Below are 144,179 nucleotides of genomic sequence, written 5' to 3'. Positions count from 1 at the left end.
GCGAAGAAGGATGTGGAAGCAGCATTCATGACGAACGATTTATTAGAAGAACAGCACCAGGGAAATAATGCTCTTAGTCCAACGACCCTGTTTCCTCTAGGACCTACACTTACAACCAGCCTGCCTAGCACCCCCAGGCTCTTTTTTTTTAACACACTGGCAGACACAGCCACTGCATTATTTTCTCCGTATGTGCCCCCAGTGGTTACGCACACATTTAACATTATTTCCCATAATGCAACTATTTACATTAAGCACACACTCCCTCCTAAAACAGTAACTTGGGGTCGTTACAGTAGCATAGTGGTTACAGCTGCTACCTCTGGACCCAAAGGTCGTAGCTTCAAATGTAATACCCTTAAGCTTGGTACTTACCCTAGACTGTTCTAGTAAAATTACCCACTTGCATGGCTGGGTGAATAATTGTAAGTAGCTTAACATTGTAAGCTACTTTGGAGAAAAGTGTCAGCTAAATGATTAAATGTAAATATGGCAACTCATTCAAAGTTTAGTCGCAAACAGCCTGTTGAGAAGAATGCAGAGTAATAGCAAAGGAGACAAAGCCCATCAAGTGTGACGATAAGATTTTGTACAAGTGGTCAAATAAGGAGTAGCAGTTGATTGGTGGGTCTAGTTTAGACCTGTGCAAACAATGCTCAGGAAGCTCTGGAGCCCATAGGAGTGACCAATGAGCACTTGTTGAGGGACTCGGTGCCACCACAACAGTGTATGACTTATATTTATTTGGTCTAAAAATTTCCCCTCTTGGACCAAATTTACTTAAAGATCTCAATTGGTAGGATTTTTTTTTTTTTTTTTTTGCCGGTTTCATTGAGAAAACGCGGTGGAAATGTTTCGCCTCCACTAAAGAGAACCCTTTTCCCAACATTTAATATAAACATTCTAGTAATTCTATTAATTAAAACATTTAATTGAACTGCATGTACATAGATTTGTGTGCGTATAATAAATACCATGGATTAATAGGGCTGTTGTCAGGGGGAGATAAAGAGGGATGAGCAGAAGGAAGGAGCAGGTGTGTAAACAAGATGTGAGCACGCAAAGGAGAAGAAAGAGCCCCATACTTCGCTTCAACCATCGTATCACTTGCGTCCCATCCTGTCACTCGGGCTTTGTTGGCGTCGACCCCAGTGCCCAGGCGGCAGCAGGCGGAGGGATGATGGGGGAGAGGGGGCAGGGTGTCCTGTGCCCTGGAGTGACCACGGCTGACGGGAGGACCTCACTACGGCTATCTGACGTTCAAGGCTATACTGTAAAGAAGTACATAATGAACTGAGGACTTAATAGAGATTTTTTACATTCATTTTTATTCTCTTCCTAAGCTTTGCAGACGGCATGTTTCATCGAAGTGCTATCTGCTAATGGGAATATGAGCACGATATTATATATTTATACGACGCATTGACACGATGTCTCTGATCGGTATCATGCCATAAAACGTCACGACGGCGCTCATTAATTTTGATCTCCTGCTGACGCGTTTGTTTTGCATCTAAAAATGGGCCTTGCAGCATTTTACTGCAAATACACGATGGTACAGTTAATTGAGTGCGAACGCTACTTTCCTGTTGGGACTAAACACCGCGGTGAAGGTTGGAATCCAGAAGCCTGGAGAAGGGCGGCGTATCGCACGACGTCTCCGTGCCGTCGTATTCTCTCTCGTATACGTTAACGTTCTCCACTACATTGTTAATCACCAAAACAATTACATGCAATTACCACCCATATGTGCTAATTCGTGGCTGTGGCCTCCTTTGTTTGAACAAAACATTTGCTCGTGTTGCATCTGAAAAGTAATACCTGTTAATTTCTTATCTGCGGCTCCCTTAATTGTGCGCTGATTGCCTGGAACGGAGCGCACGCTGCGCAATTTCGATGTTTTCGAGGACATTGCCGTAAGTCCGCCTTGTTCCTGTCCGCATGAGGCACAGATGTTTACGTTCAGCTCTGCTTGCTGCGGAAACTTTTTAACTTCTCTAGTTACGCTTTTTTCTTCGGGGAAAAAAAAAAAAAAAACATTGTGCTTTTTTGCCTTTTGAACAATAAGAACAATCATTAACGTTTAACATTTATTTATCCAGCGCTTTTCTCCAAAGCGACTTAGAATGTTTAGTCTGTGTTGGGGATTTGGTTTAGAGCGATTCTGTACAGCATTTTTATTCTTTTTATTCTTGTTGTCCCTTTTATGCAGCATTTTAGATTGTAGGCCATTTTCTTCTAAGTGACGCACATCTCGGAGGACAATTCAAAAATTGCATTACATCAGCACAAGGAGAGATTTGGATGCAGACACATGATGCTACAGTAGAGTAAATTTGTCACATACCACAGTATAAACCAGTGTACGTTACACGAGTAGCTGTATAGGGTTTTCCATTATTAAACAAATTATTTATTTTATTATATTATTTTACTGTATGAGTTCAAGGTTAGTCCTTCCACACTTTTAGAACGAATCATTGAAAAAAAATATATGCATCCTTAGTTGTTATACTAAAGATGCATATATTTTTTTTCAGTGATTCGTTCAAAAAAAATCAGTTCTCTGCAAAAAAAGAAAAAAAGAAACATCCTTCTGCTTCACTCCATTCTTTCTGAAGTGGAGTCAGTTACTCAAATAATTATGTTTACTAGTTTAAGATACATCAGCCTGGCAAAGTTGCACAACAAGGTGTGAAAGGAAGGTGCCGGAGAAAGGACGGGGCAGCCCTCGGCACGTCCTCTATAGGCCTCCGTGCTGGGTTTTTATTTGTGTCTGAGCGACAAGAGCACAATGATAGGGTGCTGGGAAAGGGGATAAGTGGTGTGTGTGTCTGCAGGGACGACATGAGGGGCAGCGTGTGTGTGTGCGTGTGTGTGCGTGTGTGTGCGTGTATGCGCGCAAGGGGACGGGGACCCTGGCGAGGTTGGAGGGGGTGGCTTCGGGGGGCATCGCCGTCCCTTTTTCCCCCACTTTTGCGTTCTAGGTTAAATTAAACGAAGAAACAAAAGCATTCATATTTACGCTTGCATGTCAAGGATTACTTGTCCCGCTGAATGGCCGCCCCCGTAGTCTGCTTATCACTTTCCCTGCTCTTTTAATCTCCTTCTTGTCTCTGCTCAATGGCTTCCTCTCTCTGCCCAACCCCCCCCCCCCCCCCCACACACACACACACACACCACCACCACCGCCCCCCCCAGTCTACCCTTTTCTCTCCCTGTTTTTTAACACTTACAAAACTGAAAAGGCCGAGCCTCGCCGGGGCCACCTGGAAGCGGCTACGGGCCTTTCTCCCCGGCCTTGGCTCCCTGCCAGTGGCCAGCTGTAGCATTGTGAGCGCCCGTCCCGGCTAATTCCACGCATCGCAATTGTGCGCGGCTCTGTTTACAGCTGCCGTCCCGCTCCTCCCCGCATCCCCCGTCCAATTGTCCCGGGCCTCCCTTGTTTAATGCTGTTTTGCAAGTTATTAAGCCCTGGAAGTCCATTAATCACAGTTCATGGCTTGCGTAAGCCCACACAAGGAAGGGAACGAGGGGGGATGGGAGGGCATGCTCGTACCCCTGAATGAGCTTAGACGGTGGTCCATTCAGATCCCTAACGAGATCATTACCGCTAACTAAATACAAACCTGACCCCGTGACCCGACGGGAAATTACGTAGGGCCCCGGTGCAGGACATTAACATGCCCCGCTCCCACCCCGCACCCCCCTGTTGCTTGCACCGCTGCACCACAACTACAAAAAACCCTCCGTGCACCGCTGCCACCCCTTCTCCAACGGACAGAAAACTAAACCTGTCATCAAAAGGGCCCTAATCACTGCTGTGATTGTGGTAAACCAAGCCTGACAGACATTTCACTGCGCCTTCAATGGCCACATCAGTGCCACCCCCTTAGGCAGCGGCCTTTCGCCGGCCCCCGGCCAATGAGCGCCAAAGACCCCGGGCTTTTCGCATTACTTGACACACTGTGTCCACTTTTCTGGGACCACCTGGCAAGCTCATTTTAATACAACGCGGCCTCAGCCTTTTCTCCCTTTTCTGCCTAATGCCGCCTCTCAAGCCAAGCTACCACCATGAATTCTGTATAATCCGCTGACCCCGGCGGAACATTCCTGGTTAACACTCCTCGGAAGAGGCTGGATTTGGGGGATTACATGCCTCGAGTTCTGTCTGGTGGCACCTGCAACAGGGGAACGCTGGGAAAACAATTACGGTGGCAGCGGCGGCGGCGGCGGGCACATCCTTCGCACCTTTCGCCCTCTGCCGGACCGTGAGCGGCTCGCCCCCTCTAATCCGTACCTGCGCTCCGGCCTTTTGACCCTGCCGGGCCAGGCCAGGACGACCGTACCCACCCTCCACGGTGTCACCGTGTGGGGTAGCAGCAGGATTAGTGTGTGTTTTTGGGAGGGGCGTGGGGAGGGTTAGGGTGCAGTTACCCCTCAGCTTGCTTTAACATGTTGTCACTGTGAACATCTCAAGTGTTTCCACTTCAGAAGCTTAGCTGTTGCGCAGGGGGTGGCGGTGGAGGGGTGGGCTTGTGGGGGGGGGGGTGGTGGTCAAAGCAGAGGTGGAATCCAGCAAGTATTAAAGTTCATGACACCACAGTTGCCTGACCTGGGCGCTTCCTGACAAACCGTCCTCCCGGTGTCTCGGCGGAGGGTGTTCCCACTGGCCCGGAGAGTTCCTCGATAGTCCACTCCTCGTCCCCATCGGCGACACACGTTGTCTTCACTTGTTTTTCCCACTTGCTTAAAAAAAAAAAGTTGATTGTGTCCTTAAATCATTGTGAGTATTTAAATGGCACCCGATAGGTATTCGTGCACATTTTAGATTAGCGATATCAGACGCCTAATCCCTGATAAGGTCTTTCTCCACATATGATGTGAAACTGAGACGTGGCAACAGCCCCTCTTCAATTACACGAAAATCTCATTTTACCTGGATACTATCTTGGAGTGCAGGAAAAAAAGGAGGAGAAAAAGAAACACAAATCTGGTTCTTTTTAACTACACTTTAAATGGGTTGAAGGATTGAATTTGTTAACCTTGACAAACCAATTTGGCCAATATTACAGGAAAAATGAAAATCACAATACATTCGGCACACTGGAAATGCATGAAGGACGGCCGCACGAGCACAATTACTTTTTAAAACCTTTTTTTGTGCTCCCGCTACAGTAAATCTCTCACTTCTGTACGGGCGCAGCCGTCGCATGTAGCGTGTGCGATGGAGCTTTTCACACCAACGGTACGCTGCATTTAAAGGGTTAATGATGCACAGTGGATCAGAATCAGGATCCCTGGAGAGTGAATGGAAAGAAAATAAATTATGTATGTGTTTAGGCATGTCCGTGGTATTATTCCCCTCAACCCACACGCGCGCACGCGTACCGTACGTGTGCTCTCGTGTATTTTATAAAACATCTGATATAAATGTGCAGAAAGGCATCTCTGGAAAATGCCGCGAGTCGCTTTGGTGCCGAATGCTTTTTCATTAGCGTGAAACAAATTGGAATAAATTCAGCAACGTTCGCTTGCAAAGCCTGTTCGGCTGGTCTCCTCCGCGTTTTAGTTAAGAGGGCATTTTGTTTGCTTTATTGCCGGTAATGAGGACTTGGGAAAAAACGGGCTTCGAGTGCACGTGTGCGCAGTGGGCCCGCTCGAGTGTCAACTCAAAGCCGCATTGATTGCCGTGCTTTGCTGACCAGCGGTAAACTCGCGGCGTTGATCCGTGTCGTGATATTAACCCGGTTGGGAGACGCATCCACTCGGTATCACAGATCAGTATCTGTGTACAAAAACACTCCGAGTGTTCGGCATTTAAGTGCACAATAATTAATTCCCTCTGAAGTACTTTTATGTAATTTGCTCAGATCACTAAACCTCCAAATTCCTCTCATATGTACAAATAAACACACTCATAACAAAGAGATAAAGAAAACAATAAGCAATAAAATTTGTGTTGTGAAAGCTTGTGGTGGGGGGTATGGTTGAAGAATGCTTTTTGTACCAACAGGGTTAATTACCCACACAATGGTGAAGGTAAATGCTGTTCATCTCATGCTTCTCTGTTTTCCCCCCCCTCTTTTTTTTCCTTTGGAATAAAGCGCAATCACTCATTTACAGCGGTTTATTCCGGCGATTATAAAATTAATATTTGACCGCCGTTTCAGCGAAAACAATCGAAAGGTGCGTGGCTGCAGAAGGAAAGCAGCTGTTTTGCTGCAACACGGAAAGAGCCAAACGTCGACTCCGCGTGCGAGCGGTGAACTGCGGCTACGTTTTCCCCCTGGAATTGCGGCAGTTATGCAGATTAAGAGAACATGCATGTTTTTACCCCTGAGAGGTAAGTTCATAAATGCTGCTGAAAAACAATTGTGTCCACCCACTCAACACACACACACACACACACACACAGAGTTGAGAACAGGATAATGATGAGACATACCCGGTATTGGCGCAGCCAACGGAGATGGCCATTGATACGTAAACTGCGACGAGTTCATTTTTATGTTTCCTTTGCCATCCTTAACATGTCGTTGCAAACCCTAAAGGCCGACCACCCTGAGGACAGAGAGGACACGGAGTTAAGTATAAGTCAATGAGGTGAGCGGGGCAGGTGTAAGAGAAACAATCATCCTTGCGCCGTATTTCGATACTCGCCTCATTCATATTGGAGCGGGCCGGGGGCCGCGAGGCGCCGCTTCCAGGCCATGTTGTATTCAGGAAGCCTCCTTGTTTTACCTGGCCTCATCATCCTCTCACCTCTCCGTAAGGCCCCGCCGCGGCAACACGATCCGCCGGGTTGCGAAGGGTGAGGCGAGCGGCTGCAATCAGGGCCATCGCGGCGACCGCGGCTCTCCAGGTGAGTGCGTCTCTCTATTCAAGGGCTAAATCAAGCGGAAATGATGGAGTGTTTGTCTTCCAGACCTTTTTTTCTTCTCCCTTCCCCAGCTCCTCGGAGTTGAGCCTCGCCGGCGTGAAGAGTTAATTTAACGCTCCTGCTGAGCATGCGGTTGTCAACAAAGGCTTGGAGACGGCAGAGGGAAAGAGGTTAGCTCTTCCAGAAAATGACCCTTATGGTCTGATTGTCTTTTGGCCCCGACCGGCACTGAGAGGGAAAGTAAAGACGTGGGAGCGGTAGCCTCCGGCTAATGCACCTCGCCTCAATTAGCGGGGCCCTGTGTACACGCACGCACTCCGAATCACCTGCGACGCTCACTTAGCTACCTGCGCCGCGCTCCGGCCGGCCGCTCGCTCTCCTTTTAGCCCCGGTGATTAATGTGACAGAGCTGAGATAGTTCACCCCTTTATTCTGTGAAACTTAAACAAAAAGACAGGGCTCTCAAAAGATTACAGCGGCGCATTAGTGATGGAACGAACCATGAAATTGCCTTTTCCCCACCTGCAGTTTTGCAACTCCGCCACGGTCACCAGCAGCCCCTCGCGCCGGGGGCGGGTGGGGGGACATTAGTGTTACATCACTGGCGGATAACAAAACAGGCGCTTGGGCTGGGCGGGCGGGCGGGGTGGGTGGGGGCAGGGGGCTCGCTTTGGGCCGAGGTCAGATGACCAGGGCCGACCGCACCCGCTGATCCGTAACGAAGGGCAACTTTAAGATGATGGATCCATGACTTTTTTTGGAAAATTAAGTTGCCCCAAGGGTGCAGCACACTATTAGATGAGTGGGTGTCCAAGGTTGTAGGTTGCACTTGTGGAAAAGCACATGTTTCGGATCCCCACCGGGAGAATTAGAGGTTTACATCATCCTCATGTTATAATATTTCGGGACTAACCTATAGGCATCTGCCTATTTACTGTAAAAAATAATCCGGAGTTCTGTCTTCACTTCCTCCAGCAATGTAATACCCTTAAGGGCATCTGCAGGCTCAGCAAATACAGAATACTGAGATGTGAATGTGAGTTCTTTCATTTGAATGTTTTCTTTTCTTCTTTTCCTACTGAACGAAGAGCATTCGCCTTTTGTTTTCGGACTGTTCGACTGCTCTTGGAGGGCAGCGGGAGGGTAAAGATGACTGCCGTGTGTCCTGGATGTGGCAGACTGGAAAAGTACCTAGCCCGGGGACAAACACAACGAGCAGATCATAGCACTCTGCCCTGCCCGAGGGTAACCTTTGACCTCTGCTTCTTAGAAGAATCCCGGCACGTCAAGGGAAGGAGCCGTATATATCGGGGAGGTCATCCGGCTCGCAGACAGCAGCGGAGGGGGTTGCGGTAGATCCTCTATAGAGCTGCGTAAAATCAATAGCAATTACTGCAGCGAGACATACCTGAGCTGGGAAAATGACCATGTTTTGCCGTCGGCGCCGTCCACCCATCTTGCATAGCAACAGAGGCCGCGCTTGGGAACAAAGACACAGGGTGTGCAGCGAGTGCCGTCACTGGGGTAAAACAGGCCCAGTTCACTTGTGGTTGTGCGTATCTTACCGTCCGCGTCGCGGAGGTCTGCCCTACCGATTATTACAGCGCTATTATTCCAAATGATTTACTCCAAGATTGAGTGAAAATGATCCTGATTAGCGGTATTTATTTTTTGAAAAAACAAATGAAACGCACAGATTTGCTTAGTAGCACTGCGGCGGCAGCTTCCGTGAGCGGCTACCCGCGCTTTCATTTCCTGTGTTTAATTTGATCGGCATGAGTGTTTTAGCCCAGGGTCTAGGAGGCGTCCATTTAACAATGTTGCCCCGTGTGATGGGGTTGGCGGGAATGGGGCCGGGGGGATGGAGACAGCCAGAGTCCCAGCAGGCAGCTAATAGACTCTGCCAGAGCAGCTCCCCTGCAGCTGGAGGTCTGCGGAGTCAGGACCTCGTCTTCTCCGCACGCATTAAGGATCACATGACACGATTTCACACCGCGGCGGTGGATCAAACTGCCCCCCCGCTGACGGCCGAGGGGCCGCTTCGCGATGACATTTACAGCAGCGCGAGTAAGGAAGAATAGAGGGTCAAGGTCGATTCTGCCTGCTCGCACTGTTAAAATGCAGATGCAGCCAACTTAGTGTCGAGGGCAAGTCGAGGTTTGTTTAGGGAACGCGCACACGCACGCACACACACACACATACACACACACACGTTAAATTCACCACCGCGCAAACGCAGTTCTGTAATTGTGTCCTGCCGTAGTGAATTTTCCAATGCTCCACTTCAGCTTCAAGAAATTTCACTGTCATTTTCCCTCCGGTACTTCAGAGTAATTTTTTTTCCCATTTTTCCCCCAACTACCCACGTACGACTCCCAGTAAGGCGCGCTCAATTGTGTGTTATTACCCAGCTGGAGACAATATCATTACCACATATTTGCTGTCAAGGGTCTGCAAAGAATGGTGCTGTCTTGGGCCTCAGTGATCTAAGCGCCTCACACGGCGTTTCCGAATTACCCTCTTCTCTCGGTGGAAGTCAAACGCTGCCAGTTTCAGAGGCGAGTGAACAAAAAGGGCAGAATTTCATCGTCGGCGCCGCGACACCGTGGAGCCGGCTCGAACCGCGCCGATTTTCTCTCGCGTGGCCTCACCGGGCGATCGTGCCCCGTGACCTTTGGAAGGCTGCTGCAGTCGCTGAACTAACGCGATCATCAGTCAGCAGACGACACCCATGATACGTTTCATCAGTTACGAAGGACCGGTTGGTCATCAGTGTGGCTAAAACAGCGAATATGTTGCACCTTAGAAATGTACGAGTCAGGCAACCCTTTCAAAGAGTTGTATTATGCAGAATGCAAGATTTATTTGACACTTTTCTCCATGCAACTTAAACTTGCTTAAGAGCATTACAGCTGGAGGTGGGATTTGAACCAGCAACCTTCTAATCGAAAGGCAGCAGTTCTAGCCACTATGCTACTAATTCTTGCTGGTCATATACTGTAACGCAACAAAATGTAATATAACGTAATAAAACAACTCAACCTAATGTTACATAACAGAGTTATGACACCTACATTACTGTCGGCATCAGAGTCATGGACACATGCAGTCTACTAAAAATGGATGATCAAACATGCGCAGTTTAACCGTCATTGCTGGAGTTGCGACCGTGATGATATGGAGCTTTCATTGAATTGTGCACACCTTAAAATTCGGAAATAATACACCTGCGTCATTGGCATTCGGAGGTTACAGCTCATGCAGAAAACTTTTTCGAATAAGGAGTGGGACAGCCCTTCTTTTTATATTTTACTTTTCAGTTTTTTTTTTACAATCAATGAAGGGACATCAGTAGTTGGTTTGATTTGTACCTATTTATGAGGCTTTGTATTTTACTTTTGCAGTTCAGGCTATGTGCTATTCTCAGCGGTCCAACAGCAGATCTCACCCTGGCACTTACGAGTCCATGCTTTGAACACCTGCGCCAGCTACAGTAAGGCTGGGGGCAGCTAGTAGCATTGTGATTAGAAGCGATGCTTTTAGACCCAAACCTTGTAGGTTCAAATCCCAAATATAACACCTTTGAGCATGGTTCTTATCTGGTAAAATTACTCAACTGTATAAATGGGTAAATAATTGTAAGTCACTTTGGAGAAAAGTATCAGTTAAGGGAATGTCTGTGAGCAAAGTATATGAGTTTCCAGAGTATCAGTGAGAGGCTGTGCTCAGAATGAGCCAATGCACAGTGTTACTACTCTATGTGAGCTCTTTCATTTTTGTCCATCCGAATATTTGCTGTGCGGTAACTTCAAAGCAAAATACTGTGCTTTAGAACGGTGTTTTTTCCCCTCTGCTGAGCTGGTTCCCACTGACTCATTTCTCCAAAAAGCGTCTCATAATCCATCTGTACTCAAGCAGACCGGTCGGGTGTTCAGAGACTAATGAAAACTGCAACTCCTGCAAATAAACCCCTTGGGTTCTTCAAGTACAAGGTCAATTTACTTTTTTCCAATCGCTCCCTGATCATGTTCTTTAGCTGCTTAGCAGGTGGCTCTATGCAAAAACGGCGTTCCCATTGCACAATGTTTCATAAAAGCAGGACCATGTTCATTTTGCACTGGAAACACATAGGCTGTACAACGCCAGTACCTGAGAAATTAGTTAAATTCCCAATAAAATCACATTCCTTATATATTTACTTTACAGTCTTATCTTGTGCATCTACTTCTAGTCAATCTCCAGTTCTATATTTTTCTGATGGGCTTTTACATCATTTAATTTTGCAGATGTGCTGATAGAAAGGGTTTTTTTTTTTTTTCCACCACATTAACCCAGTTTTAATAGGGTCTAGAGATAGATAACAACAAATGCGTGTTTTCTTTTTGAGGCAGTATGCTAAATGGGAACTCTAAATTGATTCATATTGCTAACCGCTAATTGTTATTATTATTTTTTTAAAAATTCAATATAAAGCGGTAACAGGTTAATAGTAGGTATCTCATCATGGCAAGTACACACTGAAATTAGGGGAGAGGGATATGATTAGCTCAACAAAAGCACAAGAACGTTGCGTGGAAGCGGTCCAGCTCCTGAGTCAAAGGAAGGACCCCGATTACCAAGGAGATGGGACGGGGCGCCGAAGAAGCCGAATCTCTGCAGGGGAACGTATAAAACTCGCAAAGTCCTCAATGTACCCATGTCGCCCAGAGGCAGTCGCAGCCCCATTCGTATGCGATTACCGTTTTATTATTACTTGCAGGCCTTTCAGGGTGCGGACGACAGTTCCGGGGCCAATGGCGCAGGGCTTCTCCAAGGCCTGGTGTTTCGGACTAGTTACATGCGCCATTAAGCCTTTTAAAACAAGGCTCGTCCGCCACGGGCTCGGAAACAAACGTGGCTTTCCGATGATCAATGCGAGGGAACAACTCTGCGTCGAGCCCCGGCGCTTTCCCCATCAATGAACTCCAAAGACGAATGAGTCCGAATGAGGCCTTTGTTTTAACTTTGAGGGCAACCGTAGCCCGGGAGGGGCGGTTCCCTCTCACCCGGGGCCGGGGGTCTCCGCTCGGAGCTCTCGAACAGGTGTCGGCGACTCTGCCAGGCGTTGCTCCGTTGGCAGGTCCTGCCGAAGGCGCCGTCGGCCCTAATCCATCAGACTGCGGTTCCTTTCAGAACTGCCGCTCGGTTGGCCGCGCCCGAGGCCTTGGAGCGCCGCTGCTCCGTCTGTCCGCCCAGGGCTATTTTATTTCACAGCTTTGTTCGCACCCCTTCCTCCTCTGCTCGTTTGAACAGAAAATTGAATGAGATTCTGAAGGATCAGATTCTAAGCCATGTCCCAGCAGAGAAAGATACGACGACTGTGGCCAGTTATGTGGATTATGGCTGCAACAGCTTGTGAAAGAAAATGCGCACGGAGAAGACCTGCATCTTAAACAAATCGGGGACGTGGAACCCGACGCTGCGCAGCACCGCGTACCGTATAAATGCAACGGAACAAAGGAAACTACAGCTGCAGTGAGAATACCGTGACTCTCAACACACCGGGAGTGATACCCGGTTCAGTGCCGGAACGGTTGTTTTCCAAAAGTTCCCCATGTCATGTGGGAACCTTGAGCATTTCTGGCACTTTCATGTATAGTAATCGGAACACTTAAAAATGTGGAGGAATCCGAAGGTAGTTAAATCCACAGAAGATTCGCCACTAGGAAAAAAATGTGTGTGTGTGCGTGTGTGTGTGTGTGTGTCTGTTCAGCCTGGGAAAAAAAAAATGCGGGAAACATTGAGAGCAGTGTTGAGCGTTTTAATCTGGACTTTTGGAGATAAGATAGAGCGGGAGATCAATATGTCGCTATCGTGGCAAGTCTCGGGGACCCCGTCTTTTCAGCAAGTATCACGGTGAAGCAGGGCCTTCCTCGAACCATGGCTTCCTGTCTACACACCATTGTCTGCAGTCACCTTTCGCCAGGATGCAGGCGGCCTATTTAACACCCGCACAGGAGACAAGAGCCTTGGGGGGATGGGGGGATGGGGGATGCTCGGACCCTCTGCCATATCGATAGATAAACCTTGCGGCCTATTTTTGTTCGATAGGGCATCCGTCTTCGCCCGAGTGCGACAGGATGCAGCGGAACAATAATTGACATTCCGTAGTCTCGTGTAGCCGGTGTTCAGATAAAGTAAAATGAACTAAAACGTATTTGGAGGATGTGCAATGAATACTAATGTTACAGGCCGTGGTGGTGTCGGGACGGGACGCACCATAGGAATAAATGTGTGCGCTGTGCGGTGCTTCATGTGCTCATTGTTATTACCACACAGGTGAAACTTCACTGAATCAAAGCGCACGTACGCTTGCCGCAGCAGCAGTAGAAGACCAGAGACAGCAGAAGAGCAGCGGACGCAGGAAGAGGTAGAACCGGTGTCTTCTCAACAGAAGGCGCTGTTTGTTTTATTTACATTTATTCATTTAGCTGATGCTTTTGTTCAGAGCAACTTACAATGTTAACCTACTTACCATTATTTACCTGTTTATACTGGAGAAATTTAGGGAAGTACCTTCCATAAGGGAACTACAGCTGGAAGTGACACTCAAACCTGTGATTTTTGGGGCCACTACCACTACTACTACTACTGTCTGAGATGTACGTCGTTTTGGAGAAAAGCATCTGCTAAAAGAATAAATGTAAATGTACTAATATGCTCATATTAAACATATTAAACATACTTTTGGTGTTAGTTTGTACCGTATGTCAGTTTTTAGAAAAATATTCCACATTTTTTGAAATTAGCAAAATTGGCGAATTTCAGCACTGGGTTCCAAGCACCAAATATTCCAGTACCTTTTAGGATCTGATGCTTTCTAGAATGTTCTGGTGCCTTCTAGAATCTTTCAGTGTCTGTACAGGACCAAACTAAAACTGCTGATGCTGTACAACAAATGGTGGTATTTTTGTAATCACTGAACTGCAGCTAATCATAATCAACGCGAAAACCAACGTAACTAAGGACTTCTTTGTTGTATTGTGGTGTGTTTACACCTTATTAATTTTTTCAAGTCCCAATATGAAGGACCAGAGTGCATTTCTGGACGAGAGGCATGAAGCCTTCACTTCCAGTACGTGGAGCAACACGGCGCTGTCGTGTTTTAACGAGATTCATTGTCGAGGATCCTCATCCGCCATTGAAAGATGAGCAAAGAACCAGTAGAGATGAGCAGAGCGGCAAAGGTTCTTCGGTATTGTCCTTTTGCTGTCGCCTGGCTTCCGCTTGTGCCTCTTCTTCAGATTTCAACCAGTCGCGTATTCATCACCGTATGGTTAAAAGAAGTAATTCCGTAGATCTGGCCTTTTGGGGGGGGGGGGGGTGGCTGCGGTTCGGGGTCGGGAGCCAAGTCATCTGCGAGGAGCAAACCCCCTCCCCCTCCCCCTCCCCCCCGACATGGCCCAGGAAAAAAAGAGCAGCAAATAAGCACGCATTTGTGTGGTTTATATAGGCGGTGGACTTCATGGGGGAGGGGGTTGGGGGTGTGACTGCAGCCCCCACTGAGAACTACCAATCACCCCATTGAGCGCCTGCTACCACACAGCTCATATTGTCAGTTCCGAGTTTAAAGAAAAACCTTGCGCTGCTTCAAAGATCCTTTCAAAGTCCTAATCCTAATAGGTCGCGGTTTGTTCTGTCACATCAAACCGGAAAGCGGAGGTTTGGGGGAATAACGTCCCAGGACTGGCGCCGATCCTCAAGGCGAAGATTGGCAGAGGATTTGTGTGGTGCAGGGGGGGACAAAAATCGGAAATATCATCCGCCAGAATGCCTGCTGTAATAGATATGAAACGGGCTTCTTGACGGCATGAAAAGCTGACATTTCCTGAAAAGTTTGTCGTGAGAACTTCCTTTATTCCCCTCTGCCTATCGGTTCTTGTGCTGCCACCTTGTCCAGAGAGGAAATTCCCGAGTGTCACTCTCACAATTTTATCGAGGACGCAGAAATTTTGGATTTGCTAAACTTGCCGCACGAGGACCGTGGAGACGGGTTCTTGCGCAGCGGAACGGTCTTCAAAACAAAGTGCTTCTTATTATTTCTGTACTTTGTTTCCGTGGAGTAAAATTTACATTGGCTTTCCTCCCTAACTGGGGTGTCCGGCAATGTACCTCCATAACCGGGGTGTCCAATGGTGTACCGCCCCAACGTGGTGTCCTATAGGGTACCTTCCTAACTGTGGTGTCCAGCAGTGTACTTCCCTAACTGTGGTGTCCTACAGTGTACATCCCCAACCGTGATGTCCCATAGAGTACCTCCATAACCGGGGTGTCCAATGGTGTACCACCCCAACGTGGTGTCCTATAGGGTACCTTCCTAACTGTGGTGTCCAGCAGTGTACTTCCCTAACTGTGGTGTCCTACAGTGTACATCCCCAACCGTGATGTCCCATAGAGTACCTCCATAACCGGGGTGTCCAATGGTGTACCACCCCAACGTGGTGTCCTATAGGGTACCTTCCTAACTGTGGTGTCCAGCAGTGTACTTCCCTAACTGTGGTGTCCTACAGTGTACATCCCCAACCGTGATGTCCCATAGAGTACCTCCATAACCGGGGTGTCCAATGGTGTACCACCCCAACGTGGTGTCCTATAGGGTACCTTCCTAACTGTGGTGTCCAGCAGTGTACTTCCCTAACTGTGGTGTCCTACAGTGTACATCCCCAACCGTGATGTCCCATAGAGTACCTCCATAACCGGGGTGTCCAATGGTGTACCGCCCCAACGTGGTGTCCTATAGGGTACCTTCCTAACTGTGGTGTCCAGCAGTGTACTTCCCTAACTGTGGTGTCCTACAGTGTACATCCCCAACCGTGATGTCCCATAGAGTACCTCCATAACCGGGGTGTCCAATGGTGTACCACCCCAACGTGGTGTCCTATAGGGTACCTTCCTAACTGTGGTGTCCAGCAGTGTACTTCCCTAACTGTGGTGTCCTACAGTGTACATCCCCAACCGTGATGTCCCATAGAGTACCTCCATAACCGGGGTGTCCAATGGTGTACCACCCCAACGTGGTGTCCTATAGGGTACCTTCCTAACCGTGGTGTCCAGCAGTGTACATCCCCAACCGTGATGTCCCATAGAGTACCTCCATAACCGGGGTGTCCAATGGTGTACTGCCCCAACATGGTGTCCTGTAGGGTACCTTCCTAACTGTGGTGTCCAGCAGTGTACTTCCCTAACCGTGGTGTCCTACAGTGTACATCCCCAACCGTGGTGTCCCATAGAGTACCTCCGTAACTGTGGGGTCCTATAGGGTACCTTCCTAACCGTGGTGTCCAACGATGGCTGCCAGCATAGCGGTGCCTTCCTCGACCCCGGAGTAAGATGTAATTGCATGAAACACTGTATTTACATCTGACTTCAAGTCAGAGACTCAGATATAGAATAATTTTAATGAAGTCAAATACGGCCATTATTCATTAGGCCTTCGATTAGTTCTCAAAGGGCTCTTTTACCCCCTTTTAATGACACTCTTACAATCTGCACCAGCTAGAAAGAAATTGTGCCAAACCCAGATATAATAATACCTTCACACCAGCAATTAAACTAGGCGCTCGGGGTCATATAACCTACTGGAAGCGGTTCATCTGCGTGCCGAGTAAAGTGTACAATCACTCGTGCAGTTCCGCGTAGAGGTGAATACCTTGGAGCGCCTGGGATTTTACCACGTTGTTGGAAATACTAATTAAACGAACCATTTACCGGAAAAGGACAGTCGGAACCTCGGAGGTGTTCCTCTTCATCACCGGGTTTCAGCACCAATTTCCGGAGGAGTGGAGGGCCATCTTTTGCGCATCAGCCGCATAGCTAAGAGGACGGCCGCCTCCGCCTGGCACCTAATTGTGTTGTCGGTGTGTTTACTCCACTCCTCCCCGGCGTTTTGTCAGCGAGCCCTCCGTGTCAGCCGTGCGTTTCACCCAATGCGCTCGCGAGACTCTGAGATCCCAGCCTGTCTGCCAATGCGCCATGAGTGGCCCATTAATTAGACACCCATGGGGAACAGGCCATCGATCTCCCGTCGGAGCGGCAGCCCGGGAGCTCAGCCGCTGTTTATCTTTGCGAGGGGGGCATTGGAAGCCATTAATGATGAGCAAGGAAACAGGCTGGTTATACTTGCAGTGCAGGAAACAACAGCAAACCGAGGCAAACTAATGACTGATGCCAGGCTAAGTTGTCTAAGGGGACTAGAAATCACCGAGTCGTGGGTGGAGGGGTGTGGGGGGAGGCACGTTAATGATGTCTAATCCATTCGCGTTTGTGTGCGGCCGCAGGAACGAGGAAGTCAACAGCGATAGACGGCACTAAATTAGCGGAGCCCGCCAGAGGGTGGGACCCTCTCCCCGGGCCGGGCCACGGCCGGGGAAACGCTCGCCGAACCGGCAGACGCGGGACTTGCGCAAATCCCTCCGGCGCTTGTTATTTCACACCCCCGCGGGCTGCGTATCAGGGACAAGTCGGGGCCGGGTGATTCCGTGTCGGGGGGCTTTGCAGAGACCGGATAATGATCCTCCTGGCTCGGCATCGACCGCGGTCGCTTCCCTCGTCTTGGCTGAGCCAGTCCCGTTTTTGTTCTCTTCCTTTCTGCGAGCAGTTCTTGTGCAGGGTAACGGTGTCGTCGTCCCCCTGTGGAGAAATGATGACCGCCTGCCGAGTCCCCGGTACCTGCCGTCGCGAGGTTCCTTTCGTTACCGTCGGAAATGAACCGAATGTCCCGCTCTGTCACGATGGGGATGAAACAAACGACGCCGACTTCCTGACCGAAGGAAATGTCACCGGTTTTAATTGTTCGCGTCGGGGAATAATTCCTGGACATGAGCCCTTGTGCATCTGTATGCTGTAGTACCGATTCCCCTACCCCCAGCCCCCCGGTGCCCTCCCCCGGACGCTCATAGGAGGCAGCTGGCCTCCCTCGCGGCCCCGGTGTTCTGGCTGCCACGATTGCAGCTCCTCTGAGGCCCGACGCCTTTGGGAGCCTCCCCGCGGCTGACAAAACCCACCCGACCCGTGAGCCAAACGAAGGCCCCCCTTCCATCTTCTTCACCCCAGTACATTCGAGGGCACCCTGGTACCTAGTAAACTGTACAGTCTGCCTCTAAACATCCTGCGTTCTCCGTTGCCCTCTCACTGTGCCATCACCACATACACGTTTACCACGGTGACGGTGTGACAAGCCCCTTCGCCCTCCGTGTGATCGTTGAGCGCGTCTGCCTCCCCCGTTCCTTTCCGGAAGAGGTAGGAAAACAGCGAAGGCGATGCCGCACCACGCATCGGGCCGCGGCTGCCGAGATCCGTTTAACCGGATAAGAAAAGGAGGCGCCCCCCGTTTGACCCCGTCAATCTACCGACGTCTGCTTTTGAAGGAAACATTATGGAGATGGAGGAAATAATGAGGACATCAGCACTGGGCCTTTGGCTCTCGTTCCGCCGGACCTTAGGTGGGTGGGGGGGGCTGTGCTTAAATACATCCTTTCTATTTAAAAACCACGGTAAATCCATCAGATACACGTGTGTCTTTGACAGGCACGGCCAGCAACGGAGCAACGCGTCCGAACGTTCGGGAGTCCTCCTCCGCCGATGAGCACCAGTGTGCGCGCTATCGCAATACGCTCTTTATTTAAAGCTCCAACTGATGTGGAAACCATTTCGTGGTCCGTTTGAAAGATGCAAGATTCAAATGTTCAGAAGGTAATTTTCTGTCTAAATGAACTTAATCAAAGCGGAGGAATTTCAATTAGCCATCTCGCCGCTCGTCGCTAAAGTGTCAGCCGACAAGTTAAATCGGAATCAGATTACGAAGTGAAGAACACTAAAGAACTATTTACAGTATTACCACGTACTTTGTGTTGAAGATACAGCCCCCTGCTATTCATACGTCGAGGAATATCGTCTTACTTCTCACATTAATTCTCTTCTGCTCATTAATTTCGCTGCAGATTATCTGCTAAGATACAAGGTGTTGTTGGTGTGGAGTTTTAATGAAGTGTTTTCTCTTCTTCCTGGAGGATCTCTTGTAAAACTCCACACGTACAATTCTTATTTTTTCAGCGGCCAAAATATTAACCGAGATGAATAACTTCAAGATATGTCCGTGGAGCAGTGGAGGAAAACGAAGGGGAAAAAAAAAAAAAAGAAATTTCAAAAAACGTGGGCGCCGAGTTGACAGTCGGTAAGTGCTAAATGTCACGCGAAGCACAAAAATCAGATTTGAACAGTTCTGCAGATATAATAAGGAAAACGGATTTTTTTAATGCCATTTATGGTGTTACATATCCCCAGTGAGGATTTACATGTGAAACATCCTCAGAATTACTCAAACCCTTACAATCACAATTACCCTGTAGCAGCAAATATTTAGATGACTGTTGTAAATTGGGAATCAAGTCTTGGGGGGGCTCTGTAAAATTATACCTGTGGACAGGTGGTGTGTGATAAGGACGGGGGGGGCAGAGAAATAAATGAATGATAATGAAATGATAGGAAACCATCAATGTTTCAGCTCCGATTGAAACGAGGAGCTCTGGGCAACAACTCTACGTGTTGCATCATCAGTCTTTCTCGCAACCTTTACTCTGTTCCTGCCGATCAATCCGATGACGGACCAAGCAAAAACGAGCAGGAGAGGTGGGGATGCGTTCGGCGTCGCCCTTGGCGGTTCAGTTGCGTCTCGTATGACTCCTTGTTACAGTTCAGCTGGAGGTTTTCTTCGAAAACCGCGTTTTGCTGCACCGTACGAGGAAAACTGGTGTCGACAAGGTCATACGGCTCTTTGGTGTCCTCTTGCCCAACACCATTTGTTGTCGCGTTCACGTGGTTCATTCTGGCCGTCATGCTGCCGGTGAAGGTTGTGTGTCTTCTTCTGGGGCTCTTTCCACTACACCAAGCGCTGGTTTGAATACTAACGTCTCACTTTGACGTTTCCTAACTGCTGACCTTCTTCCCAAACAGCCATCAGGTCAGCGGTAACGACCAAGTCGACAGCCTGATATCGTAAATATGCGAAATGTCCACATTTGTGTGAATAAATAGCAAAAAATGGAAAGTACAATCACTATTAGTGCTTTAGTTATCTGAAGAATCGTACGTAGGCACAACGTGTCGAGTTTTACGTTCCATTTTATATTTCATGACAAAAAGCGTCAATCCTCGGAACTGTCAAGTGTGAGAAGCTGCAGCGGGTTCGCCGAAGCTCTCGTATTTCCTCTATAATATCGCCTGGGCTCCAGCGCTCAGGATGCGCAGAAACGTCGTAACGCACAAGGGACGGTGACGCAAGAAAGAGGGAAATAAAGAAATACAGATAGAGGCCGATTGCAGCGTGCCGTTGTTACCGTGGTACTCGCCTTGTAGCACATTTCAAGCTGTGTCACTGTACTTGAGTCGAACAAGAGCTTTATGCCAAGACTGAACACACACGGTGTTGTGCACATTTAGGCCTGCCTGCAATATAGAGTCCCAAACCGTACTGTAAACGCCGCCCAAGTAACGCTGTAACTACGTACCACGTGCGGGCGTCTCACATCCGGACTCACAGCGCTCCGCAGCTCCTCATGGAAACCGTTATTCTGCTTTCATGTGCATTTTTATTTCTTGTTTTTATTTTTTTGCATCTATTTTTATTTTGTTATCGAATTTTTGTGTGTGTGTGTATTATTTACAATCATTTAATAGATTATTATTTCCCTTTACTGTTGTTGGGGAATAATGTCTTTTTTAATTTCATATTTTGCGTGAAAAACGTGCGATATCCGCACAATGAATTTCACTTTTGACGAACGATAGGTTTTATACGGAGCATCCAGGTTATTTTCTTACAAATGTAGGTTCATTTAATGAATACCCGAACGTAGTGATAGATGCAGTAATTCGGAAAGTATTCACTACTTTCTGAAACTGCACTCTGTCATTATGATTTCATTTTCAAAACGGAAAGATTTAATGAAAAAACACTTATTCCTCCCTAACACTGTCAAATGCCACAGTTACAGACGTAGTAGTTTTAATTTTAAAAAGTCCGGAGTATTTATTTCACGTGAACGCGCTAAAACTATTGAATATATTATCAGAAATAACTTAATATAACTTACAGCCAACAGAATGTATCAGAGCATAATATGTAGGCTGATGATATGTTAACAATGACAGATAATTGCTGCCATTGTTTTGCGCGCTTTAATATGCTTTAATAGGATACATTAGCTTTAATGGCCCTTGTATGCACAAACGGAAAGCCATAACCATACAAGGAGTGAAGTCAAGTATTTCTGAGCTCTTTATAAGAACAATTTAGGGCAGACAAGTGCTTTTCAAACCCTGGAATGAATTCAGTGAGGCCTCTTTAGCATGCAGTCACATTTGTTGGGCTGCAGTGACACCTACTGGTCGATTTGTGCAAAGCAACTCATTTAGCCTTTGGAATGTACATTTTACCACACATGTACCAGTGTATTGTTTTCAGTATCTTTATGCTTTCACATGCTAACATTCCCATAATTTGGTTGGAAAGTAAAATTCGGTTCCCACAATGATTTATAAACCAGCAAATAATAATACAGTATGCAGTAAGTCACTGACTGATTTGAACACAAGTTAATCTCAGAGATATTTAGTTGAATATTGATAGGTTTTTAATACAACACGTTTGCAGATCTCATTTATGAACTGGTAGTTAAAATAGGCGATGCTTTGCAAGGGTGCTTTAGCCGAGTAGTGCGATTTTGCTTATTAATATTCACCCGGGAATAAAATGACAAATATGTGAATTATGTGGTTGTGCTTTGTTTTTTTTTTTTTTTTTCTAATATTAAGTCAGAAAGTTCGCACTCGGCAGCATGGCTCTTGGCAACGTGACGTTCGTCCGTTAACAAATTAGCCACTCATAAGAAAAGGCTTTATTCTTTGGCTATTGTCAGCGACAACCAGAAGAAATGAACCAGCAGGTGGGAGAGGCTGAGATAAAATCAGATCTTTGTGTCCCTGTTGCTGAGATATGCTAGATGCTATCCTTTATTCCTGATGACAAGCAATAATCCACACTTCAAGGAGAGCTTCCAAAAAGGGAATGCGGTAATGATGGGTAATTGGACGAGCCGGTGGCGATGTGCTCAGAAACGGCATCTCTGCGACTAAGCTATTTATTCTCCTCCAGAACAACAGGATAATTGTGCAATCAGCGGGTTCTACGTGAAAACGTGGACACCGTTCCCCGGCTGGATGTAGCATCCACTTCACCGAAAAGAGGAGCGGGCCATTCAGAAGCCTCGACAGCCACCGCGGCGGCGGCCCTGCGGATTCTTCTTCCTCGACCTCTTTGCTCCTCGCTTTCCTAATCCGCTGCCTCCGTTCGCCCTATACCTTTCGGAACCTTGAGCGAGAAAACAAACGTCCGCGTGCAGGGCGCGTACAAAAGCACGAATGGGCCCCTTCCCGAGAGACGGCGGCTCTTGTTTGTCATGACCTCCATGCGGGACTCTCAGTCCTCGCGGAGACGAAGCCCGCATCCTCCAGCTGATGCTCAGAACTTTACCCTCCGACGTCCGCAGACAATGGTTCGAACCCGACGTACAGCTCGATGCGGACCGTGCGGCAGATGAGGCCAACGGAAGAAAGCCTTGGGAGAAATGAAAGCCTGTCGTGAGCCGCCTGGCTCTCCCACACCGGCGTGTCTGCGAACATGTGGGCAAAGCAAGGTTACGGGGTGTCCGTGGCCTGCTCCCGTCTCGCCCGCATCGCTTTCATTCCTCTGCAGACCTTCCCGGTTCGCGGTCTGTGTCTTGTTGCTTCAGTACGGCAAAGCAGAACATTTTCAGAAGTCTTAACAAAGCGTTTACCTTCACATCTTTGTTGAACTATTTTTTTCTTTTGCAAAACTTTTACCGCGTGCCACAGTGCAACACTTCCTCGGTCCCAAACGGACTTCGGGATGCGCGCGCAATTATTCTCTTTTGCAAAAACCAAGTGGCACAGATTGCCCATGCTGCTCCCCTCTTTTCAAAGACCCTGTGACTTGCCATTGCTTTTTTTCCCTGCATTCAGAATACATGTCCTACATTTTTTACTCTACATTCACAATTATTCACCAGTATTCACGTTTGTAGCGGTGATGACGCTTATAAAATGTGGGAAATGTCGCCACCTGTTGGCAGAGCACGTTTGTGTAAATTCATCAACAAACTGAGGGCACAGCAACTGCAAAGACTAATTAATAAGGATGAAAAAAATCCTGCTGATTTAGTTTATATGCGAGTTAAACAGGCTGTGTGAGTAGATTCAAAGATTGGTGAAACCATGGCTGGCCAGCTTCCCGTCTGTCCGCAGAACGCAAAGAGGAAATGAGAAAAACTGCAGGTACGCTACCGCAGGAGGCCGAAGCTCCCTGGTCCTCTCGCACAGCCCGCCGGATCATCGGGTGTGGATGAAAAGGTGTGAATAACAACGTAAGTATGTGTGTCTTTAACAAAACTGAGACTGTTCCTGGGGTGGTGCGGTGGCCTCATAGCTCCTGGACTGTGGTTTCAAATTCAGCCTAGTCTGTGTGACGTGAGCACGTTTTCCTTGTGTTTCTGTGGGCTTCCTCCACCTGCTCTGGTTTCCTCCCACAGTCCAAAAACTTGTTTCCGGCAAACTGGCGAGTCCAAATTGCCCATGGTGTGTGTCCGTACACTGCGAGGCGAGGGACTGGTGCTTTGTTCAACGTGGGCCTCGTCTTGTACACGCTACCTCCAGGATAGGTTCCAGACCACTGTGACCCTGCCCTAGACGAGTGGTTATTGAGAATGGATGGAATTTTTTCTCCTAACTGTAACTGTGTACGTTGTTTCTGACAGGATGAGGGGGTGCGGTGGCGCATCAGATTTGGTCCTGCTCTCTGGTGGGTGTGGGGTTCGAGTCCCGCTTGGGGCACCTTGTGACGGACCGGCATCCGGTCCTGGGTGTGTCCCCTTCCCCTCCAGCCTTGCACCCTGTGTTGCTGGGTTAGGCACCGGCTCGCCGCGATCCCGTTTGGGACAAGCGGTTTCAGCCAGCCTCTCACAGGAGGTTTACACAAATTAGCAGTAAACCCATGATGCCCTGCAAGTGTCCCATGACAGCTTCTCCTGCTCTGCACTAATGTCCTTGTTCACACAACTCACCCACTACTTGTGACACATTTGCAGACAGTGTAAGAAATCACCCAGATGAGATCATGTTTGGATCGTATTGGTGTCAGAAAGGTGATAGGTCGAGCGGTTGCAGGAAGGTTGTTCTTGGAACATGCTTCTTTTTACCACGTATTACACGTGCGACTGTTCTGGAGAAATCAGGGCCCCAGCGGTCAGCAGGACCTTGGAGAAAACAGCACTTTGAAGGAAGGAAGTGAAAAGCAGGGATGGCTGGTAGAGTAGTGGTTAGAACTGCTGTCTTTAGATCCAGAAGTTTCAGGTTTGAATCCTACCTCTAGCTGTAGTACCCTTGAGTAAGGTACTTACCCTAAATCGCTCCAGTAAAATTACCCAGCTGTATAAATGGGTAAATAATTGTAGATAGCTTAATATTCTAAGTTGCTTTGGAAAACAGTATGAGATAAATACAAAAGTATACTAAGTGGCTGCTTGTGTAGGGTGGAGTCACTAAATGTGCAGAACATGGTCACATGTTGCAATGAAGTTATGAATTATTGCTGTTTTCATTAGAATAATTATATTTCTTAATAATTTCGACAAACATTGTTCCCCATCACGGCTTGTCATTTGAAGAAAAAAAAAAAAAAACCATCTGCTTTAACAGCAAAACATTATTATGTAAAACAATCAGTGGCTTCATGGATCCTAAAACGTGTCGCAAGGAAGTGCAAAGCGGGTCAACAATAACAAAAAAGACACAACTCATTTCCAGTTCATAAGGTTTAACTTAATTAATCCGTCTCATTTCTTCCAACAGTAACTTTGCGTCGGAACATTAACGCTTCTTGTTCGGCTGCCGAAATTCATTTCCCTCACTTTTTTTTTTTTCTCTCTCAAGTTAATTTGTCTGCATGCTAATTATCTAAAAAATCAATTAAAATCAACAGGAAGCTGAACTCCTCTTAATGGAGCCTAACCCCTGGTTCACTTAAACAGCGGGAGGCCTGTCTGCCGTCAAATTGGACTCCGGTAAAAGCTTCCGGCGAGCAGATGAAGCGGGCAGCGGCGCGGGGAGAGCGCTCCACTCGGAATAAAGGCGCGCCGTCGGGCGCTCCTCCCGGAGCGCTTCTCGCCGGAGCTTGTTCGCCGGGCCTCTTTGGCGCCGTGCTGGGCCGAGCGGCCGGACGCAACGTGGCGCCGGACTAACGGTTCGCTCCCGGCGTAGCGGTCGTCACGGCCCCGAATCCCGGGCGGGCGGCGTCCGCTCGCCTGTCGTTCGTCACGTGGAACTTTTCCATCCGCGTCCCCGTGGGAGACTGAGGGGCAAGTGCTCCAAGAGCGCCGCGTGCTGCGGTCCCCTTCCTTCCGCTACCACGTCCATCTTCAAGAACGGCCGGCTGCAGCCACCAGCGGTCTGTGCACGAGCTGCGGTGCCCTAATAGTAGCTGCGGAAACTGCTTGAGGCGCAAAGCGGATCGCTCCGATTTTTGCATCCGGCACCTTTCTTCAACGTAACGTACGAGTGGATGTCTGTGCACCAAACAGGTCCTGCGGTGGCTGAGCCTCTTAAACAGCAGGGTAAATACCTTGATGTAGGTTACTAAGTCAGGAGGTGGAATTCAAACCCATTTCTTTTAGCGGGTGTTGCGATTGTAAGGCTGCAGCTCTAACGCGCGGTACCTTGGCGCCCCAGAATAAATCCCTTCTTCCGGGTGAAATGTGTGGAAACACGAGCACACCTGAAACGCAGAGCTTTTAAATGCATTTTGAGGTATGAAAACTGCAAACTGAATCAATGTTTCTGCAGTATCGGAGGGAAAAAAAAATCCGCTTTCAATGCACTCTTGTTCCAAATACGAACACTAGGTGGCGGACTTGAGGTCCACCTTCACCCAACACAGGAGGACAGTGACGCCGCGGTGTAGAGGAACAAGCAGGTCGCTTCCGTGAGTTCGGTGACCTGGATGGACGTACGTTGCGGCACAAGTAGAACGTGGAGAAACGGCACCTGACAGTCCTGCTGTCCTCTAAATCCATCAGTGAACTGGGGTGGGGGGGGACCAGGGGTTAGGCATGTACCCCGCTCCGGGTGCGAGCCAGTCGGCTGCTAGGCGACGCACAACCAGCGTGTCACACTGAAGAGGACCGCAAGCACCTGTTGATGCATTGACCTGCGCGTGGACACCGGGCTGAAATGGACACCCCGGCGGTGTGGACCACCTTCCACATCCAGTCTTACAAGTCAAACACCGCCTCTTAAGACCCTTAAGACCAAGCCCCGCCCTCTCAGCTCCTTCCCACGTGATATTCTTCCCATTTTCATCAAATTCATGTCCAATTCAGGGTCGTGCGGGTCCAGAGCCCATCTCAGAAACGCAGGACGCAAGGCGGGGGACGCCCCGGATGGCAGGACACGCTCATCCACCGTGATCCAAGAGCCGCAAGAGATTTCTCCAACGAGCCCAGGTCTTATTACCGCAATCGGTCATTTTGCCCGCAGAGAGATCATCATGGAGGTCTCTGCTCATTGCAGCGTGGGCCTGTCTTCCTGTCCTCATATTTCCGCTAGATGCGTTGACTTTGGACGAGGCTGTGGCGCATAAACATTAAAACAAGACGTAGGACACCAACACGAGTTTCCACCCATTCATCAGTCACTAACTGCTTGTGTGGTGCAGGGTCCCGTTGCTGAACGTTTAGGCTTACAGGTATCCTCCACACAGTCAGAAAAGGGATTCGAACCTACATCCAGTCCAGTGGTGGGGCACTGGCACTACTCTGTGCCGCTGAGATTCTTCACTATCTTCCATGATTTTCTCAGTGTCTTGCCCCCCCGACAAGAGGACTTCCCACCTCTCTTCGCTCCTCCTTTCTCACAGATCTCTGAGGACGTTCCTTCATGCGCAGCTCTCTCAACGTCCCGACACATCGTCTCAAAGGTGTTGAGCTCTGAACCTTGACTCGGCCATAGCAAAACCTCCCTCCTCCTGTTTTCGACACCACTACACGCGTGGCCCTTATTCTCTCAGGGCTCGTACCGCAGTTCCTTTCTCCCTTCCCCCTGTCTTGGAACTATCCAGCACCCCATTTCACCTTGAATCGCCTTTTTTTACACTGTGCTTGTTTGAAAATGGCTTTAAACACCCCCCCAACTCACGAGCTGCAACAGCTGCTTCTCTGAGATCATCACACACCTACATTTATTTATTTAGCAGACACTTTTCCCCAAAGCGACTTCCAACAAACTCTGCGCAGTGCTATCGTCCCACACACCTTATTCACCGTGGTGACTTACACTGCTAGATACACTACTTACACTGGGTCACTCGTCCATATATCGGTGGAACACACTCTCTCTCTGATTCACACACTATGGGTGAACCTGAACAGCGTGTCTTTGGACTGTGGGAGGAAACCAGAGCACCCTAAGACTTCCACTGCTAGATACACTACTTACACTGGGTCACTCGTCCATATATCGGTGGAACACACTCTCTCTCTGATTCACACACTATGGGTGAACCTGAACAGCGTGTCTTTGGACTGTGGGAGGAAACCAGAGCACCCTAAGACTTCCACTGCTAGATACACTACTTACACTGGGTCACTCGTCCATATATCGGTGGAACACACTCTCTCTCTCTGATTCACACACTATGGGTGAACCTGAACAGCATGTCTTTGGAGTGTGGGAGGAAACCAGAGCACCCGGAGGAAACCCACGCAGACACAGGGAGAACATGCAAACTCCACACAGACTGAGCGGGGATCGAACCCACGTTCTCTCGCACCACCCAGGAGCTGTAGGACAGCAGCGCTACTCGCTTTGCCGCACCTTTTTTTCTTCTTCTTTCAGTAGAAACCCGCGCACTTTTCCGCCGATGTACTCAGAGTGTGGAAACACTTCCGGAGGATCAGCTGCTCATTTGCAGTCGACCGGCAGCAGTTGGCTCTTGACGACCTTCTGCACCGACATGCAACCTCTGACTTTGTCACACTTGCGCTTCGTGGCTTACTTTTGGCTGAATAAAAAATGACAGCATGACGTGTTTTTTTGTCACGCGAGGGAAGATTTATCCGCCGTTGATGAGGTTGGGATGAGGGTCAGCTACGTCCTAATATTAAAAATACAATAAAACCGATCGTCGAGGATTTTCAGATCACTGTTCGTTTACTAATTTAGCCCATGTTTTACACCGAAGCAACTTACAATCCGACGTTTGTACATGACGCTACTTACAATTATTCATTCATTTATACATCTGGGTAATTTTTACTGTACCACTTAGGCGAGTACCTTGATCAAGAGGAGGAAGTGGGATTCAAACCCAGGTTGTTCAAGTGCACGGTGCCACTAACTGTTGCCCATACAAACGTGTGTATACAGGGTAAACATATGAAGTATATAGGATAAATTTGTGTACAGCGCAAATTATGTATCTGTCGAAAGCTCTTTGTTATTGAGGACTCTTCTGCATGACAGTTAAATGACAGTTAAAGGTTGCAGGTTCGATTCCCACCCCCAGCCGTAGTACCCTTGGGCAAGGTACGGCGCCAGTAAAATTAATTACCCAGCTGTATAAATGGGTAAAATAATTGCAGGTACATTAACACGGTAAATCGCTTTGGAGAAAATGGTCTGATCATGAATCAAGGTGGATGTATAAATCGAATGAACATTTATATGCGACATATAGAATGTACACGATTCATATAGTGTATATGAATTTTTATTTCCTTATAAATCCGACACTCGTCTGTGAAGAAACTTAGAGCGTCACGCCGATTTACCCGGTTTTGCTCGAGCAGTTCAGGGTAAAGCACCGTTTTGATGCGTACTGCAGCAGGGGGTTGAACTCAAACCTGCGGCTTGTGTCCGAAGCCCGCAGTTGGAACCACTACGCCACCTGCTGTCCGCACCTCGCATCTATATGCTGTGTTGGGGAACACAGTAAATACATTTACACACGTGATGTATACGGCCTACAGTACAAGTGTAAATAGTGTGTATTATATAAAATACAACTCTATTCAGTGAATATTTATAAGGTTTATAACAGTTCCACTGCTAGGAACACCGCCAAATCATATTTCTGTGATAAATATAAATTTCTCCTCGTGCCCACTTTCAGCAGTACCATCCATTGTCTCGCGGTACGGTGTGAATAGACTGAATTGAATATACTGCGCGCCTGTACAGATCGATGAAATTATATTGTATTTCCATTACAGCCACGAGGAATCGTGGGGATCAAGACGTCCTCGCGAGTTTTCCGCGTGCTGCTGCCAGAAGGACATGCAATAATAATGGTCAAATAAATAACAGTCAGCGTTCTCCACGATAAGAGGCCTGAGAGCGAGAGCATCTTTTGTTCATCCTTCACATTTTACACGTCGGGTGGGGGGGGGAAAAAAAAAACTGCCTTTTGTTTGTCCCACTGCACATGCGCGCGACACGAGGACGATCGCGGCGAAGATCGCGCGCGGACTGATCTCCGGACGCACCTCCGCGAGGTGCGCAGCGTCAGCACGTAGGGCACGCTGGCGACGCGCCGCCGCACGAACCACCGCGGGCCCGCTTCCGTGTTTACACGCGCGCCCGAGAAGGCAGGAAGGAGGGAGGGAAGAAGGAGGAGGGGGAGGAGCCAGCGGGCGCGAGCAGGCAGACACAGGGTGCTCGCGGACAAAAAAGCGAGGAAAAGTGGCACCGAGGAGGACTACATGGTAAAGACGGCGAAGACGCAGCCTTCACGATAGCCTTCTACAGCGGAATGTTTTCCCGAAGGGGCCATGGGGACGTCAAGAAATCTACACAGAAAGTTCTGGACCCGAAGAAGGACGTGTTGACCCGGCTGAAGCACCTGCGCGCGCTCATAGGTGAGTGAGTGGCGACGACCAGCAGCACCAGCAGTCAGAGCAGATCCAACCAGGCAGGCAGCTGCCAGCCAGCGGCGCGGCGGGTCTGGAGCCGGAGAGGAGGCGCCGTGAGGCGGCCTGACGAGCCCGAGGACCCCCGACGCACCGCTCTCCTGGCAGATGTTACTGGTATTGCCGGCGTTGTTAATTTAAATTATCATTATGTGGTCTTGCAGGAGAAGTGAAGTGCACATCACCGCGGCGCGAGGTCTGGCGCGGCTACATCGCCGAGCCTCAGTGAGTGAGAGGTGCAGATGTGTTAATTTAATCATGATGTCACCGGCAGCTGAAGACTTGTCTGTTAATTCCGTCACTTACGGCCCTGCGGACAGAGTGTGCGGCTCGGTTTGGGTGAAAGAGAGCGGCATTTGCGGGCATGGCGGGCCGCACAGCACAGCAGCGGGGCCGATCATGGAGCCGCCGAGCGCCGCTAACGAACGGATGCGCTGCTGTCGATTATCATCATCATGTGCGCGCGCGCATCGCCGAGCTCCTGTGTTTAATGCAGCAGCCGCTTCGCTTGTTATTATTGTGACCCGGCCGTTATCCTGAGCTTAGCGAGTAGGAAACACAGCAGCAGCAGGTGCTTCGGTATGTGAATCGCTGTCAGGGCTTACGCTTGCAGGTAAATAAGGTGCTACTTGATGATGTGACCCGCTGCTGTCTTGGGCTTCACGGGTAGAAAACACACAGGTGCTTTTTGGTGTGCAGCGCCGTCCTGGCTGTGAGCCAACGGCGAACACGTGACCCATCATCTACTGTGCTCATCTGGAGCAAGTAAAAAGGCTAACTTGCCTCTGCTCTGCTGGTTTTCTGAAGCAGTGAAGCATTTGCCTGGCTTCGACAGGTAAAAAATACAGCTATCTCAGTTTGTCTAAAACGCCTCTCCCAAGATTGCTGAAGCCCAGGACAGTCTTGGCCAATGTAAATACAGCGGGCCGCATCCTCAGAGACACTCAGAGAGGCAGAGACCTGGTGTGTTGTGATGTGGTACAGAATACAACCAGTGGGCATTATTATATAGTAACGGTTCCGTAGAAATATAATAATGCACACTGGTTGTATTATAGAATCAGTGTCAATACTTGGTACTGGTGTCTGTTTCTGTACTTGGTGTTGTTCTGTTCTGATTGGGTGTTGTGTTGATTATGCGTAGTTTGGCACGGGGGGGATTGTGGGGAGTTCAAGGGGTGACCCCCCCAACCATTGTGCGGGGAAGGAGGGCTTAGAGTGACCTGGAAGAACTCTCCAGGGTTCTTACACTCCAGACAGTATGAAGGAGTCTATTTGTTAAAAGTGTTATTGAGATGATATTTATGATGTCAATAAAGAGCATGCTCTTGTGACCCTGACACCTGAGTCTGTCTCTAGTAGCTCTGTAGGGGGACGCTACAATATTATTGATATTGTTTAAGTTCCAATAGTTCAGTTCCCAGTCCTTCGTTATATTAGGCAGCGCTGACGTGGCCGTTAGTGTGAAGACGACACACGCTTTTTGTTTTGGCGCGTGGGAAAACTTGCGTGCTTTATGCTCACGTTTCTGTTTTAAAATGGATGGAGTGGGCAATGTTGCTCGAGTTAAAAAAGGGAGAAAAACTGTTTTGATACACGCTGTGAAGAGGCGACAACTAGCATTTGTGGCTTTGTTTACTACTTTGTGGGTTTTCTCCTGTGGATGGAAGAAGGGGGTTAATAGTATGTTTGCTGTTAAGAAACAAGAAACAGTGACACAATAAAACCTTGGTGGTGATGTTTAACTTTCTTTTTCCTGAAGATGCTGCAGCTGTTCATCTGCTTTTTTCCACCCACACAGTGGCTGAATTAATGTTGGCATTAATGTAATAGTGAGATGGTTTGATTTTTATGTGTTGATAGGAAATGAAATTCTTACAGGTTCTTGTTTTTGTCTTCTTTTCTGCCTTGAGATCTGACTTGTTTTGTTTAAAGGTTTTCCCCCCATTTTCTACTGCATGAAGCATTGTGTTTTGCTAATTCTTTCTTGTAAGAATACATTAATTTAAAGAAAATTTTGTCATCATCTCATGTCACCCTTCTAATTGAGCTGCTGTGTCAGCCTCCTGCTAACACAAATTCCATATATTTGGCCAAAAAACAGGATTTAATGCATTTAAACGCATGATGAGGTTTCCCCTTTAAAGCAGCTTGAAGACATGATGCAGAGGAGTTGCAAGCCTGGGGTGACACCAGGTGTCTGTGTGCCTAGGGTTCTATTTAGTGTTTGTGGAGGTTTTGGGTTCAGCCATACCACATCTTATCTGTGTCTGTGGTTCTCGTAGTGTCTTGGCCAGCCCTGTCCTGCTGAGGCACTCCTGGGCCTCATTCCCAGCCGCTTGGCCCGGGATGACAGAGCAAGTGTGAAAATGTCACCCGAGGCCACGTTGGTCCATTAAGCCCTCCGCAGGACGTGCCGCTAAGCGCTGGCGGCCTTGGTGGAGCGCCGCAGTCCCTGTTCAACCAGAGGCGTCACAGCAGAGTGCTTTTTCATGGATCAGCACTGAGTTGAAAAACTTGGCAGCGAGAAAATTTGTGTGTGTTTGTGCATTTGGGCTTTGGGGTGTAGTCATACTGCTGACAGAGGGGCACAAATAACTCTCAAGTGGTTCATTTTGTGTGCATCATGTTCAAATTCAGTAAAAATTAAGGTCATGACCTGTAAAATTACTCTTCACATTATGTGAGGGTTTCCAGTATGTTTACATCTTGTGTAGATTTGTATTTATTCATTTAGCTGATTCTCTTCTGTAAAAAAAAAAAAAAAAAACCATTGTCACGCTACCTATACTTATTTACCCATTTATACACCTCGGTAATTCTTAGTGGAGAAATTTAGAGCAAGTACCTTGCTCAGAGGTTCTAGAGCAGGAGGTGGGATTCAAGCCTGCAACCTGCAAGCCCAAACGTGGCCACTTTAACCACTATAGTACCTGCTGCCCCCATAGCTCACGCTGGTATGTCTTCAGTGGTTTTCTCTAGATCCTCTCATTAGGGAAAGTGGCACAGTGTGTGTCAAAAGGAGAATTTCCTCCCGCTGGCTGCTTCCTGCAGGGACAGGAGCTCAGCTTGAGTGATGTGGAGGCCATGCTGACATCTTTTGCTTTCCTTCAGTCAGCTAGCCTGCAACTGAGATCTGTTCTGGTGGAGCAGTATTGCAGTAGAATATTGCATCAGCAGTGTATTACCATATATACTCATGAAAAGATGGAAGCGGTAAGACTTTCGCAACTTGAAGGCTTTCTTTATAAGGCTGAGCCAAGCTGGAATTATATTAGATGTCTCATTGTTTAAAATTTGATGTAGTTTAACTTTAGCAGCTTGTTGCCCCTTGAGTTTACTTGAATACATATTCTTGCTCCAAGCAAAAAGCTGTCTTATTCATGTAGGAAAATTTTCTGTGAAATTCGGTGTGCTTGGGCGAAGGTTTTTTTAATGTGGCGTACACTGCACTCGTCTCTGGTTTTCATGGCTGCTTTACATTATCGTATTTTTCCTCTTTGGAAGAGGTTATTGATTGTGGACATGTGCAGTGGACCAGCTAATCGTGCCATGGTAGCAGGTCTGCGTGGTTGGTATTCAGTCCAGGTCAGTTCTGTGTGCTCACGTTGTGTCATGTTTTCACAAAACATCTTAAGTATGCATCAAATCCGAGAGTGTAAAGCAGACATTTTACCAGTGAACCAGAATTTTTAATTTTTTTTTTTTTAAAAACTTACGAAATTCAGATAGAGTGCCTAAATGCTTGGTGACAAGACAAAAAAAAAAAAAAATCACAAAAAGATGAGTGGGCTATTGAAACTAAACCCTAGGACTGCATTATCTTTTGTTGATGTTATTTCCTCAATATTCTTGACCATGCATGAAATGATGTGCTTTATTTTGAAGGTATCTTTCACTTAAGGCCAGATTTTTCTTTGTGCACCTCCAAGTAAGTTCAGTGCAGTTGTGCCCTGTGATGGCTCCATTTCTGTTGTCTCAGAAGGATATGTGATGTCTTCCATCTTTGACATATTATTTAAATTAGATTATATTGTGTAGGTTTGCAAATCACTGTAAAGGTCGCTTGTATTAAATTATTTTTAAATGAAAGAGAACTAAATGCACAGCAGAGTTATTTCTTTGTTGCTAGGATCTCAGTGGCTCTGACATTAGGAGTAAAAGAAGTACTGTTTTAATTTCATCGTGGCAGGCAGCAGTAAAAATTCCGGGGTTTTCACCGTTTCCCATGTCAGCAGTTGGGGGTGGAGGCTAGTGAAGTGCACCAGAACAAAAGAGAGCACAGTGATAAAACATTATTTGTTCTGTTAAGATGAATTCATCAAAAATAATTGCCCAGAAACAACAGAAATAAATGGTTTCTTATCGAGGTCATTAACAATGGAAAAATAAAACAGCGCTTGTGTTGTATTCATAACTGGGTGGCACAGTGAGTAGCGTTGCTGTCTCATAGCACCTGAGTGGTGGGAGAGGACGTGGGTTCGATCCCTGCTCAGTCTGTGTGGAGTTTGCATATTCTCCTTGTGTGTAGAATAAATAATGTAAATAAATGTTGTTAATGTAAATAAAAAAAATGTAAACCGAGTGTGTTTTCTTAGAGAAGCTTGAACATGTGCCTAGGTCAAAGGTCTTTGGGAAAGTGTGACTTATAAGTGCAGACTAAGTTTTGAAGGACAGGGGAGTAACAAATGTTTACATTTATTCACTTAGCAGACACTTTTCTCCAAAGCAACTTACATTGGACACTATGTAGGGGACACTATGGGGGAACCTGAACAGCGTGTCTTTGGAGTGTGGGAGGAAACCGGAGCACCCGGAGGAAACCCACGGATACACGGGGGAACATGCAAACTCCACACAGACTGAGTGGGGATCGAACCCACGTCCTCTCGCACCGCCCAGGCGCTGTGAGACAGCAGCGCTACTCACTGTGCCACCATGCAGCCAAACGTGCCAAACATGTAGCTGTACCTCAAACTCATTTTGTCCATGTAGTCAGATTTATTTGTAGTTTGTTGCTGTGCCTTTAACCAGAGCCGGAGGTTATTGTCCTCACCTCGATTTGTACAAGGCCCTGGCTGTAAAGTGATCGCAGACTGCGTCGTTCTGTCGTTAGTCCCTGCATTTGTCCCTTCATTCTGTGTATGTACACGTGTACTCTCGTTGCCACCATTATTTTTTTTCCTATTTTGGCTTTTTTATTTTTTAGGTTAATTACTAACTTTACAAAAACAGCCTAAGAAAGAGGGTTCTGGTATCTTCAGTCTTCCATTTTGATTGTAGCAATTAACCTTAAACATCTTTATTTTCATATATGTGGTGATTGCAAAGAAAAAATTCTATGACACGAGTCCTTAACTACTCTTTAAACTTGATTTCTCCCGCAGAGATCACCAAATTGCCTTCCACACTTCTGCATTGCTTTGTGTTCCATTGATCAACTGTATTTCACACTGTAATTATTGCTTTTGCCTTCAGAGCACTACTGATTATGCTGGTTTATCTTGACAAACTGCTATTTAATTAGCTAAAAATGTTTATTGTTTAAACCTCAGCCTGTCTTCAGCTGCTTTCAAACGGAAATGTCTGAGCATCTGTTGATTGTTGTTATGATTGGTAGCTCGTCTGTATGTGTAGACAGACTTGGATGGGGTGCCTTATGTTGGACGCCAATATATTAGCACTAATTGAGACATCTTCTGCTTGGTGTTTCTTTTTCACAATCTTAAATATATGAGTATATTTTGTTTATTTATTTGAAAGCAACACGTACTTATGTCCCTGAGGAATAATAAATCATAGCACCATGGGACACTGTTGCTGGTTTCTGGAATGCATAGCATTCCGAAATGCTGACGTTCAGTAGCATTACACACTGCGTACTGGTGGCGATAACATCACAGCCATTGTTAGTGACTGGGACATGTACTAGAGGTATACAGGTTGGGTAACATTTGAAAACCATTAGCCTTTTTGTGTGTGTGTATGTGTGTGTGTGTGTGTCCGCTTGTATCGTCACCTGGCATTTAGGACTCCTGCGTTGCAGGTTGGTGCTTTTCAGACCCTCTCTGCTGGTCCTGAGTGCACCCAGCAGTTCTCTTTGCCGTTTCACCAGTGCTCTGTTTTACCAGCAGAAACGGAAAACTGAAGGTTTCACACTGAAGTTGAGGTATGCGAGGTATGAAGACGCCACCGTTAGACCGTGTACCGCAGTGTCCAGCGAGGAAAGCGCTTCAACATTTATCAGATGTCGCACAAAGCCATTGTGGCATCTCGATTAGCCTGTGATGAAGTCCCATTTTGTACTCTTTCACTTAGAAGAGAATAACAGTTGTTTAGCAGTTGCAGAAGATGCACTGTATGTGCTAAGGATTCCAGCAAAGGGGAACTTTGTGAAGTAATGTCTGTGACAGACATGCAAATGATCTGTATCAGATGAATGTGCAGGCTGTAGGTCATGTTGACCACTACAACCCTTCCTTTGTGTATTTTGTACTGTACATTATTCTGCCTCTTTAGCTACTCAGTTTCTTCTGTGTTGATGTAATGAGAGAAGAAATATATTCTTTCCTTTTGTGTTTTGCACAGAAAACAGTATTGAGCCACGCTGTAGTACAGTTTCATCTGCTTTCACAGTCCAGGCAAAGGAACAGAGCCAAACATCACAGCAGAGCACATCTGGGCAGAGAACGTAAGGCTCAAAGCTTGTGTGTAATCCAGAGTTTGGCCAGGAACCATCAGGGCCTACAGGCAACTTACTTTTAGGACATGTTTATTCTAAAATAATGCAAATGGTGTTTAATGGATGTGCACCTTGCCTTTTTGTTTCAGACCTGTTGACCTCGGACCAAGTTTAAAAAAAAAAAAAAAAAAAAAAAACGCATTTTATTTATTTCCAAATTCAGCTTCTCAAGCTGTCTTCTCGATAAACTGGATCATTGGTGTGCCGTGGTCATTTAGCTCACTCTTTTGACCATGCATCCCTGTTTAATGGAGTCAGTCTGTCTTAGCTGTCGTTACTGTTCATAGTATCCAAGAGACTTATTAAAAATGGCAGAAACATACATAAAACTGAGCATTTGTATTGTTCACATCTGAAATGGGACTTGCTCTCTGTCCTGATCACCTTACACTTGGCAACGTGGGTTTTTGCCCATCTACTCCTCTGTTCTTATGGTACAACGGAGAGCTCCTGCAGTTGTCGTCAGCTATGGAAGACAGATCCACCAGCCCCCACTTTTGGCAACAGATGACGACTCCCCTACCCACAATGCAAGTGTGGAGTGGGAGGGTTGGTCTTTCCTTTGTCAGTGGTAATAGAATGATAGGAATATGTCAGAATAAGACCCGTCTGCCACAATCTCAAAGCAATTGCCATTCCAAACAGCAAGCCAAAAACCAAACGTGGCGCATAACTGCCGGTGCTGACGGTGGATGTTCCTTAATCGGAAGGCAGAATTAAACAGAGTAAATGGGTGTTTTCTTTTTGCAACATTTTGCTTGTTAAAGTAGGTCCCATCTGTTAATCGGTAGTGACCTATTTTGCAGTCAGGCATGGCGAGCCGGTGACGTGCGGTACATTGTGTGACATCCTAGCTATCGGTTTCCATCTAGCCTGCAGTTCCTAAAGGAGATATTCCGACCGCTGGCGACTGTCTGTGCGGGGAGGGGTGATGCAGATAATTGTCCTTGCTGTACCAGGGAAGTCTGGCTGCTTTTAGGAGTCTGTCTTCTCACCTGCAATCTTAGCTGAGTCTGTTACTGGAAAGCAGGGAAATCCTGAGATCTTGCAACATATCCCTGAAACTCATTCCAAACCCTGAGCAATCCCTCTAATTTGCTAACATGTTTTATGCACATTGAGATATTTGGCAGAATAAACCAGATGGTGTATAGCACAGAGTTCCTACTTTAGTACGCATGAGCAGAAAAGTATTTGATAGGTTTGTACACCTAAGCTACGATGGTTTACCTATTTATATAGCTGGTCAATTTTTACTGTATCAGTTGAGGGTCCATACTATGCTCAAGGGTCCAGCAGCCGGAAATATGATGTGAATGCAGGTGAAACCCAGGTGTATTGATTGCAAGGCAATGGCTCTAACCACCTCTCCACTTGGTGCCCCTATTGGTCTGTTTGTACAAATTGGCAAAATTGAACGGGTACAAACTGAACCATCAATAATCATTTAAATGAAACTCATAAATGCTCTTTGGACCTGTAGTCTTTTTTCTAGTGTGTTCATGCCTAAATCATTCTTGCATCTTTCTTCTCTGGAAACCACTGTGGTCTGATGGGACATATTGTTGGGAAACAAGAGCAGAAGCTATTTCTCTTGCTCCGTGAGGGAAGGGAAGACCCATTGCTTCAAACTGTTTATTTCTGCAGCATCAAAGGCAGTTATATAAAGGAACGATGGAAGTGTAAAAAAGGATCTTGAACATAGAGAGAGGCCCTCTTTAGGAAAGGACTCCTCAGAAACAAGGCCTCAACCATTTTATAGTAGTGGTTTAAAGACACAGAGGAATGAATTCCAGGAGAGGAGGTTATATGCTAAATTTGATAAACATGGTGTGGTAAAGCCTAGCTTTGCACCCTGAGCTTCAGGGGATTGGTTACTGATCAGGAAGATCCTGATGGCATGAGTGCTCACTGAAAATGAACACAGTGCATGGAATGTGGACTCTGTTCTTGGCAAATCATATGTGAGATTATAAATATTAACATTATACTTGTAAGGTTAGTTGTTAGGGAACCCCTTTTAGTGAAATAATATTAATTGCAATAAACACTACCCCGATGTTTCATCTCCCAGTATCTGGTTTTTCATGTAACCGGTCTGAGATTGTTAATACCTCTTATTGTCAGTCTGGATTATAAACAGTTTTAGCATCAGTCCAGATTGTCGTTTATGCTGCCTGCAGCATCTGATCTGGGCCCATGACATTCAGTCCAGTGTGATAAACAGACCGCGTTTGTCCAGCGTGTCAAGTGGCTGCGTGAGAGAGACTGTGGCGATGCACTGCATTGTGGGAACCATGTACCCACACTTTCAGCCTTCACCTTGCTCAAGGAAGTCCACACACACTATGTCCTCTAGACACAGGCCCAGCGTTTATTACTGCAACCGCACATGCAATTAAAAAAATTTTGCTGATACATGCGATTCAGTAATACTCCATGGAGGCAAAAGAAAAATAATTTAGTTTCTTTTTGATTCATGAACAGAAATTAAAAGTATGTAAAATTTTAATCTAACTTTGTTATAGGTTTTTCCTTTTGATATTATGTACGGTTTAGAGTGATTTTGGGGTGAACTTTTGATGGAGGTGGAATGAATTTGAGATAATGGAATAATTCATTTTATTATTTGGTCAGTTTTTGGGACTGAATAAGGACATTAAGAGTACATGCTGGTTAAGTGCTGATATTTACATTTACATTTTTTCATTTAGCAGACTCTTTTCTCCAAAGCGACATACTGTACATCGCAGAGAAATACAATGTTACGTTACATTAGGCGAAAGAGACATAGTTGCGGATGTGTGATTCTTGTTTCTTTCCACTATATGCACCGATGTTTGTTGCACGAGTATATAGAGAATAGATTATTCCTGATCACCTTCCTACAAGATTTTTACACTTATGCATATATTAAATATATCTCCAACTTGACCATGTAGAGCGTGAATTTATTATTGAGCTTAATTAACTTTTTCAGCATTCAATATTTAACTGGAAAGAAGTTAACTGTGTTATAAAGACCTTCAAATGAGTTCTTGTTATTTACTATGCTTTCTGACTTGAAATAATTTGTCCTACGGAAAACTCCAAAAAAGAGGAAGTACAAATTCTGCCGTGATATTTGAGGTTAGAATGTTGAACCACCCATGTTTTCTGTGAAACATTTATGGGTTTTCTTTTCAGACTCAGTTATCACTTTTACAGGAGAGATACAGTAGTTCCAGGAGCCCAACCTTTGAGTCTGAGGTTCTCAACTGTGCTTTGCTTTGTTAGGTTTACTTCTGACTTTTTAGTTTTTGAACTGGGAGTGACGGGAGGAAAAAGCAAATCACTGAAGTACAATAATTGTCTGACATTCTTTCATATGCCATCAAGCACTCCCAAAGATTTCAGGATGGGAGTGTCAGATGTTGCAACCTAAAGAGTAAACGGTATGATCTCCCTAGCCCCATGAACTAAAGAATAATATGTCACTGTTCTTACATCTTCTTACTCTTTAAGTAAATGCCACACAAATTTTCTAAATTGCCTTATATTTCTGGTAAAAATGTGGAAAAAAATAGGTTGTTTGTCCTGCACTTAACTGTATGGTGTGATTTGTTGGGACAGAACCAGTTTTTCAGGTCATGCTGGATCCATTGTTGTGAAGTGAGCAGTTGTAATATGTTATGGCAAAAATTAAATTGGTATTTAACATTTATGTTCTACGTGATTTCAGTTTCAGAACTTCGATAACAAAACACTGTAGTCCTGCCTAGTTTTTGTACGTCTGAACAGAGGTTACGTGGCTTCCTGCATGAAGGCATATGTTTGTTGCTGCAGTGGGTGGATACTGGATGTTCGTAGTGAGTAGCCCCCCCACCCCACTGCACCCTGCCCGTCGATGATGTTTAGGGTGCTTGGTGTGTGGGGCTTGACACTGTGCCCGGTCACTTAATCAGGGTGCAGTGGAGGGGCTGAACAGCAGAGTCCACCTTGTGCAGCTTCTCGCTGCATGTTAGTTAAGCCAGGGGGGGCCTGGTTAAGTGCAGTTGCTCTTAGTTCAATGGGTCTTCCAGGATTAGTCCTCGAGACTGACTATGGGGCCCCTGGTGTCACTTTCCACATCTCTCCTAACCCATAATCCAGTAAATGCATGACTACTGTCAGTTATTTTCTCTTTACAAACTGAGCAGACCATCTTTATGAAATTACTTAATGTCACATCAGCCTTTAAAATGTACATGACAATATGATTACACATTTCCACATAGGAGCTGTTGTGAGCTTGGTGACACTTTGTTGAGGAAGTCTATTATGTATTTAGTGCCACAGCTAAATTGGAGCTTGTTGAGTTTCTCTTGTCTGAGTCAAACTTCAGCCTTGCGCTTTTCTCTTTTAATATTTGGCACTTAATACTTTGGAACAAATCATAAATTTGGTAGCAGTCCGTGGTCTTGTTTGTAATATGTTCACTCTTTCTGTATTCATGAAATCCCACGAAAATGAAAAAAATCACATGTAAGTGAGGTCAGTATGGTTGTGACACCAATTTTATACATTGATCACCCGTTTACACATCAGGCTAGCAACAGTAAATAAAAACCAGTCCATAGGGCTTTAGGTCATAGGAAGCCTAAAAATAATGGCACTCATCAGCAACGAATTTCCTCAGACTAAACAGAAGTTAGTGATAGCTATAGCTGCAACATGGCGTGAACTGAAATATTTACAATTTGTTGTTTTTTCATACTTCTCACTGCATCTTAACAGATTTTTCTGTTTGGAGGCGTTTCTGCTGACGCTTTAACAAACACCACAGATACATAGAAGAAGTGGCAGAGTACGATTGATGTGCACGGTGTAAACTGTGAAACACAGTGGCAGCCAGCCAGTGGTAACAGATGTCTGAATGACGGCGCTTCTCCTTGCGGAGCACCTTGCATAATGGCCGTTTTGATTGCGTTCGCTACAGCTGGCTGCCACAGATTCATCATTAACCTCCCTTTGCATGGTCACAATTCACATCCTGTGGCTGGAGCTAACAGCTCAGGGGCCTCTGGGCTTCATTCGTTCCCTCCTCCCCTTCTCTGCACAGTGGTGCTGCCAGCTTGATTTTAAACGGCTTCAAACATGCAGGGAAGATGGTTCTGATACAGGTCTCGGCATGGCTCCCGTGAACGGCCATTCTGTTTGGTTTTCTCTGGTGATGGAACTCCCTGGGATGTACACAGATGTGGTAAAGAGGCATCCCTCAAGAGGCTTGGTGTGCTCAGGGTTTATTGTTCTCATCCCTCTGTGACAACCCCCCTCCCTCCAACACCCACACACAGTAGGATGGGCACCACGCCACAGCTCCATGCCCCACTTGCTCAGCACTTAAAACCCACTGGTGGCTTTTCTCCTTCATGGGACATTCCCTTGTTACCTAAAGTCCTTTTTGGGCCAAGCGAATGCTTGTTGTTTCAAAAATAATAATAATGACGAGATTGATATTTCCTTCCCTTTTTTAGAAAATTTAAGGGCAAGTGAGAGATGTTGGGACTGACTATGATCATAGAGGGGGAAAAAAATCTGTTTGTGGTTGTCCACGGTGAAAACAGCATGTTGGATGCTTTAAACAGAATCTGTCCCTGTTGGCATGAACATGACACGAATCATTTCAAAAGCCTCTTCCTTTTTGTCAGTCCACGCTGTCCAGTCAGCTCTCTCCTGTGGGCTCTGTGGAGATTTTCTGTGTGCTTGCTCCCATGTTTAATTATACATTGACGCGATGGCGCGCTGTTTTTATAATAATTAAATAAGTACTGTTTAAATTTTTGTTTTGAAAGCCATACTAAATTTTGCAAATGAGTGTCCAGTTTTATAACAATGGGGGAAAATGCAAGATCGCTAAATTCAGTTTTTTTTTTGTATTTTAGTTTTTTTTAAGATCAGTTAAAATAATTTTCAGTTTTTGATTATGACAGCCATTGATGCCATTCAAGACTGAAATGTGTGATTGACGGCATCTCAGAAGCAGTGTTTGGTGTGCGTGATGTTGGTCATGTGACATTGTCACAGTGTTTCCTGTCTCTTCAGACGGTGTTTGGAAGTGGATTACAGATTAACTGAGTGGAATTACAAATACAGCGTTTGGAATAGCAATTGACCCCAGGTCCATTCTGTGCTGTTGAACTTGGCTGAGCTTCCCGCAAAACCCGACACCCCCACTACCCGTCTCTCCCTGCCTCCCATCCCTGAGAAGAGCAGCTATTGTGTGGATATCACCAGGGTTGGCTCCTGCTTCCACAAACAGACCTGCCTGGGAGGGGGGGGGGCGGGGTGGTTGATCTGCATGGCTGGGCCCAGAGCAGCAACTCTCCGCCAACCTCCATCGCTGAAAGAACAGCTCTCCTCCAAAAGCTTTGAAAGCGGTCAAATGCAGCACAACGCTGTCTCTGTTCTCACTGACTTTCGCTTTGTTTAAGATGTACCCCGTTCTTCCCCATTTGCAGGGGTGTGTCAACTGAAGAGCCAACAATAGGGTGGTACTCGGACGGCAGCAGGTGTAATGTGTTATTTCTTCTTTTTACACCTTCTCACGTCTGGGTTGTGGAACTGGTTTGGCCTCAAAGAACTGAGAAGCTTACTGTAATGATAAACCTCTGTCTCACATCTGCATTACAGTAATGTTTTTTTCCTCTCATGCAACCACACTTAGCAGGAAAAATGCATTTGTGTACTTAGAATTGGTCTCCTCATCAGCTGAAGTGTTGCATTTTGTTTTGTAGCAGCTCTTATGTTATTTTTCAGTGTTTGCCTCTCCCTTTACCCATAATGCAATGCCTTTGGCCCAGAGCATGAGAAGGGTAAAGAGAGAGGTTCAACAGGTTCTGATAGGTGTTAAACACACCAAAGAGTGTACTGACATTTCAGTTCTGTTTCTCTCAGTCTTGCTGATCCCACCCAAGTGCACCTCCTTGCATTATTGTTCTTGCAATTATTTGTATTGTCTTGTAGCTTAGGCAATAGTTAAGATCAACTGACGGTGTCACCCTCTGTTTCACCTGGCAAACTTCTGGAGCAATTAAGGTTGCAGGTGTTCTTCAGGAGAGGTAGAGCAGAACCTCTGCTGGACCTTGACCCAGAATATATTGTAAGTCTGACAGTTTAACTAGTACATTACCTGCTGCCCTCACAGCTGTGTTATTGATGTCAGTTTGATGACATCAGTTGACATCATAGAACATACCAAGGAAACATATGAAACTCAGACTGAGTACCTGCACTACTCAGGAGTTGGATCACAGTGCGGTTATGGGATGTTCCGAAGACCCTGGTGCACTTTCCACTGTCACACACAGGATGTGACATCGCATATGTACACGTGGATGACAGAATTTCCGTGGTTGTGCCAGAGTGTTTTACCAGCCCAGCTTCAACTTAGCTCAGTACTATGCTTCTGTGACTGAGGTTTGTGGTTACGTCACTGGTTTTACATACTTGTATGTAGTGCTTAGTTTTAGTTACGAGGTTATTAGGATTGGTAGACCGCACACCTTGAAAAGAGTAAAAGATGATCCTTCCTCCACAGAACAACATATTAATTTGCCCAGTAAACACATCACACCAGAAATGCGAATACACTTTGCTGTGTTCACTCATAAGCAGTAGGGTCTTTGGCCCTTTCCACTGATGGGCCACCTTCCAGCTGATGATCAGCAGTATTGCAGGAAGAGAGGAGGAAGTGAGCGAGGGCAGCCTTGTTATCGGACAGTAATACCCCTCCACCATGCCCCCCTCCTTCCTCGAAGGATGTGTCTGTTGAACTCTCCCCTTCTTCTTGCTTACCTTCCCTATTGCAACAGATGACTCAACATGTTTTCCTGTGCAGCAGGAAGCCCCCTGACACAATGAGAAGTGTTGACATCGGCGCATGTGAGCAGCTCCGATAAGCCCCCTTGCCCTTGGGCCTTCGATGAAGCCCACCCTACTGGGCGCACTAGGGTCATGTGCTTAATTCTCCTATTAGCCACTTGATAACAGTTTTGATTGACGGCTGGACTGAAGTTAATGTTAGCTTACTGGTGAGAGTTCTGTTGGTTCTCTGTTACATTCTTTGTTCCACACCATGGAGTGGTAATTACAGGTTTTACTGTTAGCACCAGGGCTTCATGAGGTTCAGAGTGTTTACTGAGTAAGACCCAATTCCCGGTAGAGATCTTCTCTTGCTAATCTGAGCCATGACAGCCCACCACCAACGGGGCTTCAGGTGTGTGCAGTTGGGATTTATCCTGTGCAAACAGGGAGGCCAGTGGTTTTGGCTCATCAGGCACCCTGCTGTAGAGCGTTAGCATCGTGAGCAGGGAGAGACGAGAAGGCAATTTTAATGAAGTGTTTGCTCCTCCAGGAGCTGTAGGAGACAGAGGACTTGGAGATGGAGGGATACTGAGGGAACCAGCTGGAGGAGGAGGCGCAGAGAGTACACCCCTGTCTTGTGTTAATATTGACCTTTCAGCATTATGCTGCACGTAGACATGGACCTGCAAAGTCAACCCACATAGAGAACTTTAACAAGTTAGAACTTTGAGTGCGCTGCGCTTAACTTCATTATGCAGTGTTGTTATGGCAGGCTGCTGACCAGCTCATTGTGTGTGTTGGACCGGGATTGTTTGTACAGTGCAGACCACTTTATACACAGTGGTTGGGAGACAAACACTCTGGACCATGATTTAAAGGATATGAAACGGAACACCTTCACGCACGCACGCACGCACGCACTATCTGAAACCGATCCTCCCAAGCGGGGTTGCGGCCAACCGGAGCCTAACCCGGCAACACAGGGCGCAAGGCTGGAGGGGGAGGGTAATTAAGCAGTATTAATTTTACATCTGAGTGTAGAAATGTAAAGTATGTATACAAAAATCATTGAACACACACTGTATTTACTATTATCATGAAGTTTTACACACCACACAAGAAAAAATGTCATATTTGAAATTGTAAATGTTGGTGTGAGGTGATCCTGTCATGATTGAAATGAATTTGTAGTTAAAATGGATGAATTTAAACAGATCTGCACTGTGCTGCTGCTTAACTAGGATCCTTCTTCTTCCCTGTCTAGTGCTCAGATCACATGAGAGACTGGCTTTACTGTCTTTCTTCCAAGTGTCATTTTTGATAATTGTTCCATGCTCTACTTGATGTTCCTTTCAGTTTAACAGGCAGTGGAGTCTCACCTCCGGTATGTGACATCTGCTTGATAATCTGAGTGTTGACTGCTGACAATGGGGAGGGCTTCCCAGAACCACAGGTTTCCTTGTGTCATTCCACTGTGAGTTTGAGTGTAATCTATATGCTCATCACTTTTTGCTGTAGTCACAGAAATGATTTGTTTTGAGATGCAGATACTGAGAAATGCCACCATGGTGAGATGCCTTCTACAGGCCTACGTATGTCCTCATACAGCATACCAGCATGCCATTTCCAATGATAAGCAGCTTTATTAGGGGCCTTCCTGCTTTCCGAAAGTGATGCAGTTCTCAGTTGTTTCTTTGGCATTCAGATTCTGCTCCAGGCTAAAATCCTCAGAGCGCCTAATGATGCCTGCGTCCGTTTGGTCCACAGCAGGCTTCACCCACAGGCGACAGGTTCGAGACTGTGCTTCTGGGAAAATGAGTGTAAACGACCTCATTATCACAGTACTCTCATCTCGGGGCTGCCATGGATCAGCCCAGCACCAGTGTCTCCACCCCCACCCCTATCTCACATACAGCCTGCTGGGACCCCTTTTTTGGGAGCGATCCAGATTCCAGCAAATCAGCAAACAGTGGGCTGGGGATGGAGGCTCCTTGAAAGTGATGAAGCAAGGCAGACAGCATTAATAATGATAGGACCACTTATGAACACCCCCCCCCCCCCCCCCCCCCCCTTCTTTTTCATGAATGCTACATTCACCCCCTGATAAGGTGGTAAAGATCTAGTTCCTTTTTTATCAGACTTATTTATTTAAAGTTGATTCTTCTGCCTTAACTGGCTTTTACCTGGAAAAACAAAACCTGAATGAAGGGAATGTCTGACACGCACAAGGTCTGAATGTCTTTACTTGTCACAATGTTCAGTCTGAGTGTTTTTTTTTTTTTGCCTCTAAGAGCCCTTGTCATTGTTTATTTTATAATATTTTGCTTTATACACTATTATACATGTATTTTTTTTTTTTGTCTAACTCAAGGATTTTGCTACAACTGTGGCTCCTATAAAGCTCAGTCACTTGTTAAACCTGTCTCTTTTTTTTTTTTCCCCCCCCTCAGACATCCTTGAGAAGAGTGAACTCAAGCCGTTCTTCGAAGCCCACTACTCTCAGATTTATTTTATCTTCTATGAAAATTTCATGACACTGGAAAGTAACTTAAAACAAAAAGGTAAGCTACCACATTTCCTGTGACAGTGTAAGAGTTACCATGTTATTATTTCACCTGTAACTGGATCTAACCCTATGCTTTCTATAATGTGATTTCTGTTGCTGTCAAGGCCATCGATGTTCATTTGTCTTTCACTCGCTGAGCTCGTGATGCTGTGCACAGCTTGCAGGGAGGCGTAAATGCAAGGAAGCGCCAGGTCTAGGGTCAGAGAGCGCGCCCAGGGGCTGGATGCAAGCTGGGCAGTGACCTCTATCTCAGCTGTCAAAAGCCCATCTCCCAGGGATGTGTGCAGAAGGATGAAAGGCTCTATGTTGAATGAGTGTTCCATTGTTTTAACAATGAGTTTAATCCCTCAAGAATTTCACACACATTTACAGATACTTTTGGCAGGAATATTTTTTTGTCAGAAGGTCATTGTAAAACAGCTGGAAGAAAGTTAGAATCTTGCATGTCTCACCTGTAGTGAAGCTCAGATTGCAAATGACACACCGGCTATGCTGACAATCAATTTAGTGCAGGACGGTTAACTTAAGATTTCCTAAAGTGTAGGTGCCCTTCTCTGCAGAGGTGATTTGATTTGTCCCTGCATGGAAACCTGTTACATGGCAAGCAATAAAAAACTCAAATGTTTTGTATTTTTCTTTGCCCTTCTCACTCTCCAAGTTGGTATGCTTTGCAAAGTCCCATCCATTCCTCCAACACTGTCACTGCTTCACAGCCCATCCTCACTTCATCCCGTGTCATTCCTTCTGTCTCTGTCAGTCAGTATATGACCCCTCCACAATTCTGCATCCCATAGCCTTCTGAGTACTCTCCAAAGGGAAGCAATCTGCTACAGTTTACACCCCTGTCCTTTTTCAGGAGGGGCAGGTGTCACTGGGTGAGACAGAGCTCCCTCCTACACACTGGATGCTAAACAGTGACGCAGGGCTGATGCAGGCAAAAAATGTTGCTGTTGCTGCCATTTTTGTTGTTGTTTTGTAATTCTCCCAGTGAAGCCCCTGGGGGATCTTGCAGTGACTCTTTCAGAGAATGGCCCAAAGTCTCAGTTGTGAAACTAATGGTGTTCAACTCTCTCTTCCAGGGAACAAATCTCAGAGGGAGGAGCTGGACTCCATTCTCTTTATATTTGAGGTATGTTCTTGCTTGACAAAGCAGTTGGGGGGGTGTTGATCTTGTTTGCATCTGGCTTCCATGATCCAGTTTTCTCCTCAGTGTTCAGGGAATTTTTTCTTAATCTCTAGGTTTTGTTTACAAGATGCTGGCGCTGCACCAGAAGCTCCTTTTGCAGACCTTTGCATTGTCCTGTTTGGTTACTTGTGGCAAATGTAGTGGTTTGCGTAGTTTTTAATCATTGGTTTTTATCAGACCTGTCATTGGTTTTCCACCTGCCTGAATCATGTTTAGTCTTCAGTGCAGGCAGCAATGTCTCTGCTTCTGTTCTCCTATCGGACCGGGTGACGTGCCGTATGGACCTCGGGTGCAAATGGGTCCTGCACACAAGGCTACATTCCTGTCCATACAATGAGGCAGAGCTTGTATGAGAGGGTCCCAGGGATGTCACTTTGTGCTTAATTTATATATGCTGACTTGATGTCTTGTTTCCATGGATATATTTATGCATCTGTGTTTTTCTTTTGACATTGCTAATGCGGTTATTATAAGTGAGTGCACTGAAAAATGCAATAAATAACAGCGCACATTGAAAGTACTGGTATTCGCTTTCTGATTTACTGTCACCCTTTCGGGGGGGAAAAAAATACATGCTAGGTTGAATTTTTTTTTTCTTTTCTTTTAGGTGTTTCCCTACTTTGACAGCAAACAGTGTGATCGCTTTGTTTCCAAGTCTGATAAAGGAGTCGAACTTGGCAATATTCTCAGCTCTGCTGGATGCTGATAATTAAGTTGTGTTTTTTGCTCGTGCTCCAATGTTTTTATTCTCGAGTAGATAGAATAGTTGGCTCCGTCACCATTGTTTTTCTCATGACATCAATTATTTAGGACAAGACTTACAAAATTCAATATTGACAGTAAGTGCTTGCTGTGTGTCGGCGCAGGATTACGCTGGATTTTGGCCCTGCTATTTTAGCGATTACGACCACTTTAAGGAATGAACGCTCCGGTCTGCCTCCATGCTTGTTTCCTAAATATAGCCAGGATTTCATGAGAACCTTAAAGCAGTCATTTTTTAAAATATTAATGGGGTAGGCTTTCAGAAACCAGTAACAGTGAAAGTAGCTTATCTTGTGTGCTGTGTGGTGTGTTTAAGCCCCTCCTTTTTGCTGCTGTTTGATAGTCTGCTGAAGTAATAAACTCACTTTAAACGCGTGCCGCTGAGCCGATGCTCCCACCTGCTCCGTTTCTTTGTTTTTCTGGCTTCACCAAACTTTTATGGATAAGGCTGGCATGTCATCATGCTTCATTTATGACCTTCTGGTGAGGAAAGACACATTCAAATGTATTCAAATGGTTGTTATGCTTTTACCTGTCTCCTGGTGTTAAATATAACCTGAGCCTGAAATGCAGCCCCAAAACAAACTTTGGTGTTGAATAAACTTTGTGAGGAACTGCATTGTTCTAGTGAACATACAACTGGAAACAACTCAAGTTCTTACACTCATGAGAGAAGTCCAGGTCATGAGTGACTTGATGTGCTTGACCACATGATGGATGATACCTGAGACCCAGGTGGACAGCATAACGGCGATATGATCTGGGATGTAGTAGAGAACACGTGCCAAAGATCCTCCTTAGAGTACAGGTTCACTTTGTTAGCCGAAAGTCTCTGAACTGTCACGTTTACCACGTTGTTTTTAACTGTGGGTTTTCAGCCTACATTAATGAACAGGGTGTATGCCCTCTTTTTTGAGATGGGGGGTTTCATGGTTGTCAGAGAGATCAGCCACTGGGCTGGTGTTCTTTGTCACCCCAGTAAACCTGTCTCTTTGCCCTTTGTGTCTGTTCCCATCCAGATACCCACCTCCCCCACTCCATGGGCATGCTTTGTTTCCAACATTGGGGGGGTCTGCAGGGGGTACAATGTCCTTATGACCCGCTTTTGCTCATCTCCACAGATATATATCTTTAGTGAATTTTTTAAAAAGGGAGAAAAAAAAAATTCCACTATTAGCATAAATATTAATTCAGTTTTTTTCTACGCTCTTTAATTTACCCCTTTTGTCTGATAAATATTAGTGCCAACAATATATTTGTGTGTTTGTGAAGTAATAACCGTTTCCACCAAGTCAAAGATTAGTGTCTCACTTTGTCTACGTGGTGCCCAGTGTCCTGTGTGGTGAGACTTGTCTGACTGAGATTAAAACGTATTCATTTATCAGTTCAAGTGTGTTGCTGTGATGGTGACAAATTTGGATGTAACTTTTAGAGAAGTTTTGTCCAAAGCAAGGGATAAATGAATCTTCGCCAAGTGAAAGAGGATGAGGCTGTTTCACATTGTGGAAGTTGTATGATGAATGGAGCGTCTATGAAGTGACGGCATCGCTGCCGGCTAAAGGGGAGCGAAATGGCGAGAGGGTCCAGCCTCGACACCGTTTCGGGCCCGTAGGTGTGCTGCTCCAGAGCCAAGTACACAGCTGCCTTGTGTGAGCAGTGTGTGCGCACAAAGGCCCTCTCATAGTGCAGAGGGACGGCTGTGTCTCCAGCTCTGCTCGAGCCACTGCCTCAGCTCACGCTCAGAAAGAGAGAGGAAAGATTTGCATGGGGCCTCGAACCACCCCTGACTCAGGCAGCAGCTCCCATGTGGCCAACGTCCCTAATTTGGCTTGGTGGAATGCGAGCTTGTTCCTTTCCTTGGTGCTCCTCATTCTTCATCACACACAAAGGCAGAGCGCTGTGCTGTGCTGTGCTGTCACTCCTTGATGGAGGTGTAGGTTAACTTTCTCCCCCCCCCCCCCTTTTTTTTTTTTTTTTTTTGAAACAACAACTTACTGTTCTGCTCGTTCATTACCATTATATACGTTAAGAAATGCTAAACATCGATCCTGGGTGACACCTATTGCCTGACTTTCACTCCTGTGACACCAGTGTACTGAAAAAACAAAGGAAATAGAGAGATTAAGTCCAGAACACAATCTTTCGCTTAGAGCCATATTTGCAGTTCTGTGTATTGTTCAATTGCCATGACCTGTCTTGGCTTCCTGTGCTGTACGTGTCAGTGTTTGCTGCTCATTTTGTCTGTATAGACTTTTGATGCCTCGGTTACATCCTGCTTTTGCAGATCATGTTACATTGTTCAGATATTGCACTTTGTCTCTGGCATAGTTTCAAGGAGAATTGTGCTTTTCCCTGGGTTTGATCAGCTGGTGTTTTGACAAATTAAGCAGAAATATAGGTGGCACAGTAGTGTAGCGATCATTGCTGCTGCTTCACAGCACCTGGGTTGTTTGGACATGGGTTTGAATCTCACTCAGTCTTTATGGAGTTTGCATGTTTTCCTGTGATCATGTGGGTTTCTTTGGAGTGCTCTGGTTTCATCCTTAGTGTGTGACTGTGTGAGTAACTCTGTCCTATCCATGATGTACCCTTCGTGGCCGTGTGACCTGTTCTTCCAGGACAGGCTCTGGGCCACGTCACCCTGACTTTAACTGAGAGTGAAACAGAACTATTCAGTGAAAACTTAGATGGAAAATAAAGGGAGAAGTGGACATGGTGGTTATGTTCCCCTTTCGATCCCCATGGTGGAGATGTGATTGTTGGTTCTGAGGAGTCTTAACAGACTGTCTCTGAGCTCAGGATTTCACGAATGTACATTTGGGAGCCCCTCGCCGACCCAATTCTCCCAGGTCAGTCTGAGCTGTGGCATGAGGGAAAAAATATATTTTCCAGTAGTGGACAGTGCTCTCTGAAGTTTATAGTCGCAAATAGTTTCATAGGAGTGAGACTCCAAACCGTAACACACTAGGGAGATACTTTGGTAAACAAAAACAATGTCAGTATTCGGTGCGGCGCCATGTTCCTTATAAGAACCAACACCCTGCACTTTTGGGTTAGATGGCAGGCCATGGGTGAGAAATGTTTTCTCGTGTTGTCCGTAAATGACATGTGGCCCCTCCCACTGAAGCCTTGGGGGGTCACAGCTCACCAGACAGGGATGCTGGAACCTGCACTTGAGATTGGTATATGAAAGGTGTGGTATGGTCTTTGAACAGTTTGTTGTTTCTGTGTTCTTCCTTATTGGTGTGCGACCTGGGGAACTTATGCAGTTTTTAGGGATGGACCTGTTTGCATTGGAAATGATTCCGCTTTGAGCCGTGGGTCCGAGGCACCTACCTACACTGTTTACACGGCACGCTGACGTGGGCTGCATGTGGTGGCACTGCTTCGCTGTTCAGGAAGGAAACCCTTAATTTGCCCTGTATGCAAATATTCCGAATAAGCTGTGAATATATTAGTATGGGCCACCTTGTGCTGTTTTCGATAACTACCAAAAAGTTTCATTTTACTATGTCTTTGATATTTGAGGACTTTGAGGTGGTTTTGTTGTTGTTTAAATTGTTTTGCTATTATCATCTTCTACAGTAAGATAGCTTATCACACAAATAAACTGGTGTCAAGTCTTTTCTCTTTCTTTTTGGTTTTTTTTTTTTTTTTTTTAAAGTATATTCCTGCTCATCTCCTCCATAATGTTCTGGAGCTGTCTGAGAGCTCTAGTGTCACGTGCAGGAGGCAGTAATCTGGAAGGAAAATGACCAGGGCATCGTTTTACTCCACTTTATTGCCTTACTTATGCAGAAAGACTCAAGTAATAGGAATTAGTTATTATTTTCAGTCTTTTAGAGTTGAAGAGCTTGAGTTAAAGTATGTGTGAATGCGCTTGGTGGAGCTTGGTTTTGAACTCTCAATCCTTCTGGGGCAGCTTGGAGGAGAAGTGTATTCTGAGTCATGATCGCGATGTGGTTGGAAACCTAAACATGGATCATGTAAATGCAAGAGTTGGGCGTCAGGCGCAGGGGCTGATCGCCATAATGCCGGATCTTTATGCTGCGAGTACGGCGGTAGATTAGGGCGTCTCTCTCTGCAATGCCTCGTTCAGCTTCATTTCGGCAAGGAAATTCCTCCTTGTTGCAGCTACCATTCCAGCACAGTGGGGGTCTTTTTCTTTACTTTCCAATTTAGTAGCACTGAGACCAACCAGTATTGCCACCTCCCGTCTCCCCCTCGCTTTTACCCCACAGCACAGAAGCTTAGGCAGAGCCCCCCTGCAGGGACTTCACCTAGAATAATGTATCTGGGTTTTCACAGCCCAAATAAGCCCCCCGAGGGCTTTTAAACCCTCATCAGTAGTGAGGTGAATTTCCCCACAGAGGACAGGGGAACGTACACAGGGTTGTGGGGCTGAGCCCGGGGGGTGGGGGGTGAGTTGACCGGATTGGGGTCACCAGCTAGTCGACACCGCACCGTTCAGTAGGAGAATGTGGTAGTTTTTGGATGCAGTCGATTGCTCTGTCGCGGTTGTCTCAGATGCTCCAAGGCATCATCTGGTGCGTCCGTTCTTACTGCTCATTTCGGCCTTTACCAGAGAATGCAACGTCCACCTGGGGAAAACAACCGCTCCTTGTGCTGTTCCTCATAACCTCGTGACCCAGATCCTGGCCCTCAATTCCACCGAGGCACTGGCGGTCCCAGGGATTGCCCATTTTTATAGGCAGAGTGACGAGAGGCTAATGTGCTAATCGACAAGCACACCACCACTATCGTGTGGCCCCGTTACCGCTCCACCACCCCTTACGTGATGTTTCACAGGAGTGATCAATAAACCAGCCCACAGAAATGAAATGACAGCATGGCGTTCTAATTGAATTGTAAATCCATTGGTGACCCAAGTGCTGACATTTGCGTTGATGTACCACATTATTGGCGGTGGGGGTCTAGTTTGTTTCCAAAGGCACAGATCATTCTGTCTGGTCACCGTTCATCAGTTTTATTGTTTAATTCACCACTGAAGTGGCATTTACATACCGTGTTATTAGCAGATTGATTACACATTTGCAGACCTAATTGCTGTTTAGTGCCTTTTGGCTGCATGTGCTAATCTGGTATAAATTCTCACCTTTCCTTTATTGCTTAATTTTTACCCATTCTTTTATTTATAGAACTTTTATCGTTGTATCAGCTTTTAAATGTGTCCGTTCCAACGCAAATGCGGGCAGCTGATGGTGCAGCGGTTAGAGCTGCTGCCTTTGGACGGTTCAAATCTCACCTACTCCTGTAGTACCCTTGAGTGAGGTACTTACCCTCTATTGCTTCAGTAAAATTACCCAGATGTAGAAATGGGGGGGGGGGGGGGAGTTGCATGTAGCTTAACATTGTAAGTTGCTTTGGAGAAAAATGTCAACAAAATAAATAAATGTAAATGTAACAACTTATTTCTTTTACAGAAAATTCTTCAGCTGCTTCCTGAGAAAATTTACCACAGATGGCAGTTCCACAGTATAGGTAAGGTGTTTCGATGGCTACTGCTGAAAGCAGGCTGGTGTTTTTATGGTATTTCAAGACCAAGTGATAGTATGTGTATTAAAAGAACATTAATGCCAAGTATAAATTCACACAACATGGTCTGAAAACACAAAGTGCCGTTAGCATTTAGTGTGTGTCAGCCTGCACAAACGCAGCTGGGGTCGGGACTCCCAAGGAGCTCTGGTGAGAGTGTAGAGTTGCTGCCATTCATCATGCATGAGCTCCGTCTGAAGAGAAGACCATCAAGTGTCATCCAGGCAACAAGTGATGGATGGCCAACATGTGCCTTCAGAATGGCAGCAGGGTTTTTTTTTCTTGTATTAACTTCTGCAACGGAAGCCTCAGGTGTGTTGTTTCCCACGTGTGCCGCTCAGTGCCACGTGACTCTTTACAGCTGTGTTGAAAACGCCTCTTACACAGAACACATTAAAAGCCGGAGCTGCAGAACTGACTCATTCTGAAAATGTACTTGATCAGCAATTGATTCTGTAATAATGGTAAGGCTAGAGATGCTTGATGTGGCCACCACGCCATGTGAGGAACTGCCATCTTTGCCGTTACACAGATTGCAGCACACAGTGGAAATGCCAGCATTTGAACAGAGTCCATGTTCATTCTCGTTAATTCTCGCTGTCACTATTGTCACATTAATGGCCTTGTTTAAACTGCATGCTTTCTGGCATCACGTGGGCAACCTGCTGACAGTCACGCTCTCAGACAGTTCTTCAGGTGCTGGTGAAAGGCCTTGCTCAGCATTGTTGCAGGCAGGGAAATGCATCACGGCATAAGATTATCTGCATTGCCAGACTCAAATGGTTCTTCTCAAAAGAAAATAATTAGTTGCAGAGAAAAAGGTAAATGAAAATGCAAATTAGGGTTGTAATTTGCAATGCAAATTGGTAATTAAATTACGCAGCGCTCGGTTTCAGCATCCTGAGCAGTGGGAACCTTGGAGGAAGTGATAACCTCAATTATAATCTTCTGTTTGTCTGCCATTTTCTCCCCCCCAACTGCCTGTAAGTCATCCAGGCAGAGATGCCACCGTGAATCAGCCAAGGCTCATTGTTTTAATAACGGTGCCTTATGCCTTGTGTTCACTCACAGACACGAGCTTACAGCCCCACGTTGCTGGATGAAGCCGTGTTTTCCTTTCTTTCCTGAGTAAAAACTGCCCTCAAAAGGCTTTAGGAAGCAAAATTCAGACAGTGATTGGATCAAAGCCCAATGCTGTTGCCAAGAACATTTTATAAGGGAAGTTCCTCCCGCTAGCCAGTTCGCATTGCTGTGGAAAGGTGCGTGCGTGCGTTCATGGTGCTTTGTGGTAAACAGGCCTTGTGATAGGTGTACCAATTCGGGAGCAGGTCTGCGTAGTGCTACATGGACTACTTGCCTCTCTTCTTTCTCTGAACACCACAGCTTTTATCTGGTGTAGAAAGACGCATGCTGCGTAAGAAAAAGTTTCTCACTTTGACCATCAATCATTCATAAAGTATGTAACATGGACTCATCTGATGTATGTAACAGCATTTAACAAGAGTTTTTCCCAAGACGCCCTGCTTTCACCACCAGCAGGGTTTGGCTTGATCTGGGTGGTGGTTTAGTAGAGGAACGGATGTACACATCCCGCTGTGTGCTGCCCTGTTTTAGTGTTGTTTTTTTTTTTCCCCCTATTTTTTCAGGTTCTAATTTGAAGAAGCTTCTGCACACTGGCAACTCTTTCAAGGTAAATTGTTCACACCACAGAGTCACATCCCTCTTCATGCAGTTGATAAACTTCTGCAGTGGTGACCACTTTGTCTGAGGCCACCTTGAAAGCACTGCAGCTTGCAGCACATTCTAATTAGGAGATGGTAGAAGCAGATGGGCAAACACGTTGTAATTATTAGCAAATAAAACTTGTGGGTTGGTTTGCAAGTTTTTTTCTTCTTCTTCTTCATTGTCTGTTTTCTGCCTGCTGCCTGAACTCTATTCAGTTTGCTTTTTCCTGTTTGCCATTTCTCATCTCAGAACAAAACAAAAAAGTGCTTTAATCCCCAGCCTGCATTGTTTACTTCTTTGAGAGGTCTTATTTGGAATGTGTTGGGTGACACCCCCTGGATCTGGGTAGACTGCTTGGTGGGAGCGGTGCTGTGTATAAGGCTACACTATGTCTGTGTCCTTCAGGTGCGGAGTGAGGGCATCCGCCTCTTCCTGCTGTGGCTGCAGGCTCTGCAGAACCACTGCTCTGAGGAGCAGTATCTCATCTTTGCCTGCCTGGTGCCTGGCTTTCCTGCTGTTCCCTCATCCCATGGGCCCTGCACCCTGGACACTATCATCTACAACCCCCACTGCAATCCTCCTGATGGTGAGATCCAGGAGGCATTTTACTCTCACTGTCTGATGTAGCGACCGGTGTAAATTGCTGTCCTGAGTAAGCAGCTGCTGTACAGTGTAAAGTGTATAGTGTATCTGCTGTCCCCACACAGCCAGGGTAGTCCCTGAGGAAATCACACCCCTAGTGCCAGCCGTGACCGGAGAAAAAGTGGCTGATGACCCAACCTGCTACATCCTACAGACCCTCCTCAAGTTCATGGTGCTACAGGTGAGAGGCCAGTCAAGAGTCTCGTTTCTTCTCAGAAAGCAAGTAACTTTTATTCTTACGGAAACTAAATTGTAGCCTGAAGGTTACTGGGTCATGTCCAAGGAAGGGGTCCTCCTGTACTATCCTTGTAAAAGGTGTTTAACCTAGATTGCTCATGTGAAATATGCTTCTGTAAAAATGGCTAAAACCATAAGTCATCTTCAGCTGAAGAAACATGAATTTAACAAAGTGCCCCAGCAGGGAGCGCTACTGTTCCATGGATGTGTTACAGGGCAGAATTTCTGTTGTTTGATTGTTAGGCGTCCAGCTTGGAATGGAGGAACAAAGAGAACCAGGACACAGGGTTCCGCTTCCTGTTCACTCTCTTCCGGAAGTACTATCTTCCTCACCTGTTCCCCTCCTTCACCAAGCTCACGGATCTGTACAAGCCTCTGCTTGGTAAACAAATGTTTGAGCTGTGTTCAGAGTAGTGCCAAGAATACAAATCATTTTCAGTTCAGTCCAATTTTAAGGAACAGCTTCCTGATGAGTTATTTATTTCATATGGCACCTTTTATAATAGCCTCTCAAAGTGTTGTACAATGAAGAAGGAAAATTTATTGGTCGCTTGTGTTATACTTGTGTGAAAAGTATTTCAGAAATTTTTTTTTTCAGCTTTATGAAATTAGATTTGATACTGTATTATCTTTTTGTTCATTCTCATAGTCTGTGAAGGGAGTCTAACAAAGGGAAAAAGTGACAGCAACATTGTTTTTATGTCGTTTCCTTGGTGTGGCAGGTAATGAAGTGTGCAATCATAGGTGTGAACAAGTAACTGAGTGTGGTGTAATGTACCTCTATCATTCTGCGTTTTGTCGACTGCTAATAGTTGGCAATTATATTGTTTAGGGCTGCTTGTATTCAAACATCTCACACTAATTACCCCATTATGCTGATTGAAGGTGGCAGTTTAGTGTCTAGTTACTTCTTCGCATGTTGCTCACATATTTCATTATCTTCCACTCCAAGGAAATGACATAACAATACTGATGTAACTTTCACTCTGACTCCATTCATATCCTACTAGAACTGATCAAATTTGATGTTAAAGTTGCAAAAAGAGAGAAAATTGAAGAGGGGGCAAATACTTACACAGCCCAGCATTTACAGTGCTGCCTGAAAGTATGTCAACCCTACAGGGATGGCCGTTATTCTTGTATGAAATGTTAAAATAAACTTCGAACTGGTAATTATACACCTGTTATGTTAGATGAGAAAGACTGGTTCTGATTAAATATCATGGTATGATTTTGTGGTAAAACTAAGGTACACAAGGGACTGAAATACTTTCAAGCAGCGGTGTAAGTAACAATATATAGGTCATGGAAACTTGCAATAAATGCCAGTATATAAAATAAAGACAACAATAAAATAAACAGAGAACATAATAGTAAGATAAATAACGAGAGATAAAGCTGTGTCCATCTCACTTTCTCCCCTCTTCTGCTCCATTCCAGATCTCCCTCACCTCAGACCAAAGCCCCTCTATGTCCCAGTGTCACGCAACAATGAGAGCACATTCTGCACCCGGGACCAGTACCTGGCCCCCCGTGTGGCCTTCATCACCTGGCTGGTCACCTTCTTCCTGGAGAAGAAGTACATCAGCTCGGCTGCACCTGCTGCCAAGAATGGGGTGGAAGTCCTTCCCAAAATCATCCAGGTAGAGGCAGGCTCTCTCACTGGCTCTCACCCAACTTTGTCACATACACCACACACTCTCAAAGCACCATATTGCAGACTGTCATATTGAATATTTAGTTTTTTTCTGAACGTTTTTTCCCTAAAGGGGGCCGATTAGTGTGGATGAATAATTCATTAATCGCAAATGAATAATTCATTGAAAACGAAAGCAGCCCTAAAATTGTTACATCCTGTCGCAAGTATTTTACATGGTTTAAGAACACTTTCAGTGAGTTTCTGCTTTGCCAAACTCTTGATTTTGAGCTGTAGTTACTAGGTTATTTACTACTTAAGAAACTCTTTGCCGTGGACAATGAATCTTGGAAAAAAATTCCTGAAAGTCATCATTCTTAGCATTAGAAGTCACAAGACTCTGATAGGTTCTTTTATCTTGCTTTCAGCGGAAGGCTGACTCAACAATTTGTGGAACTCTTATCAGTGTGAACTTGAGTATGAACTTTGGAAACTTGCACCAGAGTCGGGTCACACCGAGCTGCTACACTGATGCTGCAGCAAGAATTGAATTTAAACTTTGATGCATAGAGTGGTTATAGGAAATAAAAATGTTATGATATTGTTAAGTGTATTGACCATAATTTCTGATCAGTTTAATGCTACCTTGGTGAATAAAAATATCAATTTTTATCCAAGACATGAAAATTGCTGGATGATTCCAAACGTTTGAATGCTGGTGTATGTATGTGTTTCTGCTCAACTCTTGAGACTCTTTCCCTGTTCCTCTGGGTGGGCTAGACTGTAACTGCAGGCAGTACCAGTCAAGAGAAGGAGAAGGGGGCAGAGCCAGAGCAGAATGGCCCCATGGAGCAGGAAAAGAACCACTCCAACAGCAGCACGTTGTCAGACCGGCGGCCCAGCAACTCCAGCCTGTGCAGCATAGAGGAGGAGCACCGCAGTGTCTACGACATGGTCCACTGCATCCTACTGTCCACGCGAGATAATGTCAACTTTGTCAACGAGGTGTTTCACCAGGTGCGTACCACCCCCTCCGCGCTCTGTCACACCCATTTGTTCCCGCTGGTTTCCATTGCAGTGACCCATCACCTTTCCAGCACCCATGATTCCAAAAGCAATACCAGAGGGCACCTAACTGATCCATAGTATAATCTGAGACAGATAATTCAGCTTGAGTGTCCATGTGCAGTGCATTTTTAGATGATATGAATATGGATTTTTCCCTGTTGTATATTCTGTCTCTGTACTTGTATATCTGCAATATATGATTATGGAATGTATACCTTATATATGTGTAGAGGTCTTTACTTATGTTTCACTGCCCTCTTGTGGCTATTTTTTTGTGACAACTGTGCTTTTAAATTTTTCTATAATCATGAACCACATTTATCAAGAATATAATACAATTTTATGAAATTCTAGTAAATTAAAATTTTTGTCTTAGAACACAAGTTTTATAGTAATTTTTGTAACAAGTAGTAGTTATTTTTAATTATCCTCCTCGTTTTCAGGCTTTTCTTCTACCATCCTGTGAAGCGTCAACAATCCGGAAGGTAATTAAGGTGTACAGGAAGTGGATCCTGCAAGAGAAGCCAATATTCATGGTTGAACCAGAGAAGAGCAGCCAGGAAGAGGAGGCTGATGATGAGTCAGAGCAGCTGTCCACAGAGACTGACAGCAGGCATGTGCAGGTAGTGTCATTGACAAAACACACACACAGATTGAAATACACATGGACAGAGATATATAAGTGAATATATACAAAATTTAATTCAGAGACATAAATACATACATATAATGTGTATATACACACACACACACACACACACACACACACACACACACACACACACAGAAACATGTCGTACTGACCAAACGAACACACACTCATCTGTAAACTAACCGACATGCCAACTTGCACGGGTACCGACACCGAACATGCACAATATTACTAATGTTGAGAGCACACACGTGCCGTCTCACTTTTGTCCCCAAACCCCCCCCCCCCCCCCCCCCCAAGTCTCTGGAGAACCACGGACACAAGCGTTCATCCAGCTGGGGGCGCACATACTCCTTCAGCAGTGCCATCAGCCGTGGCTGTCTCACCGCGGAGCCCAACTGCAATGTAAAGGCTGGCATCCAGCACACCCTCCAGGTGCCCCCCCCCCCCCCCCCCCCCCCCCCCCCCCCCCCTTTTCTTGAGCCACTTCCTTCTCTTTCAGACATGCCCCTCCCCTTTAAAGGCGTAGAACATATTTAAAACTGATTGTGAACTCATGATTCATGCAAAATGAAACCTTCAGTAACCCTGTACTGTGTGACCACACATTTTCCAGCTTATGTATAAATTATTGTTACATTTAACTCAAATTCAGCTCATTTTTTTGCATGCGAATCATCCACTCTGACACAGTGTTGGTCACTAAGGGCACGATGGCCCAGACCTGTGTGGAAGCCTTAACACTGGCTGCTGGATGTGGCCTCATAGTGGAGCTGGTACCACTGACTGACACCCTGCACACTGTGCTCTTTGGCCAAGGTGTTCTTGACCAACTCGGCTAATGTGTTTCTGCTGGAGCCTTGCTACGACGTCCCCAAGCTGCTAGAGAACCAGGTGGAGGTGTGCAAGTCCGTATTGAACATCTACCGGCGCATGATCATGGAGCACGCCATGAACAGAAGAACCTGGTCTGTTTCTCCTGGGCCTCCTGCCATCCCACTCAACTCCCTCAGTTTAACTTTGCCTTACATTTTTATTGCACTTAATACATTATTTGATGAATGAGCAAAAATCATTCTTCGTATTTGTGGTGGCATCGGGCCAGTTTTATTTACCTACCGTGAAAAGTATTTACTGGCAGTTTGAACATTGTTGTGAGTTCTTTTAGGTGCCCTTAATAAAAATGTTTTTAGCGTAACAGATTTTTGATTGCTGTCTTTGTACCGTGAGTAATGAAACAATTTCCCGACTGGTCAGTTATCAGGTGTCGTATGTTCTATGTCTATGTCTGTGGTTATCAGTGGTCCCCAGCGTGGTAGTTAACAGCAAGGAAATGTCTCACTGCACGCAGGGAGCAGATGCTTCAGGTGCTGCTGCGTGTCACAGAGGCCATAATGAAGCGCGCAGTGGAAGGCCACAGGAAGGACACATTCGCTGAGAGCTTGGCGTCACTGCTCTTCCGGGTGAGTCCTCAAAATGGGTGTCTTAGAATTAACTTAAAATTCCAAACTTGCCTTGAGACTGCCCTTATACCCGGTTTTGTGCAGACCATCATAGTAGCGTGGGTGCGGGCCAATCTCAGCGTATTCATCTCCCGTGAGCTCTGGGACGACCTGCTCGCCGTGCTGTCTTCGCTCACCGACCGGGAGGAGCTGGTGAGCGAGTGGGCCAGCATCATGGACTCTCTGACAGCCGTACTTGCCCGCTCCGTCTACGGCCTGGACCTGGGCAACCTGCCGCTCGACAAGCTCAGCGAGCAAAAGGAGAAGAGGCAAAGGGGCCGAGGTTGGTTGGATGCCGTGCCTTCTCGTGAAGTCAATCCCCAGCTGTGATGCAGAACTCCCCATGTTCACTGCTGCGCTGCACCTGGATTTCTCTCACATATGTGTGTTTCAGGTGTGATGCAGGATCACCAGAAATCCACCGCCGTGGGCCGTTCGTTCTCGCTGAGCTGGAGGAACCAGGAGGAGCAGGGTGTCCAGGAGCCCATGAGGTTCCGCAGTGCCACCACGTCCGGCGCGCCCGGCGTGGAGAAGGCTCGCAACAGCGTCCGGCAGAAGGCCACAGGTCAGCCTCAGGGCATCTCCCCAAAGAGAGGACCACTCGTAACTGTGTTCTCTGCCTTTTGATTTACTGTGTCCCTTCAGACTCATGACATATAGTAGACAGGCAGCTTATAGATGTTACAGCTCACACAAGCACAATTATTGGTGATGCTGTTCGCTTTGGTCCAGCAGTGAAGCTGGAGCTACATCGCATGACTGCAGCGTTTGCTACAGCGGGCATCCGTCAGACACAAAGACGCCATTGATTGAAACAAGCGAGGAAACAGTACATTTTGTCAGGTGCTTTATGTCGGTCTGGGTGTGCATGAAAGGCTAAATCCCGAACACAAAAAGCAGACAGATGGCTGCTATTGTTGTGCTTGAATGTCAGCACGGAGGAGCAAACACATTTCTCTGTCAGTGCTGCGGGTGCGATCCGCCCTGCTGACACACGGCAAACCCCTTTCGTCTTCACGCGGTGTCTAAAGACATGTCAGTGACATTAATGTCATCTTAATTCTTCTTATTATTAAAGCTTTCTTGCTTAGCTTGCAGTACTCGATTCCATTTGTTCATCTGGATATTTTACTAGACGAATCAGTGTTGATCTAATGGTTTAATGAAGTTGATTAATGCTGTAGTACAGCAGGGATGTTCTCAGAGCCTCCAGGTTACAGGTCTATGTCCTTAATCCATACACTTTTAAGTCCTGTGTTATTATTCAGTGCATGAGAATCTGGACTTCCTTCCTTGATCTCCCTTCAAGAATTTTGCACATCTGTCACTCTTGAGTGCTGGTATAAATAATACAACTCATTTTCAAAAAAGAAAAACGCTTTCTTCTAAAGTTGTTTTAATATTGGCTTCGTAATGTTCAGCCTCAGAGGCAGGTCCAAATATGGACGAATTTACATTTAAAAAGAAGCTTTGAGGAGCTGCCTATTGACGCACGCTTTCAAGAACAGCATCGTGTCAACAGAAGTGCGGAGGAGGAGAGGAGGCCTGTTCAGCAATGAGGAGCAGGCGACTGGCCGGACTCCCTCGAACCTGCCTCCTTTGCTGAACCAAACAGGCAGCCGCCGTTCTGTCGCCAGCTTCGTATGTGTCCCGAGCCCCCTCAAAATCATAGCATCTCACCCTGCACGGGTGCGAGAGCCGGGCAAATAGTGTCTCGCACTGACATATACGCAGTTGGGTCCCCCTTCCCTCCAGTAATAAGTGATCGCATCTCAGCAGCATGAAGAGCCTGTTGAGTTTGGTGCAGATGCAGTGCGGGATCGGTGCCGAAGTCACATGAAACAGAACACTCACTCTGCCTCGAATTCCTCCTTTTCTCTCGCCTAATTGGATTTCTCATGCATTGAACTTCAAACGCAGCAATATTCGGCTCCTTGAAAGAACCGCACACATCAATTACGCGGCCGACCAAACCGTTTCATTAAGAACGTAATTAATGCTTATTAAAAAAACCATAAATAGGTAACACGAGCTAGCTCTACAGAGGCGACGCAATCTCTAAACAAAAAGAGAGTAATTAAAATATGTTGTATGCCAATAATGGCACTCTACTGTGCCCGACTTTTCCTTAAGATTACACTAGAAGTGCTATTCATGTTTTTTCTTCTCTTATTCGTCGCCAACATCAAAAGTAGATGATGATTCATTATATAACTGTAATGGTTCATTTATTTTTCCATGAGCCTCTATTCAAGTTCAAGTTACAACAAACTCTTGAGACAGAAGAAATGTAACTGTGTTTCATGATTTTTGTTTTTTTTTTTGGAAACATTAACACTACTTAAATGTAAAGGTGAAGTATATCTGTGTCTTTGAGCGTAACTTTGCAATTCACTTCAGTTTTTTTGTGTATTTTGTGTGCTGTGGTTATGTAGCCAGTAATTTCTGAGTTCTGAAAATTAGGGAATGCCATTAAATAAATAGATACTATGACTTAAACAAATGGTTTGCATATTTTAATTAAATCAAAACCCACGAATTGCCTTTAGTAGACGGTTCAATGTTGCCAGTTTTTTGTGTTTTTTGTGTGCTGTGGTTGTGTAGCCAGTAATTTCTGAGTTCTGAAAATTAGGGAATGCCATTAAATAAATAGATACTATGACTTAAATAAATGGTTTGCATATTTTAATTAAATCAAAACCCACGAATTGCCTTTAGTAGACGGTTCAATGTTGCTAAAATGTGGCAAATTATTCTTGACACAGAGCCAATTCTATGATTCTTTTAGTATCACATGAAAGAGAACAAATTGAACTTTTATTCAAATGCATTAAACCAACTTGTTGCATAAATGAAGCCAATACATATTAGGAATTCAGATAATTGTTCTCGAAGGACTTTGCTTGTGAAGATTGGAAAGTGGGGGGAAAAATGCAGGACGACAAGTGCAGAAAAGCAATATAATTGCATTTTAGGTCTGTGACCTTTAAAATCAATTTAAATTAAAATGAGCCAGGATGTTCTGTCACTTTTTTTTGCTGTATTTTATATTTCAGTATTTTCCCCCCAGAGTTGTTATTCAGTAGTGCTGCTCTGTATGTGATTATTGACCGCTGATCATTGATTATTGATTTGTGTGTCCCTCTCTCACCCATCTCCGACGGAAGCTAAGCGAAGCCAGTCTATCAGCAACTGTGTCCATCTTTGCGAGGCTTTGCCTGCTACTAAAAGTGTGCCTGTCCTTCTTCACACTGTGACCTCTTTCTTGCCTGGTATCTCTTCCAACTCTTGCTCTCACAGACTCTCAGGTAAATTGTGCACACAGCTTCCTTGTGCTGCTCTTCTCTTCCTGTTTTATTTTCCTTGTGTTCTGAGCTTATTCTTTCAGTATCAGCTCATTGCAGGAAAGTCTTTTTCACACGGAATCTGTAAAATGTTTCTACACATAAACATAAAGGAAAATGTAACAAGCATATATACAACAAACTAATGAGGAAAGGTGTTGAAATTAGTAAATACATTGAAACATGTGCAAATAAAGAATAAATAAAATCAGTACTGACTGCTCAGGACCACTGAGCCATAAGAAACGACAAGAAGTCAGTATTATCAAGAGGATTTATGGAGCATAATGGCAGCTGGCAGACATAACCTCTGGTAGCTGACTTGTAATAAATACAATAAATAAAGTACAGGTGAAAAATAAATGCAATCAGTGAATGAAACACTTTAGAACATAGGCAGTTTTATTGTACTGGATTGCAAGCATCTGAAGGTTTTGGAATGACGGGGTGTTGAATTGTGTTGTGTATTTTTGGTGTCAAATTAAATTGATTTTAAGTTCCATGTTGTCAGCATGCTTTATTTTAAACTTCCCAGCAGTTCCTTTACTGCTTTTGTCAGCTGCATCCCTGCTCCTGAAAAGAGCATAGATTGTCAGTGCACTGCTGAGTTCATAGTGCAGGAGAATGACACAGGAATGTAGAACAGGAGGGGAAATGGTTAAATCAGCACTAGCTCGAGAAGAAGCCGCTCTTAGAAACTAGGGTAGTAAGATGAGTTCTCCCACCTTAATTTATTAAGAGATGTACTGCTCAGGACTGAGGGGTGGGAGATGCTTGTCTGCAAAGACCACATGGTGTTCAGTCCCTCTCTGCTGCCCCTGCAGATGTGGAAGAGGGCCAGCTATCGGAAGGTGGTGGCGACGGGGGAGACGGGGATAGCCCCCTGCCCCGCAGCAGCAGTGTGTCGGACATCACGCAACAGACACCGGATGGCTTCCATGGCCCCCCCTGTACGTACAGCCAGGCTTGTGTAAAAACACACGCTAGCATAATCGCACAATTGCCCTACTCAGCATCTTCCTAGCTTTGACAGCATATCTTTTTTTTTTTTATTTTAAATTTGCACTTCATCCGATAACCAATTAACTCGGTAACTAAAAAAAAGCTGAAGTTGATAGTTAAAGTGGTTGAAGTTAACTGAAAATGGTACAAATTACAGATGTTTAACAGCGGACCTGACCAAGTACTAGTGGATAGGATCATTAGAATCCTTCACAGTGTAGTACATTGTAGTACATTGTTGGAAAAGCCTGTGGTGGGATTTGACTGCCCCCTGGTGGACACCTAATGACTTCACTATTTGCCTCCGATCTCCAGTACAGGGGATTTCCATGGTTGGCAGAGAAGAACCTCAGTCGGGGTTTCCGTTCTGCACGGCTGCAGGGTCCAGTGAAGAGGCAGGCAGCACTGTTCGTCCCCAGATCCAGTTTTGTTTCACTCTGCATCTGTCTGAATTACAGGTCTGACAGAGGAATGTTCATCAACTGCCAATGATTTGGACAGCAGGACGTCACTGTCTGAAGGTTGCAGTGGTGTGAGGAAGGAAGGCGAGCCCCCTGTGGTGAGAGTGCGCCCCTGCATCTGTCATTCAGCACTTTTCCATGGACTTAATATACGCTGAAAGAGAGCATGCCCAGAAGGCTTTTAATTGTATATTATAATTAATGGTGTATACCTGTCCCTCACACAGTCATGGGGTTCGTTCAGTCCGGGTATTGAATTAGTGTTATTTCTTATGAAAAAGTTAACATTAACAGGAGGCAGCTCAGCACTTATAGCTGCCACCTTGTCCTCGAAAGGATCCAGGCTTGAATCCTTGCTCTTGCTGTAGTAACTTTGGGCCTGATACTTACCCTGAACTGATACAGCAGAAATTACCATAAAGTCTAAATGTCACGTACCAGATCATTGTGAGTATCTTAGCACAGTAAGCAACTTTGCGAAAAGTATTGGCTAAAAAAAATTAATAACGGCATTGCGTGTACTATATCAGTTGTGATTGATGTCTGTCAGCGTTTAGGGTTGGTTGAGATTGTCATTGTGATAGAGGAAGCAGAAGGTATGCAGCGGGTTTTATCATCATTAAACTGCTTAAAAATAGTATCTGTCTTGATCCAGTGCCCATATTAAAAGCAAAGAGTCCAACCAGTACCCTTCAGACCATACTCTTACACAAGTGTTCATTGTTTCCAGGTTAATACACTGGATTAAACAAGAAATTAGATTAACACGACTAAGGGGGAAATAAATGGTTTCAAAACATCTGATACGACCTGCAATGCTGTTAGGCAGAAATATAATAAAACACCCTCTGTACAAGTAAAATGACCATGTAACAGCCAGAAATGCCACTGCATTGAACAAAATTAATCATACAACAACCAGCATTGTGGACAACCCCTCTCATGGACTCTTCGCCCTTTTGCCATCCGGCAGAAGGAACAGGAGCATCCGTGCCACCGGCAGCAGACTCCGTAGCAGTTTCTTCCCTGAGGCAGTCAGATTACTCAACACCCTGCTGCCTCCCAACACTCACCTGGCACAGACAAATAGCGAACCCAGCATGACTCCATAAACTACAAACTGCCTTCAGAACAGCCCTTTTTTTTTGTCTTGTCCTGTGTATTTATTGTCCTGTACTCCTGTTCTGTGTTGCACCATGGTCTCCGGAGGAATAACATTTTATTCCACTGTATCCAAGTTATATAGAGGAATGACAATAAAACCAACTTGAACTTGAAAATTATATGAATAAAGGGTGTGCATTCTCATAAAGTGCTGTTATAGGTTTTATTGTAAGACACCTTGTTATATAAAGGCTCAGTGTAGCAGAATCTACACAATCAATGTTTAAAATAATTCACTTGTTTAGTGGGCTGTAGAAATAGGAGATAATGCTTCATAGGACCCCATGTGGCCCATTAAATACGGTGAGAAATCAGGTGAAAGTGGTCAGATATTGCATTTTGAGGATGTATACAGTAGATGTTACTTCATCATTCTCCTTGTACCTTCAGATTCTGGTAAGGCGGAGCAGCAGTCCACCTGAGCTAGAGTACGGAGCAGGAGACAGACACATGGGAGGGAGAACCAAGATCCGGGAGAAAAGTATGGCTGCACCAGCGTCCTCTGCATCATAGCGTCATCCTTTACCCCTGTATTCTCACCTGGTCCAACAATGGATGTAGCAATTTTACATGCATTCTGTCAAGCTGATCTTTTGTCGTATTATCTGTTGACAGTGAAACGTGTAAAGCCTGCACACCCTTTACTGTACCGCACTACCTTTAAGTGTTTGGTGTCTTTAGTAGAAAATGGACATGGCTTTGCTCAGTGAAGGACATTAAAAAAAAAAACACCTTCTCTGACTTGTGTCCAGGCGAAAGCATCAGCAGCGAGACATCCAACGGCTACCTCAACGATGCCGATGTCAGCCTGCTGTCCTGGCAGACCTTTGAGGGGGAGCAGGACTCCCAGTCAGCACAACATGGCATTGTGGACCCAGATTCTCAGCGGAGCCTCACACTGAGCCACACAGAGGCATTGGCAGGTAGCCCTGAGGGCAAGACTGGGGACTGTCCAATCAGTAGTTGGAATGGGGCACCTTGAGGAGGTTTAGGACATTGTGGGGGGTCTCTAAGTAATGGAAGACCCTGGAGTCCTTCATGTGGTTGGGCTTCTATGGAGTGAGAGGACCTACTGATGGCCAGCAGAGAGCTGTCTGAAGTGAGTGGCAGAAAGAGAACTCGGGTGTTTACCAGACCTAGGCAGTGTGACTGAGAATGTGTTCTTTCTTTCATGAGGACCCAGGTGCAGCTCATGTAATCGCAAAGTGTCTGTTTCAGTTTAAAAAAAAAAAAGACAGCATGACATCTACTATATGCAGGATCGCCCCTTTACCCAGCTCCTGTCTCCCCGAACCCTGTGAAAGCAGATCTTTTTTCCCCACAGGGAGCACCTTTACCTTGGAAACCCGATAGAATGGCTTTCTCCCCACAATTTCTCCTGACTGGGACAGAACTGATCCCTTACACCCATGCTGGGGCAGACCAGACAAAATCACACACATTTCATCTTGAGAGTTTGTTGGATGTTCTTCCTATTTAGTTTCCTTCCAGAAAGTGTCCGGTGGCATGTGGGGTCTGGGGGAGGAGCGGGGAGAGCACTGATACATCCGTTCCTTATGTGTTCCTTTCAAATTCCTGCTCTAGTAGAGAAGAGGCCAGAGAGGGAGAGACTACACTCCGCTGAGACAGACGAGCACGTTTCACCCCTGAACTATGAACTGCCCTGACCCCAAACATTTGTCTTTGAGCACAATCTGTAAATAAACACAGTATTTCTCACCTTCAGTACTGCTTACAAAATGTTGTGAGAAAATAATTTTTCCATTTCCACAGTTCCATGCACTGGCACACCATATGGGCAATTCACTCAGGTCTGGGTGTGAAATGTGAACTTCATCATTAATTAGTTAAACAGTCTGGTCTTTTTTCAGCCTTCAACCACAACCTCTGCTTTTATAGAAGCAGGCTGACATTTGCACCATGGTCATTAATGCGCAGTGACACAGAAGGTGTGATCGATCCTGTGGTTTGCGTTACTCTTCGGTCAGCCGTGCGCAATGTACTTGGGTTGCTTGGGAAATGTCCTCAACGTTGATGTGGCTGAGCTCTGCTTCCCAGCAGAAAGAAAATACATTTATAGCCTTTTGATTATATTTAGCCACGAATGGCTGAGGAAATAATACTTATAAAAAAGGTGAAGATGACAATGGAAAAATTAGAAACAATGTGGAATGAATGTTGGGTGAGCTCTGCACCACTTTGCTGGCACTCTCCCTGTTGTGCCTTGGAAGAGCAGCGTCCCTCCCCCACAGCATCAAGGGTGGAGGATGAGGGATTACTCCTTGTGTGGTCTTCTTGCACCCATTCATTGTGAATTCATGCACGCTGTATGGTGTTTTGGTCTTGTTCCACCTTATTTTTCCCCATCTCTCCCTTTTTAGGTTCTGAGTGTGCCTTTCCTCCCCAGTCTGCACCCCTGTCCCACCCCCAGTGCCCTCCGGCCTCGCCAGCTTTGCTGGTGCACCCTGAGTGCCCCCCCCTTCTGGACGACACCGTGCATCAGTCTGTGTTGCACATGCCTGAGGACCTGGGTACATTTGTCCTGCCCCTTTCTTTTCCGCTCCCCTCTCTCTCTCTCTCTCTCTCTCTCTCTCTCTCTCTCTCTCTCTCTCTCTCTCTCTCTCTCTCTCCATTCTAATTTCACCCTTTTCCTTTACTCCCACCCCTTTCTCTTCTAATCCTGCCCCCTTTTCTTTCACTCCTGCCCCTTTCTCTCCTAATTCCACCCCCTTTCTTTCACTCCTGCCCCTTTCTCTTCTAATCCCGCCCCCTTTTGTTCACTCCCGCCTCTTTCCTTTCTAATTCCACCCCCTTTTTTCCAACTCCTGCCCCTTTCTCTTCTAATTTCACCCCCCTCCTCTTTCACTTCTGCCCCCTTTTCATTCGCTCCTGCCTCTTTTCTTCCTAATCCCGCCCCATTTTCTTCCTAATCCCGCCCCATTTTCTTTCACTCTTGCCCCCTTCTCTTTTAATTCCACCCCCTTTTCTTTCACTCCCACCTCTTTCTCTTTTAATTCCACCCCCTTTTCTTTCACTCCCACCTCTTTCTCTTTTAATTCTGCTCTCTTTTCTTTCACTCCAACCACTTTCTCTTGTAATTGCTGCACCCTTTCTTTTAGTCCCACTCCTTTCTCTTTTAGTTCCCACATCTTTCTCTTTCACTTCAATCCCTTTCTCTTTTATTCTCACTCCCTTACTTTTACCTACCACCCTTTGCTGTTACCTCCCCGCATTGTCTGTATCACTGATTCTGTATCTTCTGCACCACAGGAAAGGCTCTGGGGGACATCTCTCTTTGCCTCAGCTCCCTTGATAGGCCGCTAATCCTCTCAGTTCCGGCAAGCTCATCTCTTCCTTTCCTGCTCCTTCTCTTTTTTCATTGTTTTACTCAATCAGTGTGTTTTACTTTGTGAAACCAGTGATATTTCACCCCTAACCTCCTCGTAGGTACTGTATGGTTTGGAGTTGTTTTTTCCGTGCTTGTCTCGCTCTGTCTCAGTGATCTTTGTGTCCCCTTACTTAAATTTGCTTTCCTGGTTTTCTTAAGTGCATCAGTGAACTGAGCTTTTGATCCTTCGCTGCACAAACCTCCTCCCTTGTAAATGTGTATCCATCAAGCCAGATAGTAATTTACACAACTGGCTCGAGGCTCTGATTCTACCAACAGCTCTGTGCTAAATCCTTGTGCCTTTAGTTGTATTCCAAGGTATTACATGCTAGCTCAGTTAAAAAATGTAAATCACTTTCATATCACCCGAGCATGTATATTTCAGTTGCCAAAGTATTAATTGGTCTGCAAAAGGTCACCAAGTTGCTGCCAAGGGAGAGATATTTTGAGTTTCTTTAGGGTCAGTTAGCACGATCATAGCACATTTCCCCACTTCCATGCATTAGCACACCCTTTGGGTGATTCACTCAGGTCTGAGTGTGAAATGTGAACTAGATCATTAATTAGTTGAAGGGTTTCTAACAAGCAGTCTGGTCTTTTTCCAACTTTCAACCACAATCTTATAAAAACAGGCAAACATTTGCGTTGCGGTCATTAATATGCACCGGAGGAGAAGGTGTCTTTGAAACTTCGGTTTGGCCTACTCTTCGGTTAGCCATGCGTGACGTACTCAAGTTGTGTAGGCACTGCCCTTGGTGTTGATGTGGCTGAACTCTGCCATCCCACAGACAGCAGTGAGTACCTTGCCGATGACATCAGCATCATTGCCGGGGGCAGCCTCACGGGCTGGCACCCCGACTCTGCCGCTGTACTCTGGAGGAGGATCCTGGGAATACTGGGAGATGTCAACAGCATCCGCAACCCCAAGATCCACGCCAGGGTGTTCATGTACCTGCACGAGCTGTGGCACAAGCTTGCCAAGGTAATGTCACAACCCTGGGTTTTAAACCAGTGCCCTGCTGACTGCTGGTTTTACTTTTGTGTGATTACAGCTTATGTTTCCTATCCCAGCTAATATATACAATTTGTGATACAGTCTCACCACAGTTTACGTTTACATTTATTCATTTAGCAGACTCTTTTCTCCAAAGTAACGTACAGCTCAGAGAGCACAATTTGTGCATTACGAGTTATTTTCATGAAACATTCCTGAAATTACAAAATGTGGATCAAATTGAATTTAGTGTAAATATCACCAAATATCACTTGGAACATCAAACTTAGCCAAGCTGATGTCAGAAATGTCAAATATGCTGTAGTTGGGTGTCTGTCTGGCTTTTTTAAAACTGCATTCAGTATCCATTACCCTACTTGGTGGTGACATTTGGCTCACAGTGGTGCATATCTGACTACTGTGTTAGACACTTTTCCACCAACAGCTGTAGCAGGTGATCTGTCCTCATCAGCATTTTTGAGTGAGGAGTAAGACCTGGCTTTGTGCCTTGAAGAAGAGCCCTTGGATGACCTGTGACCAGGGGAGTAGAGTGTATCCTTGTGATTGCAGATCAGAGACAACCTGGGAATCAGCATGGATAATCAGTCCTCTCCCCCTCGGCCCGTCCTCATCCCCCCCTTGAGGATGCTTGCTTCCTGGCTCTTCAAGGTGAGAGACTTAAGGCTTTTCACACCCCACACTATGGTGTTCAGGGCTCCCTGTTCATCACTGAGAAGCCATTTTCACACTTTTAGTTAACAAAACCTTTTTGTTTGAGATTAACGCTTGTCCCAGCCTTCCTACTGCATTGTCTATTGATTGTTGACCAACCCGATGCTGATTTTAACATTTCCTTACACACCCTGTCAGTCATGCCTAAATGTTGACGGTAGTCAGTTGCTGCATGTTTACACATTTAAACACTTTGTGAATTTGTCTTGAGCACTATGCTTCGAGCACATTGCAGCTTTCTGTATGCCTGCTGACACCACGTTATGGTAGAAAATGGAACTATAGATTAAATAACATCACACATCCAACACAATTATGCATAGGAATACATTCATTACAGTATTTTATGCATGAACGTAATAAGGACTTTTAGAGAATGTTTGTTGTTATGTGTGGTGCTTGTGAAGTATGTGCAGAGACTCTTCCCACATGTGCCGAGACTCCTCCCATAGGCCACCATGCTGCCAGCGGAGTTCAAGGCGGGAAAGCTGCAAGCCTACCGGCTCATCTGTGAGATGATGACCAAACACCAGGATGTCCTGCCCAACAGTGACTTCCTGGTGCACTTTTACCATGTTATACACCAAGGCCTCAACAGTGAGGAGCAGGTGAGCATTGAAATGTACGTGGGAGATCATATCCATGGGGCCGGGGCAGTTGATTGGGAACCCTGTCACTCAGCTCCATTGAGCACCAGGTGGCGCTGTGGTATTAGGGACTGAGCTTGCTTTTGCGTGTGATTTCGGTGGAGGCAGCTGCACTATGTTGTCATATTAAAAAGAGTGAGGAGGTGATCAGAATATTGTCTTGACTTTTCATGCATTACAAGAGGCGTTTATTTCTGTTTTTCTCTATCATTCTGCTCACAACAATTCAATACAATTATGCCACACAGCAGCTGATGGCTACTTTCCCGTGTCAGCAGTATGTTCCTGGGGGCATTGCTCACCTCACGTGTTTGACTTTGTGGTCATCGATTTGAAAAATCATTATTAATTCTCTTTTTTTCTTTTTTTTTTTTTTTTTTAAACCAGTTTTTAAAACAAAGAAAATGGGAGGTGATGGATGATATGTAAATTGGAAAAAGCAGCCAGCCTTGAGCCATGTCTCCCAGGGAATGCATAGCAGTAATCGCAATTATTTTATTTTAAGAACAAATTCTTTGCATGACATTGTTCACTCCGAAAATAATCTATCCTTTTCCCTTTGGCTACTTTTTTTTAATTTATTTTTTAAAATGCTGTTGCAGTTGTCTTTGTGTAGCGAGGTTTTTAGCCACTGTGTACTGAAATACTGCTTTTTGCTACGGTTTGGACTGAACAGATTACATGCATCTCGGCGGCTGAATGCTAGTGCAGTGTTCCATCAGCGTTCTCAGTTTTCATGTACATTTGTTGCATTTGATCAGTAGCCTGTACAGAGGGCCATGGTTGTAGTAAGTGTTTTTGCTGCTTCTGATCGCAAGAGGGAGCGATATTACTGCTAGTGTTAGCATTGGGTGACAGTGATTCCCAGCTGTACACCGGACATTAAGAGCAATTCCTTACAAGAATAACTCACAAAGTTCTCAATGCTCATTCTTGCACAAATGCAGTACGATTCAAATAGATTTTTCCTTTACAACAAAGGAGTTCATTTGTGCACCTCCCTTTATCCTTCAACTGGGAGCCTGTTGGTGTGCTCATGAGTGTGTCACAGTTCCCTCCCATCAAAGCGGCGGAGCAGAAGGCCGTCCCAGCATGCCGAGCGCGTTTCAATGGCCCACCCTTGGACTTGGCAGGGGTTCTGCATCGTACACGACAGCAGGGAATCAGCAGGTATGGGGGGTCTCTCTCTGGTCATGCGTGGGACCACCACAGAGCCGTGAGCCAGCAGCCTTACTCGTGCTGGACGCTCCGGGAGAAAGCCTGCCGTTCCAGAGGCCCTTTCCCGCCACGCGTTTGGCCGGAAGCCACTGCAAACAGCTTGTTTGTTAGGGAATAATGTGGCCCTTCGGAAACAAAGGCGCAAAGAGGGGGTTTGGGGGGAATAGGAATCTTTGTGATTAAATTCCTTTGTCTTTGAAATGAATGCACATGTACTCTGCCTTGGCTTATAGTGGGGTTTGGCAGTGGGACAAGCTTATTAGAATGCTTCCATGTCATTAAATAATGCTTGCGCTCCAGCGGAGTATATGTGATTGATTAACAACTGATGTCTGCCGTGCACATCCAAAGAAGGCACACTGGCAGGAATTACGGGTGCGAGGTGAACTCCCGGGGACGGTGGCCCAAGCCAAGGCTCCGTGACAAGGCCTTCCAGTGGGCTGCCAGCGACTTGTGGCAGCCAAGCGATGGAGAAGGGGGCGAGGGGAGATGGGGAGGGGGGGTCTTTGGTGGGGTATTGTCGACAACCAGGCTTCAGCCTGCCTGCCTTCTACCCACACACCTGTCTCTGTAATTATGGTGCCTCTGACACGTTTCATGTTATAAGCGTTTTTAAGGTAACTTTTAGCGTTGAAATTCGTAACAACTTGCTGATCTGGGGCCATTTTCATTGCGTTGTTGTCCACTGAAAAATCATATGCATAAGTACAGTGTAAAATATTTTCTCATGTTTCTGATTTCTTGTAGCTGTAATGAGGCAAATACACGAGAAACTTGAATGATTTTTTTTTTTTTTCTTCTTCTGCACATCCACAGTGACTGAGACACTTAGTGGTTTCTTCACAGAGAGCAGCCTGTAGATAATAGAGTTTGGCAGGTTTTCTCAGCTGACCAACACGCTCCAGCCAGAGCCTATAGCGAACCTCACCATCAGTGTGTGAAGAGCACGTAAAATCGGTTCATCACCCATTATCACTCAGCATGGAGGAAGGAATCAAACTGGTCCGGGGAATTGGTGGCCTGGTCGATATTCACGGCGAGATGAACGCACCTGCTCTGACTTTCACTTGTCTCTCTTCTGTACCTTGTGTGTAAGTAAGAAAAAATGACAAAACATGCAGATGGGTGTTTTTCTGTGCACACGGTGGCCCGAAAACGTGCAGACTTATTATAGCATCCCTGGTCCATGCTGCTGCATTCCCCCAGAGCCCTGGCCACACCACCGTTACACCTCCACCTCCAGCAGTGCCACAACACCCTTGACGATGGCTTGCTGTCAGAAATAAATATAATAAAGGGAATAAAAGGGAAGAGAAAGGGAAGCCTTTCTCTCTGGCTTTCTGCATAGAGGGCTCCTGTGTCCAGAACAAGACTCTTGGAGCCCCTGGATTTTGGTGTCTGCGCTGTCCGTTCAGCACCACTCCAGAGAGGAGCAGCACAGCTGCAAAGCTGCCTGTTTTTGTGTTTCCGTGGGGATGAGAATCCTGCTTTCTCACTCCCTTCTGCTCCTTGTGTCCCACTTATGACCAAAACTGTTACTGTTTATAATACCAAATTGGAAGCAGTTCTGTTGTTTATTATTTTTTCTCATGTGGCTGACACTTTTCTCCAGAACAAAAAACAATGTAACACTACTCGCAACAGTTTGGATCGGGGTCCTTTGAGTGCAAAGCAAAGGCTCTAATCATTGTGCCCCATGGTGCCCCCATACATAAAGTTGGAATGAACGCCTTCAGGGGGTTTAAACATGGTCAACGGGTGTTTTAGGGGTAAAGTTAAAATGTTATGTTCTATAATGTTGTGTTTTCTGAAAAATGCACATAAAGCTTGCTTGAAAAAGTCACATGGGCACATCAGCATGTTATAACAGGTTTTTTTTTTTTTTTTTTTTAAAGAGAACCTTTTCTTAATATATTTCCTGAAGTGTACACAATTATTCAGTGGTTGTCTCACTAATCTGAAACACACTTATCCTTGTGTTTTTTTTTTTTTTTTTTTTTTAGGAGAAAAGCACAATTACTGTAAATGTGAAATTTACAAATGATTTCTGGATTTGGCTGATGCTGATTTTTTGGGTAACTTGGCTTGTTTTGCCATCAGAGAGTAAGGGGTTTAAGCTGCCTTTCAGATTCGTGTTAATGCACCTTTTGTTATGGGAACAAAACCGTTGGCCAGATTGGGGGGCCATGGGACCCTTTTTCCATTTCCACACACAAATTTTCAAATTGTGTTTCTGTACTTACAGGCACAATGGAAATGTTTTGCGGAGTTGCCACTTCCACTAAAATGCTCATTTTGTGCAATCACCCGACTGTTTGTGGCTGTTAATTACCTCTGACTGTTCAACACATTGCGTTCCAAAGGTCAATTACTGCAGAAATGAGGGAAAACGCGAATCCAACTCAACGCTTAAACCAATTTTCTATTTTTGCCGCAGCATGTTTCTTTTATTGCGTGCAGTTTTTTTACACCCTTTTTCCCCGTCCTCTATTTACAAAGCATTCAATTAAAATGATTGATTCACCAGGTAGTGAGTAGTTAAACACGGCCGGTATTTGCTGTAGTACCGCATGATGGCAGCGCAATGCACAGGGCCTCTGTTTGAACCACCTGTTTTTTATCTTTGAGATACGGGACAGATGTTTGGACCCCGGGCCTGGCTTGTGTACACACACGTGCGCCACCCTCAGACAAGGAGCAGTCCACCACACCTTTAAGGATCCCCTGCACATTTTCAGTAATGTGAACCATTCTCGTTTCTGTTTGGCCCGAAGCCTTGCGTCTTTTGGTACGCGCTGCTCCTCACGTTCTGGACACGCTCCAGCACCTTTTGTACCCCTTTTTTTTTTTTTTTTAAATTCTGCTAACCTTTCCCTCTGGATATCGTGGTTTAAAGAATTAGAAACAGCCGTTGTTCTTTTGTTCATGTTGTGCTTGTATTTGGTCTGTATTCTGTACAAGGAAATTGATGATGATAGTGTTTCCAGTCAGTATACATTCTCTTATAAAGAGAGGCTAGAAGGTACAACAGATGTTTCCTTAAGAGGTGAATGGTAAATGGTGTGACTGGTTCTCCATGTTTCCATATGCCTCCGTGCCTCCAGCTTTAGAGCATGAGTTTGTACAAATGCTTCATTCAAAGTTGTGTAGGTCAACAGAGAGAGTGCTGCCCTGTGTGCCTCGGCACCCAGCAGCCCTGCCTCAGTACGTGGGCCCAGCACGCAGTTACAGGTGTGTGTGTGTGGGGACAGGCAGACATTAATCAGACGCCTGTGCTGTGTAAAGGGCTTTCTTTTACACCACCGCCCCCACCATATTGTAGTGGCGCCAGAGCTCCCACCTGCTCTGCCTCTCAAGGTTTGTTTGCTCTCCCTGAGACAGACTGTTGCCATGGGTCCAGCCACCCTGAGAAAGGCCCTGAGTAAACGGCGGGGCTCATCTCTGTCACACCTTCCGAAAGGAAGTTTAGGGTCTGCCGCAGTAAGGCTGTTTTTTTTTTTTTTTTTTAAGTGTTTGTGGAGCTCAGCTGTCACTCACAGATTAGCAGTGGCTTTTCCATGGGTCATAACTGTAATTGCCAGAGAAGGCACTTAGCTCTGCTCGCTCATTGATGAAGTGACTTTACAGTGTGGAGCAGCTGTTCTAAGTTCAGAGATGGGCTTGATTCGAACCCCCTCCACTTGAGCGTTTGGGCCCTGCTTGGTACCTCATGTTACAAAGACCAAACACGCTCCTGCTAGGCCTTGCACTGTCTGTGGTGCGTTCAGTGTTTTTCTCTTCGAGGGGAAACTGTTTCATAGTTTTTATCTTTGAACCTTCGTTCTGTTGTCTGCAGAACACTTTCACGAAAGACATTGCTGTATAACGTTTACTAGTGTAATGTAAACATGAAGAAATGCATGACACAATACAGCCTCTGTCATGTGACCCTTTCTCTTCATTTTTTTTCAGTATGATGCTTGTGGAGATGCTGTTAACTTCTTGTACCGTTTCCTTCTCCAGGATGTCCTGAACACTGTTATCCGACACTGTTCGCCCCGTTTCTTCTCCCTCGGCCTTCCCGGCTTCACCATGCTGGTGGGGGACTTCATCACGGCCGCTGCCAGGGTCCTCGGCTCCGACGTCTCCGAGGTGAGCGGAAGCAACCGGTATGACTCGATGGAACCATGTGATGCATGCCGTGATGAGTCCTGACTAAATAGCAGGCAACAACCACTGCTGTTGGTGAAATTAGAAATTTCATACAGCTGTGCTCACAAGTTTTATTTGCGTAAGTGACAAGTGTAACTTTTTTTTTTTTAAATTGGTAAAGTTCTGGATTGATGTAAATCGTTAAAGAGCAACTGGTGTGAGCCTCTAAAGGGATGCATATTCTAACTTCATTTAGTCATGTGCTGAGGCTCTGAGCTCAGTGACTCATGTGCTAAAGTAGGGACAACGTTGTCTTGTGCTTGCCAGGCCCCTCGGATCGAAGCACAGACTGTCCTCGGATCGCTTGTCTGCTTCCCCAACCTGTACATGCAGATGCCTTTGCTTCAAACCATTCCTGGAACTGCTGACATCATCGTGAGCAACGAGGACATAAAGGTAGAGAAATTCAACCATAATAAATTGAATACCATCTGCATTGCGGCACATCTTTTAACTCCCTATAAAAAGCTTCTTGGAAGAGATTTTTCTGTCTGTGTGGGTTATAAATTTGTGTTCCAGCGATAATTGCGCTGAGGAACAGAATGACTGAAATTTTTTTTCTTTTTTCCAAGGATTATCTGGTCAACATTCTGCTGCAAACAACACGCACTGAGACTTGTGAAGAGGCCAGGTATGCCGTATCCCCTCTCCGCATGATGGATGCAGAACTATTAAATGCCGAGCTCTTGTAATTGTGGCATCCTGTTGTGTACAATCCAGTGTTTGTAACGGATACTGACATGTTGCTCGTGTTTTGTTTGACCACATTCTCATGTTTCTTGCTCTTCAGGTGTATTGCCATCTGTAGCCTCGGGATCTGGATCTGCGAAGAGCTCGTCCAGCAGACCAATCACCCGCATGTTAAGGACGCGATTAATGTGCTTGGTGTAACACTAAAGGTGAGTACAGGTGCAGTCTCTCCTGCCTCAGCACAACCCAACCAAAGAGGAGGAACTCGTGTACAAAGCTGTACGCAGTAATGATCCCGATGGATCGATATTCGTGTGTTATTCTTTTTCTAGAGTCCATTGTAATTTTATGAAGAGTTCAATACCCTGTTTCTGTCTGTCTGTAACCATTCAGGTGATGTGTTTGTATCACTGCATTGGGTGCTTTATTGATGCCTTTTACTTGACACCTAGGTTTATTCCTTCCTCTCCAGAAAGACTGAGAATTTCTTAGGCTTAGAAAAACTGGACTTGGAGTACGTATGACTTCTGCTTGTCATTTCTTCACATACCTTTAGTTCGGCAACAAGGTGGTGTCCCACGTAGCATGTGACCTGTTCCAGCTGCTCGTCTACCACTGGCAGCATCTGGAGAAGTACGAGCGATCCCTTCCAAAGAAGATAACCGAGGTAGGAGCGATAACACCTTCCCTCCATCTCAGGAGTGTGCACAACTCTTCCTAAAATATATCTGCTTTAACGACCAACTCCTTTCCAGATTTTTGTGGCCACCATAGCATTCCTTTTGCCGAGCGCAGAGCACTCAACGGTGGAGGCTGACAAAAAGGTAAAACAAACAGCACTGAAATGTGAAATGTGCTCATCTTATTGCATTGCCTGTGTTGTTTACTAGAGAGAGAGAGAGGGAATTAGCGCTGGAATTTAGATATAATTCTGTCATCTACTTCCTCACCCCCCTCAGCTGCTTGTTGCCTGTTTTTGCTTAGTTCTGTTGGAACGGGAACACTGGGGTGGGGGCCAGGGGGTGAAGGAGCAGGAGGAGGAAGAGTGTGTGCACGGAGGTTTGGTTAATGGAAAAGCTCTTGTTTTGTGTGTTGCCACTCAGCTAATGGTCTCGCTGCTCCTGTGCCTGCTGGACTGGTGTATGGCGCTGCCTCTGAGCACGCTGCTGGAGCCCATCTCGATACCACTGCTGGACGACCCCTCGTCCCACAACACCCCTCTGCTCGACTACATCTACAGGGTGCGTGCCGTCTTTACCTTTCCCCAGCGTACCACCCAATCCACCTTGGGCAGCGATGGTGTGTAAAATGTGTGTGTTTATGACTCGGATCGGTCCCTCTTTAGAATATCGCTGGCATATAAATCAGTGATAAGCAGCCCTGATTTTTGCATTCGCAAATAGGTCATAACAGATTATTTAAAGTCCTCCATTTGGCCATTTAATATGTCCTGCTGTCTTGGAGCTGTTCTTTGATTTTAAAATGATGCTTTGTTCTCTTGAGAGAAATGGACTTTTCCCATTTTAGAGTCACTCATATGAAATTGTCCGCGACGGATCGGGACTGTCCAAATTGGCTATAATTGTTGAATTTATATAAACGGAAAAAATAAAAACAGAGAAAAATAAAGTCTGAAGCCTTGGAACAAGCAGAACAGAACATTCAAGTGTTTCCCAAAATGAACACTGAATGGGGACGTGGTGCGGAGCTTTGTAATTCCATTAAGGTTCGTTTTTACAGTGGAATCATTTGATTTTGGAGGGATATTATATATATTTAATTTCAGAGGTTTCTTAGGAGGGGGCGCGGTGGCGCAGCGGGCTTGGCCGGGTCCTGCTCTCTGGCGGGTCTAGAATTCGAGTCCCACTTGGGGTGCCTTGCGGTGGACTGGCGTTCTGTCCTGTGTGTGTCCCCTCCTCCTCCAGCCTCACACCCTGTTTTGCCGATTTAGGCTCCGGTTCGCCACGACCCTGCTCAGGGCAATGTTTGAGTCTGTCTGTCTGTCTGTCTGTCTGTCTGTCTGTCTGTCTGTCTGTCTGTCTGTCTGTCTGTCTGTGGGTTTCGTAGGTATAGAGATCTTCTCTGTTTAACCACTGCATATATGCATTTTTAAGCGACTTTTAATTTGTCTGCATATGATTCAGACATAAAGTGGTGAAGTTTAGATGTTTTTCTTTATTTAATTTTTAAAGTGTATCATTTCTCATGAGTTTTTTTTTTTTCCTCCCCCCCCCGCCTAAAATCTTATCCTGGACTTGTTTCCTGTGACTGATTTCAAGGACAGCTGGACAATCACTTCGAACCCAGGGTGCACTTGTTTGTGGATAGGTGTGAATTTTATGGAATTGCAGCACATTCTGTGCCTCCTGTTAGAGGCTTTCAGCCCTGTTTTTGCCCTTTGGAAAATAATTTGTTTGTGTCAAAATGAAAAATAAGGGCGAGAAAAAATGGGGTCGGGATAAATAACTGTTCCCATTGCTCAGAGTGCAGTTTTAACAAAGGAACTCGAGTAATGCCCTCGTACATGGTGTATTAAAGGAAAATAAATAAATCCCTCATTGTCATGGGTTGCAATGGGGGTTTCTGTTTGGACCAGTAACCAGCAGTTCTGTTGCTCGTGGGCCCATCAAGTGCTCTGTGTGGACTAGCGAGCGACGTTCTGTCCGTACTCCCACCACTGCCGTATTCAGCAGCAGGACCAGGGACACTTTGCGCAGTGGTTAGCTGCTCTCTTCCTGTGCTCCTTTATCCAAACTTTTCTTAACTTGCTCAACTCCTGGTTTTACCCAAGTCGCTCCATACCACCTAGGTTTCAGAGTGCGACATTGTTTCAGCTCAGCGGCCATGTGTCACCCAGTCAGGATCCATAAATTTATGTTGATTTATATGGATTTCTAGTTTGCTCTGAAGATTTCTGATTGCTGCCAAGAGGTGGTGTTTTGTGGGCTTTCAGGCAGGGTTTCCTGTGTGTTCTGTTGTGTAGAGGAAAACACCACCAAATGGGTAGCGTTTCATTATGCGTATCATTATACGTGTTAAGTTATGCAAGGAAATGCGAGTGACTGTGTATTTATTTGTTTCTTCAAATTTCATCCTTCGAGTATTTGAATGTTTGTACATTGAGTTGTTAAGAGAGCTCAGCTGAGCTGGTGACTTCATAGAGACATGCTCGGCATTCTGAGCTCCAGTAGGTTTTGTGACTCTTGAACTGCTGCAGTGAAACGCCCAACAGTGTTTGTCTCTGTGAAATTAAATCATCTGCTCAGTCTCAATTCTTTAATTAATTGAAGTTGTTTTTAGTCGAGAGTTTAACAGCAGGAGTCTAAAATGATAAATCGCTATGTGCTCCTCTGTACATATTTGCCCATCTCTCCGCTTGTTTGTCAGAGTGTGTGACGACAGGTTGTGTGCAAGAGGCCAGTAAAAATGTGTATGTTTGACCTAACCAACCAAACTGTTCTATTAGCTACATCAACGCACATCATCATTTTTAGATGGGTTTCCATCTGGTACGAGAATCAATATGCGGAGGGATTAAAAAGATGATACACTGTGTGCTACATAGCTTCCCCCGAACACCCACTCCTTCTGTCTTCAGCTCTGTTATGGCATTAAATTCAGGCATCTTTCATATGTTCGGCCATGAAACGGCTTTTACTCTGCGCTGTTTAACAACTGCGTTTGCACACTGCTGAGCATGAAGGTGATCCTGCTTGAACCCCAGCGCAGATGCCTCTGTAAGCCTTGTGGGCTCCCTGGTGGATCAGCCCTCCTCATGTTGTTTGCGCAGGGATGAACTTTACAATGCTCAGCTGCTTGTCCACACTCCTCCGGGACATCTAATTACGGTTCCTCTTTTGCGAGGCGATGCCAGTGGAATTGGGAGAAAGTGACACAACCAGTTTGCAGCAGGAGGATTACTGAACCGTCCTGCAGAGCATGCCACCAGAATGAGTCGCGGTGCTCTTCGTTCATCATCTGTGAAACAGGAAATGTTCATGTACACATTTTGATGATCAAACGAGAAAGAGGAGGCTAAGTGAGGCTTGTTTCTACCAGTAGGTACAAGACATACGGTACAGGTATGTGTTGTGTGCAGTACTGGCTGCCTGTATTGTCAAAGTGCGGTGCAACTTTTAGTTCACAAAACATTTTGGGTATTGCTTATAATAAATGGAACATTTAACATTTGTTTAGTAAACATAAAAAAATAAAACAAAGAAACTAGATTTGGACAAACCTTCCAAATAATGTAGGCAGAAAAAAAGCGTCTAATTCTGATAGCATACTACTTCAGAGAAGGTACAGGAGTGTTTTAATGGAGATATTTATAGGGTGTAATGTAAAAAATACATGTAATTCTGATAGCGTACTGCTTCAGAGAAAGTACAGGAGTGTTTTAACGGAGGTATTTATAGGGTGTTATGTAGTCTGGGTAATGAGACGGTAGTTTGTATCCTGGTAACCACATGGAGCTCTCTCACAGGTGCTGCACTGCTGCGTCTCCGGCTCCAACCTCCACACCCAGCAGAGCCACTACCTCCTCAGCCTGGCGGACCTTTCCTCCTCTGACTACGACCCCTTCTTGAACCTGGGCAGCGTGCGGAGCTCTGAGCCGCCACCCGCGCAAACCGCCACCGACTTCAGCAACCTGCTCACTGTGGCAGAGGGTAGGCCCCAAGTCAGACGTGACTGCACCGTAGAAGATGGGCAGCACCTTCATAAAACTTAATTAGCAGACCATTGCTACTTGTATCTTTGTTCCAGTCCAAACCACCAACAGGTGTGAGAATTTCACAGCAGACAGAGCTTCAAACGCAGACATACGTTTGTAAGATCAGTTTGTCCACTGCATTTACATTTATCCATTCAGTATCACTGCTTTTGCCTGCGAGCATTACCTGAACATACAGTAGAGTCTCGTAGGAAAATGAGAGATGATCGCAACAGATGATGGATGCAAATTTAAGAAATGAAGAGAAGAGACTCTGAAGAATATTGGTTTTATGCTCTTCTTGAAAGCTGGAGGCGATTCAGTAGTTCTGAGGCGGGGGGGGCCTCATGCCACTACATCAGGGCCAAAACTGAAAATCTACAGACTTTTGATTTTGAACCCCTAGTGAGTGGGACCTCCATGCAGCCAGAGGTGAAGGAGCGCAGCGCTCCTACTGGAGCGTAGGGACTGATCAGGTCTCGCGGTACTCATCATTTGGTTGTCTTGCAGACCATAACCAGAGTATTGTAACAGCTTAATATAAAAGCAAGTCTGTTATTTCCTCCCACAGACATCTTCCAAACATACCTACGAAAAACAATAAATATTTCACTGATCACACTGATTTGAGTTCTCTGTAATGGTGATTCAATTCATATTACTCCTTATAGATGCTGTAGGTTTTTCAGTTCTTTAGCTTGACAGGTTTGTGATTGTCTATAACAGCACATTCTGATCAGAAGTACTTGACAGGGCAGTCTAGTGCTGCACAAGTTACAGAACTTTGGAAAAGCAACTAATGAGCAACGAACATTTTCTTTCTGCTTTTATATTGATTACATGGCATCAAAGCACTGGCAAGTCTAATGCAGTCCTCTCTCTAAAGATCAGTATATCCTCCGCTTTTCATACTTTGATGGGGATGATGGTATTGATAGCACTGTCACAATGTGCGCATTTCTTATTTTTTTCTGACTTAATAAAGAATAAAAATGTATCCCTTTCAGTTTGAGTAGTCCTGACCATTTACATAATTCTAATTCAGTATCAGGGTAAGTAGATATCTATTCATCACGTTACAAAGATCTGGCAGTCATTAACTGAGGACTGGGAATCTTTTCACCATTGTAGGGATTGAATGCTCTTTTCAAAGGTGTCATCAATGATTAGAAGGTACACACAGAGTGTGAACAGACTAACTATTAAGGGGGAAAAATGAAAAAACACCCTCTTGGATGTAATGACTGAAAGCTATTTTTGTTCCGCGATATGAAAGGACAGGAGAAGAAAGCTGAATATTTTGACGCATGGGCTCGGACCCTTGGTAAAAACGCAAATGTTACCGTAAATAACACTTTCATCTGCAGGAGGAAGAAAGGCCTCTCCAGCATTGCAGAGTGCAACTTTTTACTCTTTTTGTAAAAGTGTGAGATTAAATGAAAGGGTGGCCAGATGGCTGGTAAGAGGACACAGGCAAAGACAATTGGTCTCGCAGCTTATTTGTGTTTGCGGTCGTACTTATGCACCAGCTAATGGGTGTGTGAGGTGCACTGGATGCCCATTAGCTTCCGTTAGGCCTGTTAGCGGGGCATTGCTGATGGTCAGCCTGTAGACTTGATTACACTGAGGTGTGCGTAATCTGCGCTGGGCTACTTTCATCTAAGGAAATGTTCGAGTTGGTGGTGTTCACGTTACTCTTATAACCCCCACCCCCCCCCCGGCTTCTGGCTTATCAGAGAAGAAGAGGCGGAACATGGAGCTCATCCCGCTGACTGCCAGGATGGTCATGACACATCTTGTAAACCACTTGGGCCACCATCCCCTGAGCGGTGGCCCCGCCCTACTACACAGCCTGGTCAGCGAGAACCACGACAACCCTTATGTGGAGTCTTCGGAGCTCTCCTCGGAGGTCTTCAAGAGCCCCAACCTGCAGCTCTTTGTCTTCAACGACAGCACCCTGGTATCCTACCTGCAGGTGCCACCGGAGCCTACGGCAGTGGGCCAGTCCAGCCCAGTCCCGTCCCAGGTACGGGTCATCGTACGGGACATCTCTGGGAAGTACTCCTGGGATGGTGGGGTCCTCCACAGGGTCCTGGATGGACTTTCTCCAGATCAGCCCCAAGGCTACCAGGTAGCAGACATACTCAGGACGGCGCCTGTGTCACTGCATCAGACACACGGGGAGGAGGCAGAGGACGGGGAGGATGTGCTAGATGAGCTTCTGGAGAGCTTGGGACAGAGCAGCCCCGAGTGCCTGCAACAGCCGCAGCCCACGCTCAACCAGCCCGCCCCCTCACCCTGCGGCATGACTCTGGAGCAGGAGAACGCCATCGTGGAGGCCATCCTGCGACAGACTGCCCTGGAGGAGGAGCACGTGTGCAAGTGGAGCAGCAGCCCAAGCGTGAGGGCCGCCTGCCAGCGCGAGCCAGCCCACAGGAGCCCGGGGCCCCCTTCTATTTCTGCAGGTTATTGCTCAATGACCTGGGCATGAACTCCTGGGAGCGCAGGTAACTCACCCCATGGCTCCTCTCGATGGTGGTGTCATGCCATATGCTACCGACTATGATGGCACAGCCTGTCGATGGACCTTGTGTTGTAGAAATGAAATATAGCAGTTTATTGGATGGGATTTCCTGTACTTGAGCATTGACCTGCTAGGATGGATTTTAAGTTTCACATGAAAGTCTCATAAAGTAACGAACAGTGGGTGGTGTAGTGGTTAGAAAAGTTCCTTCCAATCAGAGGGCTGTGGCTTGGATGCCACATCTGTTCTAGTACCATCAATCAAGGTACTCACCTTGAAATGATACAATAAAAATTACCCATTTCTATTGTTGGGTAAATCAGTGTAAGTTGTTGAATCGTACATGTCGCTGTAAGTCACCATGGAGAAAACCATCAGCTAAATGATAGACTACTAATAAATAAATAAATAATAACCTGGTCAGTAAAATTTGGACTCACAGGTTCGTTTTTATTTTATTCATGACTGATTTTGAGAAAACGCCTTCTGTGCTGACGGAGATGGTGACCCAAGCGTATCTCGCCGTTTAAGTGCCAACTATATCAGAATTTGAAAATTTATTATTTAAATTTAAAAATGTATAAATTATTTGGACTGTTCAGGCTGCAAAAGTTCCATTGTGATTTAGGGGAGTAACTGGGGGAGCCCAGGGATATTATAGAGCACTCTTTCAGGTGGTGTAAACTACATCTTTCTGAAATGTTGTGTGTCCATGTTTACATGGAGGGCGAGCAAAGAGAGAGAAACAAACTCAGCTCATGCCACATGGAGCCTTTCAGGGAAGCTGATTTGGGCCAGTGATGATGGTGGTGCGTTGTACCATCTATGGTTGGCGTCCGGCTGCGCTTCTGGCTCTCTCTGTCTGCTTCTCCACCTTCCCTCAAAAAAAAAGGTTCCATTTATCCCCCTGGAGTTTCAATTTGAGCTCCTTCCTCTCCCGCGGGAGGCTTGGCAGTCAGAGCTGCAGGTTGACGGTGAATTAATCTGCTCTCCACACGGCCCTGGTGTCCCACTGTTTCCTCTCAGGTCCTCCCTGGCATGTTCCTCCTGTTTTTTTTTTTTTTTTTTTATTATTATTATTATATATAAACCTTCTCCAATTAGACACGCTCATCTTTTAGGAATATGAGAGAGGCCTTCCATCGCTGGGCAGCACACTGGATGCTGCAGATGTGTAAGAAGTCCACCACTGGTCAGAATTAGCAAGCCAAATCATAGTATGGTGCAGTCCATTGATCTGCTGCCTTCCCCTCACCTACATTCTGTGGATCTCACCAATGTTTATGGGAAAGTAATTTAACTGAGAACTTTTTTTGGGATATTTGTGTCTGTGGATTTTTTTATTGCCGCTTACTGGATTGGTATTCACTGTTATTTATTTCACCTCGCTGATTAAATAAAGGTGTGGAGCTATGGGACTGATGTTCGCTCTATTTTTCTCATTAGAAAAAGCTTTCATCTCCTAAAGAAGAACTCCAAACTGTTACGGGAACTCAAAAATCTGGATTCCAGGCAGTGGTAAGTGTTTTTACCCCATTTTTTTTTTCTTCTGGTCAGACGAAATGCAGGAGTACCAGAGAGCATCAGATGGTGAAGGGTGAAGATGCTAAGGTGTCCAATGCGTAATTTAGTTAGCCTGACTCGCATCACTCAGAGCTGCAAGTCCCTCTTGATCCTGGTCGTCCTGTGTCTGATGACAGTGTTGTGCCGCTTCGTGCCGCAGTGATCACTGGGCCTTTGGAATAGCTAATTACAGGGGCTTATTAAAGAATACCCAGGAGATACTTCTGCTGCTTGCCTCTCACATGGCAACCCAAGTTGAAGCATGTGAAACCCCCAGTACGTGTCTTTGCGAGGATATGCAAGCCTGCCGGTAACAAAGAACTGCAAGCGCAGTATTCGGAGAACAATGAAATGTAGTGTCTTTCTATTTTTTTGTACAATAGATTGGAAAGATTTTTAAAAGAGTGGATTTATTAATCTGTTGAGAGTGGCGTTTTAACAGTTTTTTTTTTTTTTGTTTTTTTCTTAAATGAACAGCATCCATTTTCACCCCTAAACTCATTAATTTTTTTAATCTTTTGTTGCAATTCTATTTCTCATTGTAATACCATTTGTATTCTTAAGAGGAAGAGCAGGTGAAAATTTAGTAATTGATAACCTTGTATTGTTTCAGCTAAGATTTATCAGTATCAGGCTGTCTTGGTGGGTCTGTGAATTATACAGCTGGTGCAGTTGCTCACACTGTTACCCAACATAATTTAAAGCCTTCAGTTTGTGTGACATTATCTGGGGAGTCATATCAGTGTAACTCATGTAGGTATGTTTTGTGTCTCATAGCAGAGAGACGCACAAGATTGCAGTTTTCTACATCGCTGATGGACAGGAGGACAAGTGCTCCATCCTGTCCAACACAGAGGGGAGCCAGGCCTACGAGGACTTTGTATCGGGCCTCGGATGGGAGGTAGAGTCCTGTCTGAAAGTGACCATGCAAAGAGTGACACACACACCCACTTCTTACAAGCCCACACACTCACACTTTGTATGTGTGCCTTGGGTCTTGTAGGTGGATCTGGCAACGCATTGTGGTTTCATGGGGGGTCTGCAGCGGAATGGGAGCACAGGGCTGACTGCCCCTTACTATGCCACCTCCACTGTGGAGGTCATCTTCCACGTCTCCACGCGGATGCCCTCCGACTCTGGCGACTCCCTTACCAAAAAGGTACAGAGCAGCAGCCCAGAGCTCAGCTGAACTTGAACCAACCCTGATCAGCCACACACAACACCAAGTTTTTAATCGTGTCATTACTTACCTGACACTTTTATCACTTTTACCCTGAGCCACTTAAATTGTATCCATTATTCAGCTGGTTATTTTACTGGACAGGTTCAAGTACCTCCCTCCGGTGAACATTGGCAACCTTCAGGTTACAAATCCGTGTCTTTTAGCGGCCGTGCTTCCTGAGTTCCGAACGCTTAATCTGTCTCTTGTATCCTGAGATGTCGAATGTGGCACCGTGCAGCCACAAGCAGTGCAAAGGCCCCGTATCCCCAGTGACCGCGGCGCTCCATCTCAAGCAGTAAGCATCGGGAAGGCGGGGCAGGAAGGCGGCGGGTTCCGTGGCTGCTCGGCGCTGCCGTTGATTAGTGACGCTCAAGAGGCGTCCGACGTGGCAGCCCGGCGGAGCCCACAGCGACAGAGGAGCAGTCGTGGACGAGAAGGAGGAGGAGGCCAGGCGCCTGAGAAGAGGCATGTGACAGTTGAGTAATGGGAGTGATTCGTGCTCATTGAGCCTCGGCCTCCCCTCTTCTGCGCGGTGTGACCGGGGCCCGCATTCGGCCATTATCTCTCCCTGCCAGGGCAGGCGCAAAGCGGACGCCGGCGGGCCCCTTTATCTGATTGTGGCGAAGCCTGCAGGGGAAATCAATGGCTGCATCAGTGTGCCTCCTGCTCTGTGCCCGCTCCCCGCGCCGCGGTTACCGCATAGAAACGAGTCAACGGGCTCCTGCCCCCGCACCGCCAATGTTATCATGCCACATCCCGCCGAGAGAGGAAATTCATCGCCGTTTCCTTCTTTTACTCAAGCCCCCCCCAATCCTCGCTGTTCCAACCCTCCGCCCCCCCCCCGCCAAAAAAAAAAAAAAAAGACTCCGACCCCATACTGAACCTCTGCTCGGCAGCCACGGAAATTAGTTAGCTTTCGCTCGATTTGATTTTCAGCGGCTCGGCTGCAACGCTGGAGGGTCCTGCCGGCCTAGGCCGGAGTGTGCTGTTGGGTTTCCTCAATTCATTTGACTCGGAGCCCCGTAATTGCGCCTCCATCCTCCCAGGCCCCTCTGCTAGCCAGAGGCGGGACAGAAATTGGCAGGTCCACTCAGCTTGTGGAAGCGAGGCCCTACGATGGCGGGGCTCGTGGCAAAGGAGTGGGAGTGGGGGGACAGTGAAAGGCCGGCATTATCATCTGTCAGGCGAGTCCTTCCTCCGACAGGAAGTTTCTCTTCCAATTTACATTCAAAACTTTCAGTCCACCCCCTCCACCCCCATCTGCACACAAGAAAACAGTGTGGGGCTTTCGTAGACCAGATTGTTCCTCAGGGGGAAGAAGGGGCTTATCAGGCTGTGGCCAAACCAACAGGAAAAAAGAAAAGAAAAAGCCATGAATTCCTCAATCCAATTTCTGGGCTGCGGGGCAGAGCAGCTGCCGGTGGTAATGCGGTTACTGGGACCCGGGGAGGTCAGGTCACGCCAGGCCTGATGTCAGGGTGACGAGTGGCCCCGTCACCCCCCTCCCTAACTCACTGCACCCCTCTGGCCCTCCAGGCGCCCTCCACCCCAGCAAATAAATTACCCCCGCACGACAAGCACACAGAAAAGGGCCTATTTTTAAGGAAGCATTTTGCCAGTGGGGGCAGGCAGTTGGGTTAACAAGGGGTAATATGACTGGGGCTATCTGCACGGAAGAAGCACGGCCATTAGGCAAAGCGTGCACAGCACTCATCGGAGGAGCACAACCAGCTAGGATTTACGTCGTTGTTTGGCCCGTGCTTCGTCGCAGGGCCCTTGCCTTGACCCCGGCTGAGTTCACTTCTGCCGATTTCACAAGATTTGCAACAGCCTGTGATTTGTTAAGGCTCAGCATTGAGCGGCTAAGTATCCTGGTTTATCTTATGACAGGCTAAATGAAAACAACTTTGCTGAGTGTTTGTTTAGCACGCCACGGTGATCTAAGGATTTCTCATATGAAGTGTTAATTGCATTTTTAGTGGATGGGGCACGTTACTACGATGCGGTAATGGCTCATTAGGTTCGACACGGCTGGCAGATGTTTCTCTTTCCTGTTTATGGCAGACGGGAGCACGCTGTTTGTTCACCTACAGCAGAAAGGCTCGTAGTGCAGGAACACGCACACGGCAGTTGGTACAGCTCATTTCAGACTTTATGCATCCACTGTAAATAATAAACTAGCAGTGTCTTCTTTTTGTCTGCTTTGCTATAAATAGAAAGTGGAAATGACTGTCTGAACCCCCAAGAGAAAAGTTAATTTGTTAGAATGACCTGTTTACGAGCATTAGTTTATTTTTTTCCATTCGCAATCTAAAGTAATTTGGATTGAAAATGACAAATACTATATATAAATTAACCTCACCTTTGAGTTATAATTTCATAGCCACAGCGGTTTTCCTAACTTTCCAGATTGTTTGGCCAATTGAAATCTGTGCACAGAATTACAGTAATAGTATGTAAACATACTGTTGCATGTATAATCTAGTGTATAATCAAATTTTTTTTTCCTTAAATAAAAAGATTCTGTGCCAAAATAAATATTTAAAAAAATTGTTGTTTTTTGTTTTCTTTGGTCAGGACCTGGTTTGGATCTTTGCTTTTAGGGAAGTTTTTCCTGGACATAGTTTGACCCAGTTCAGGCATGGTTTCACGTCAGTGTTGCCCACAGTTCGGTCCCTCTTCACACCCTTCCCAAAACTCCTCTGAGTACTTCACCTAACCAACCCCTTCCCCCTGGCAGCTGCGTCACCTAGGCAACGATGAGGTACACATTGTCTGGTCGGAACACACCAGGGACTACCGGCGGGGCATCATCCCCACCGACTTTGGGGACGTGCTGATCATCATATACCCTATGAAGAACCACATGTTTTACGTCCAGATCATGAAGAAGCCACAGGTAGGCCCCTCAGCCCAACTCCTGACGCAGTGCTTAGCCACAATCCTCTGCTTCACTGTGGATGCCAACCTTCATTTTCATTTTACTCTCTGATTTAATTTGCATGCAGACAGCTGTGTAGTGTTTGTGCTGTAATTGTTCGTGTGTGAGCATGCTCCTTTGGCCCTGGGTCTGACAGACGCCCATCGTTCAGTGCAGGTCAGTGGGAAATGGGAAATCATTCACAGGTGTAAGTGCGGTGTAGAAGGCTAGCGAGCATCTAGTCGTTGCCTTCATGGCAGGCATCGTAGAGCAGTTGGTGCCATGCATATTAAATTGTCCTTAGTTGTGGACTGGATGTTACATTTTGATGGCTTTGTGCTGCGCTGCTCTTCCCCCAGCTGGTCACAGGTGCTCCCGCTTGCGTGGCTGATCATCGAGCTCAGAGCTTGGGTGGCATCTTTCACTGTCTCCAATCTCGCTTTCATCTTTGGTGCTCAGTGAAAGCGCTGCAATGCTTAGATGTGTCTCTTTGGACCTTGCGAGGACTCACCTGTGAGTATCACTTGAGGTCACCTGCACAAGGCAGCATGGTCAGCTGGTCCAAGGAGCACCTGGTTGCTTTGCAGCACTGTTTTTATCCCAGTGATGCTGTATCCTAAAAGATGTTGTCTTAAAAAACTCACTTCAGAACCACAAATCTATCGTCTCTCATTTAGCTGATTTTTATGGGACTTTTGATTTGTTCCCAGCTGGGAAGCTGGTAGTCTAGTGGTTAGAGCTGCTGCCTTTCGGCTCAACGGTTAAATGTTCAAATCCCACCTCCAGCTGTAGTACCCTTGATCAAGGTGCTTACCCTAAGTTGCTCCAGTAAAATTACCAAGGTTTATAAATGGATAAATAGTTACTGGAAGATTAACGTTGTAAGTTGCTTTGGAGAAAAGCGTCAGCTAAATGGATAAATATGAATGCCTCCCCCTCATCGGGGGAGTACTTTTGTTTGTAGTTCTACACCTCCAGTAATATCAACATTCATGTTTGATGACAGCGTTTTGTTTGGTACAAATGTATTACAGTGATATAGTAAGGCCTAACCAGGAATACGTTACTCTTCGTGTGACTGCTGTTCCTGTGTCGTCCCTCCCTTGGTCTTGCAGGGTGGCTGCAGAGCATAGCCAAGCCCCCAGATGTTGTGTATGAGAACAGTCTACATGCGTTCAGAGCCTGGAGACCAGCTAGCGTACCATGGTTAAAAGGAGCCCCGTCTCCACACTTAGCCTTACATCGGCCCCGCATTTCAGCCTGGTTCTCTATCAAAGACAGACGTTCAGTGCTGCCTTTCCCTGGAAAAGATGTTACAAACCTGCTACGCTGCGTCACATTTCACTCTTGTTGCCTTTTTTTGAACCTGGGTACTCAGATCACACTGTTTACTTATGCTCTCTGACCAAAGGCTCTTGTTTGCATGGACAGAGGAAGAGTCTATCTCCCGCTGTGAGGCTGTTGCCTCTGCCCCTGTGCTGCTTTAAAGTGCCGCTCTGTCGCTCCTTCCAGGTTGAGAGGCTATGGTATTTGGAGTGTGCAGAGTGTGTTCCCCAGTGCAGGAGAATCCTGTTTTCATTATCATGTTACAGATGCCATGGCAACATATGGCCTGGTCTGTGGCATGGCACTCCCCCTGGTTCATTTGGAGTACTGGCAGCAGGGCTAACTGGAAAGACAAGCTTCTCCATTTAAAATTATATAACTTCCTCTTGAAGGATTTCATTTTCTAATTTGGTAGCAAAGCCTTTTTTTTTTTTCTTTATTTTTTTTGTAATTTGTGTGTGCATGTGTGCGCGTGTGTGTTTTTTGATTAATTAGGCAAAGCAATTATCCTGAACTGTGCCTGCATCTTTGCACAGACAGGACCGTTTTTCTGAAAACAATGGAAAGTCTGTCACTGTGAGTGCTCTTCCTGCCTCACAGATGCATGGGGGACACTTCAGACAATAGTCCGCCCCTCAATCACTGCCCCCTCTCCGCCTCCCCTCCCAAAAAAAAAAAGGGAAAAAGTGGTTTGTAGCCAAATGTGGGCCCAGTGTGACGGGGCGGAGCAGCGGCTGGTGGGGGGACTCGCCCGGCAGTTTGTGTCTGGTGCAGACGTGTGGCCAAATCATCAGCAGCCGGGCGAACATGACACTCTGGCCATCCACTCGGCCCACCTCCCCCTCCTTTCACTGAACCACTGCTCCTCAATCACGCTCCAGCCAGCGGCCAAATTTCCAAAAGTGCTGCCTTTGCTCCACCGTTGTGTCCTCAGCAGGGTCCACAGGCGGCACACAGGTTCATCTTACTGAATTGGCGAGGTGACGGAAAAGGAGACGGCACTCGTTCCCCCATCTGAGAACAGGCTAATCAGGGGAGCAGAAAGACAGAGAAATAATGAAGTGATTTCAGGTACTGTGGAGAGCAGGCAGCATCTGAATGGTGTCTTGCAATCTGATTGTATCAGTTTCCAGGTCAATGGTCATTGAGTCCAATTTAAGCACACACACACCCCCCCGAGTCCTGTCCCGTCCGGCCCACTCAAATTAGGTTCAGCAGCAAAAAATAGATGCATTGCTCTTCTGTTAATGGCTAGTTTTACTGCAGCTCTTCTGCAGTCTAGCAGCAGTTTGTGGGACTTGTTGAGCACAGTGGTTCTTTTATCCGCTAGCGGTACGTGTCGCGTTTGGTCAGCTTTTTGTCCCATGCTGCGATCCTGCCCAACGCATGACGGCCATGTGGTAGCGCAGCTGCTGTTGTCACATGTTGGATGGAACCTGCATTCCTCTTTATTATATTGGCTGGCATCTTTAATTAGAGGAATTTCCCCATTCAGGGTGTGCTCTTTATTGCCTCTGCACCCCTTCCCTACTCCCACCTCTCTATTTGGTTGCTGCCCCACCTCCCCCTAGTCTGCCCATTGACGCAGCCCATGCCGAAAATAGCTCACATTTTCCTCCGTTCAATAAAATGTTTCCGGAAAGGAGTGAATGTTCCCATCTCTCACTGACCACGATCGCTTCCGCCTCGTTCGGCGTCCTGCACCCATCGATCTGGCCTGTCCACGGTCTTGTTTCCGCACGGGAGAACTCCTCCTCCTGGATGGGCTGGTTTGCAGCCTGCACTTAGGAAGCAGGAGAGGAATCTGTGTCTAACAATTATATAAGTGAGAAACCAGCTGCCTTGGTGCAGAAATCTTCACAGGAACACTTGTCCTCTGTGGAGTTCGCTTACTGTCCCCTTTGCTTTATTTTACCGTAAACCAGGGGTTTGTAGCTTGGGTCTGTGGAGCACAGACTTGCTTTGAAAACTAGTCTAAGTAGAAGTTCAAAAATATTACTGTGGTATTGTTCTTCATGACATAATTCTATTTAAAGTTGATCAAGTTGCAGTGAAATATATTCAGGGCAATATTTTCTCTGTATTAATTTAGATATTTTTCTAGGTGAGCTCCTTAGTGCCTCTGTTAGATTCTAAAAGGTCCATGGTCTAGAAAAGGTTAAGAATGTCTGCTTTAAAGCATAAGAAAAAGCCAGCAAAACCAAGGATGCCACTTTGTTTCAAGTCTGGTAGTATGTAAGCACTTTCCCCTCTGTCCCCTCCATGACCTGCTCAGCCCACTGACCCCATCTCCGTCCGCAGGTCCCGTTCTTCGGCCCCCTGTTTAATGGCGCCATTGTCACAGGAACGCTGCTGCCCAGCCTGGTCCGTGCCACCTGTGTCAACGCCAGCAGAGCTGTGAAGTCCCGCTTGACACTCTACCAGAGTTTGTATCCTTTCACCTTCCGCTCCTCTTTGCTCCAACAATCAGTGACAGTGGGCAACTAAAGAGTACTGTGGTCTTTCTCTGCTCATCAGGTAGGTGTTTGAAGTAGTTTTTTAAGTTTATTTTTACTTAAACTAAGAGCATTACAAATGTGAGCGTCGCAGTAGACTCCTTGAGCCGGAGTCACTGGCTGTACCAAATTTGTATATGAAGCGTAAAGTAATTCATTTGTATGGATGGATGCTCACGCTAGTATCTCACACCCACACTGTTGCTTACGGCTTTAAGCTGAACTGTGGCTGCTACTGCTTTTCCAGAATATTCTTTTCAAGCCAACGTGGTGGATAATGGAGTTTATGATTGTGTATTTGCCAGTAATTTAGGCCTGTTTGACCTAAGAGAGATGGACAGAGAGCTAAATAGGCACCACGGTGGCACAGCAAGTAGCACTGCTGTCTCACAGCGCCTGGGTGGTGCGAGAGAACGTGGATTCGATTCCCGCCCAGTCTGTGTGGAGTTTGCATGTTCTCCGTGTCTGCGTGGGTTTCCTCCTGGTGCTCCAGTTTCCTCCCACAGTCCAAAGACATGCTGTTCAGGTTCCCCCATAGTGTGTGAGTGTCACGGAGCGAGTGTGTTTCACTGCTGTATGGATGAGTGACCCATTGTAGTATACACTAGCAGTGCAAGTCACCTTGGTGAATAAGGTGCGTGGGCTAGTAAGACTACATGGTATCCATTGTAAGTCACTTTGGGGAAAAAAGCATCTGCTAAGTGAATAAATAAATAAATAGCTAGCTCACAACTGAAACGGGCCCCCATCCCTATAAACGCATGTCATAAACTCCTGATTACAGCTGTACTTGTCAGTTGGTTGAAGGGGAGCGCAATCAGCAATGGAGATTAATTTGCATCTCAATTAAGATGAACTAAAGAAGAGGGATGGTGGTCTGTTGCTAGCAGGTCACACACAGAAATGTGATCAGCCACAAAGCCAACCTCGGACGGAACATGCTAAGCCTTGCTGGAGGACAATGGCTGAGGGCTGGTTGCCATGGAGACCATAAGCGTGGGTTCCCAGTGTAGAATGCAGGTTGTATACTCCTCTTTTTTTTTTTTTTTTTTTAATTTCTTTGGCATCATGACAAAACCTGACAGTTTAAAAAGAGTGGAGGGGAATGTGGTTGGGGGGGAGGGTGCAAAATCCAGAAGGCAGCACCCAAAGAAACAGCTTCTTGTGGTCTGACTCCCCTGTTTTTAATCTCCTTGCTGAAGGCTGATGAGTTGCAGTTTGTTTACTGTTTCGGGGGGGCTCGTTTCAACTTTCCTGGACCACTGTCCCACATAATTTCTTCAATGGAAATGGCCAACAATAGGAGCTTTGAAGGATTTCTGGTGTTTTGTTTCTTCTTCTGACTCCCTTCCACACTGCTTTCTGTTATGCGTCTGCAAGAGCACGTGCGTGTGTGTGCGCATGCGACCCTGTGGGGGGGGAGCCAGGTCGGACTGCAGTGCGGCAGGTGTCCATCATCCAAATCCGAGCATCATTGCAGTGTAAGTGATGGGCGAAGGACATCTTGAGCGCCTGCGGTGGGGATTCCTTCGAGGCCTGGGCCAGTCTCTGTACAAACCTACCTGCTGCTTCTCCTGGGTAAGGTGTGTGGAGGCTCTCCTGTGCACAGATGAGATTAAAGGCAGCATCACCAGCAGCCCAGAGCTGCTACTGCGGAATTAAGGGCTGGATGATTCGTCCAGAAGAGCTTCTGTGCCGACCTTGCCAACAGTGCTGTCTGTAATGCGCCATCTTTCTGCATCACTGAAGGACTTAAATAAGCTTTCCTCTATTTTTTTTTTTGTTTCACTCTAATCCTATTTGAAGTTTTATTGTGGGGGCAGGAGGTACAGAGCACAGATTTGTTTCTTTAGGCCATTTCTTTTTATTATGCATTGTTTGGGTGTTTTAAGAAAATGGTACAGTGTGTAGAAAACACACTCAGCTTTTTCTTTATGTGCCAGTACAATTTTTCTCCTGGAGCTAACTTTTTTTTTTTTTTTTCACCAAATGGGATCATTAGGGGGGCATGATAATTCTCTTCCTGAGTCGGCAGCAAAGGACAGATCTTGGGCACTAAATAATTTATCAGTTTTGGAACCACAGGCTAGCAGCCTTGGTGCGTACGCTTCGGCCAGGGGGAACAGCTGCCACACATTTCTCTGTCTTTATGCAGCTCTCTTTCCCCTTCCCTCCCTGTGTCAGGAATTTCTAGATGATTCCAGGATTTTTGTCAAAACAGTGACCTTGTATTTTTTTTTTTCTTCAAGGTATTATTGTTTATATATTTTTTTTAAATTATTTAATATGGGGAAAGCATCTTCTTTGGCCGAGCCTAAATCCATTCTCCAGTTCCTCCCACAATGTCTGGGTAATCCTGGGTAGTCGTCTTGTAAGGCCACTCTCCAAGGTAATTAGTTTAGTATTTCTTCAAAGCAACCCGAATGCCCACATAAAAGATGACACGGTGCAGCATGCCCCTCTGTCTCACTGAGGAAGCCATGGAGAGGCTTCCAGTGAACTGCACCTGTGCTGCAGGGATTGCTTTGATTAATTGGATTTTTATATAGAAAACTGACCACTAGCACTTGGTCCTGGAAGGCAACACACGGGACAGAGCTCTACGCCCTGCAGTTCCCTTCCTCCTGGACCAGGCCCAGTCCTGGCCTTCAACAGTTGTTAGCTGCTCTCAGTTTGAGAGTAATATTGTTTCGGAGCCCTTAGTGTGAGTTAATTTGACAGTGCAGCGTCTGCCTCTGTAGATTGGAAATTACATTGCCCTTTGAAACAGCACATAATGTTCCATTCATTATTAATAACCCCAAACACAGAAAAACAGCTGGTACAATTCATGTCCATTCAGGGGAGGGGGGCTTTGCGTATGAATTTCTTTGGGTTTTTTGCCTTCTGCCTTGGCCATGCGTAAAGATGTTAATAGGGAGGGGGCAACTGGGAGGGATGATCACAGGAGGGTGAGATCCTCGGTGCTGTCCACCAAGTGCGAGACCAGTGTTCAAGAGTGTGTAAGAACATCCAAGGCCCACACTCATTTAGTTACAGCAGGTGTGTACTTCAATAGAAATGTCTCTTAATCAGACTGCGAAGTAGGAAATGATGAATGTGTATCGGGGAATCTGCACACAGCAAACTTGTAACACTGCTGTGCATGTCCACAGTATGATACAAGTTCTGTCCTTGCTCTCTGTGCTGATCGAAATTGCTCGCAGCCGGGAGTAGTTGGATCTTTGTTATAGCCTCCTCAAGTGTATATGGGAGCTCCACAGATGAGATCTTCTAATGAAAGGAAATCAGCATCGATTTATGGCTTTTTTAGAGGAATTTCACACCAGGGTTTGCACTTGTGTTTGAAGTTTGATCATTTAATGGAGACCGTAGCCTTCCACAGGCTCTGTGATAGTGTCTCCTGACAATCAGAAGTGGGTGAGAAGCAAGCGACAGAGGGTGGAGAAGGTAGGGGGTGTGCAGTAGGGTGGCAGCCTTTCCACAAGGTCACACAGTGTTACCTTCTCAGAAGGAGAGCACCAGGATTGGTGCGTTATCAATCTAAGTAAGGGATATTTTGGGGTGGGGGTTGTAATGGGTAGTGTTTGGGGATGGGAGGGGGGTTTTGCTGGACACCAGCCCACCAGTGGGCCCTGATGGGGGCCATGGGGGCCTCTAATAGGTGAGATGAAGCTGCGGTGACCTTCATTCTGAAGTGCGGCCTCCCCACCGGACGGGATCGATAGCCCCCACACACTGTCTCCCCCGCCCGCATGGATCCATCTCCAGGCAGCAATCAATAGCCATAATCTGTTCCTACCCGCAGCCAGTCATGCAAGCCCAGGCTTTTAGGTGGCATTATGGGAAGTGGTGGACAGTGGCCTCCACTCCAGCTCATCTCCTCGCTGCACTTCAGTTTGGGGGAGAAAAGAGGGAGATAGAAAAAGAAGTGCTCCAGGGCTTTTTCCTCAACACTAATGTTATTCATTTCAATACGTTCTCCACGCCTGCATCGAGATTTCCATCATCAAAGCCTTGGTGCATCAGCTCATACTCTATAAATGAAAAAGCATTTTGATATTCATAAATACCAGCATATGAACATGGCTGCGTGTTTTTTTCACTCTTTATTTCAGTTTTTTTCAGGGTGCACGGCTTAAGAAAAGCCATGGGATGGAAAGGAGCACTCTTGCTCACTCTCTCAGATATAGCCTCGTTTGTCTTTCTCTCTGTGTGCCTGGACTGGAGGTACACACATCCTTTCAGGGATCAGAGGTTCTTCACCCTCTGTGCATTGAAATACAGGACATACAAAGGGTTGTTTGTTGGCCTTTTATGTTGTGTGTTCAGCCTCTCTCTTTCTGTGCTCAGAAAACAGGAAGTAGTGAATTGTAGAACCTGTTGTGAAGACCTGCTGCTTTTGAAATACCACTACTGTTGGCATGCGATCCTCACAGATACTGCTTGCTTATGTTGGGTGTGTGATGTGTGCAGGTGCTCTTGGCCAAGTTGGATGTTAGTCTCATGTGGACAGCTGGTAACGTAGTGGTTAGAGCTACTGCCTTTGGACCCAACAGTTGTAGGGTTGATTCTCACCTCTGGCTGTAGAACCCTTAAGCAAAGTACTTACCCTAAATTGCTCCAGTAAAATTACCCAGCTGTGTAAATGGGAACATAATTGTAAGTAACTTCACGTTATAAGTCGCCAAACATGTCAGGTGGTTTTTCTCCAAAGCATCAGCTAAATGAATAAATGTAAATGTGGTTGTGATGGGTGTCTGACATGCGTGACTGCCCTTAAACATATTTGGTATGAGATGCGTGTTGATGCTCTTGGACATGTTGGGTATCAGATGTGTGTCAGTTCCATTGGCCGTGTTAGGTATTAGGTGTGTCAGTTCACTTGGCTATGTTCAGTATCAAATGTGTGTGAGTGCCCTTGGCCATTTAGGGTGCTGCACCCGTCTTGGTGGCTTTAGCCCTTCTTCTTGTGGACCTCTTGTTGATAGCTCTAGCCAAGTTGTTTGTTAGATTGCCGCGGGTCCCTGGGCCTCCTTGTAGAGGGCATCGTTTACGGCTCCTTTGTTTGTTCTGGCCTGTGCCTTGGAGCTCCCAGCACCACACTCTTCTGTACTGTGTTCATTAAGATCAAGTGTGGGAAATGAGGTGTGGATAATTGGTCAACTTCCTCCTTTTTCAGTCTGTTCAGTGATGGTTTCCACCAGAGCTTTATCTCTGTCTCATTACCTTTGACTGAGGGCTTGCAGGCAACATTAATGGTGTCCTTTCACCAGAATCAGGGCGTCTCTGTTCATCACCTCGTTAATTTTAACGCCATCATATTTGCTGTGTAATTATTGACAAGCTTGAGGATGTTTTTATATTGTTGTTTTTATTTTTATTAAACCATGGTGCTCCTGTAGGTGTCCTCCTTCACTTTGACCCAGGAGAGCTTGTCTTATTCATTACTGTTCCTTAGGCTACGAAATAGGACAGTACTTTTTTGCATCTCTTTGAAAAGGCAGTCGTACAAATGTACTGTGTCTAAATATTGTTTTACTAGCACACACAGCCCTCACATAAGAAGATAATGTAAGATGACCACTACAACAGCTTACGCAAGTGCTTTTTTCCCCCATACAGCAGGGGTATCAGTACAACAGCATTTTTGGAACAGAGATATTTGCTCAATGTTTATGCCACTCTGTGGTTTTAATCTGACTGTTTTATTCCTAAACGTAGTGTATTATGCTGTACATTACCCTGGAAACAATGACTGTACAAGATGGATTATAAAATGGTGGATTGACTCCTACTCATTTAATATAGGGTGGCGCAGTGGGTTGGACCGGGTCCTGCTCTCTGGTGGATCTGGGGTTCGAGTCCCACTTGGGGTGCCTTGCGACGGACTGGCGTCCCGTCCTAGATGTGTCCCTTCCCCCTCTGGCCTTAAGCTCTGTGTTGATGGGTTAGGCTCTGGCTCCCCGCGACCCTGAATGAGACAAGCAGTTCAGACGTGTGTGTGTGTGTGTGTGTGTGTACTTAATATAGGTAACTGGATGGAGACAGATATTCATGAAACATAAAAAAAAAAAAAAAAAACTTAAAAATGTAAAACATAAATACATAGCATAAAACTATGTTTTGTTTTTGCTAGTTTAATTCATTTTAGGTGACATGTTTTTTCACCAGGAGCCATTTTTCTCCCAGAAGACTTAATGGTAATTCAGCCCCTTGACAATGAGAATTTGCCTAACAGGGTGTTTTCATGGAATGAATTAACCTGGTGAGGAATGTGAGGAACGAGTCTTTCTTTTGCTGTACATCACTGTACTCAGCTCGCTGAATACAGGATGTTCATGTTTGTTTTTGGCGGCTAACAGATATAGTCTTGGCACAAGATCCACTTTACAAGTGGGAAAAGAGCAGTATCCAGGGCTATTCATCTCACATGTACTAATGACCTTTCTGAGCCATGGACGATTGTCACACCAAACACATGTTCATAGACCCGACATCCTCACAGTGACAAAGGTCCAGTTGCTTAAACTACCTGTCAGTTTTCTCCAAAATATTTCTTAAGACAAATGTGGGCACAAGCTATACACTTGCATTTTTCATTTACTCATTTAGCTGATGCTTTTTTCCAAAGCGACTTACAGTGTTAAGCTCCTTACAGTCATGTACCTGTTTATACAGCCAGGTAATTTTACTGGAGCAATTTAGGGCAAGTACCTTGCTCAAGAGCACTACAGCAGCAGATGAGATTTGAACCAGCAATGTTTGGAACTAAAGAAAGCAGCTCTAACCATTATGCTATCATCTGCCTGTACATGCTATACGTGCTACTCTGAGAATCCAAACCGCACAACTGCGTCAGACAATGGCTACTGTATATGTGTGCAGCATTTGTGTGAGGTAATAGCGGTAACGTGATTTTTTTACACACACACACACACACACAGCTCTCTTTGATTGGGAGGGTGATAAAGGACATGTGAGCTGATACCCGAGATGCCAGCAACTAACACCTGTATCCCGAGATGGATCCTGTGAAAGAGACGTCAATCCGTAGCGTTCTTATTGCCCTTAATTAAGAGGTGGAGTTTCTTGTGCCAGTTTCTGGAGAGCAGTTCATGATCAGTGATTGAAAACCAGAAATACTGATACTCACATGGTTTTCTGGGAGCCTTTGGCTGCAGTCTGAGCTAAGACATTTTGTTATATTTCATATATAGCAACATAAAAAGTATTTCATATATAACACACACACACACACACACACAGTTTAGTTTTGAATAGTACATTAGCAGCAGGTGGCATTGTTGTTAAAGCTTCCCAGTGTCAGTTCCCTTGACCAAGGTACTCTACCATGAAATGATACAGCAAAAATTCCCTAGCTGTATAAATGGGTAAAAAAATGAAAATAGCCTAATATTATAAGTTGTTTTGGAGAGAAGTGTCATGAAATGAATGAATATATAACTTAATTAAATAACACATTTGTTGTTTCACTGCCTGTTCCTCTGTGGGGGTCCTCAGCTGAGCACGTTTGACTAGGTTTTGCCCCATTCGCTCCACTCATCACGTACTCCTCCTTCCATTCCTCTCATACACCACCTTGTGCTCTTCGGTCTCTCTTTCCTCGTGACAAGACGCACACTTCAACCCCCCCATCCCACCAGGATTGCAGTTATATATTCCCCTGAAGCCCACTGCCCAGACAATGGGCTCTGATTTACATGCCAGCAGTTCCCCCTCAAACCCAGAAGTCTGCGTCCGAGGTATGGCGAAGAGAGCAGAGTGTGGGTGCGGGGTGCTGCGGGAGGGGCTGCCATTTCCCCTGCTGAATGTTTTAACCTAATCCCATTATCATGGCAGCGCTCGGCGGCAGCTCTACCTTGCTTAGCTGACCAGCTGTTCCTGCTGCTCGCGACAATGTCTGATGTGTTCAGATCACTGGGCTCCGACTCTCCCCAGCCCCCACGGAGGCCCGTCGGCCCGTCGGCCCGGGCCAGCCCATCAGGAGGCCGGCCGGCCGCCCCGCATGGCATATGGCGTCTGGCTTCATACAACATGCAAAAGTATTCTCTCGCCCCTGCACTAATGCAGAATGACTCATAGCATTACTGCATTTTTTTTTTCTTCTTATCCCCCCGTCCCTCCTCCCTCACTACACCACCCCACCACACCCCCCTCCCTAACTGCTCCTAAACAAAAGACCTCCTCCACACCCACACTTTCACACCCCAAGGCTACGCTCTCTGGTTCCAACGGCTCCCGAGTGCAGGTAGCTGGGCCGCAAACAGACGGACGACAGCAGGAAGAATGAGCGACGTGATCGCTGCAACGGGGAAGGACGAATGTTTGTTTTTGGGGGGGTGGTTGAATGGGTTAGGGTTCGGCAGGAGGGAAAGAACAGATCAGAACAGATCCTCTGCAGCTCTTGTACTCAAGCTCGTATGGGTTGTCAGTCAGGGACTGAGTCCTTGACAAGTTTTGTAATTGGTTGCGAGTATCCGATTTTAATCATGTTTAGCCTGCAATTTGCCTTTTTTTTTTTTGTTTTTTGATTAGGTCATTCTAATGGACCTGCTATCCTATAGTTGTACATTTTTTGTTTTTTTTTTTTTTTTTTTTTTTTTTTTTTGAGGAGAAAAACACTGAAGATGATGCCTGCCTCTTGGGTTATGCAGAACTTTCTTTCCTGAATGCAGCAGTGGAGCCTGAGAAAATGCAGGTGGTGCTATACAGGCTTGTGTCCTATTGCACACTTTCATCACCTCCATCGGGCCTGCAGTGGAAGCCGGATAGGCAGCAGTGCTCCGTCATTCCCTGTCAGTGACTGTCTCTATGCACCATTGCAAGCCTGTTCCATAATGTAAAGCTCTCCATTTCTTTAAATCCCTGTTTTAATTTCCAAACTGCATTGTGTTTCCGGGCAAAGCATGTACAGCTGACTAAGCGCAGTCACCGTGCAGTCCATCTGCCTGTTTGCCCCCAAGTTCCCTCCTTCACACTCTGGTACCACAATGGTCAAAGCTGCTGCCTTTGCCCTGAAGGTCCCCGGTTCGAATCTCACCTCTGGCTGTAGTACCCTTGAGCAAGGTACTTACCCTAAATTGCTCCAGTAAAATTACTCAGCTGTACAAATAGGTACTGGGTAAAGCTGTATGTAGATTAATATTATAAGTCACTTTGGAGAAAAGTGTCAGCTAAATGAATAAATGTAAATATGTGTCAAAATGCACATGTTCATACATGTAAGAACAAAGGAAATCGTTTTAGAGGCTCACTGGTGCTCTTTTGCATGCCGTTGTCCCGGGAGGTGATGCTTCCCTGCGCTCGTGGCCTCTCTGTTTGCTGTGTGTGTCTCTGGCTCGTTGGCATCTGCCACAGCAGGTCCGCGATTCCCGACTGTGACTGGGCCCTTTTACCCCGGAGCTAGACGCATCTCCGCTGCGCCTCTGCTCTCAAAAAGCCGTCCATATGGAATACCTAAGGTGTCGGATTTCAAGTGTCGCCTGTGGCTTTGCATGAGGACATCTGCCTCACAGCGCAAGCGAAATTAACAACGATAACGGTTCTCGGAAAACACCGGCGTTCTCATTCCGCAGGCTTCATTTTTAATTTTCTTTTTCCGCTTTCCTAACTCCCCCATCTTCCCCTGGGGCTGGCCCCGTCTTCATTGTTGTCGCAAGGCAGTGAACACCTTAACGAACTGGTGTGTCCTTCGGAAGGGGTCAGAGTCCCCTAGCCCGGCCGTGGTCAACCGTTCGTACGTTAGAGCATAGCTAATGGCGAAACGGACAAAGGCAGATCGCCGACTTCCTGACCCGAGCCGTTTACAGCAATACTGCATTTGGAAAGAGGCACGCTAATCGCGAACAACGTCCCCATCGGCTCTCTGCGGCCCAGCTGAGGTGTGAACCGACTTTTCGCACTTTCCGTCCAGTTCGCCTTTCTTCTGTTCTCCGTGCCCATCTTTTAATTAACAAACTTTTCAGCTGAGCTCCGCATTGCAAAAAAGCTGTTAGTCATCTCCAGTTATGGAAATGGACGTCGCCTTTACGAAGAGGCACCCAAAGTTGTTTCTCTGCCCGTTGTTCCCGGATGCCAGGAAGTGGTGTTAATTAGTGAACTCGGAACGCTGCGCACTTTGCCGCTTTGGAAACCTCTCAGAATGGGACGGTTGCTTCGCAGGCGTACGGCGCTGCTGGTGCTGCTGGTGAGGGGAGCTCTGAATTTTGGACGCAGCTCTTGCTGGCCTGCGGTGAACATCCTACGGGGGAGCGAAAGCTCTGTGTCCCGGTGGGGTTCGGCTGCCGGGATCTCGAACACAGAATGGATGGTGGGGGGAAGAGAAGTGATCCAATCTGTTTGTTCTGAACACAAGTCATTTTTTCTCCTTTTCTTTTTTTGTAGGCAACGCAGGCCATCCCGGTGGTACTCTCTGATTTATTTACCTTTTCGGACACAAAGCATCAAGTGCGAGTGGTCTCTGCTCAGCGTCAATAAGCACTAGTGACATCATCCTGCGGAGGCCATTGTCGCGGTAACGGCCTTACGTCAGCTCCGTTGTCCTCACGGCAGCGATTACAGGCTCATTATTGAGCATACCTTGTGAGCTCTTTCTGACCAGGCTTTGGGCTAAGGACAGCAGAGTATTTTCCGCAGATACTGCTCAAGTAGGTCTGTTCTGCCTCTAAATGTCAGATAAATGTCACACCTCGTATAGCCTGTGAATTTTCCCCTCTGATGTTTTTTTCATACTATTATTTATATATAGATATTTTATTCTTTCTGTTGAAAAAACTCTGACCTTATTCCCGTTTCGAAGACGAGCGGGAGCTGTGGCCGGGCACAATGGCCACACCATCGCTGTTTGTTTTACATTACAGTTACAGCAGTTTAAGTGATGCTGCTTGAATCGGGAGTTATTTTAAACTGGGATTAGTTAATTATTTATCAGTTACACATTAAAACCACTTTAAGAGGTTCAAAGGCTGTGCGGGGCCTCTCGGCCGGTCGTGTGGGTTTTGTTCCACTGTAAAGGATGCCCTCGTGTATGGCATTAGCATTTTTCCACAAAATGGAATTCAGCACCACCGATGCTTGGATGGACAAGTAAAAAGATTAAAGTGTGCGTCATGCTTTTTCACCCCCCCCTCACCCGGTCCTCTTCGGCCCCCCCAGTCCCCCCCTGCCTTTGATGTGTTAATGATGATTTCTCTCGGTGCGTCCTGAAGTGCCACCCCATTGTTTCGGCTGCACGCGGATGCCCGTTAAACGTGGGCGTGTCCTCATAGCAGCCCAGACAGAGTTTGCGCATCATTCTCCAACGCCGTACACATCCTGAGGAACGTGGCTTGTTTCAGTTTGAATGCATGTTTTCGTAACATAATTATTTTGGAGTATTTTGTGTGTATTTTTTTATGTCTCCGTTTGGCCCCGTCCTGACTCTGCCCTGCCTTTCTTTAGTGATAATTTTTATTTGAATACATGATTTATTTCCTAACTGAGTGTGTATCTCACATCTCTAAGAATTAACAGTCCACTATCTAATCCTGTGTATTCCTATTAAGAAGTTGTTTACTCTGAATTCTGAAGCAGGAGCAAGAAACAGTACCACTCCAGTTTCTCCTGTGGCTCACACACACTTGTTTTTGTGTCTCCGGCGAAAATCCCATTTCCTCGACGCAGCCAATGCTTTCGATAGGCGGGTATATGAAACGTCCTGTTCTCATTTCAGCCCTCCTCCATCTGTTTTATGTTTCCTTGAAAAGCTCCATTATAATGCGACGCCCGCCATGCAGCCGGGCCCGGGGAACGGGCGAGCCCTGGGCCCTGAGCGCCAGCCTGGATTCCAAGGAGCCTGGCCCGTAGTTTAATTATCTGGCCCTTCAGAGATCTTAATTTTAACGAGTTTTAAACTACATTGTCTCTGGGCCTATAAAAGACATACTGTCTGCAGCACTTTGAATGGGCTCCACGCGGGCAGATTCGGGGCGGGCTGTGGGTGCCGGGCTCTTTATTAACCCTAGAATGGCTAGCTAATGTTATTGAAGTAAGACCACCTGGCGAGGAGATTGTACAGTCAGCTGCCACCAAGGGCCTCGAATGGCGAGGACCAGGTGCTGTGTTCTGGCCCCCTAATTGTTGCCATGTAATAGCCCGCTTGACTGCACACTATGGCTCGGGGCTAGGATTAGGAAAGCTGCTGCCAACACAGAAGTCCGTTTTCTTTCTTTCCTCCTCTTTTTTTTTTTTTTTTTTTTTTTTTTGTCTCCTCTCCCATGTCCCCATCACCCGCTCATCCTCTTTTCTGGCCATCCTACCATTCCTAGTCATACCAGGTAGGGCTGTGTGACTAGTTCAGCCCAGCCTTCTCCAGCAGCATTGTCTTCAGGTTCGAAGGTGAGTAGAAGTGAGGGATGGAGTGAGATGGGATGGAAGGAAGTTAAGCAGTGAAAGAAGGGTGATGCCCTATTTCGGTATTCCAGAAGCTGGTTAGTCCCAGATAAAAAGTTGTCACTGCCAGGCTGGGGGTCACTGGTCCCATCTGTCCTGGTGCCTCTTTTTGGGGGAACTGAGTGTTTCAAAAGAACATGCATCAGACCTTCGGTTCAGCATTATCACGTTGCCACACAAGTTGTGCATCATGTTGTTTTAAAACGCTGATGTAAGCCATGTCCGCATTGATCTGTTGTTTGGAAAGTTTTTAGAATTTCAAAGAGGGCACTGGAGCTAATGCATAAAAACAACCTAGTTTCCTAATCCATGTATTTTTGATGATAGTCTCATCTTTAATTAAAAGAAAACATGGATAGTTTTTTCTGTTGCGTATGAGCTGAATATGGCTGTAATGCAGCGCTCCTGTTCCTTTGACTGTCACAACCCCTCTACCCCCCCCCCGTCATGATAGCCGTGATCATCTGATCATCTGCAATTTTGCCTACATCATTAGCGCACCCGCTGAATACTTCACATATCGCAGCGCTCAGGAAATGTGTGCCGGTTCAATTTGGGAGCAGCGCATTTCTTCCAGCACAAAACCGGGGAATTTCGCTGTAAAACAGGAGGTGCGAAAGCAGAGCCGAAAGGAACGGAAATGTTTGGCGGCGGCGCATCTCAGTCATTCCTACGCACATGCCACAAGCGTCATTAAAATTGTAGAGGCTCCATTCGTCCCATTAATATTTAATTACAGTTCTGTAGAACGCAGCACATTATTGTCGAGTTAAACTAAGGCTCTTTGCTGTGCACAATGTTGCTGGTCTCCTCTGACAATTAGGGTGTCAACCTCTCTTTGGAATGGGTTTGACTCATTCACCTTGGAAATATTTACCTTTATTATTTTTTTCCCTCTGCTATGAACTGATGCTTTTGTTGTTAGTTTTATCAGTAGTGGTGCTCTTCCCTGTTGAGAATAAATCATTTAATGAAATATTCTTGCAGTCCTAGTGTACCATAACAGGGAAATGTGCAATCAGTATTTCCTGAGAACAGTAAAGTATCCTAAAAATCTTCTCTTTCATCCATAATGGAAGTCGCTTGCATTGGAAATGAATTCTCTCTGATTCACATTTTAGGATCCAGTGTGATTTCTATCAGATTGTAAATTTCCTGATGTAACGGACATTGTGCACGACAATTTTGGCACCTTATCGGTTCATACAAGCGCGCACCCCCCCTCAGCTCGCATGTTGTAATTTGGTAGGCAACAAGGGATAATCTCATTGTGGTACATGGTATCCAGTATTAAATTAACCTTATTAGTTGGAGTGCGGATAGGGGGTATTTGATTCAAGTCGTCTTGATGGATTTCATTACCCTTGTACAACACGAACAAGGTCTTTGAAAGCAGAAGCTGGAGAACTGGAGGAGTCTTTCGGATCACTCCTGTAGGACCGCTCCTTTTCCTTTGTTTTTATGCTTTTTTAACAGATGTTTGGCTGAGCTTTTGCAACTTTATTTCAAGGGAGACCTCCTCTTCTGGAACAGTACACAGTCAAAGCCCGAGGTGCTGAAGGAAACGCCCAGATTCAGCTCTAGCAGTTCTAACAGAGGCCCTCAGGTCCCCAGGTGGATTCCCGGTCCCCCAGTGCAGAGGCACCCCACACACACCGGTGACAGGCATGCATCCTACTGTCGCCCTTAAAGGCACAAAGGATGTGGAGGACTTCAAGGCAAAGGCCATTTGCTCTGTTATGCAGTAATGAGTTTCCTAAAGCGCTCTGCCTCAACTGCGCTCTGTAACCTCCCAGGGTCATTGTTCAGAGCCTGCCGTGCTCTCCTGTGTATGAATTCATACACCAAGAGGCAAATAAATACTCAATGAGATACTTGTCATTTTACTTTTAATGGCTCTGAGTTCCTGGTTCAGGAGTAAGTCATTTTTAGCATTCAATTTATTTAGCTCTTGACTACCTCCTCCCACATCGTTTTCAGGATGTTCACTTCACCATGATTGACGTTCATGGACGTCGCTTTTGCTCTTGGCCAGGAACAAGGTTGCCCGAGCCCTTTTGGAGAGGAGCTCCCGACCAGGCTTCTCCAAGCCTACCTGCCCAACGGCTGCCCGATGTTGTGGTCGCCTCCTCCTCTCGCTTAAAGACACCGATGATGCCCACACCACTGCATAAACACCTCTTGCCTGGGAAGGATTTGCAGTTATCGACATCGCTCTTGTTATTCTCGGAAAACAAAGTGCCAGGAACGATCTCAGCTTTCATCCCAAATGTGCCCACGTCGTGTACAAAAGACATCTTCAAAGTGAATGCTGAAGTGTGCCCTCCTAGAGCCGCAGACTTAGAATGCATCAGCCTTTGTGTTTCATCTTATTATAACTTTCTGTTAATGCCATGCCGGCGAGGCCCCCCGACTGCATTTTTAATTTTTAATCTCCCTTGTTTGGTTAATTATTTCCCATTGTGCTGCACATCTAAGCCGCTGTACATTAGTGCTCATCAATGGACAGCGCCCTGAAAAGGGGACCTTTGTGACGGAGAGCTCATCTGAATACACAGCAAACCATGCCTTTGATGGAGAGCCGGAAGCCCCGCCAGCCCCTCGTGCGCTAAGTAACCCGTCTCTGCCACGGTTCAGCTCTTCGTCTCATCTCCGTCAAGTCCATATGTGTAGTTGAAGAACTCTTTTGGCTATTTATCTGCGTAGCTGGATGAGTTGTCTGGGGAAATTGGGCCACGGTCTGGAACCCGCTGGGTCGCTGGCTCCAGGACAAGGCGTGAATGCCGCGACCCATCTGTTTCGTGGCCGTAACAAATCCCCTGTCCACGATTGGAAGCGCAGTCACCTCTGAGCACCGTCCCTTTCCCGGAGCCACCCTTAATGGGGAGGCAGGTGGGAGCGCACGGTAGCATCTTTCCAGGAGGGGCTCGTGGTCCCACATGGAAAGGCTGTAGCATGGGTCAGTCGCTCTGCAACCTGTCCCCTCCCATCACACCCCAGCGACATGAGTGTCATTTTTCCCTGCCATGTGCCCCAGGGTCGACGACATGACTGAACATGGCACCACTGCGATGGGAGTACACAGTGTTGCTGTGTTGGACAGGAGAAAACTCGCTGCCCTGGCGTGTGCTGGCCCCAATGTGGTCTGTCAGCAGAGCACTGCTGTTAATGACCGATTATTATTCATTCATGTCATGCTTCTCTCCAAGGCAGCTTGCAGTATTATGTTTGTACCCTAACTTGCTTACAGTGATTTACCCCTTTGTACACCTGGGTAATTTTCGTTTGGGATTTGAATCCAAGCCCTTCATTTGCAAAGTGACAGTTCTAACCACTTCTCCACCTGCTTCCATAAACCTAACAGTTGAATGTAAAATATTATACAGTATTCCAAATTAGTTTATACCACCATTAAAATTCAGTTGACTTTGGGGATTTATTCAGATCAACAGTTTATTAATTAAAAAAAAAAATAAAAATTACATATGCTTATTCCGTTTGCTAGTTAGGTGGTGTATAGGTGGATATTTAAATGTTTGATAAAACATGTTTCATTGTGTGCTGTGTATGTACCTTTTTAGTAGACCAGTCAGGCAGAAATGTAGCTGGTGGTTTAAATTCAGTACACGCTCTCCAAAAGTTTTTTTTGACCTCCTTATAAATAACACCTCATGTCAGCAAACAGACAGTGAGGTTCATCTTTTGGTGTGAATTTTCCTTCCCCCTATTATGAGTGATGTCACACCCATAATTCCACGTTTTCGTCTTGGCCGAAGATGTGTGGCTGTAGGTCATGGAGTTCACCCGCATGGCGACCCCAAGGGAGCAAACATCTCCAGAAGGTTCAATTAACCTGTCTTTGCTTCATGGCCCCAGGATTGTGCCCTACTCTTAATTAGGCTACCTGTTAACGTGGAAAAGCCCCAGAACAGAGTCGCTGCTCTGAGCTGTGACACAACTGGGACAGGAGGGTCACATCGTGGCTCCATGCTTCCCCCCCCGCGACGGTAATCATCTCCTCTCTGATCGCCTCACACTGAGGACGGGCAGCCTAATGAGACGCCAGAACCCCCCGGGCGAAACGCCGCCGCAGCACCAGTGAGGCGGGAGACGTGCGTTGCGTCTCTCGTCTCGATGGATGGAATTTGCCGCTGCCGCCGTAATCACCTCACACCTTTGGCGGCAGTCCCCCTCGGTTTGGGCTGGCTTGCCACCTCCACCCATGCTGCAGCAACAGACCCCTGATCTTGTTCCCGTGAGCTGTCTGCCGTGGATTCTCTGATGGTGCTCAGCGACGGCAAGACTCCCCTGCAGAAAGCACGGGTTTGCTCGTTGTGTAAAAACTGTAAAAGTCCAGGGCCTTGTCCGATGCTCTTTGTGGAGCATCATCCCTCACTCTGGAGAGGACCTGGGGACGGGCGCTTTCTGCCTCGGGGAAGGAGCTGCTCACACCCCATCGCCTGCGGAGGATGTCTTTGCTCCCCCAGAGCAGTTATCCCCTCCTTTCCCCCAACAAGTCAGCCCATGTCGCTCTCTCAGCCCCACTCAGGGAAGGTCGCTTTGATTTGCAGAGGTTAATTAGCAGTGCTTTGCTAGGGGGACGGGGTCGAGCGTCCTCCATCGCTCTCAGCTCCATCACGAGCGCCTCACTCCTCCAAGATGCCACTCTGAGGGAGAAGCCGCCGCAAAAGTACATTTCACATCGACACCTCGGACACCTTTCATCTCTGAGGTCTTCTTTCTGCAAGCCTGTTTTTAAACTGTCACCACCCTCCGTTCTGTCTTAGATACTTCCTGAACCCTGCTGCACTTTTTCGGGATGATTGTTTTTTGGTTTCGGAACTATCGGAAACATAATAGCATACCTCCTGTTGATTGCCTCCATTACTCTCTTCCTGTAAACAGTTTTTCCCACTTAGTGATGTTTTCCTGTCAATTCAGAAGTTACTTTTGACTTTGTAAGTTCAGGAATAGCGAGGTGCAGTCATAAAAAGCAAAAATAGTGTTTGAACAGTTTGATTGTTGTGAACGTATTGGTATTTCAATTTGAAAACGCTACCTAAACAGACGTTTAATTGCATAATTTCAGACATTGACTTGAGTAGACAATTGGCTTCAGTAAACAAATGGTTTCTCTTCCTCATCTTGTGAAGATTCTGCCTTGACACCATCTCTAAAACCCTCAGGATTTCAGGCCTCTGTGCCAATTCTGCAAAAATAATGGTTTGTTATTATCCTGCGAGATACACACATGGAGGTGGGTTTAGTGAAAATTGCTCCACGGAGGTGTGCGGAAGAGCGGAGGGACTGAACCAATGGCCAGATCGTTGCGTTTTTAGCTTCTCAAAGCCTTCCTGATAGCTCCATTACGGGAATGGTCGAGGGCCGATGGCTGTGTGCAAGGTGGGGGGATTTTGAAAGTAGGTGGGCGCGAGTGGTCCAGAGCTTTTTTGAGAGCATCCCTGCAGTTATTCATCCTTTCAACAGTCTCTGTTGGGTTACGAGGACCCGAGACCTCTGCCTCCTTTGCCTTACTTGTCCGGAGGCTGGTCACCCACGTGGCCTCTGAGGAATTAAGGACCAACTCCTTTTGACCTTCATGCTCCATCCAGGTCTCTTTCCCTGCTGTGTGCAGTCAGATGCTGCTCTTCACTCTTCTTAGTGGCCTCAGTGAGTCGGACACTAGGTTTGGACAGACTGCTTGAGACACATCATCCTCCTGTAGCTGTGAGTGAAGCTTACACAACTGTGAGTCCTGTTACAGTATTCCCGCGGTAAATGGGCCTCTCCATTTTTTCCCCATTAGTCTTATTTGGGTGTGTTTATTGCAAAGTGATCAATGGAAAATCTTTTACCCCTCCCTTCCAGATTCACTTGGTACCCCTTGTGAACATTGCAAAATCACATCTAACATCACGAGCTGAGAGAGAACCATCTGCGTAAAGACCCAATTATGTACCGTTGCTGGCCTTCGGCGAGCCCGTGTCTTAAGCATGACGAATGTCAGGGACTCATTGTCGTGATCGCAGCTGATCTCTGCCGATTGATAGCTGTTTCTTGTGACCGGGGTCAGGCGAAATGCTCATCACTTATCTAACAGGGCTGACATTTTGTGAGAGTGGCCAGAACCTTGTGCCCTGGTGGCTGTATCTGTGGCACCATCCCCTGCCAGACTGGGTCTTTTCTCTGTGGTCCAGGAACAAAAAGAGGGACACAGGGCCCAGTTAGCAGCAGGTTCACCACCTCCCACCCCCCTCCTTTCCTCCCTCCCTCCACCACCACCCCTTGAGCCAGGGCCTGACCGGACTGCTAATGAACAGCCACCTGGGTCCCACTCATGACGCCCGATTTCACCTTGAACGTGGCTATTACAGTGGCTTGACCTTGGCTTTGATCCCCCTCAAGCACCCAGGCCCCAAGCTGATTCCCTCTGGCCTCCCCTGCCATCTGGACAGAGCAGGACTTGCTCTCTGCCATTTAGGCAGAACAGACATCAGCACCAGCAACCGTATCAGCCGCACCGCAACGGGCACCCATGTGCTGTCCTCGTTTGCACAGACTTGTCCTTTTTTGTTCTGGGCGTCAGGGTTACAACTCTCTCTATTCATTGGCTTCTGCTTTACAATTATTCATTTAGCTGATGTGGTTCTCCAATGTGACTCGTTACTACTTTCCATGTGATTTACCCATTTATAAGGCTGGGCAATTTTTACTCTATAGATTTAGGGTAAGTACCTCCTCGGTCAAGGGTGCTAGGTCAGGAGGTGGGATTCAAACCGGTGTCCTACAAGTCCAAAGGTGGCCACTCAAGCTAGAATGCCACCTGCTGACCAAGGTGTTCTTCAGTTGTGAGTGATGACCTGGTGACCTGGTGTCCCAGTAGTTCTGCCATCCAAGTGTTCCTTACTTTCAGGACTGCGGTTTAGAGAAGAGCCGGGAATTGCTCATCAGCTGTGTATCACCAGTAGATTTCAGTTTCATATTAAAGTTAATTTTTTTCTATAGAAGTTTAACATTGTTTTGTTACTCATCTTTCTTTTTTGAGCTTGTAAACAAGTGTGGCTGTGTAAAAACAGTGCAGCATTCAGGCTGCAGCTTGTTGCTTAATGTGTTTCGGAGATCAGTTCATCCTGGAGCCTCTGAGCTCTCGAACCATCAGGGCTTTTGCTGGAGAACGCACTGGAACGTTTTACATCGGCAGTGAAGTGACAGGCATTTCCCCGCTTGTGTCAAGGATGAGTTCTTTCGCTGCTGTTACCTTAACAGTATTGAATCTGAAAATGACTTAAAAAAAAAAAAAAAAAAAAGAAGAAATTACACCTCGTCTGTCCAAGTGCCCCAAATCCCCTTCAGTATCGCATTACCGGTTTTGCATTGTTCACAAAAGTGTCACCATGGTATGAACTTGTGCACAGTTGTACAGTACAGCTATGGTAGAACACTGCAGTTAATGTGTATCGTTCGAGTGCAGCCATTGTAGGCCAGTAGAATGGTTAAATTGAGGGTGCTGATTATTATTATTCTTATTATTATTTATTAATTACACTTTTCTCCAAAGGCAACATTCCATTCAAGTCCCCGTCCCTTACAGTGTTGGGTTTGTACGTTAAGCTACTTATAATTATTTACCTATTTACAGAGCTGGAAAATTTTCACTGACAAGTCAGTGGAAGTACCTTGACTGAGGATACAAGAGCAGGACCGGGGATTTGAATCCCGGTCATTTGAGTGGAAGGCGCAGGCTCAGCTTAGCACAGCACGCTACCTGCTGATCCCTGTTTGTCGCTCAAGAGCCAGTCACTATACAGATGCTGTTTCTGGCCAAACTCTCCTAATTGGCACTAATTCATGCAGTTATAGTTTGCCTTCGTTAAGTGGTTGCTGTGTCGTTTGGGTGAGTGGGCATGTCTTCTTTTCAATTTCATACCATGTTGTGATGACTTGTTCTTGATTATTGTCTGCAGATTGCCACATGTGTCCTTTCCTGGAAGCGCTATCTCCGGGGCCGAGGTGCACGTGTTCAGCTGAGCAGTGTGTGCGCTGTGCACAGCAATTAGCAGCGCGGGGCGGGAGATGGCGGTGCGGAAAAAGCGACAGCCGCACACGGGGTCCTTGGAGCTCACGGCGCCCATGACTTTCCGCTTACCGGCCGAAACTGATGCGTCCTCACCTGGCATCTCGGAATGAGCAGTGAAAGCGCTGTAAGCAGCAGGAGCGTGCCGCGAAGGATTAGGGCGAGTCACGTGACGTATTGGAGCGGAGGCCCAACTGGAGTCAATATTTGTTCAAGGAATCTCAATAACAGCCACGCGAGAGTCATCTGCATTTCTGATAATGGGCGGCCATATGGCTTTGTTGACCTAGTGGGATCTGAGTTATTCACCCCCTGTTTGCCATCGTTTCCTTTACATTGTACCAGACGTTTTGCCGGACCCGGCAGCACTGCGCACCGCAAGGGGCACATAATGAAGTCCTACCTGTGGGAAGTGGCTTTCCTGTGGAATAACAGGATAGAATAACCTTTCTCTCTTTTAATACCCTGCTGCCCTGGAAAGTGACCTGTTATTGTAATGTGACCCAGGTTGCCATGGCAGCAAAGTCTGCGATGTTCTTTTTGGTGTTGTATGAAATCCAGAAGAAGGTAATGAAATTGCCGTGCGAGTGCTGTGCACAAACTTGACTGATAGACAGGTGTTTGTTCCAAAAAGCTCTGCCTGTCGCAAATGTTCATATCTGACATTCTTTCATTCCCAACTTCTTACGTGAAGAATCTCGTTTCCCTGTTATTTTAGCAGGAAGTGAGTGTTAGAAGTTGGTTTCGCACATCCATGTGTGGGTTAGAGAAGTGAGCGTGCGTGTTTATACGTGGGCTATGTGAGAGAATCTGTGTCTTAATTTCCTCGTGAGTCGGGTCTGAGGACAGCTGTCGACTCGCTCATCCACACCTTGTTTACCGCAACATTGATGGACGGCCCTGTGTCCGTGGGTGACGAGTGCGGCCAAGCCTTTCAGTAAGCAGCAGGGAAGGGGCTGGACCAAAGCCTACAGGACCCCCCCAACACGCCTCTGTAGCCTCAAGTGAAGGGGCACATGAGCTGCCCACGGGGTCCTTCTGCCCCCCAGCCCACAGGCTCAGGTGCTCCTCAGCCTCTGCATTTCGTTGTCCCCTTTCCCCCTTTTTCAACAATTTGTCACGGCTGCCCCAGCCCCTGCTGCGACGGCACGTGCCAGCCCAGCGCCCGCCCAGCTCCACCACGCCTGTTTGCCAGCCGCGCGTTCAGCCCTGACAGCCTGCTGCCGGCAAGGCCAGTGGCCCAGTACGGAGCCCAGGCCCTTGGCAGCAGCCGAGCACCGTGGCAAATGAGCGAGCCCCTAATGAGATGGGGAGTGGCATCATCGGGGGAAGGGTAGGTGCTCACGCTTTGGCAGACTTTTCATTAGTCCGAGTCATTAGGAGTTCAGGCCCAGAACAGACGAGAATTCACGGAACCGGCAACCCACACACCAGGGCCACCGTGGTAATCACAGATAGCCGAAATGAAGGCACACTGAGACTGGGATTCGGCTAGGCTTGGCTGGGCTGGGAACATCCAGCGCTCAACCTCCCCTATAGGGTGAACGCACAAAGCAGAGATTTTGACTCTAGCCTCAGTTTTACCTGCTTCATCTGAAGTGTCGATTGCAGGTCTGTCACGTCCAGCTGTGCACAGGCTGGTTCCTTCTCTTGCTCAGACACAGTAGGTCTAACTTCAGATACAAACTGAGAAGATACTAAGGTGTATGAAATATGTAATTTACTTAAATAATATGTGATTGAATGCTTTTCCTCCTTTCCTTATTTTAAGGCTGGTTTTGTAAATTGCTGCCCGCGAGGCTCACCCTGTTATTGCCTGCCTGCCGAAGAGCTGTTGAACAGCGAGGTGGAGCCCAGGGAGGCACCTGTGATTCTGTGTTGAAGCCCAGCTCTGCAGGCCACACTATATATCTCACTTGAAGACAAGCTGCACGCAGCCGGCGGAGGACAGGCGAAGGGGCTCCCAGATTGCACTCGCTGCCATCCCGAATTTCTAATGGCTTCAATTTTCCCCCTGACAGGCCAGAGGAGCACAATGCAGCAGCGCTCCTGCCCAGCTCCACAAATGGCCGTCTCAACCAGGGGTCTTATTAATGCTCCACGGGTTGATGGCGGAGGACGTCACGCTTGTAACTTTTTATTGTTGACTGCTTTTCCATTTCCTGCTCTCTGGCTGGGGGTGATTGGGAAACGAATCCTCTGCACCCCACCCCCTCGCCCCCTCGGCCAGCTGCTTCGCCCTCTTTTCTCTACTCTTCTGCAGTCCTGCGCTAAGAGGCCACCATTTTGGTGGCAAGCTGTTGCTGGTTGTTTAAGGGTGGTGTGGTTGTGCACGATGTGCGTGCGTGCGTGCGTGCGTGCGTGCGTGCATTGAGGTGCAGTGCCTCCTGCTCATCTTCCATCAGCACCAGGATTCCCAGTCCAGTCCTTAACTGTGTCCTGCCAGCTATGAGGAACGGGCGCTCTACCTGGAGGCCATAGTCCAGAACCACAAAGAGGTCATGACCTTCGAGGACTTTGCCTCCCAAGTCTTCTCCCCATCCCCAAGCTACTACACCCTCAGTGGGACAGGTGAGTATTTCTCACTATGCCCCGCCACACCGTATCGTCCCAACACTCAGCCATTGCCACATTGGGGAGAGAGAATTGAAGCCGAACACGTTTGTGCCACACCAAAGCATTTGCCTCCAAACGTCTTTATTCCTGTATTTCCTTTTAGCCTCTTTTTTAAGCCCCTGTCTCTGCCAGGTTAATAAACACGCCCCCGGCAACGGCGCAGATTAGCCACGGAGGCGACGGATGTCTCTCTCTCTCCGCTCGCATACATCCGCGCGAAGCTGGGAGCGCATTAAAGCTCATCTATCGGAAAACGAGCTCTCGTGGCAAAAAGCGCCGTTGTTAATGGCGAAGGTGGATTACGCTGCTAGGATACCAGGGGCTGGAATTAGCTGTGCGGAAAGCAGAAGAGGAACTTGGTTTATTACTGTGTGTCTCCTCCCTTGGGGCCAGCCGCCGGGGCCACGCTCACACACCCAACAATCAGACAAAATCAATCCTGCCACCAGGGCTTATCCGCTGCGATAAAGGCAGAGACCCTCCTTGCATGGACCTGCTGTAGTTTGCGATGCAGTGGAAAAGCCATTTCTGCTTTTCCATTTTAATAGGAAAACAATAATGACGCATCAGGTATTTAAAATTGATGCACAGAGATATCAACCAAGCAGGGCTGTATTCCAGCAGCCAAAGAGCTCACCGATCGACAGCAATTGCACTTATTACTCAGATGTTTCAGGTCGCATCCTTGGAGAAATTTAAAATGATAGCAGGCCTAGCAGTTCAGAAGCAATTGACACTCGCCACTTTTGCTGTTAACAATCGGGTAAGGTAAAAAGGTAAAGGTAAAGAAAGAAGGAACTCACAGGTATTGTGTGTGCAGGCTTTCATGGTACCTGTGAGGGAGCGTGCATGCGTGCGCGCACACATGTGCGAGAAGATCTCTGGGAGCAGCTTGCAGCAGGCAGGCCAGATAAGCAGGCTGGCAGAAGACGAGGAGCACAAGGCCTATTTACATAATTATGCCCCGTTTCATGGAGAGACATTGAGAAACATGGTGCTGACCTCTATTGACCTTTCATGAACCAGAATACTAAACAGCCCAGGGACAGAAGGAGAGGGGGGAGCTCGTAATTACCAAGAGCTGTGGTATTCATGTCTTTTCTTGCTGGTGTGTTATTTCTGTGCGCAGCGCAACTGTGCGTCGGATTCTTTTGTAGGCTGCCGGAGAGAGGCCGGCCGGCGGGCTGAATAGGCTGCCTTCGGTGTAATTATCTGCCAGAGGAGGTTATTCCAGCCCTGGAATAAACATTTCTTTTTGTTGTGCCTAATTGGTAGATTTGTTTCACAGCAAGCTGCTTCAGTCCTGTATAAAAGTGTTCATAACATAATCAACATTTAATGTAAGCGCCCTCTCTTGGTTCATTGGAAATTCATGTTGAACAGCTTTTTATTATCTCGGACAGGGAGGGTCTGTGAATAGATGTACAAACATTGCGGAGAAGGATCGCACACACGACATCTTTGGCTTTTGTGAGCCCTGGGTGTAGAATGAGCTGTACTTGTCAAAGGCCTCTGTTGATGTGGAGAGGAGGAGAGGTGCGTTGCTGTTTGTTTATTTATTTTTTTTTTTTTTATTTATTTAGTTTTAGCCCCCTCCCCCCCACCCAAATGGCACGACGGCTACCATGTGTGCACCCCGGCCCCACGGTGTCTCTACAACGGGCCGCGCTGCAAAGCCTTCAACAGACAAGTGTTGCCATTCTTACATGTTTTTCTACACCTTTAGTTCTGCTCGTTACACTTCAAGTTTCTGACTGATGAGTCCAGTTGTTTAACACATGTATGTTTATTCATTAAGCACATTAATCCAGAGTGACATACAACTCACACTTCACAAGAAGTGTATCAACAACAGACAAAGAGCTTTCGACACAGACACGGGATTATCAAAGCCCAGCTTGTTTTTTTGGTACCAACATGTTGTTGCTTTACGGCCCTCAGGTAGCCCCCGTAGAAGTGACGTGAAAATAGCAAATACGTCAATAATCATAACAGGTGGTGTCAGACTCATTTATGTAGCTCTCAGGAGAGCAATGGTTCTGAAAGAGATGGCTTTGAAACCCTTTTTGACCTCTGGGAGAGATCCAGCAGCTCTGAGGCACAGAGGAAACTCATTCCACCACATTGGAACTATTTTGGACCCCTTTTAATGGGTTCACTTGAGAAAAATGCCATTTTCCTCTCAGGTCCAACTATCTAAATTTTCACATTTCTTTTTAAATTTGCACGTGTTTAAAAATCAGCCCTCTTTCTACCCCCAAATTATGTAATTGCTACGTAAGTGATTTGTAAGAACTGAATTCATGGTCCACAAAAGGTCTGAAGAGTTTCTGTCACACGTGCGCTGTGTCGGTTTCCCCATGCTTCTTCCACGTGTCACGAGGGGGTCCTTAACCGATGCCATTTCAAGCATCTCCGAACAGCCAGCAGCACCCATGTGTCCTGCGAGTTCCCATTCCACGCACTGCTCTTCTGCCTTCAACTAGCTGCCCCCGCTCATCCTGTTCCTCATCCCCCCGTCCCGCGGTGGCGTTGTTGTGCCGTGTTTGTGCGTAGCCGCCCACTCATCGTGCGCTAACATTCCACCCATGACAGCGTGCAGGCGCTGGCCCGGAATGGCTCGGGACACGGAGCATCCTTGGGCCAAGTTCCACTGTAAGACTCTTTGCCCGTTTCCTCAGATTGGCATGTGTCCCCACCCGCCGTGGATCCATTGTGGTTACTTCCCAGACTGCAACACTGCCTTCCTGCATGTGCGATCCCTCACCGGCGTGTTCCTGTCCAAACCACACGTGCATCATGGCATATCTGTATCTGCAGTGACTGTGTATGGAATCGTTGTTGGATGTTCTTTGAAAAGTTTGATTTTGCTGTCGTTTCCCCCCCCTCCCCCCCAGTGTTAAATTCTGACATTTGAGAACGAAACGTAAAGTTCCTGCTCTGTCTTTTCTTTTGGTTGATCTAAATATGTGACTCGTGTTACTGCCCCACGGAAAAGAAAATGGCCTGGAAAGCAAGAGATGCAGAAGCCACCTGTCTGTGGTGGAAAAGCCGCCGCGGTCCAGTTCCTCGTAGCGCGGCAGTCCTCGGGCCTCGGTCACCAAAACCGTTTTGCGCCCCCTCCGGCGGCACCATCTGTCTGCTCGCATGTCCAACAACACCCTTGGAACCAGGGCCCTGCTCCTAGGGGCCAGGGTTGACCCAGCCCCCGAACCAGGCCGTCCACCCCCGAGGCTTGTTTGCACGCTCAGGCCGGTGGCAGCGCCGGAGGTGAGGCGAGGCGAGGCTCACCGACGAGCGGCAGCATTACTCAAATTGTCATGTGTGCTGTAATTGAAGCTGCAGTGCCAGACAGACCCAGCAAACCCAGCAGAGCAGGGTGCGCGCTTTCGCTAAATCATTTTAATAAGCTCTGGGTTTATGTGCGCACCAGTCAAAAGTCATTAAAATAACTATTTTTAAGTCGTCATTTTGGCGGTTTGCTATCAGGGAATACAAAGTGAATTAGAGCGCGCGGCAAGCGCTCGCTGTGTGAAATTAGAACCGCCGGCACTCTCCCCGTGTCATGTTTGATGTCACCGAAACAGGGCAGCACGATCCGCTAATGCCGGTGACACACTGCAGCTGACCGCGCTCATTGTTTTAGCGTGTGACCAGATATGGGCTGATGGCGTGCCGGGGTTGCTAAGAGCTTTTGGGTACAGTAATGGGATTAGAATTTCGGGCAGCGGGGGGGTGGCTTGTCTATATGCATTAACCTTTTGTTGCCGAGCGAGGAAACGCCGACGTGTCGGCAGCCGGGCGCGTCGTCTCCGTGCCAGCGGGTCCACCCCGGCGGTCGCACGTGGCTCTGGGCGGACGACCCTCGTTCTCCCGCAAGGACGTGGGGGCGCGGAGCTAATTACACGTGCACGTTGGGAGTGCTAAGTGCTGAGCGCTAACGAAGCGATGAGCACTTTTACCAGAGTGTGGAGCCCTGCCAGAATGTCCTGCGCTCACCCCCCCCCCACTCCCGCTCGGTAAGGACTTACCGACCATCTGTAACACAGAGTCACCTGTCTTCCCCAGACCACCTTTGGCACGTCACCGGCGTGTGTGAGGAGGCTTGGTGTGGATCCCAGATTCGTTCCACCGTGTCGCGCACCCCATTCCCCCCACCACCGTGGCTCTGGGCCCTTGTTGGATTCGTTTTCACTGGTGCTTTTTGTAACATCATTTGTTTTGTTTTCCCGGCAGCAAACGTCACCATTGCCCTATTGTCCTGTAACAGTGAGTGCTCCACATTACCTTGGTCAATGTTGGTCAGTGTGAGGGAGAGCGCCCCTCGCTGTCCGGGTCTGTTGGGTTCCACTGGAAATCTGGACTGACACCATAAGAGTTCCTGGGGGCAGCAGGTGGCATAGAGGTTAAAACTGAACTCTTGTTATCAAAAGACCTTGGTTTGAATCTCGTGTCCTCCTGTTGTACCCTTGATTGAAGTGAGTCACTATAAATAGCATAGTGTACAAAATTTGCTAGTCACCAGTGGTGTCACAATAATAAACAAACACAATAAATACAAATGGTGTTTATAGCAATGACTGGGAACTTCTCTTGTCTGGTATTTGTGTTCTTTTGAGTCTTACTACAAATAAATGTACCACTCCTCCTACACTTATTTGCACTGGTTGATGTACTGTGTTGTGTGTTTTTGTGTTCAGTGATTGCGTTGCTGTCTAACCCTCATTTACCACACAAGCTGTCTGATTCCACTGCTCCGCCGCTTTGCCTCCTTCCTGTCATTCAGCGCATTTGTTGTGGCTGTTTCTTACATGATCATCTATTGTGTTTCTTTCCTTTTAGATTAAATATGTAAAAGCTCTGATTACAGTAATTGATGAAGGTAAGCTCCGCCCGGACGCTTCTGCGCCCCCACCCCCCACCCCCCCCAAGGCCGACCAGCTCTTCTGGTTCAATCACGTCTTTTTTTTTTTTTTTCCCCCCCTTTTCCTTTTTCCTTTTCTTTTTTCCCCTGAAACTAACAAGCTTTATTTACTGGCTGCTTTTAGGAAAATATTCATGTGGGGTTCACCGAGGCCGATAATTGCAAGTGGAGCTCTGCAGAAACAAGCGCTGGTGACAATTAACACCTAAGTAGTAGCATGAAACAGTGCAGGGGTACTAACCGTGTTTCTGCTCCTGCATGTCTCAGCTTCAACTCAAAAGCAAATAGTTTTTTTTGTCTCCCTTCCCCCCCCTTATGTGGCTGTTAGCCTTGGGCAGAATGTGACACTAACACCTGCCATACTGGAAAGTGTCTTTGTCGCACGCGCTTTGTCTGGGTTGCTGCAGGGAGCCAATGGGAATGAAGTCTATTTACCTTCCCTTCGCCCGAGCACGAGTGCGACGCACAACAGTCTTGAAATAGCGCAGATAAGAAGCGGCACGTGCTGCCCAGCACCCTCCAGTCGACTCGGCATAATGAGACCCTGTTTGTGTTTTTTGGGGATGGAAGGGGGGGGCGATCTGCGGGAGTAACAGCTGGGGGAAGGAGGCCAGACAAAAGGAAGAAAAGCAGAGTGGTGGGAATGCGAGTGAGCATGGGCGGGGCCGGCTGGGGCGGGGCGTCCGCTCCACACGCCAGGTGTGACCCATTCTGATCATCTGCGGGTGGGTGGAAAGGGGGGGCTCCAGCACCGTACGGCGCCTGCCCGTGGCGAGGGGTCACAGAATGGAAACGGGCAGAGAGCTCACAGGCCGCGTTGCACGACCACTTCGATTTCCTTATTGGAGCAGTAGTGGAACACTGAAGTTGCACCTTTATTTTTTCCAGTTTACTAATGTGTTCTGGCCTCTGATTCTGTTTGCCTTTCAGTCGGCTGTGCAGTCAGATAGGTTGCTAATGACACCATTTAAAGTGTTGCGTCCGTTAATTCTTAAGATATGATCAGAAGAAAGTTGAAGCACAGCTTAATGGGCGTCAGGTTTTATGAGTGCCGCGTCCAATTAGTTTACAGCTTCCTCGACACGTGTGCCGAAAAATGAGGTGAAACAAAGACAACTGCGAACCCGCAGCAGGCCGCAGTGCTTTCAAGGCACTGGCGCGCATTGTCATTGAAATGTGTATACACACGCAGTTATTTATCCCCGGCCTGGTAAATAGCAGATCCATCACCTCCCCATTGACCTTGATCGTGAGGCCATATGGCAGCAGCGAGGCTGGGCGTGAACGGGGCCACGTGGCTAATGAGCGCAGACCCACATCCCCGTTCATTAGCATAGGGCGACACAGCCGTCAGTACGCTGTCACTCAGTGGGCTCCGCTTCCCCCCGAGGCCCCCAGGAGGGGCACGCGCTCGTATTACTTTTGTTTTCCAAATGGTAGCCTAGTGTGAACTCACAAAAAGACCCTAAATGCAAAGCAGGGCGGGTGTCAGTGAATGATCTGTGCTAGGCAGCGGGTACCATAATGCCTCCAGCACTCTGTTTTTATTGCTTTATCTGTAGTGCGCATGCTGTTTTAAGAGGGTCCTCTGTTGCTTTCGGCTACTAGGGGGTCTGCTGGGGTCCTCTCACCTGTTGTGTCTTTTACCTGCGCCCCCTTCTCCTCCGCTGCTTGTCCGTCGCCCTGGAAATGGTGGGGAGAACGGCGTGAGCTCTCCGTGCATGGCTTCGGTGGGCGGGGCCGAACACAAGGAAGCTCTGTTGGAGCGCCTCGGCAGCTCACGGGGGATTCCGACGTGTGCCGAGGGAGTTACCTGGGCGAGGAAGAGTGACGGGCGCTCGCTAACAGCCCCCCCACTCCCCCACCCGAGTCCGAGGCCCGGCACACTCCTCCTGCACACTCCCCGCTTTGAGTGCTACCGCTGAAGGACTCATCTCCTGCTCCTCCGCCCCACAGCCCCCTTCACCCTGAGTGGAAGTCGAAGTGCTTGTGTCCACTCGCTGTGACCATCTGCTGTTCCTTTTAGCTGCAGGAACTTCAGATGCCTCAAAAAAGGAGGAGGGGGGGAATTAAAAGGCGACCAGATGCCGTAGTGACAAAGCAGAAAGCTTGTTAAGATGTCCATGCAGGGCTGGCTGGTCGCTAACTTGGCCATGAGGCCCCGCCCCCACTTATGAGCTTGCTGCCTCTAACCTTTGGCGGTGTTGTACAAAGTGCTCACTTGACCTGCGTATCGCAGTCAGATTTTGTAAATCAAGGTGGTGTTTGCACTTCCTCTAACGCTCAATGGAAGAAACAAACCTTTGTTTCTTGCGGTGTTTTTACATGTTAAAAAAAGCCTTTCCAGCGGGCATGCTTGTTTATTTCTTCACCTCTTTCCATGTTTTTTCCTTGTTTTTCTGTGCTTTCACAGATTTTTTTTAAAGTATTATTAATGCATTTCTCCTCTCAGATTACAGGGATTTTAATCTCTGAAAGGGTAGAATTTGTTCCAGATCTGTTTGTTAAGGGTTCAACATGCATGTCTGTATTCTTGTTTGTTGTCTGCTGGTGGCAACAAAACTAACTTGATTTTATAGGTCTTACGAAGTTATAGCGCAATTTCAAATCAGATGTAGGGAAGTAGGGAGCTGTTTAGGAAGTGTGTCCATTTTCGGGGTGGGGGGGTCAGCGGAGCTCAAAGAACACCATGTTTGCCCTGGCCAGGGGAGGGTGCGCGCTTTTGGCTGACGACACATCTCTTCACCTCCAGGGTCCCTCAGCGGCAGCGCAAGTGCTGAGCTCACCGTTGCCTTAGGAACGGACTCCACAGACCAGGTCTCTCCCACCATGCCCCGCGCCACCAGGAGCAGAGTTTCCGGCAAACTCCGCCGCTCAGCCAGCGCCATCAGCAAATCTTCCACCTGAACTTTCTTCTTGCGACCTGTCGCCCTCTTTCCTTTCCGCGCCGTCGCCAGGGACTCGCTCCGAATCCTTACGCCGTCTCGACTGCAGTGTTTGTTCTTCACTTTCTCCCGTAGATCAGTGAACACAGGCAATATTTAAGTTTAAAAAGTTTATTTATGTTACGACATTTCCGTGTTCTTTTGAACGTTCTGTCAATTTAGCTGGGTAGCACTGTGAGAGTTCCTTAATTTTTTTTTGTCCTCAGTTCTTGAATTTAAATGTTGTGGAATTGGACATCTTTAGGATTTCGACGGAACAAGGTGTGTCACCCTTGTCACTCTAAGGAACACTCAGGGCACTGAGTAAAATGTGTAATAATTTAAATGAATTCTTTGCCAATGGTTTAATATTGAAATGTGTTTCTTTGCTGTACCTGATTCTCAGTGTGATGAAAGTGTAACTTGAATTGGTTCCCAGGCCGTGTCTGGTGGAGCAGGCTGATGGTGGGTGACGGCTCTTTGGAAAACACTAGAAGGTTATGGGACCTCACAGATGTTGTGCACTATGAGTGATTTCATCTCATTCCTTGGCATTTCAGACTGGAAACCCCAAGTGGGCTGCTAAAACAAAAAGAAAAAGCTACTACACAGCGTGTTGAACACTCTTACGTTCAGGTGGAAACAGAAGTGAAAGTGAGAGCCTCGGAGCAGGAAGCACGTCAACTTTTTATACCTCCTAAAAGCATTGCTTTTTAAATGTTAGTCGCTGGAAGGTGAAGGATTTTTTTTTTTTTTTTGGCCCCCAACCATTGGGGAGGAAGGACCATGTCAGAGAGAACCTTCTGGGTGCTGGTTGCTCTCGCCTCAAACCTTCTGCAACACCTGACTCCTTAATGTTGAAAGATTACATTTTAAATTGGAAGTGAGAAATCCACGAAGGACCAACTATGGCACCTTTCTAACGTGAATCTTAACACATTCCTGTTTTTTTTTTTTTCTTTTTTTAAAACTGTTGGGAGTTTTGATGTTTTTTTTTTTTTTCATAGATTTATGCAATTGCTGGATTGAAAAGATTACGTTCATAATTGTGTGATGTCTTTGACCTGTATGGGATACTTTAACCTTGGATTGTAAACGTACTAAGTTTTGTATGTCATATTCAGACTGTCTTTGTTCCTCTTCCTGTGAAGTTGAGTTTTACATGAAGACATTCCTGCAGATTCCCTTTTTTTGCACTCATCAATGTCTCTTATAACCTATAATGGAATGTTTCTGTTGTTTCTGAGATGTAATGCGCTTGATCTTAATTTCATTCTTTTTTCCCCCTCGTACGAAACAGAGGTATAGTTGACCGTTTTATCGGCATGTTTCGTGAGCCGCAGATGAGGTCAAATTTGCCGCAGGAGCCTCGGATAAACCCTAACTGAACGCACTGATGTGTGTGTGTGTCACCGTGCAGCAGCCAGCCGCAGGGCACATGAAGTGCTCGCCCCCCTCCCCACACACACACACACACACACACACACACACACAGCAGGAGGGCCCTCTGAGCGCAGGAAGGTAAATGCTTTTTCTAATTACCTGACATTGCCATGTGCCTGTGCTGCACAGAGCGGAGGGGGAGCCGTCGACCGCCCCCAATTCCCTCTTTTTTTTATCGACACCAACCACACCAAACATGGGGCCTCGAGACCTTCCGCCATCCCGCGCTCCCGAAGAACTCTCAAACTGGGGCACGTTGGGATGCCGTGGACTGTCCGTATTTGTGCGGAAAAGGCGACTCCTTCGGCTCGCTGACATTCTGTGCACCGAAGGCGCTCCTGTGCGTGGGGGATGGAGGGGGAGGTGTTTGCTGTTCCAACGCTCGTCTCCATGTGTTCAGCCTGTCAGGTTGGCTCAACGTTCCTCACGCTACGCTGCCCCCATCCCCCACCCCCCTCGCACCCAGCCTCGTCACACACCTGGGATTAGGTTGACGTGGAAGCCAGGTGTTACACATGCTGCGAGCTCCGCTGAAAAGGCGGCACTGCTCCGTTGCACTTCTTTGCCTTACCTGGAAGTCTGAACGTATTCTTTAAGCACTGATCAGTCACACAGGAGCCACGGTGCGAGGGTTGCGCTCGGAATAAAGTTCGTTGTGTGTTTTAAAGAATGTATGCAAAAAAATGGCCTGGATCAAATCAAGTGCTTTTACCTGTACGCTGCTGTCAAATCTTTCGCTCTCTCTCTCTCACACGCACACATGTGCACACGCACAGGTCTTCAGTGTAAGACACAGCAAGCAGAGAAGTGTCATCGAAACTGAAGACGTTGTTGCTGTTGCGAAGGGATTTTCTTTTCAGCGACGAGACGGGTGAAAAGTATTGATTCGATCCCGGCCACGGTTGTATCTTACTCGGTCTGGTCAGCATCTGTGAAGCTACATAGCTAGTGTTAACTGTAGATTTCTGATTTCTCATAGGAAGCCAGTGTATAGTGTCATTCCCAGGGGTCTTACTCTGATAAATATAAATATATAAATGCTTGTAATATAATCTTTGTTAAATGAGGAAAAAAAAAAGCTTGAAATTTCATTCGTTAACATATCAAAACTGTTTCTAATGATAAAGTCCTGTTATCTTTATTAGAAATGTGACAATGGAAGCATTTCATTAAATTGATTTGAAAACGGAGTGTTTCGGCGTGCTTGTTTCGCTCGACCCTGCGGTCCAAAGTCTTCGCCATCTCATCCTCTAAGCATTTGTCCTCCTGATATCGTTCTGCTTCCGTTTCGCACCGATTCAGTTGCTTTGGTCGACCTGCTTGTGAGGGAATCTGCTCCCGCGTCCTCCTGCCTCAAGGACTTGGTGGGCCTGATCTTTCCTGCCATTGTCTCTGCTCCAGCCAGCGAGGCAGAGACTCGGGCCGCCGACGCGGTAACCTGAGCCGCCTCCCATCTGTCCCTCCTGCTGTGCTCGGCCGAGTGAGGGGCAGCAGCGCAAAACGGGCCGGTCCTGGCGTACAGGTGCAAAGTCTGCCTCCTCCGGGGAATAACGTTTGTGGGACAATGCACCGGGTCACGTCACCTGGGTAACTGATGGCCTCGCCTCTGTTTCCGAGCTGTCCTCAGTGTGAGACAGCCTTGTCGATGTGTCTGTTGGTCACGCTTAACAATGTCCTTCAATGCATACTTTCCGCAAACCTATCAAAGGGGTGCGAATCTATTATACCGCAGTCCCGAATTAGGACTGCCGTTAACACTCCCTGCCGTCATTTAAATTCCAGCTCCTTGCATCACTTTGGAGGGAGATTTTAAGGACGATGATCCGGTGAACATGTGCGCGATCCTGACGAAGGTGAAGTGCACAAGTTCTCTGTGGGATCCCCTTGGCGTGTAATTTATTCCTTTATTGGCAATCTTAATCCCGTCGCAAAGAGTAAAATGTGCGCTGATTATATGTCATGTTTTCTTTCTCACTATTTATTAGAATCTTTATTTTTCCTGTCCCCACACCGAGACTAAGACATTTTTTGATTCTTTACATATTTGTGTTAAATATTTCTTACAATACAGTTTTATGGCTTGTTTTTCCACACTAACTGCCTCTGTGATGCTTCGAGACTCTAACCTTTTGAATTTTTACATTTCCCCTCCGCAGAAGAACGAATCGGAAAAGTACAGTGGAATCGGTACCAGTTAAGTGGTACCAGTACAATTTAATATCAGTGTTTGCTTGAGACTTTCATGTCTGCAGCTACGTCTTCTCCTCTTAATGCAGAAATTGTACTTTTGCTGAGATGCGCGTCTGCTAAATGAATAAATGTAAATGTGTTAACAGTACCTCAGTTGTGCTCCTTTAGATGTTGACTTGTTCGTTGCTTTTCTTTTCCCTGCTGATGTGAGCAGGTTTTGCCATGAAAATTCCACATTTGTACAGTTTTTTTTTTTATTTCTTAGCTCATGACAACCAGTGCCTTCCCCCATCATGTGAACACATTAATAGGCATACCTACCAAAATTGCATTTAGTAATAGAAAAATAGTTTACTATACAAGGGCTTTCACATGCAGTCATTGGAAAAAAATAATTTCATACAAGTTACCTTGTCTGATGATGTCTACTTCAGAGTTTTTACTTTGCGCTCCGAGTACATTACATTTTGCATATTTAGTTTACATGTAATGTCTTTCAGCAACTTTTTCCATTAATGTCGTTTTTCAGTTAATTCAGAAATAAAATCACTGATAATTTCCACCTTAGATATGTTTTATTTTTAATGGAAATTTAATAAAAGCCTCACCTGATCCATTTCTACTTTGCCTGTAATTTGCAGTTAATGAAAGTAAGTGGCATGGGGGGGGGGGGGGGGGGTGAAACTTTTCGCTGTCCTGACAGTGGGGCTGAATAGAGGCTGGACTTGTGTCGCAGAGAAGATGCTCAGATGGATGCTGTGGAACATGAGAGCAGCTCTGCGGACGGGCGGGTCCCGCCTGTTGATCCACCTGAGCGCAGAGGTGTGCGTGGAGGGACAACCACAGCCCACGTGGGTGAGTCGGGGACAAAGTGTATCATTAATAACTATAACAACTGTACTAAGTGGAAATCCATCTCCACCTCCACCTTTGTCAGAGAAGAATAATGTGTGGAGCACCCAGGGGTGACCAGTGACTAATTGCTATGTTTGGGTCCTCAGCACATTTGATCATTTCTGACAGGAGTTCACCTCTGCTCTAAATGTATGAGCTTTAATTAATACTTCAGTTTTACAACAGAAATTGATTAATATACATGGGCTGAGGTTCACTGTCTATATATAGACAATATCACTGGATCTCAACATACTACAGTATATTCTCTTAAATATATTAGCATAATAAGGCAGGATCCCCCCCCCCCCCCCCCCAAGTGTAAAGCAGCAAATACTGTGTTGCATTGTACAACAAAGTAAAAGTAATGTATTTATCTTAATTTCGAGATGAAAGTGCGTTGCTCTGAGAAGTGTTACAGGACAGAGAATATAGGGTTACATTTATATTTTTCTTTAAAAATAAAAAAAAACTCAGTATGTTGCAGACTTTGTCTAATGTGTTTTTTTTTTTTCATTTTTCTCTTATTCTTCAGGTAAGTACAGTAAATGAAAGTATTTCAGACTTGTGATCACACATCGGAGGGGTGTATGAATGTAACGAAACAAGGTGTGACTGTTTAACGGGGGACAATGAGGGAAGTGAACGAATTTATATAACAAATGTTCACTTGATTTAAATCAAAGTGAAGTAAAAAAAAAAAAAAAGATGTCCGTATAGAAGAAATAATTTAATAGAGCACGTGGCCCGTAATACAATTTCCCGCCCATAAGATCCAAGTGTCCCTCTTTCCCCAGATTCGTTTGGATTGTATTACACGACATTCCGTTGACTTGGGTTCGAGTCCCTCTTAAATATGATACGTACACTAAATTAATTATGGAGTGTTTAAATATTGGTCTCTGTCCCGCTCTTTGTCGGGTTATGTCTCGATATCCAAATATGCAGAATGGTGGGAAAAGAAGTTTGAAATTGAACAAAAATCAGAGTAAAACATTAGGCTCAGAAATTCCGCTTAAACGGGATATTTGCTTCAAGAAACGAGTTGTTGAAATTTGTTGGGAGAATCCCATCACTCGGCTTATCTGTAGAATTAAACTGAAACTGAAGATCGGCATTTAAAAAAGTATAGACTGAAATAAACATATTAAAAAAAAAAAAAAAAACTCTTGACAAGAGTCTTGTCAAGCAAATAAATAAATAAATAATAAGCAATAGATGTATTTCCCCGAGGAACCATAAAGCCCGATAGTGGGAAATGTGCGAGAAAAGGCGTCAAAAAGCCGCCAAGAAGAGTCATTTTGAAAATATTTTATTTTTTTATAGAGCCAACACAGACGAGACATAGGAGTGAAGCGCTATAAAAGCTGGACACTTGAGAAAGATGAGGAGTGTGTAGAAAAGAGCTGCACGTTGGACAATAAATCTGTAAACCATCCACAAGAAGAGAGAATAAATCGCACAGTCATTTACGTAAAATGATAGCTTTCATAAATAAATAAATACAAAATATAATGAAACATATACCAAACAGCAATAATAATAATATAGATGATAAAATATGTGCCGACTTCACTGAAAGTGAGACAATCCTTAGTGGCGTGGACATTTTAAGGCAATAACATCACGATAACTCTAATAATTTATGCTCTTTTTTTTCCAAGGACTCTAAAGGCATTGACGGTTCAATGGTCACACTCTGAGGGAATCTCATTCACAAGCTATAATAAAGCTAAAGTCAGAGGGAGATTTACAGCATGTGAATCGAAAGAAGGCATTCAGACGACAGGAAGGACACCTAATGGTACAACAGCAGGTTCCTCTTAGGTCTAGGAGCTAGGAGGTCGGCGCGCGCGGCAGCAGTTTCTACAAAAATATCTTTAAGAGTCAAACTAAAGGGTTTTCGTTTTGTGATGAGCTAAAGTGGAGGGGGCGGCAGTGGAAACATGTCACTCGAGTTGTAGTTCCGTGTGAAGGAGACCCCGACCCCCCGCGACACACACACACTCGCATCATACGCGCACGCACCCATGCACCTATGCACGCACGCACGCACGCGCGCTCCAGAAGGCACGGTCTTCCCCAGCGGCTCAGCACGCGGGACGCACGGGCACCTGCAGCAGGATCACCTGCCTGTTCTCCGTGGGGTGACACTTGTTGATGTGCCTCGTGAGGCCCAGCGAGCTGTGCAGCGTGGCGGGGCAGTACTTGCACGGGAACACCTGTGCGGGGTGCAGGAGCCGCAGGTGTCTCTCCTGCCCCGCCCTGCTGGGGGAGCTCTCCCCGCACACCGGGCACACGAGGCACTCCGCGGGGCTCAGGTTCAGGGGACCCTGGCTTTGGTTTTGGTCCGGGGGGGTGGCGGCGTGGCTCGGCTTCTGTCCCTCCTCCGCGCGCTGGAGCGCGTGGCCCTCGCGCGCCTCGCCCAGGTGGCTCGCCAGGTGCTTCCTCAGGTACGCCTGGCGCTTGAACCGCTTGCCGCAGCGCTGGCAGTCGTAGAGACCGTCCTCGGACCCGGACTCCGAGGGACCGGGACTTGGGCTGTCTCTGTCGCTCGCGTCTTTGAGCTCATCGCACGTGGCCTTCAGCCCGAGGGGCGCCTTGGCAACGTCGGGTCGGGCGACCGGTGCGCTCGCAGTCACGCCCGCGTTAGGGGGTCTCGGCTTGTGCCAGCGCCGGTGGGAGGCCAGGTTGGCGGGGCAGCTGAACACCTTGTCGCACTCGGGACACCTGTACTCGACCCGCACGATCCTCGAGCACCTGTGCTGCGCGAGGGAGAACGGGTCCGGGTACTCCTCCTTGCACAGCTGGCAGATGAACTCGCCCAGCGGCTTGCCTCCCCCGCCGGAATGGGGTCTGGGTCTCATGTCCACCGGAGCCTCTTTGATCCGGAGCCCGAGCACCGGGGACGTGGTGACCTCGTCCTCGAAAGTCAGCTTCCTCGTGGCCTTGGCCCTCTTTCCCGCACACCTGCCCTTGCGCTCCCCGTCGGACGCGGGTCTCTTTGCGCCGTTACGCACGGCTGCGGACGGGACCCCGTTCGCTCCCCCGCCACCACCACCACCTCCTCCTCCTCCTCCACCCCCTCCTCGGTTGCTGTTGCTGGTTCCGATCTTCAGGTCCACGGGTGCGAACAGCAGCTGGTCCAGGGAGGTGAGGGCGGCCGGAGTTGGGAAGGACTCGGCGGACACGGGGGAGCCCAGGTTGACACTCCTCTCGAAGGACCTCCTCTCGTGCTCTCTGCTCACGGGTCGCGTCGGGCTGTACAGCCCCTGGTACACCGTCTCCGGGTTTCCGAACTGCACCGGTTTCTCATCCTCCCCGCACCCCGGCGTGTCCGCCGCGCGATCCGGCGACGCGTGCGCGCGCGGGCGCTCGCGCTCGGGGCTGGACCCTTCGGACACGGGAGGTGACGCGTCCCTGTGGATCTGCAGACCTTGTATCTGGTCTGGATCGTCGTCGTCGGAGCGAACCCTGTAGGAGACGTGCGCCGATTTCTTGTTCCTTTTCACCAGGAAGCCTTTGGGCATCTTTGCGTAAAAGTGTGGGAAAGCCTGGGGCCGCGTGAAAGGAGGTGCGCGCGCGCGCTGCAACGCAATCCGAGTTGCGGAGGGATAGAGACGCGCCGGCGGTCCGGATACCGACCCGTCCTCCTCGGCTATTGATCTTTCTCCTCCTGAAATGCTTTCGTCTCCGAGGCATAGCTGCACTCTTTTTAAGGAGCAATGATGCCATTGTTCTCGCCCCTGGTCCCCACGTCCCCGACCAATCAGAGGCCGCGCTCATCGCCGTGGGTTCACCAGTGGGAGGGTGGAAATGTAGGAGGGTCTGCAGATTGCTCAGCAGATGTACCTGCGCTGTATTATATTACTGAGCGTTTTGTGCAAGCTCCCCCCTCCCCCCGCCCGTGGAGGCACACGCCGGGACCCTCCTCTTTTCACGGTCTGATGGGTTTCTATACAGATGCGCACGTGCCGCGGCTTTTGTGCGTCGTCTTTCGGGGTGGGTTGTGGGCGAAGGGGCGAGGGGGGGGGGTGTCCGTCACTGCCGCGAGATCATCAGAATTTTAAATGAAAATTGGGGGCGTGAGTGTTTTCAGAATGAAACGGGCAACAAAGACATTTGTGCTGGAAATGAGCGCGAAAGTGGGGCTCATCACTTAGTGTGTAAACTAAAGTCACCTTTTTTTTTCCTTTTGGGTAAATCGAATTAAATTCACGACTCCTGTCCCACAGCAATACTGTGTAATTAGAACAAAAAAAGAGCTCAGTTACTCTTTATGTAACTTCATGTCGATTTCTGCCTCTGATGCTCTCGCTCGTAGCTGCGAGTGCGCTCTTCGTATAGCGAATCCCGGCGGCACCGAACAAACGGTTAACTCCAGGCGCGCAAAGCGGCACGTGTCCGATCCGGCACTTTAACTCTACTTATAAATCACACATGTTAGGCATACATAAATAATAAGCAGCTCTTCTCATTTTCCGACACAAAGGCGGCGCTGGACGGGACCTTTGCGTTTGAAAGGCAAATTGACCTCTTGGCTGTGAAATGGGAACTCTGCGGCAATCTGGCCCAGAGATAGGCGCGTGCTGGGCATAATCGGGGTACGAACAAAGAGGAGGGGGTTGGGGCATATCAGAAAGGGTCAATCCAGGGTGACGCCACCCCCCCCCCCCCCCCCAACACTCAATCCAAAAGACCCACAAGTTCCGCTGTTCATAGCTGGCTCAGGCACTTGTGTTGTGCATGAATACACGCGCCTGCATACGTGGATAATGATTTATGTTTTGGAAAAATTAAGAATAATGTAGGAGTTTCGGGGGTGCAGTGGCGCAGTGGGTTGGACCACAGTCCTGCTCTCCGGTGGGTCTGGGGTTCGAGTCCCGCTTGGGGTGCCTTGCGGCGGACTGGCGTCCCGTCCTGGGTGTGTCCCCTCCCCCTCCGGCCTTACGCCCTGTGTTACCGGGTTGGCTCCGGTTCCCCGTGACCCCGTATGGGACAAGCGGTTCTGACAATGTGTGTGTGTGTGTGTGTGTAGGAGTTTCATTTTTAAGATGTTTAACGTATTGAACGAATTTTTTATTTTTTTTTAATATTTCAAGGTTTGTACATCATGTACTTACAAAGAATTTTTGTGTGATATTTATTAGACAACTTGTCCCGTTCGTCTTATTAATACGTTTAATATTTTAGGGAACATACTTTCATTTAATGGTACCCCTTGAAAGGTACACTATACGTTTTCGTGCAACAATATCTATAAAATTAAGGTCTGTACATTTTGCCTTTTAGTTGATTAAAATAAGCAGCAAATGCAAAATCTGTTAAATTATAACCAAACAGAAAGCTGCACGATGTTTTAAGGAAAATGTATAAACATTTACATTTAATACACTGCCCACTGAAGATTTACACTCGAGCAACAATTGTGTCGGCAGCAGTAACGTGTGAACAAGAACATTTTGAACAGCAGCCTAAATTCCCCTAATGATAACAGCGTGATCATTACTTTAAGAAATGTTCCAAATGTGCCCACGGCCCTGCAAGTCTGTGACATTCATGTCCACAGCTGTCTGCATTACATACTAAGTTGGGTCACAAATAAATTCGTGATTTCACATGTAGCGCGACCGGTGCGCACACGCGCGGCGCCTCCTGCCAGTGGCCTCTGCCCTGGAAATAAGAATAAAGAGTAAAGCTGCTTCACCTCTCATTGTTCCCCTCATTAGCATAAAGCTGCTGAGGACCAAGTCAAATAATTACACAAGGAAAGATGGCTGTGGACGGAGCCTCACTGCTCACTGGCCAGTTTTGGTATATTTTGGCTTTTTTTTTTTTTTTTTTTTGTATATTTACGGTACCTTTATATACTGCATATAAGGTGTGTGTTTGTCTATATATAGGTACCTAGAGATACCTAAAGGTTTATATATGTATATACACACACACACAAACCTTTCTATAAATACCAATGTGCGTGTAAATACCTGCGTGTGAATAGTAAATATATAAATAGGAAATAGCAGCAGGATCGTACATACAGTATGCAATATATATATAAAGTATATACATATATATAAATATGCACGTTTATTAAGTTCACGATTAATGACATGATGTAAACAAGAATTTGTATCCACAATCCAGTACCCATCCTCATTTATCCATCATTTACCCTGTTTTAATACGTTTATTTGGAAGATTGGAAGCCGTTCTGCTAAAATTTGGTCATTCTGAAATGTTCTGTAGGTGTGAAAATGTTGCGTGAGCTCCAGCGCTGTTCCGCCGCGGTCGCGGTCCGGTCGCGCGGTTTGACCGCAGGAGAAATTGAGGGCAGAGCGGAGGCGCGCGTCGCTCCGAGCCGATTCCCGCCACACACGGTGCGCTCGTGCCAAATGTGCCTTTCTCTTTGAGTTACGGCCTCGCTTCGCCAACTCTCCGCACACACAGACTTGCGTGATTTCTTAAGCGCGCGCGGGACGCCGGTCGCTCACGCGCGCTCCCGTCCGCCCCGCAGGAGAGGCGCTCGAGATTTGCACCCAATTAGCATACAGCTGCCCCTGCCTCCCGCCTCGGTGTACACACACTGTTCACTTTTCACGCGGCCCTTATCTGCGTGGCGTGGAGCCACAGCGGCCGGAGCCTCAAAGAGCCCACGCGCAGCCCCTGTCCCCACTCCTCGAGATAACCCGGATTTATCGCCACACGTGGCCGCGCACCCCTACCGCCCAGTCGCAGTGCTTTATTCCACCCGTATGACGTCATGCATATTATTACCTTCACATAAATTAAATGGCGCACTTTAATTTCAAGTGCCAATGAAAGGGATTTACACTGTTGTTCCTGAAATACATGTAAAGGAAACGCGCGCGTCGTCTGTACAGTAATTAGTTTTTAAGTGTTCTGATTCTAATAAAGCAGCTTTGATGGACACAAATGACATTAGCAAAATGTAAAGTAATTACCAAGTCAAGTCGAAGAGGCTCATGATCTCTCTGGGTGTTTTAGTCTGTTGCGCTGCGCCACCTGCAGGCCGAAGCGGTGTACTTGCGCGTGCCCTCCGCCCCGCGCTCCGCCCCGCGCGCCGTCCCGCGCGCTCTATAAAGCCCGGCGGGGGCTCAGCATTTCAACGCGTTTGATGTCGCGAGCGATCATGCAAATCCGTGCATTTTCGCAAACAAGCGGGGACACGAAGGTGCGCGATGAATGCATACGCACTCGAGCAAAGTTTGTTGTGCTAATATGATCAAGTCCCCCCTGTAAAAATTGTGCACCAGCATCATCAGGCTTTGAGATGTCTGAAGATCACGGCTAAATTAATGCATCACTGTGAGCGAAAGACACATTAAACACAGCGAATATGCACATCAGAATCATACTAAATTGTGATAATGAATCAAATGTCCAATTAGAATACAGCTGAAGGGAATAAATCAAACACCTAATGAAACAATCAATCACCGATCATCTGTAGCTATAATCAATATGTGCATGTGACTCACAGCTTGAAAGGCATCCTGGTGTATATGTTTTATGGAGAAGTAGTAGTTTTTTTTTTTTAAAAATTAACCTTTTTTTCTAGGATGACAAACCCTTCATCCCTGGTGACTCCTTGTCTCAGTCAATGCACCAGCTACTGTGTTTAGAGCATTTTTACCAACCCGCAGCCAGTAAAAAAAAAAAAAAAACAAAGCAGGACTCTCAGCAACTTATTTTGTGGATCATCTAGATGTCCAGATCAGTTCTCTCCAGAATTCAAAGAAGTGGATTTAATCGGAGGTTACAGGACCACGGAGAGCGCCAGGGGCCCCAGCCATTGTCCCCTGTGGGGGTGGACAAGACCCCCCCCCCCAGAGATCTGCTTCCACCCTGCTCCTCAAACCCAAGAGAAAGTGCTGGAACCTCGGCGCTAACACAGCCGGAAATGTCCACTGAGCCAAGGGTGTTACTTTATTACACATAAAGCAGAAAAAGGCAATAATCAAATAGCAGTAGTGGCAGGTTCCTGATAAATGAAATAAAGCTGCTGGCCTTGGTGTGCAGCTGTTCTGGAAAATTCTGTAGACGCGAACTTGTCACAGTGTGGAACCGGATCTGTGTGTCTGAAGGAAAAAAGGTGCAATCTTCCGTCGGCCGAGTGCTGGGCTCAGCTTGTCTGTCGGGGTTAAAGCCAATTAACTCCCGGACTAATTTATCAGCGTGGCCCTTGAACCGAATATGAAAAATGAACATGTTCGTCGGCGAGGAAAAATGCGTGTGGTGTAATGGAAAGGTGCCGAGCGCCATCAGCATGAAGGTGTAACGACCTCCTGGAACGTAATACATCGGTGCGCATTGAAAGGTTAATGTTAGTGCAGTGGTTAAGGTCTACTAAGCTGAAGGTTGTTGGTTCAAGTCCCACTCCCTGCTTCTGCCGCTCCCTTGATCGAGGTACTTACCCTGAATTGCCATATTAAAATGACCGGACTGAAAAAATAGTTAGCGTATTGCGCTTCATCTCAGTACCGCGGTTCGCAAACACCTGAATCACAGTTTTTCCAGGCTGCGGAGGAAACTGAGCGTGTTTTGGAATGCAGGATGGTAATTTACATTGTCGGCATGGAGATGGTAAATGATGGCTTTGTTTGGTTTGATTGGCGCTGGCGCTCGCCCCCCCCCCCGGGCACCTCCTCAGCGATTAGGCCGCTGTTGTCATCCTAAGAGTCACGTCCCTAATAAAGGCCTGTTTTATAGAGGATAATGAGGACGGTATGAGCTGCGCTGCACTTTCTGCTTCACCTTTATTCATCTGTCCTTTCGCTGCAGTGTGAGAGGAAGAGAGACGGGCAGCGAGAGAGACCGGCCCCCTTCCTTCTTTGAGGCCGTTTTCAGCAGCCCTGCACTTGTCTCCTAGGGTCCTCCCGACCCTCAGACGCCCCGCAGCGGCAGTGGCTCACTGGCTCACGTATGCAGGACACGCAAGTGTGTGCCACACGTGTCCCCGCTGCTGAGGGGCCCAGCGGAGCGTGTGCTGCTGGACCGATCTTCACCAGGGATGATGAACGCGCGCGTGGAGGGGAACTGACAGGTGAGCTTTACGATCTCCGTCGCGTTTCCTGCAGACGTTCGCTGTGCCTCCAGGTGCAGGGTAATTTTTACCGTGTCGGTTCAGGGTAAATGCCTTCATCAGTGTACTAGAGCAGGAGCACGGATTCGAACCTGGGACTTTCAGCCGCAGGGAGTTCGGTGATGATGAGCCTGTATTTTCTAATAAAAATCCTCTGCATTGAACCCTGTTTCTCACGCTTTGCCCCAGTTTGCATAGCGAACGAGTGGTTCGCGGTACAGCTGTAGTTACTGCGGTAGAGTTGGTGCCGGTGCCCATGTTCCGTCACGTGATCTTTCAGCCAGCAAGCGCATTTCTTCAGGAGAACAAGGACGCGACGCGCTCCTCGCGGGTTCCGCCGCTCTCCCGTTATCAGTAAATGTCAGAGCTTTCTGGGAACGTGGGTGGTGCCATCCTGATTTCTTCATCCCTCTGATAATGATAAAATACCTGGGGAAGTCTTATTTGCTCAAAATTAAATAGTGGTTCAATTTCAGGAACCAGCAGAGCAGGCTTTACAATCTCAGGCTCCACGGAGCCGCGGGCCCCGCCGCTTCGGTGCGCGGAAAAAGCCGGAAGGCGCTTTCCAAGGTGCTGAAAGCGAGTCCGGTCCGCCGCGCGACGAAAGACGTTATTGAGGATGTCTTAGAAACGACGACTTGCCGGCAGTTTCTGGTTTTCGTGGTGCTGTTTTCTCCATTATATCGGGACCCTGCTTTCGAGCTCAAGTAAGATCTGGAGCACCTTCGTCGGTAAGTGCTTGCGCATTACAGGGTCGCGGTGGTGCAGAGCCTATCCCGGAAGCGCGTGCTGTGAAGCAGGGTACACCCTGGATGGGACACCGGTCCACTGCAGGGTAAAACCTGAAAGTGGTGTTTTAAGCGTAACCAACACTACAGGTTGTTAGTTTGAACACTTCGGCGACGAGGTATCGATGTGAAGGGGTGACGCGGGGGGCGTCGGCCACCTCTCCGGCGAACAAAGGGCACAGCGGGCACAGCGCGCTGACCGTGACCCTTTGCGGCCTTGGTCATCACTGGTGCGACAAGAGGACTGGGCAAAAAGCACAGGAAGAAGCTGTGGAAAAGGGAAGAAAAACAGAAGGAAATAAACGGTTGCAGGAATTCAGAAAGAGGAATTTAATAATTCATATTTAGTTTGCCGATGCCTTTGTTCAGGGCAATAATATAGCAAAAATAAGGCTAGATACAGCAAAGTACACACAAGTACACCACACACTAAAGGCAAATTTAGCACCACCGGTTTGTCTGAAATTCACCCCTCTGGACTGTAGGCGGAAACCAGAGCACCTGGAGGAATCCCGCCAGATTCGAACCCGGCGCTCGGATGACCGAGGCACCGCCGCGTCCCCCCGACGCCCTAAACATGTTCTTATTACATGTCATACCTTAAGAGCGTCATTGTCATGCTGACCGTTGCCGATGGTGTCATCTTGGTGCATCATCTCGTAAGGCTTCACTCTTAGACACAGAAATTCCGGAAGCCGCAGGACGCGTCGGACGTCGTGAAGTCGAGATGAACCCCCTTCCCGAAGACACAGACACACACGCACGCACTGAGCACGGGAGCAAGTGGCCTTTTAAGGAAAACGTGGAATGCCACATTTCCCAAACAGAACATATTCCAAATTGACACACTCCTCATTAGATGCTGTAATTTGCATTCTCCCGTAATTGTGCTACTTCCTTGATTATGAAACGATCCCCTAATTAGTTAATATAATAGGGTTAATCAGGCACTGCTCACCGCACTTATTATTTCCCTCAGAACGAAAAAATTATACTTAATTAATTATATCAGTCTTTTCATCAGCAGAGTACTGTTCCCCGCCGAAATTAATATCATGTTGTAAATGGAAGGAAGGAGCAGGCCTGGCCCTGGCAGATGAAAGATTTCACTCAAATTAATTAAGTCCTAATTATGCAGTGGGAGTTGGGAGCGGTTCGCATAATAAGGCACATCAAATGAAATCAATCACAGAGCTGCCGGTGCCACCGCCATGCCCCCCCCCCCCCCCCCGGTACACCCCTCCCCAGACGACAAAAGTTCTTCTTGCGTCGGTGGTGGAACCTTGGGCGCTCGGGCAGCTCGAGGAACCTGGACGAGGCCTCTGTGTGTGTGTGTGTGTGTGTGTGTGTGTGTGTGTTTGGCAGCAGGTGGCGCAGTGGTTAGAGCTGTCACCTTGCCATTGATGGTCACGGCTTCAGATTCGCACTCCTGCTCTAGTACCTTTGATCAAGGTAGTTACCCTGAATGGATACGGTAAAAGTTACCCAGCTGTTTAAATAGGTAAATCAGTGTAAAAAGTTTTGTGTACAAAAGTCACATTGCAAGCGCTCTTGGAGAAATATGTAAGAAAAACAATGGCAAATGATAAATGTCTTTATATTGCAATATACTCAGCTAATAACCATAAATGTATTTATTATCAAGTTTACTCTGATGATAAAGGTAAATATGTTTGTTGTGATGTACTTGGGTAATAATAATGGTTAACATGTTTATATTATATGCTTGGCTAATAATTAAAATATATTGTAAAATACTGGACTAGGAATAATGATGAATATGTTTATATTGTAATTTACTGGGCTAATAATAATGAAAAATGTGTTTATATTTTAATATGCTGCCCATGAAGGAACTGACTGTTCAATCAGTGTCATTACTGTTTGCATTAAGATCCTAGGAACTGATTTGCTTCATTTTCCAACGACGACATGAGCAGCGGGTATTAAACAGCGGGGGGTGCGGTGGCGCGCTGGGTTTCATCGGGTCCTGCTTTCCGGTGGGTCGGGGGTTCGAGTCCCGCTTGGGGTGCCTTGCGACAGATTGACGTCCCGTCCTGGGTGTGTCCCCTCCCCCTCCAGCTCGCCGCGACCCCGCATGGAACAAGCGGTTTCAGAC

The 144,179-nt window shown here is 46.7% G+C and overlaps 2 protein-coding genes across 2 annotated transcripts; one reads left to right on the top strand and one right to left on the bottom strand.

The window, feature by feature from the left end:
- Nucleotides 1-29,668: 29,668 nt before the first annotated feature.
- ralgapa2 (Ral GTPase activating protein catalytic subunit alpha 2) lies at nucleotides 29,669-128,533 on the top strand. The gene is given in 41 exon segments (XM_029258348.1): nucleotides 29,669-29,904; nucleotides 46,972-47,082; nucleotides 48,167-48,216; nucleotides 54,480-54,537; nucleotides 56,238-56,281; nucleotides 56,722-56,902; nucleotides 57,024-57,139; nucleotides 57,439-57,577; nucleotides 58,636-58,838; nucleotides 59,612-59,848; nucleotides 60,343-60,522; nucleotides 60,852-60,986; nucleotides 61,371-61,519; nucleotides 61,903-62,014; nucleotides 62,099-62,336; nucleotides 62,448-62,618; nucleotides 66,222-66,347; nucleotides 66,858-66,958; nucleotides 68,415-68,505; nucleotides 68,777-68,947; nucleotides 70,406-70,555; nucleotides 72,201-72,394; nucleotides 72,977-73,075; nucleotides 73,591-73,746; nucleotides 79,006-79,134; nucleotides 79,462-79,590; nucleotides 79,767-79,825; nucleotides 79,985-80,093; nucleotides 80,441-80,551; nucleotides 80,640-80,708; nucleotides 80,988-81,125; nucleotides 84,371-84,554; nucleotides 86,335-87,030; nucleotides 87,033-87,105; nucleotides 88,569-88,640; nucleotides 89,463-89,586; nucleotides 89,689-89,844; nucleotides 92,648-92,806; nucleotides 96,455-96,582; nucleotides 119,622-119,746; nucleotides 127,468-128,533. Coding segments are annotated over 41 exon segments (5,934 nt in total). The 5' UTR covers nucleotides 29,669-29,798; the 3' UTR covers nucleotides 127,623-128,533.
- A 5,001-nt stretch (nucleotides 128,534-133,534) lies between these two features.
- On the bottom strand, nucleotides 133,535-135,852 carry insm1b (insulinoma-associated 1b). Its single transcript, XM_029258672.1, has one exon. It carries the CDS (start codon nucleotides 135,694-135,696, stop codon nucleotides 134,257-134,259), a length of 1,440 nt encoding a protein of 479 aa, XP_029114505.1. The 5' UTR covers nucleotides 135,697-135,852; the 3' UTR covers nucleotides 133,535-134,256.
- Between the last annotated feature and the right edge of the window lie 8,327 nt (nucleotides 135,853-144,179).

The sequence above is a fragment of the Scleropages formosus genome, chromosome 15 (assembly GCF_900964775.1).
Source record: "Scleropages formosus chromosome 15, fSclFor1.1, whole genome shotgun sequence".
Lineage (NCBI taxonomy): Eukaryota > Metazoa > Chordata > Actinopteri > Osteoglossiformes > Osteoglossidae > Scleropages > Scleropages formosus.
This window is presented reverse-complemented; position numbering and strand designations above follow the sequence as displayed.

Coding starts and splice junctions, on each gene's coding strand:
- insm1b (XM_029258672.1), bottom strand. CDS start 135,696: ATGCCCAAAGGCTTCCTGGTGAAAAGGAACAAGAAATCGGCGCACGTC.